The sequence below is a fragment of the Manacus candei genome, unplaced genomic scaffold (genome assembly GCF_025592945.1).
Source record: "Manacus candei isolate 608988 ecotype Guabito, Panama unplaced genomic scaffold, ASM2559294v1 h1tg000023l, whole genome shotgun sequence".
Classification (NCBI taxonomy): domain Eukaryota; kingdom Metazoa; phylum Chordata; class Aves; order Passeriformes; family Pipridae; genus Manacus; species Manacus candei.
The window spans coordinates 895788-1024016 of record NW_026138071.1 but is presented as its reverse complement, the minus strand read 5'-3'; the positions used below and the strand labels follow the sequence as shown (position 1 = coordinate 1024016).

General features: G+C 41.5%; 4 protein-coding genes across 6 annotated transcripts; 1 reads left to right on the top strand and 3 right to left on the bottom strand.

Annotated features, from left to right (window-relative positions):
- Window positions 1-2701: 2701 nt before the first annotated feature.
- On the bottom strand, window positions 2702-43303 carry OSBPL11 (oxysterol binding protein like 11). Of its 3 annotated transcripts, XM_051787868.1 has the most exons (14): window positions 43047-43116; window positions 42174-42340; window positions 27456-27524; window positions 26577-26752; window positions 25705-25784; window positions 24513-24695; window positions 20740-20941; window positions 16364-16509; window positions 14203-14343; window positions 11795-12293; window positions 9990-10176; window positions 6528-6710; window positions 5757-5910; window positions 2702-4380 (listed from the first exon to the last, which is right to left on the bottom strand). In XM_051787868.1, the coding sequence occupies exons 2-14, from the start codon at window positions 42263-42265 to the stop codon at window positions 4303-4305; spliced, it is 2190 nt and encodes a 729-aa protein (XP_051643828.1). In that variant the 5' UTR covers window positions 42266-42340; window positions 43047-43116; the 3' UTR covers window positions 2702-4302. The 3 variants fall into 3 exon arrangements, with proteins under 3 accessions (XP_051643828.1, XP_051643827.1, XP_051643830.1); XM_051787867.1 differs by lacking the exon at window positions 42174-42340 and having other exon boundaries at window positions 43047-43303; XM_051787870.1 differs by lacking the exons at window positions 42174-42340; window positions 43047-43116 and adding an exon at window positions 35867-36963.
- Window positions 43304-54949: 11646 nt separating this feature from the next.
- LOC127471183 (glycerol-3-phosphate dehydrogenase [NAD(+)], cytoplasmic-like) lies at window positions 54950-70230 on the top strand. Its single transcript, XM_051787874.1, has 8 exons — window positions 54950-55123; window positions 60052-60229; window positions 62155-62295; window positions 63497-63635; window positions 65280-65392; window positions 66216-66449; window positions 66600-66706; window positions 68155-70230. Exons 1-8 carry the CDS (start codon window positions 55083-55085, stop codon window positions 68249-68251), a joined length of 1050 nt encoding a protein of 349 aa, XP_051643834.1. The 5' UTR covers window positions 54950-55082; the 3' UTR covers window positions 68252-70230.
- Window positions 70231-70282: 52 nt separating this feature from the next.
- Window positions 70283-86443, bottom strand: LMLN (leishmanolysin like peptidase). The gene is made up of 17 exons (XM_051787871.1): window positions 86246-86443; window positions 85820-85917; window positions 85689-85719; window positions 85088-85170; window positions 84514-84631; window positions 83612-83790; window positions 82847-82952; window positions 82480-82574; window positions 81512-81629; window positions 80472-80579; window positions 79665-79741; window positions 78522-78632; window positions 77697-77829; window positions 76963-77122; window positions 76073-76203; window positions 75147-75357; window positions 70283-74546 (listed from the first exon to the last, which is right to left on the bottom strand). The coding sequence occupies exons 1-17, from the start codon at window positions 86405-86407 to the stop codon at window positions 74452-74454; spliced, it is 2016 nt and encodes a 671-aa protein (XP_051643831.1). The 5' UTR covers window positions 86408-86443; the 3' UTR covers window positions 70283-74451.
- Window positions 86444-88016: 1573 nt separating this feature from the next.
- PARP14 (poly(ADP-ribose) polymerase family member 14) lies at window positions 88017-126888 on the bottom strand. Its single transcript, XM_051787708.1, has 37 exons — window positions 126684-126888; window positions 126471-126577; window positions 126363-126396; window positions 125388-125462; window positions 124472-124669; window positions 124001-124288; window positions 121971-122207; window positions 118848-121102; window positions 117165-117395; window positions 116671-116892; window positions 115761-115851; window positions 114694-114843; window positions 114099-114161; window positions 112897-113064; window positions 111833-112039; window positions 111140-111733; window positions 110537-110682; window positions 109830-110004; window positions 109337-109621; window positions 108114-108258; window positions 106119-106465; window positions 104479-104618; window positions 104354-104387; window positions 103433-103642; window positions 102656-102892; window positions 99321-101581; window positions 97534-97764; window positions 97079-97300; window positions 96567-96630; window positions 95511-95660; window positions 94763-94825; window positions 93803-93970; window positions 93472-93678; window positions 92780-93388; window positions 92114-92244; window positions 90662-90836; window positions 88017-89399 (listed from the first exon to the last, which is right to left on the bottom strand). The coding sequence occupies exons 1-37, from the start codon at window positions 126886-126888 to the stop codon at window positions 89113-89115; spliced, it is 11412 nt and encodes a 3803-aa protein (XP_051643668.1). The 3' UTR covers window positions 88017-89112.
- Between the last annotated feature and the right edge of the window lie 1341 nt (window positions 126889-128229).

The following is a 128229-nucleotide window of genomic DNA, read 5'->3' as shown; positions in this document are numbered from 1 at the left end:
AGAACTCAGACCTTTATTCCCATAATCACCACACCAAGCCAGGCTGCCTCTATTCTGGAAAGCAATTAAGGAAAGGTAAGTAATAACTTGCTCTGAACTCTGGCACTGTGCAAATTCCTCCACCCTTGGGAGCAAAAGGGAATAGAAACCGTAAGTGATCCTAAGCCCTGCACACCCATACCTGACACCTACACAGAGGTGTATCTTTCAGGATAGCACTGGAGAGGAATTCCTGGCTTGCCACCACGCAGCTGCATGGATCAGCCCTGAAAGAGGGGAAAGGAGCAAACTGTACAGCAGCCACGAGCTTTCTACAGCCGAGGCTCCCCAGTGTGGAGCAGGGAAGCAGATCTGCAGGGCTGGTTTGGTTTACTAAAATGCTGTGACAGCACCAACCCATACAAAAAGCTTTTCTTCTCTAGCTATTGTTTCCACCTCTTTGGACTGTTTCCACAGCTCCTAAATTAAAAGCCTAGAACCAAATTGTCCCTAAATCCTTCAAAGGACAGAAGGGGAATGAACTAGGTTACATGAAATTTAAATAACAAAAAATTTGCTTAGCTACCACATATAAATCTCCACCTGCAACTGTGACCACACCTGTCATTCTCACTAATCTTCACCTGGCTGCTACCTCCTGTCATCTTACAATTTTTCAAGTTAACCCTTTTCTCTTGAATCACATCATCCCCAGTTCCCCACAGATACACTTTTTCCACCCACCTGACTTCAGTCTCATTTCCTTAATACATTTAACTACTGCTCTAGCCTATGGGGCAGCTTTTCTGTCATGAATATAAAAACCACAGGAACACACCGAACTCCCCTCAGGCTGTCCAATCTTTCCTTCTCATAATATTTCATGCAGAGTTTTCGTACCAAGTTTTGTACCAAGTTGTTTGGATACACTGATAAATATGTTTACTTGGTCTTCCAAGTTCGGCTCAAGAGGCTTTAAAAGGCACTCTGACCTGTGTTTCCCACAGATGACAGGGACAGAGGGACCAGCCTGTGCAAACCAGACACTTGAAAGCTGCATCTGATTCTGATGGCTGAAATCCAGATTTTCCTGGGGAGACAGACTTCATCCTAGGCTTGATAGTTTACACTGTAAATATACTGAAAACTTAATCTGTTCTCCTGCCTTTTGCCCAAAACCTTGAGCAACCCAATTTGCATATTGCATTTTTTTTCATAAAACACAAATCCATCAGGATCACATGCCTGAATGCCTGCATTAAATAGGAGTGACTTGTCACACTGTTTTCCATGAGCAGCAGGCTGCACAGCACCTCTGAAGAAAGCCACTTATTTAAGCTCCAAGAGCTGTTTACAATTCAGGGAGCCTAAAACCACTGAGATCAATCAGAACTTTGCTCTTAAATTCAGTGGAGCCCAATCAGGCCAAAAAGACAGAAGGGATCATAAGCCAAAGTCCTACATTTTGCCATGCTCCCTGTTGAACACACTGTGGTTCTAGCAAATGTCTACACAGGAAGCAGCAGTGAGCCCTTCCCTGCGCTCCAGAAGGTACAAGATGGAAACAACAGCAGTTATGCAAGAGAATCAAATCTGGTCAGAGTTAAAAATACATCCATTAGTCCACAGGGTGCTTGCGACTCCCAGAAGAATCACATTTACAATTTAAGCTGGATGTACGGTGGCTAGTTGGTTTTTTTTTAACTGTTTTCAACTATGTCCTTTGTTTTGAGAAGTAGAAATCTGCATCCTAACTAAATCCACATCAGGAACCATTCCAGTTCTGGTGATCATCTGAGCAAAGGAAGGTTTTACCTTCTTTTTTCCTAGCAGCATCTCCATGTTAAAAGAAATCATTTCATGTGTTTTATAAAGCTACTTCTTCAGCATTGGGTCTATTTTTACACAACAAAATTAGTAACAGCTTTCCTAGTGTGAAACCACAAGCATACCAGATGAGGGAGGAAGAGAAATAACTTGACTGATAATGTTATATAAGGAACACAAATGGGTTTATGGTCAACATAGGAGCTTTTCAGTCTGATTTACAGCCATTACCTTGACAAGTTCCCAAATCAAAATTTTAAGCAGAGCTCAGGGACTGAGTCATAAGTCTCTATTTTAGTAAGCACAAGTTTGATCCCTGGAGTATGCTCAGCTGAAAAAGGTTTATTTTTGCTCTGATCACTGCAATATTAAAAGCTGGACCTTGCACCACAGCCCTTTCTGTTTGTTTAAATCAAATGTGCCAAGTGACACAGATAAAATAACTATGAAACATATATTTATTTTGTTTCTCTACCACCCCCAGTTTGGTGCAGGTACCAACGAACCATGGAAGAAATTCATGTTACACTATGATTCCTACCCCAAATCCTGGAATAGGCTAGGAGTGCACCCCAAATATGCCACAGATCCAGAAACAAGGAGGAACTAATCCCACTGTTTTAATTTTTACTTTTATTCCTGGTTAAACATGAAAATGCGCAGTGGATATCCAAAACTATCATAACAGGATGGTTGGAAAGAATATCACAAATAAGACAAGTAGGGCCTAAAACATTCTTCTGCTGGAGAATATAGTTCCTACTTGAGCACACAGTGCCAAAATATCCCACTTTTGGGACCAAGGAAAGCCCAGACAGATCTCCAGCGTAAAAGATAATAACAACCTACTCTTTCCAGTCACCTGATCTCTAGGAAAGCAGACAGAACAAATGAATCATTTTGTAGCTTTATTATCCCCCCCCACTTCTCACAAACAGACTATGACTCGCATTGAGATCTCAGTGCATTTCACAGCAAAAAAAAAAAAAATGTACAAGAGGATCAAAACAGTTGTGCATAAACCCAACTCCTTTTTTTTTTTTTTTGCATGATTTACAGTTTGTGTTGAAAGTTAACATGGTTATTTAAACCTTCTGATGCATTCTTACACTTGCATCTCCTCTATGGAAAACATCTTACCAGATCACACACTTGTGAGTTCTCACGATGCTGGATCAGGTGCAGCCATTGCAATGGCTGGGAAGTGGCAGATAATGTTATATACACTGATTGGAAGACTACATCAGAAGAAAAAACAGAGTAAGGCACCACTGTTGGAAAAATTAAGGTAGCTTGTAGTTACAACAATAACGAAAGCCATAATAAGTACTATTCTTAATTGCCAGCAATTCTTAGACTTCAATAAAATAGTTATTAAAAAAAAAAAAGGATGTTTGTACCTGAATACAGTTTCCTGATATCTGATTGTGTTTCAAATCAATACCCAGTCCTCAGCATAATCAGTTGTTTGGTTTTTTGTTTTTATGGTAAGATGAAAAATCAAGACCTACAGTCCATGTATTCAAGGTCACATTTCACTGCTTTGCTCTGAACAACACCACAGGAAAAAAACCAAAACAATCCAAAGGACAGTTTGTAACACTGATACTTCATCTCTGAGATGATTAGATGGGCAGAAAAATTTAAATACAAAAATTGTACATTTTCTGTTCATTTTGAAAGCCTTAGTCCTCGGGAAGAGAAGTTGGAGGAGAAAAAAAACAGGCCAAACCTCATTACTTTATAACTTGAGAAAAATCAGTCACTCAAAGAGATTTAATAAAATTAGAGTTGAAAAGTGTTCAAATTACTTTTCCAATTCAAGTCAATTATTTCAAGTATATTAAAACGTTTCAGAGGAAAAATTTCTCCATGGTTACACGTCTAATTGCTTTTATAAATCCATAAAAAAGAAAAGTAGTCTCTACATATATTCCATGTTCCTCCAATGCATGCACACGTTCTCTCCGAAGAAAAGGTCGTCATGATCCAGCTGTTTCTTAATACTGATTTCGGGCACATCTTCCAAACACCCCTCCAGTTTTCGCCAAGAAGGTTAATTACTGGGCATAAAAGCAGCAATATTTTGTTGCTATTGTCTACATGGGTACTGAGAAGGTTTCAGTTATTAAAGGGTTTGATGCAGATTCCAAAAGAGCTCTTATGTCACTCCAAAATCCAACAGGTCTCTCTTCTCTTAGGCAGCTTTTGCAATCAGATCTACTTAGAAGAATCTTACACAATGCAGATAAAATCTCTTGGGTCATACAAAAAACAAGGTGGTTGAATGTACCTGCCAAGTTTGTCTCTACAACTTGGATTTTTACCTTTTTTTTAAATAGCTTTAAAGTGCCCTAGTATAGTTATTTCTTTACGCTCATTTAAACTTGCACAATTACATAAAAAGGGGACACTCAGTGTGATTACTGTGTTTTGAGAGACAGAGGAAAAGGAGAGGAAAATCAGAAAACTCATCTTAAAGCAGTTTTTCTTTTTCTAGTTAGTGTCTGTTTGCTGAGTTTGTGCGGCAGAGACTGTTTTCCACAGGGGTTTATGATAAACCCAGCCATCTCCCTGCAATTGGAAGAGAAAACATGGTTATAATAAAGACACTGCCCTGAGAGAATTCCCTTCACATAACTATTAGGCTGATAACTGTGAAAACCAGAGGGACATAGCTTATACCTTCAACTCCACAGACTAAGGCACAGAGGTGAACACTGCAGGCTTCTGACACTACTTCAGAACACATGCAGGCTCTTGCCGAGCCACAGCACTCTCTGGGAGTCGACTGCACTTGTAATTAACCCAGTCAAAGAGCCACTCCACTCCATGATCCAAATTACTTTAAGAAGCCAAATAAGCAGCCAGGAGAGAGGCAGTTACCCAGGATTGTCAGCTCTAACACAGACCAACTGCTCATGTAGAAATGAAGTAGCTCAGGATTAAGTTTAAACATTTTCTGAGTACATCTGTGTCTTGGGTTAGCAACAGAATTTCATCTTTTCTAAATCTGGATACTAACAATACAACTATGTAAGTCTGAGCTAATTACACTAACACAGCTTTAGAGAACATAAACTTTTATTGGAGATAACAGATAGTCCTGAACCTTACAAAACAGAACTGGAAGAAAGCCAAGGAGAAGAAACTTTTTGGACTATGTTCTAAACCCTTACTAAATCATAGATATGGGAAGAAGAAGGTGTAATTACATTACTGCTGTGTTACAGATAAAGCTTCAATTGTAAGGAGAATCTAACTACTACAGCATAAGTTTCAGTCAAGTCCTCCCCTCTTGCAAAGGGCTCAACAAAGCTCTCCACACAAAGGATCTCATCACCTGGACCACAAGAAAAGCCTGTTTTAAAGTTATCATACCAGCAACCCCCAATCCTCCTAGGGAGGCTGCAGTTCACCTTGTTAAATCTTACTGTATTATTGCTACTAACATTGTTGAAGTACAGGCTAAGCCACAAATAAGCTATATCCAAAATCTAAAGTAGAAGAACAAAAAAATTAGTGCAAAGTTGAGAATAAACTCATGTTCACTCTTTCTAGCAATATGCTGGGTACATACACACACAGCCTAGGCAAAATTAGTACTATTGATCATTTTCTTTGGATACTTACTGTTACATTCTACTTAAACATCTATATGCAAAGCTGTTTTCCGTGTGCTTGGTAAAGGAAACCAGACCACAAAACAGGCAAACATTTTGATGCAAGGGAATCACAGAATCAACGTGTTTGGGAAGTGAAGAATAAAGTCACACCTTTACATGTTTAGGAGTCTTTATGTTACCTTACTCCTATGGATCCCATGGACCTAAACTATAAGATCTAAGGCCAAATTCTCTATTTGGACAGGACACAAACACACGTGTGCACCTGCTTGCATAATAGATCTGCTCCTGTCTTCATCAACAGCTAAATGCTTGGGAACTTACATCTTTAAGGAAGTATTTAGTACACCAAGGTGTTTCTGTTTCAGCACGAAGTCTCTCTTCGTTCCTCTGTCGTTCTTCAAGGGCTCGCTTGTGCTCTGTAGCCTTATCAATGTCTCCATCCCGCAGAGACTCTGTCACATGCTGCCACAGCCTCCTGCAAAACAACTGGGTAACTTTACTGTTCAAAAGTTTCCTCAGCGTGTCCCCTCGAACAGGGGATCACTGCAAGCAGTTCTCTCAGAACAGGAGCATCCCCTCCCCTTACACGTGAAAACCAGCCCAGGTCCCAGTGCGATGCTGTTGTGCAGGTAAGGGCTCACGGCTATGCCAGCAACTGGGAGCAGGTAGGAATGGCTCTGAGGTTTTGGCAGTGCCAATCTAATGTCTGTTTGCGAACCCTCTAAACCTGCTATGGAAGCGTTATTCAACAAGCAGTTTCTTGTGAGGATGTCCCTTGTCAGGAGCTGCCCTGCTGTGCAGCTGACGGTTAAAAACAAAACATATAAGGAGGCTCTGTTCTAGCAGGCACTTTGTGAACTCGAAAAAACATCTGTTCATGAATAAGAGACAAGATAAACAACTATGTGCCTGCGCTTGGTTTTTGCACTTTTTTTCTGTACTCTTGACTTTTATTTTTAAAAGCATGAAAAATTAAGATCACTGCTGCTAAGCACTGTGCACAAATAATTTCTACATTTGCAGGTTTTCCTAAGGCACTCACCAGACTGTTTAGGGCAAAAAGGATCAGGTACGAGCAAGCACATACTCTACCTAGATTCAAAGGGTCCTTGCTTCTCCAGGGGCCGGACTCGTTTTCTTGTCACGGTCAGTTTTGTCAAGTCCACGTATTTTGTCTCCCCGTTGCTGTAGGTGAACTCAAGCACACTGTTCCACTCCCCCTGCACTCTGCACACCACCGTGTTCGTTGCGTTCTGCTTCACTTCACCCGTGACTCTAGCAAAGAAATTCGGTTTTAAAAGGCCATGTCCAAAATCACCTGAGGACTCTTAGTTGCATAATCACTCAATCCTGAATGAGTTTGCAAACTTGCCACATTGCCTTGAAGAACGTTAGTTCCTTGAATTTCATTTGCATGGAGAAGCTGAAAGAGCAAAGTGACTTTCACTCACTGCTCTAGTTCTCCTCAGGTTACCCAGGAAACTCCATTTTTGGCTTCACCTTAAGCTTATTTCAAACCTTTTAAGGGAATTGAAAATGAAAAAGAAACTAACACAGGCCGGTTCACATGTAACAAGAAGTTGATCATTGCCACTTGAAACATCACATCACAGGTACATAGTTCAGACTTCTTTTAATAAAAATTAAACTTTCTAGCAAGAATATATCTCATGACCTGCTGGCACTTTATCTCAAATGTTTATATTTCAATGTTCTCCATATGTAGGTGGTCTCGTTTTTATGTTGCTCATATAAGCAGCAGACACATAAAGGCAGAAGAACAAGGTAGGAAACTAGGAATCAGGAGAGCTTTTATTTCCTGTCTCGTCCACAGAAACCTCTGCCAATAACAAGATATGAAAAATGTCTTTCTAACATGCACTATTTCATTCAAGGTGCTGCACAGTGCTCAAGTATCGCCATAATTACACACTGATGCACATTTTTCTCCTCAACATCAAGACCTGTCCAAAGACCTTCTGACACCCACTCCATCCTGACCCAGTTGTGGAGCACTTCTCGGCAAGCAAATTACCACCCTCAAACAGAACTTTTCTCCTAGAAACAAAGAATCAAAAGGGTTTGCACATTATGCAAACCAGATTTGAGATGTTCTCAGTTGTAAGGAGCTGCAGGATTCACAAAGGACACTATCTCCAGCTCCAATTAAACTGCAATTACCTGTACCCAAGCTCCCTAAAATACACCACTCTCCAGCTCCCCTTCCTGCATTTCATCATCACACACAAAAAGCACAGGCTACATCTCCTTCCACACTTCTATACTGAGCAGCTAGGAACAACTGACTTGCACACCACAACTACATACAGGAGAGCAGGAAAGCAGCACTTCTGTGCTCCCACCCTGTGTGTGGTGCCACACTCAGAGGAAGAAGGGAGCACAGAACACCAATCCCACTTCCCTTCCTCCACATGCACTGGTCACTCCCTGCTGTATCTATACTGACCTGGCATCAAAATAGAGAAATTAATCTCTCAAGCAACAAAACAAGGATAACAGGTCAGACCTTTCAGCACAGAGACACTGGATACCAGTCAAATCAGAGCTGCAGGGAATCTCTGGGGCAAGCAGGGAAAGCTTACAGCCAGCTCACAGCAAGAGGCAGCAGCCAGGACTTCTGCCACATCATGGTCCAGCAGCTTAAACCTAATTTAACCTCACTAGAAATATCTTTAAAAAATCCCAAACAGACTGATAAATATCTGCTGCTCTCACACACAGTTTTCCATCACAAAAATTTAAGATTCATCATTTTAAGAATAAAAGCACATTTACAATTTTTGTTTTTTGTGGAAGTTAACAAGCACTAACAATTATTGAAACCAACTGAAAGAGAAGTGACAAGCAAGCAGCCTTCATTTTGTGCTGCTTTTCATTCTGCGACTTCCACACCTCACCAAAGCTACTACACGTGGTGGAGTCCCTGTTCTCCTCCCAAGAGTTCCACGAACAGCCTGAATCCACAGGATGCCAGAGACCAGCCCAGTCTGACTCTGCAATTACATCTTCACAATTTTAAGACTTGATTTTTTCCAAGCATTGTGTGGTAACAACACAATACTGACATCTAGTATTTTAACATCAATCATAAAATCACTGTCTCTGCTCAGCTTGAAGTAAACAAAGCTGTATCACTCACTACTAAGGTGCAGTGTTGACCTGCTCCATTAAACTCTCATTACAACTTGTATTTCTCTAAGTTGCTTTGCTCTGTGACACACATCCATTCCCAGCATTGCAGACCATAGTATCTGCCTGAACTAGTACTAGTGATAAAAATCTGGTAGCAGTTATTTGTAAGCTTGGCATGACTGATATATGTCTAGCTGCTCGTTATCATTATCCTATATTTCATCCAGCTAAAGAGGTACAGGACCAAGGAGCCAATATCCAGCTGAGGTCTAACAAGAAGGGTCACTCTACAAAAAAAATCTATACCATTGCCATAGCAACTCACTTGCACTCTGGGTAACCATGACAACACTGCTGCTTCCCCATCAAGAGATTCTTTTGGCAATGTCCAATCATCACCATGTCAAATTTTCAATAGTTGCAGTACCTTGAACAGATCTCTCTTTAAAAAGCCTCTACATCTGTGACTAATTTCAGAGAGACAAATAACAAAACAGTTTCCAAAATTAAATCACTGAAGTAAAATTACATCCTACCACTCATTTTTTATGGCACAAGAGGAGCTATCCCAAGGTGGAAGATACATTGTAATCAATGGAAAAAAAAATCCAAACGATGTGTCACTTTCAAATTGCATCAAGTGAAACAGAATTACATGAAAGCTTCAGTTCTCCAGCTGCCATTGGGACAGGGGAGCTATACTTCCAAGTTAAATTCCAGGCAGGTGTGGGAATTTATGGGGCAAGGTGAGGTTTTTTGTATTCTTTAAGCAACAAATACAGCCTTAGTCTACTGTTTAAGGAAAAATGATTTAGAGAAGACTGCTGATTTTTTGCAACCTGAGAGAGCAACCCACATCTAAGAAATTCTGATGTCCTAAGCTGTTACATATTTCATATCATGATCTCCAACATTATTTAAATAAACACGATTCAGCAAACAGCAGAGTGCAAAATGCTCTGGATTCTTTGTGTTACTACCACCCAATTTGTTCCTTCCTCAATTAATTGTCTATATTAGCACAAGAGTAATCTGCAGCAGTCTTACTACAAAATGTCAAAAAAACCTCTTTTGCACCAACTGTGCAGACACTTCCTAGTATTTGCTAGAAGCAACCCCAAACAAATTTCCCCTGGATCTTCTTTCGTTTACCTGTTAGTTTCAAAACATGCATACAAGTGAAGAACTACCATTAAAAGAATTACCACTTTTGTCTTCAGAAAAGGTAATTTTACCTAGAGATTTTCTACAAGTTGCTTAAAACTCGATAGTCTTAAGTTTCTTACACAGAAATCCTAAGACAATGATCCCTGCAGTGCACTTACAATGCATGTTGCAAACAACATGTAACCCTTTAAGACAGTGAGATCAATCTCGATTCAAACAAACAAACATTCTCACCGATGCAATTTGCCACCGTAGAAGGGTTTGGTGTGGAAGTTAATACTTGCAGAATACCCAGTCTTTGCACAGTTTATGCTGACTTTTCCTCCCAGTTCTACCCAGGGAACAGTTAAAATTGACCGAGCGTATGCACAGGGCAGAGAGAACGTGTATTTTTCCCCATGTTCCAAGAGACTTAGGATGCCTGTGTGGAGAAATACAAGAATCCCTGAATCAGCATCATTTCAGAAAAGGCCAGGTTTTTGAAACATAGTCAATCCAACTTCTGACTACTTTTCCTCACAGCCCCTCACACCAAAATATAAAATAAAATTAAAAAAAAAAAAAAAACAAAAAAGTGACATTTATTAGATTCTAGATACAAGCATTTTCCTGAAAGTACTAACCTGAGTAACATGCACTTATGTTTCTTTTGGAGAAAAAACACTTATCCCAGCAATATTGCTCCATAAAGCACAATATTGTGCTGTGCACACACTCCTCAGTAGTACGTAAAAGGGCTGGTCACTCTCTTACTGATGGCTCTGGAGCACAGCAAGACAAGACTTGCACTGACAAAAGGAAATAACAAATGAATTCCCTGAACTGCAGATCCTGAGGAAGGCTAATACTCCAGTTTTACCTCCCTATAATACATCTTACCCTATCTGAAGGCAGGTAGCAGAGACAACTCTCTTTACCACACCTCTGCCAAGATAAACCCAACTCTTGCCTGACGGTAGCTTTTGCAATAAATGTCAAGAATCTCATAAAGTAGTAGAATTTTTCTTTGAGTTTTAAGATATGTTGGTTTGTGTCATTCCTATTAAAAAAAAAACCCAAACAAACAAAACCACAAGGTCCACCTCTTGCCATCACAAGACTGTAGCACAACACCTGGCTGCTGCCTGCCTCAGTCTGTGCCTCTGGAGCACAGGATCACTGGGGCACCTGACATCAGTAGGAACAACACGAGAAATTCGGAAAACGTATAATCTGATTTGAGAAAGGCCCTAGAGGAGATATCAGCTTCTGAGATTACCTGGTACAGCCAAAGCATCGAGATGTGCCTTCCACATCCCCTGCCATTCCCTTGGTCATTCCCTTGTCCGGTGCGTAGTTTACATGAAAGGGCCCGGAATCCCCAGTTACTGGGCAATATACACAGGGGACACAGAATGGGAGAGGCTGTCTCATCTCTTGCAGTAAATACTAGTACTAAAGGGAAATTACAGTTAAAGGGCAGTTACCCTTCTCTGTCCCCAAAGGATCCAATTTTTCCAGTTAAAGAAAATCAAAACGTGCATAGTAAGATACATTGACAGCAATACAGGGAGATGTAGCAACACTTCTATTTAACAAATGTCTGATGCAAATTTATTCATAAATATCAATTTACATCACAGTAACTGCCCTTTGGTTTAAAAGTCAAAATTTTATTTCCAAATATAATCCTGATTTTTGGCAAAGCATACACCTATCTATTTTTCCACCCTATACAAAAATTTGCTGTTTATAATGATGACTTGTAGCAACTTCTGTAATACGCAAACAGTAAAAATAAGGGAAGACATCACCAATGATCATATATTAAGTCTTGCAGATCACAAAGATTAGAGGAAAACCAGAAGTATGTGGAAAAAAAAAAATCTAAAAACCCTCTCACATCTTTTGCAAGCAGATTATTATAATTTTTTTTGAAGTCTTTGAAACAAAACTACCAAGCAGTATTCCCCTACCAGAGGAATATAACATCAAATCTGCTATCAAACTAATATTTTAACAACCTGCTAAAATGAATAAAAGACAGAAGTTACACTTACCCTCACCAACCATTGTCACTCCTATTGACATTCCTAAGAATTTGCTTTTTGTCCAGACGTGGGCATTGACACACATCTTTCTCTCTACACACTCAGCATAGAACCCTGAGACAGGAGGATGGTGGGACACTTGCTCGGCTACAAATTTTACTGTATAGTAGTCCAGCTCTGCTTGGCCTTCCACGTCTTTAGACAGATTTACTTGCTCCGAGGGGGAGTGAGCAGGGAAGTTACTGCCGGCATCAGCAGCTACGTCGCTCTTCGGCATCTTCCAGGAGCAGTGGAACGTCTCCCCGATGATGGGATTGTAGGGTTTCTTTGCAATGGCTCCCTTGCGGCCCTCGTGGAACGAGGTGAGATAATACTCAACAAAGCGGATCATCCTCTCCTCGGGGGTGGTGCCGTTCGTGATTGCGATGAAGAGATCCGGATGGGACATGAAGTCTGCGTACATCTCCAACAGCGACCGCTTCTCCAAAATAAACGTGGGAAGAACCACCTGGAATAAAAGAAAACACAGAAGGCTCTAGTAAGTAAAACAGAAGAGACAGGCATTTTATAAGGGAAGTTCCTGAGAGGAGGATTCTGTCCTGTTTTGGATACCACACATTCAGACTGAACTTTCTTGTCCCTCTTGTAAGATGTGAGCAAAGTACAGTGATCAGAGGTTCCAGAAACGCAATTTGCAAGGCAAAAAAGCCCAGTGAGTACTATTAGGACTAAAGATGTTAAAAGGGACTGAGCATCAGTAAATAAAAACAACCTAAAAAACAAAAACATATAACAGCTGCAAAAAGATAATGTGTCCCAGATGTCTGTGGAGGAGAAAACAAGTATGAAAGAACTCAAACTATAGCAAGGAAGGTTCAGAGCAGAGGTTAGGAGAGGATTTGTCTAATGGAGAGAAAAGCAGCGAAGCTATGCCAGCTCTGGAGAGCTTGCAGAATCTCTCTCACCACAGCAACTAAAACAAGCATCCATGAGAAATAGCATAGTATAGGTTGATCCTGTACCTCTGAGCAGAGGCACCTTATACTTTCCCAGTTACATTCACCACTACAAAAAATAGCAGTTCTGCCCTTTGCTAAGCCAAGAGCAATACTGTGGAGTGAGAGGCTGTGGGTATCATCAGCCTTTTCCTTCCCTGTAGTGGGAACTAACCCCACATAACTAACTACTGTAAACAGCAATACAGGGTGTCTCAACCATGACATCAAGACAACCCATTTAAATCAGCTGCACTCAAAGAGAAAGAGCACATACCTAAAACTCTTAATAAATATGCCTGTTAAACTGAATACACTTGCCATGTTGTTGCAACACCAACCTGGAGTATTAAAGTGGATTTTCACTTCAGTACCCTGATACTCTGCCTGCTCTGAACTAAAGACATTATACACAGCCACAAGTCACAACTGGGAGATGGGCTTGACAATTTGTTCCAACTAAGAGAAAAAGCTATCCCAAATCCAATCTTCAATATAAGTGAAATAATGACTTAATCAATTCCTGGTTAAGCAGCAGGGTTTAAGTCTGACCCACAAACAGCAGAGCCTGTTCATACCACCTTTTTTTCCCCTCTCAAGTTGTGAAATGTAAGCTGCCCAATACAAGTGTTTCTAGGGGCTATGTAGCTAGTGCCCAAAAAATAGCTTCAAAAAATAACTCCAAGAGAGAGAGTGTTTTCCTCATTCCATGGCACTCTAAAATCCATTTTTTCTTCAAAAAAGCCTAGTGCTTATGGTAAGAAATCTTTACAGGAGTGAATTGAACTTAAGCTGGTAGCAGCCCGATTCTCCCAGATTTGCTGCCCAAGTATCTAGTAGGAAATGAGTGTTAATTTTTCCAAGCTGCTTGCTTTTGATATTTGCACTCAAGTGTCAAGTCCAGTTCTCTCCAGTGTTAATTTTTCTGTGTCTGCTTGTAAGCAAACACAGAAATGAGAATAGCAAAGTGTCTGAGGATCAATAATGAGGAACCAAAAAGAAAACTTCTTTTCAGAAGTTGCATGAATACAGCTGTAGGCTTATGCAAGTGAAAAAGCATTATCAAGGCAAAAAAGAGATCAAGGAAGGAAAGCAGAAAGAAAAATATGAGAAGGCTGCAGAAAACAGCAAGAAAAACTCAGGTGCAATCACAGGAAAGAAAACAGGCCATTACAGGAAAGGCAACAAAAACACAGTAGAAAACACAAAGAAAAGGTAATAGAAAAGATATTGTCAGTTGCATCAAAGAAAATCCACCTCCTCAGCCCATTTCTCTTAAACCTACCTCAAACTAGGACATCACATCTTGGGACCTGAAGTTGCTACAGGACACAATTTAATATAAAACACAATATAGAAGCTGAGTTTAAAATGACACTTCACTTTTACTGCAGCCAGTCTTCACACTTCAGTTATACTTACTCTTGTTAAGTCCATGCCAAGTTTCAGCTGAGACAAGAGATGCAAGATAACACTGCGCTGCTCTTCCACCGCTCCTAGATCATCTTCTTTATCATCACAGATATCCTCCAGCTCCTCATCTGGATTTATTTCTTCAGGTTCCTGGAATAAGAGCCATAAACTCAGCTCAAAGATGTGACTGGCCAGAGAGTATTCAAAAAGGACTTCAGATTGTATTTAACTGTCCATGTATGAAAAGAGACTAAAAAAACCCCTGCAGAGAGCTACACAACGGAATCTATTCACAAGATAAACAACTGCTGAAGAATTTGAAGGGATATTAAGATAACTCAGTGCAGATTCCATCTCGAGGATACAGGCTAAGATTTCTCATCACCTCCCACAATGGGTCATGAAAAAAAAAAGTTAAAAGAAATCATGACCTGTTTTCCTGTAAGTTTTATGAGCTCACAGAATGGCAAGCATCTAGCACATACACAGAAGCAGCAATGCAAAAACTACCAGAAATTCCAACCACCTCAATAACATCCTTCCACCTCCACACTATTTCAGTCTTTTCAGTCTTGCCATCATTATTCCAGAGGCTGTATCAAATGGTAGTTCCTAGTTACATGACTACCATCCTGCCTGGCATCTCACAAGCTGCTCTTCACAAGCATTATCATATTGCTGCTAGTGCCAGTATTTAACAGTGAAGGAAAAAGGAAAAGTAACTTATAGCAGTTTTACAAAGCAACAACAAAGCCCCACACATACACACACTGCATGTGCTGGTTGCCTGTATAACTAAAGCAGACAGATTAGTAGAAATTATATCAGCACCATTTTAACAACCCTCACACCACAAGCTGAGAGTCAGACGCTTCAGGCAGAAGGGACTGTGGTATTTCTAGGGCTCTGAGCCGCATCCTCCTGGGGCAAACAGCTGGAGGGAGGCAGATGCAGAAGGGAGAGGCTCTGAATGCCACAGGAAGGCAGCAGTATGCCTCTGCCTAAGCAAAGCCATTTGTCCTGGAGCAGCTGTCCTGGCTGGAGGCAGATTTATGAACACTCAACTACCCAAAACACAGGGCCAAGCCCTCACACAGCACTCAAATCTGAAAAGTGCAGTATCACAAAGGTGACTCCTTTCCAAGGATGCCATGCTGTTTGCTATCATAACTACGGGAGGTGAAAATACCTACAGGCAGTGATAACATCAGTCATATCCCATGTATATATTAAGTACTCAAACTGTAACTTGCTTAATTATTGGAAGAATGGAATTATGTGATTTAGTTGAAAGCTCCTAGCTTTGTTTCATCTTTTCTTTTCTTTTTCTAACTTAATAGTAACTACTCTGAACCATTTAAAAAACTATAAACTGCAGCAACTGAAAAAATTATTTTCCATTTCGATTTTGTTCCAAGACAGCCCAGTGCTATTGCAGAGACATAAACCAGCACATTATCTTTTCACAATGACACAGTCTCAGCTAAACAACTGTGTGAAACCAACTAGCATAAAGAGAATGTAATTATGATTTTCTAGCTTAGTTAGGAAAACATGTTCTTCATCATAATCCCTGCCGGTTTTTTACTTTAGTATTTTGCAATTCAAATCCATTTTGTCAGTTATAACGATTCAGACTGTAGCTGATAATGATACAGACTGTAGCTGTATTTCAAATACATTAAGCCATCCTGAAGTCAAGTGATGAGAGTTGTTCAGATTAAGAAAAACAGATGCAGCAAGACCTAGAAAAAAAAGACAGGGAGATGTAATAGCTGGAGACCAGCAATTTTGTCTTTTGTCTGCTTAGGCAGTTCTTCTTGGGCCCATTCTGAGAGTGTCATGAATTTCAGTTAGGTTTTTTGCACTTCATTATTTACTTGTTTTAGATCAAAATGCAAGGCAATACTGCCTATTTCAACACCTTGCATTACCATCCCAACTGGTTCCCTCCACTTGATGTTTAATTACATAAAGCAGCAAAAAATTGTTGAAAAAACAAAGTGGAGAGTTTCGTTTACTGCAACTGGACTCACTCCTCCTCCAGCACAGCTAATCAAAAGTATGAGAATAACTGTCATTAAATAATTTTTCCATAATATGACTGAAACATTCACAGATATTCCTCTAAATAATTCCCCACAGAAATGGGATGTTCACATTACCTTACCCTTGTTAGCTGGCAGGGCTCTGCAATGGATTGCTCTTCTCTGACAGATGCTGGTTTGTTTATCTCTGCTGGGAAATTCTGAGCTGCTCCATTTTTGAAGTGGTTTGCCAGAGAGATCTTCGGTTCCAACCAACTGATTGTCGTTCCTGAAGCAAAAGAAAGTTTGCGCTGAAACTTGCTCATCCTCTGCAAGGTCAGTAAACAGCAGTTTTTCAAAAAAGAGCTATTTTTTTATGGAATAAGCTGAAAGCAGCCAACTCCTCCTGCAGCCAATGCCTCCAGCAGCCACTAAACAAAGGTGGTGCAATGAGACACCACCTTCAGTGATCATTAGCACAAACACTGCGATTGGTGAGCTGTAATACATGCAACTTGGACTGGAGAAACTAGTTGGTGTCATGAAAGGTGTAATCAGATACTACAGGAGGAACCCAGTATCACAAGAATGTTAAGTAACCCTTACAATTTTCTTTAACTGGTACCAAAAAAAAAAAAAAGAAAGCTGCTTTTCACTTATCAGTTTCTCAAACCCAGCTCAGTCCTACATTAAAAAGAGATATAGCCGAAGTTTTTCGTCAGTGTTTTCTCTGGAGAAGGTGCTTGTCTTTTCTCAGCTGCAGAAAAGGTAAGCACACGCTGTTGAATAAATAATAGTTGTCAAAAAAAAAAAAAAAAGGCTGCAGGACTTGGAAGGCTATTACCCACCTGATGATTCCAGCATCTCCAGTTACTCCCAGTTAATTTATCAGAACATATTGGGTTCCTCATTAATAATAAAAATGTTCCATTCTTTTTCAAAGGGTAATAAGTGTACAGGTGATTCCAATCAGTTTTTACTGAAGAATACACAAACTGACAAACCATCTTGGCTGTGTTGTAAACACAGAAATCACTAGGAAACCTGAATTTCTACCACCAGATAGAAGTTCCCTGTGCTTGGGAACCTATATTAAAGTGTCTGTTTCCTCTTCCTACACAGTCCTTTATTTCCAGACCCCTGTTACTGGGAACTAGGTCACATCCTCAACCACAACAGACAGAGTAAGCTTAATTCAGATAAACAGCAGCATTTCCACCAGGAAAATACTGGGGCAGGATAAAAGTCCAGCTTTACTATTGAGCCAAGACAACTTTTCCCACAGTAAGATGGTTTATTTTCATAGTCTATTACTCATTAATCTGTTACTTAATAAGAAACAAGAATTCCTGAGCAGTTTAAGATATTTACACAGAAGTTTCAAAGAAGTCAAAAAATAAGATGCTCAGACTGTCACTGTCACACTTATCTTTTTGAAAAGGTTTTACTCATCTTTAAAACCTCTTCATGACACCTGCTTTCTAAGCTTTAACTTTCAACACACTAATCTCTAACTGCATAGTCTAGGCTGCACTTAAGCCACACTACTGCCTCTATATTAGCTTGAACTTAACAAATAGCCTCCCTTTTATATTCCCTATCAGCTACATTTAAAACAACCTTAATAATTATGTGCTGTTTAATTTTTGCGCTTAGGAGGGTATTTTTAAAAGATCTGAGCTACCAGGCTGTGTTTTAATCTTTGTGAATGGACAAGATACCACCTTAATACTTCTCTTTCACTAGAAGATCATATTCAAATCTGCTCTCAACTATTTTTCACAGGCACAAACTATTCTCCTTACCCGTGATCTCCTCCTCCCTAAAAGTCTTCAACCCATTTCTTTTTAAACAGGTGTCAGCACTTCCCCTGCGCTACAACACAAACCTCCCAGAGTGTAGAACCTTTACTTCTAGCATTGTTCCACAAGTGTTGCAAATTGTTGCTGCAATTCACCTTTATGATAACAAAGTACCTTTTTTTTTCAACCCAGTACATTTCACCACTTTTGAGTTGAATTTAGAAAAAGTTCATAGCTGCAACTTTCTTGTTCATCTTTAAGTCTGTGATTCGTGATACATCTTAATGTGTTGGGGCAGTATTTTCACTCTTCTGTTTGTTTTTTTGGTGGCTTTTGTCATCTAACAATTTATAGCAAACTAGAACTCTTACATAATTTCTAATTCTTGTTTTTAAGCCTGACAAGCACTTGTCCAAGACATTCTTCACAGTCAAGTACCACTTTAACAGACTCAAAAATAATTCTTTCCACTTTGTGTTTAAAACTGATGTTATGTTAGACAAGCCTCCATCACTTCCTCCTGCACCTCAGTCATGTCTAGGTGAAGCATGATGCCCTGCTTTTCTGATCCTACTAAGATTATATAGTGCTTGTATATATTTTATTAGATAGAACAGTTTGATTCCAAACTTTTCCTTTTTCATGTTATGTTTTCCTACATTTAAATATAGAAAAGCCTCCTGCAACATTTGAATTAAGCTACAACTCTTTTTCTTTCTATATTAACTCCTGAGCCCTCCAAAAAGGCTCTGCCAGTTGAACCAGAAGTATCCCTCCTGAGTTAAGAGGAGAAATCTAAGCTACATGGATTTTAACAATAATAATAATGATGATAATAATAACAATATTCTTTGCAATCCTTGAAAGGAACAAGTGTATTATGGTGTCTCTAGAAAGGCCACGGCAGGGGTGAGTGTGGAAGGCTGCAGAAAGGAACATGCATTCTTTTAGCGGTCTATTGTTAACTCTGGTCCCAGTAATGCATCATCCAATTTGTTGATCCTCCCCTCTCCATCCATCTCCTTAGGATATCCAAGAGTTGGACATCTCCAAGCAATTTTTTTAGATTTGGACATTAACAGGCAGATACCAACTGAACAGCAGTCAGTCAACTAAGCTTCTACCCGTACAGTTTAAAAAATTATAAATCTATAACACTTGTCAAAAAAACCCCCAAAAAACAATACAAAGCTATCTTCTTCTTAAGTTGTTACAGTGGTGCTCACTGGACCCTACTTATGTCCCCAGACACAAGTCAAAGAACCATCTTAGTAGTGCACATGTGAAAATGCCAAAACAAAAATACTTCTGATATGCACCTCCCACTGTTATTCATCAATAGTCAAAAAAATTCAAAGGGAATAGGAAGAGTTCTTTCAGTGTGAGTAACTTCAGAGTTCGGACAGAGGTTTGGAGAGGTGCCATCCAATTTTTCACTTTTAAAATGAAATGTTGAACTGAAATACAGTAAAAAAGTTAATTCATCCTATTCACATATCCTCTTTTAATGCCTGTGGTGATTTTACAATCACAAATTCTTTTTATATAGTTTTAATACTTTTATAGGACATATTTTTTTATCCTAGAAGCTAAACTAACTACAGCTCTAAAATAATATGCCCTGGCAAAGCAGGCACCACTAATATGAGAGGAATATGGGAAAGATAAGGCAAGAGACAACTTATGAGTATACTCTGTTACATACTTACCATATCTACAGATCTGTTGTGCAAGAGAAGCATTTGAAAATCCTCAAAAGCTTTTTGCTCACAAAAAGCCACAAATGAAAAAAGGCACAATAAAATGTAGAATTTACAAACAACGAACACATTCAGTTCCATACACTGCACATGAATTAGGCAGAACAATCTGCTAAGATCCTACTTGCACAGAAGTGATCAATTGTGCAGACAGGGCAACATATTTGTCTGCTGTCTGTGAATGGACATACTCCACACCCATGAGCAGTAAGGTTTGGGGTTTGTAGGGGGTTTGTTTGTTGGGGTGGTCAGTTGTTTATTAAAAGATATTTTCTTTTTTTCTTAACCTTTAAGCAATTTGCATTGGCCTACAAGTCTGTTCTGGTCTCAGAATGGAATGCAACACTTGTCTCAGGCCATGGTTTAGACTAGGACAGTAACTCAGAACAAGAATACTGATATATTAATAACATTAATAATAACCTGTGCAAATGTAGAGCTGTTTTAATGTTTAACTAGAAATGGAAGCTACACACATGTAAATGCTTATAGTAGTTATTTAGTGTGCAATAAAAAAACCCAAACAACAAACCTATGACATTTGACAGAATTGTGTTGGACACTATACATCCTATTTTCTGCAATTCCACAAAATTCCCACTCTACTGTTACTTTTCCTGAGAGGTCAGTACATCCCAAAGGCAGTCTTCGTGATGTGGTGCCTTATGTAGTTTTACTCTGCTGCAAGATGCTGTACAACAATTAGATGTTATATTTATGCAGCTGCTGCCACAGACTTTTTGATAGAATATACTATATATATTTAAAAACAAAAACAAAAACATAACATGCATGGAGTTCCACCCAACACAAGCAAGTTAGGCTCTGGAAAAACTCATAAGAAGCCAGTTTTCTTTGCCCATGTGAAAATGGATTCAGTGGAATGAACCTTTCTGCAAGAAGGGAAGGATTTGTATTTGTTACAGAGTTCTGCTCTCTGTGTGCACCTATACCCACCTGCTGGTAAGGATCCCTTTTGCTGAGAAGCATGTTGTAACTGGAGAATATGGAAACAGTCATTTAAGCAGTTCATGGTTGCCATGGAAGTTGCTTTGAGCATTAACAGGTCTTGATCCAAGGACGTAAGGTGACCGGAGACAGGAAGGCATTCTATGCTCCTGATCAAGTCTCTCTGCTGGCCCTCAGCCTGAGACATCATCTGCCAAACAAAACAGTCACTTACCAGGGGGTGGAAGTGCTGTGTGATACGTGTTCAGCTGTGCACACAGAGGATCCCAAATGGTTTTATGACAATAAAACTACAAGGTAACAGATGTATGCCAAGGTAACTGTACTTCGTTTTCTTGATGCAGTTACTACAGAGTCATTAAATGCATAATGAAATTCCCATGGCAATACATGGCACCTTATTAACAAGCAAAAGAATAATCGAAGTCATTCAAAAAAGAAGGAATTTGAACATGAGACTTGCTGCAACAAATATCAACACTTTCATGCCTAGTTGATAAGGATGAGGGGAACCCCACATGCACTCTGCGTGAGAAGTAATTAAACTCCGTGCTCTGCACAGACTGGAAAAGGCTCTGCTATCTGTGGGTATAAAGATCTTTTCATTCCCTACAAGAACAGATGCAGTACTTCAAAGGAAAAATCCACATTACTCATTTTGGCTCAAACCATAAAGGATTATCATTTGTTGCCTGCACTGACACCACAGTCAGGATCACTATCTTACCATGTACTTTGCAGAGAGGGGAGAAAGCCAGCAGGATTTTCATCTTCATTATGTGTTCAAATTGCAGTTGTCCTGTTGTCATTGTCCACCTTGCTCTCCCCCCCTAGCTCCCTTCTGCCCTCACACAGAGCTCCACACCCTTAAATCACAGAATCTGTAACAACATTTGCCCACACGTGCTTTGCAAAGCACACCAGCCACCAAGCAGCACTCACAGAAACACAGTATTACCTGATCTTTGAATCACAGGGATGCTAGTCCCCTTTCTGGGGCAGAACAACAAATATCAATGTAACTGGACAGCACTGCTCTGTAATCATTACATGTTCTGGCAGTTGAGTTAAATGTAAAGACAGATTGATTTAGCAGAGCAGCAGCAGAATTTCTTTAAAGAATCTAAGGTGCATTAATGCATTTATAACTGCTACAGCACTACGTAGCTTTTTAATTCACCAATCCTAGCAGTATCTTACTGGATTTTTTTTTCAGTACTTCTGCCTGCAATCCCTTCTAGGAACTATTTTAAGATTTTATGCAATACTTAAGGAACATGTATTCATCCAAGGTCACGGTATGTGGTATTTGGAACACTTAAGGGCTTGGTATGTAGCATGTGAATGCACAGAGCATTGGCTCTTTGGAAGTGTTTAACTGTGCAGAGTCAGCCTTAGAGCTGACAGGGCAGAAAGCTAGTAAAACAATTATATACAGCCTTGTCTATGCAAACACACCACTGCTATCACAACATATGTCTCCTTTTCCTCCAGTCATGAACGTGATAAAAGTCTTTGTGTGCAGTTTTTTTCCAGTACTTTGAAAAAGTGTGTTGGATTAAAAAAACCAAAATCCACAGACAGTCAGCTGACAAATCATGATGATCCTTCTGGTGACCTTCACTGTTAGTAATTTACTATGTGGTAGGACCCAAGCACTTCATTCCAGCATCAGGTCAGACAACAGGACAAGCCATGCTATGCTGAGCATTGCAGTTCAAATAGGCACATCTCCCCTTCCAACCAACACACTTTGAACAGTCCTAAGTTTTTTCCTATTTATACACTCAGATTTGGAAAAAAAAAAATAAAGTAGTGCAAGAAGATGAAAAGCACTGTGACTAAAAATGCAATATCAATGAGAAGTTTACAGGCAATTGTTCTCACTTTGCAAACACATACACCTGCATTTAGTGCAAGTCAGCATAAAGATCCTCTTAAATCTCCTGCTTTGCAAGGTATCCAAGTCAGCAGCGTGACACATATTCAGCCAAGAACGAGGGGAAGTAAAAGGGAAAGAGACTGACAGAAGGCCCAGCTATAGAGCAATAGGAATTCATAGGAAAATCAAAAAAGGTCACCATGCAGCCAGCAGATCCTTTGAAAGAGAAGTTGCTCTTCCCACAGCTTCTCAAACAGAATTTGTAAGTATTGAAGCTGTATCATGCTCAGGTGTAACAGGTGCGTACCTGCCCTTGAAGTATTTCAACTATATCTTTAAATAAAAAAGTAGGCATTGTATCTAATAAGCATTTTAGCTTTAAAAAAAAGGCAAGCAAACTAACATTGAGAAAAGCTGTTACTACTGAGGATTCTTCATCTGTACAGGTCAAAAATTTTGAAGTTGGTAAATAATCATGCTGAGTCTCCCAACTCAGTAGCAATCAAGAGAGAGCATAAATAGTTTCCTGTGCTCTTTGCAATGCCAAGAAAAATCATTCCACTTTACTTCCCACCCAGTGAGAATCCCAATTAGAGAATGCAAGTCACTGCTTCAGTGCTCCAGCTCACACACACACACGTACCTTTCCTCCCTAAAATTTTGAATGCCATATCGCCTTTCGAAAAGTCAAAAAGTGAAAAAGCCATTTCTGAAACACTACCTCATTTAAAGGCAGTTTCTCAAACACCAAAATACAATAACAACAAAAAAGAAACACTGCTCAGAGAGCTATTGGCATCAATTCTATAAATATTAATGCCGTATTCTATCTTGTCACTGCTTTCATGTAATAGGTAGGAAAGTGAAAGTATTATTTAAGTTCACCAAATGCTGTAAGTGTTGCACCACACTACTAAGAAGTTTATCACAAGTAAGAGGTAACTTGAAAATCAAACTGAAAAACAACTGCCTATAAGGTTTCAGTTCTAAAATGAATTTGGAAGACAAACTTCTCTTTCACAAGATAAAGCAGATGAAACAGCTTACAAAACACAGAAGCCAGAGGAATGCTAGAATTTTTCCTGAGTACCTGGCAGGATTTCACATGTCTCTGCATTAGTACTATTGGAGACTTTACTGCTATTAGAGGATAAAAACAGGATGTCAGCAGTTACCCTTTTGCAAGACATCTGCAAGAACAGTCTGCTGTGAACAGAGAGATTCACAGATTCTAAGGTCTAAAATCTACCCCGTAAATATTCACAAGTTCCATCAACCAGTAGTCCGTCTGTTCTGTCACTCAAGATGGAAAAGTAATTATTTCTGTTTTTCCCCCCAAAATAGACTACACCTGAATGTGTAGTGGAAAAAAAAAAGCAGGCTTCTGAATTGCTCTCTCTTCCCTAGACAATTTGTCCAAATTAATCAGCATACCAGAAAGTGGTATTACTATTCTTAAACATCAATCATGACCAACTTCTCCTCAGTCACAGGAGATACAAGCACAGCTTAGTCAGTTCTTCCACAGCTTGACATGGGAAGAAAAGTGTATAATAGCATCACAGTATATGATGTCATACTTCCTCCTTAACGATATTCCCTTGTCACTTGTAGTGCCAGGACTTGCAAGGAAGAGAACATGCATAGTTCTATCTTCAGCATCAGGATACTGTTGCAGAGCACAAAAATCACAGAATAAACACCACATACTTCTACAATTAGCCAAGGCAAGTTCCTTATCCTCACACAGCTGTGCAGTAATAGCTTAGGACATGCTACTGACAATACATCCAACTAAGACTAGCAGGTTTCTGCACAATCCTACAAACAACATGACAGCTCTCTCAAAAAACTGTAAGATGATTTAAAGCATACAAACCTCTCTAACATCTACAAGGTGATCTGGTTGCATAATGGGAACTCTTTTTCCTGCTGGCAATCTGTGATGTCCAACACTGAAGAAGGAAACTGCATTTTGACTGGGTCTTCTCTGCACACCAGGAGAGTTGGCGCTTCCTTGGGATGCAAGAGAGAAGCTGCGAGATTTCAGAGGAGGGTTGTTCTAGTGAATAAATAAGCATATTGAGAAACATTTACAATTAATCCTAATAATCAACAAATGTTCTAATATGAAAGATAAAGCAGAACAGCTTAATTCCTGATTTTTTAAAGAGCAAGGATAGATGACAAAGCCCTAATAACTTATTAGTAGCAACTGCTAAATATTTTACACTGTCTGCTGCCAGTTGCCCTGTTTTACAGTCCAATTAGGATCAATCTGTGAAACTGGATTGATCAATAAGTATCACTTCTCTGACTTGAAAATTAGTCCTTGATCTGCAACAGTACCAGAAATTGACTCCTAAAAGGTCCTGCAAGGATAGAGCTAACATTTAAGAGAATGGAATTTTGTTTAGAACTACTAATTGAACTTATTTCTCACAACAAAGCCAGCTACAAGATGTTGATTGTAACTTAAAAGCAAGGCTTTGTTCAGGTATCAGAACAGGTGTTATGCCAATCAGGAGGTTCTATAAAATACATTGTATTTGCAACCACCACATTGCTGGTTAGCAACAGTACCCAGATATAGTGTTGAGGACTTGCTTCTCAAACATGGGAATTCATCCTAAATTTATTTGTGGGCTGTTGAGTGGTTTTTAGAAGAAAAGTAAAGGTTAAAAAAAAAAAAAAAGCAAAGCTCCCAAAAGGGAAGGGCTTCAACAACATGAAGTCCTGTTTCCTCATCCATTAAAAAAAAAAACATGCAAGGCCACTGGAAAAATACTGGGCTAATACTCTGATCTTTCATCTCTGCTCCCTGTTCAAATACCAGCTCAGCATCACCTGCTCACTCAGCTCTTCAGAGGCTAATGGACTTCACTCTGTTTCATTCCTAGAGCATATGCCTATTACAAGTCATCTATTACACAGAAAAACGTTCTTTGACACAAATTTCAAGCCCAACCATGGGCCCTTTCGTAATATTTGTCTTAGATGGCAGGATAGTTGTAATTGCAACTACTTCTACCAGCCTAAATTATTTCTGCCCATGAAAATATCAGTCATACCTTTCCAATAGCTTCCGTGTGATGCTGTGTGCAGATCTGTAGCCTGCTAACCCAGTGCTGCCGTTCTTTAGCATCAGTAGCTAACAAAAGCAAACCAAAAGGATTATGTCTGAAGACATTTCAAAGTAGGGACAAAAAAGACTGGTTCATTCTTTAAAACACTTGCAAGATTTTAACAGTGAGAAATAATATTTTTTTTAAATCTAAAACCTGTTCACATGTAATAACTATAATACTAAAGCAAGTTCAGCATAAATAGTATATACTTTTTCTTTCTTTCTTGTTGTTTTTTTGTTACAAAATTAATTGGGAAAAAAAAAATCAACAAACCATAACTCCCCTCACACATATCATCAGCTAACAACATGAAACACTTTCCTGGAATAAGAGTAAGGTACCCTGAATTAGAAAATGACAGCAAACCTACAAGGAAAGAAATACTAAAAGTTATTAGCCCAGATTTCTGTAGCCTACAAAATCAGAGAATGGGATTTTATAACCACCACGAGGCAGTTAACAAGCTGAACATTAGGAATAATACAGTTCTCTGCCAAGCATCCACACAGTGCTGTCACCTACAATGACTTAGAAACTTTGAATCAGTACAATTTAAGGACACTATACATGGAGATTAAACCCCCCTCTACACATATGAAGTTCTGGGTCTTCTGAAGGTCATGAAACCCAAATATTAGGGAACTATCCATAAAGAAGAGCGGGATGAAAAGTTTTGCACACAATTCCCACTGCAGCAGTCTGCAAACAAGTTCTCTCTCCTGGGCTGTGCAGCCAAGGCCAGCCAAGCAGCCACAGGTGAGAGCCAGGACTGTCCCCTAGTGGAAGAATCCCCTGCCCAAGAATCCAGGTCCTACCTCTTAGTTTATACTGCTCCCCACTGGCAGCGTTGACTGTGAAGGTGTGAGAGTCCTCGTCACTGGGTGAAATGACAGCCCCAGCCAGCTGCAGGGTACCCCTGGGCTTTAGATGTCTGGACTGCTCATTCACAAAGTACTCCAGCAGGCCAGCATCATTGTTTAACACAAAAAACCTGCAATGACAACAAAGCAAATACACTAAATAAAACCTGCTCCTTTTCCTTTTTTGTTTTTGTTTTGTGAGGGTGGTGGTACTGGGAGAAGTCAATACTTTCATTACAAGTTGGCACAGATGGCATTGGGACTTAATGACTTGAGTCAGGCAATTGGCCAGTGTAGTCTCTCCAATATTAATTTGGTTGCATTGTGTTGGTCTAATAACAGGACCAAACAGGAAACCTGACCAGAGAATTTCACCTGACATAGAAAATCAAGTTATTGCAGGCCAGACAGACATCCTGGAGAACTAAAGGAAAAAGCTTGTTTGAATTTGAAGTAAAGAAGTCTTCAATATTTTTTTTTAATGATGGCATGACTTAGCAAAAAGCTGAAGACTCAACAGAAAACACAAAGACAATATTTTTTAATGGAAAAGGACAAAAAACCTAATGCTGTAAACGCTTTTTACACATACAAGCTTAGTTACAAGCCACCAAATGACTTAACTGCTTCCTACGCCTTTTTTTATTCATGTCTTAGTACAAATATAATTCACATACACATTAGCTTAATCTATACTGAGAAAAGCATAAGACTCTTGCAAAAAGTTTGTCTAAGAGAAATAGGGAAATCCAAGTATTATTAAAAAAATCTGAAACCTGTTCATTTAGATGCTGCAGAGACCAACATTACCAAAAAGCACCATAAAAGACTTACCGATATTGCCAGCCAGTGACAAGATTGGTGTATTTCATTAAGTAGCCATAAATATTTTCCATGTGATCACTATCAAAAGAGAGAGAAAAGCAATCAGCCAACAGTAAACATATTTTAGATCTTCCCAGCTTCTGATCATCATCATCTGTTCTCAGATGATGAATTTTCATCTTCATTTTTAGAAGGGCACTATCATTTTAATAAAGCTACACCTCACAGATTTTCCAGTCTCGTTCCTAAAATAATTTCTTAAAGACATTTTAACTATATTTACTAAATTCCAAATAATTTCAAATCATAATTAGCTTCAGCAATACTTGTTTTATTCAACAGGCACTTCTGGACACATTTTTACAAGTTTCAGGTAATTAAAGACTTAGTATCCATGCTGCTTCTGGTTCCCACTCCCTCTTCTAAGTAAGCTTTCTATTTTTGGACGCCTGAACAAAATTCACTTTCACAAGCTTTTCAACAGAACCTTTATCATGGTCACCAACAAAACAGTCCACAGGTGGTCCTACACCAGTGTGGTGTTATTAATCCCTAATGCCCAGCACCCTTCTCCCTGCACAAACAGTCACACTCCCAAACAGATGTTCTACAGAACACAACATGCAGGTGCAGTCACATCAACATATTCTGAAATCTAAAGCAGGAGCCAAAACATCTCCTCCTCTGGCCTGGCAGGAAAATCAGGTAGTTTCTTTTTCAAAGACTGAACTTGCAACATCCACCAAAAATGAGAATCCATCGAAGTCATTTTGGCATTGCATATACAGGCAAAATACATTGCTGCTTCTGAAAATCAGTTGCCCTAAATAAGGCTTACAAGTGCTATGGCTACAAACTACTCACTTTAAGATCACAGTTTAAAGACCTGTTTTATGCTGTATGTTCCCACAGTTCTAGAAATGCCACCTCAATGCCCTCGCCTCTTACAGCAGGGCATAATCCTACAGTGAAGAACACACTCTTGGATAGACAATTCAGGTCTCCAGCATGAGGAGTTCCTATTATTTCAATGAACCCAAATATCAGACATTATTTGCTTTTTTTAAAAAAAAATTGTATTTAACTAATCTTATTTAGATTTTAAGTTAAAATTTTGGTAGTTCATAGTATGTTGAAGATCAAATGAAATTATTCAGAGTCCAATGGAGCAGCAGCCTGTCTTGGTCATAAAAAGGTCAAAGTAGTGCCATATCAGCGAAAGGGGAAAAGTGGGGAAAAACAGGATTACTACAGCCAAGGGATCATCTCTATTAGTGGGTCTTGGTTGCAAACACAGTTTGACTAAGTATGGAAGTAAATTTCAAATAACAGCTGAAGCTGCTTTCTACACCTCATTTATACACAGTGTCAGTATCACCAGATTAATTAGATACCTGCCAATTTGATAAATGTAATGTTACACTGTTTCACCCTAAGGGAAGCCATTTAGGACGACACTAATGAAAACAGCAACAGAGTAAATCACTCTCATTCCGTATTACTACTCAAACAAGAGATGCAAGAATGTATATATTTTTAAGGAAAAACAAGTTACTGATTTAAAAGCAAAAATACACATTCTAGCTACTACAGTAGCAATCAGAATTGCAGTAATATCCTGCAGTGGAGAGCAGCCAGTAGGACTATCTAGGAATTTAATTTCTAATAGCTCATTAAGTGTTACTAAGGATAAAAGTAAAACCAAGGAGAGCAGAGGGTGTTCAGGCTATCGTGTATTTTAAATGTATGAAAATGTATGAAAAGCTAAAGGAGACATAATCAAACTCATCCTCTGCAGACGCCTCTCATTTGTTATTATTGGCATACAAGGGAAGTACAGTTTAGACTTCCTCACTGCCTTAATTTAGCTGAATGTTATGAGATTGCATAGTCATAAAAATGTATGAGCTTGGGTTTTAATCGTCAGAAAATCGTCCCTAGTCACAGCTAACTGTTTTTCAGTTTTAGTGAATGCAAGCTTCACTCCTGCTTTTCAATGAGACATCGTACACAACCCTGCAATTCGGGCTAGAGGCACTGTGCTCTCCCATTAACTGAAGTGCCTAAATCAGAGGAACCTTTAACAGAACCCAAGAAAAATTAGAAAAGTAACTTCGGACTGCAGTGAATACAGCACACCTATGTGTATGGCCCAGGGAAGTCCACTCATCTGACAACGGGAAATTAAAGTCTTTGATTAAAATCATTTGACCATTTTTCTTTTTGACATATGAGATGGCTGATTTTGTCAGTCTTCGGAAAAAGGAAAAAGCCACTGTAGCAGGGAGTGCAGCTCTCCTGGTGATGTACTTCCATATCAAATGACCACTTGACTACATTTTGCCTTCATCTGCATGTTCCTCTTCACTTGGATTTTCATTTTGACTATACCCAAATTTCTCCCAATGCCCCCTCTTCAAAAACTTCTATCTCTAGCCTCATGAGTCCCAAAAGTTGGAGGGTTCAACTGAAAGGCTTTGAAAACATCCCCCCACAGAAGTCTGAAAAAGTGACTGAGGACAAACAAGCCAGTCACCCCCAGCAATGTGAGCACTGCCAATCTGAAAGGAGCACTTTGCAGCAAATGAACACGAGTGCATGATGTTAAACACACCAACCAGCTGTGTTCCAGAATCCCTGACTCTTCACACAGGGGGTTCCCAAACCCCATATCTCAAACAGAAGAGCTATAACTCAATGGACAAGGTGAAGCCCAGAAGTACATTCAGCAGGTACCTCCCACTCACTGCCAGGGATGAGACTAAACTGTGGGAGATTAGGAGGACATTAGAAGAGCCAAAGTCCAAAGAGATGGAGCATGAGAAGAGGTCCCTGCTAAATGAGCCGCCTCTTGGACAATATCGATTGAATTATTTTCCTCCTTAATTGTGCTTATGCATCTGCATTAGAACTGCACAAACCCAAAAGATTGTATTTAGCTTTCACCCTGCCAAAGGCTGGACAAACTTTTAGCACCCATGCCAGTAACAGACCGCCTGCCTGGCAAGGGTAAGGAAAAACTTGGCTGATACTGCAAATATTTCCCGTGACAGCATAAGGGCCGAGGGGTGAACAAATAACCAAATATAAGAGTAAAAGCACAGACCTTATAGGCACTACTCAGACTATCTGAGCACAAATTCCCACACCACGTTGGGCAGGGAATTTTCAACATTTAAACTAAGGCTTGTTTTTAAATAACAATTTTATACACTGAAGAAATCTAAATCCAGTCTGCAAATCACAATTCACAAAAAGTAATTCCATAACTGCACACAACACAGGACAGAACTACAGTTAACCTCCTAATCTTCTGGGTAAGCACTAGTACTTTCCTATGAATACTGGAAAATATTCTCAGTATTACTTATGAACAAGGCCAGGGATTATAACTAGAGCATTTCTTCAAGAATTTTAAGATGAGTGTCTCTGCAGTAAAAGTTAAACTAAGATATTTGTTGTTGCTAAAGCAGTATTGTAAGACAGTTAATATTCTAAAAAAAATTCCAAATAACAACCACAGAAAACCCAGTAATATTTCACTAGTATGGAATTAACAGCAAAGCTCTACAGAGCAGTACAAAAGGCTTTAAGATGGTAGACTTTGGGAACAAGAGGTTGAGGTTCAGGCAGTGGCTCTACTCACAGATAACCACAGTTTGTAAAATATGAGTAAGGTTTTCCTTACAGCCCTTACTATTGTTTCATTAGAAACAGTGCTGGTAAAACCTGTTTCAAAGTCACCCATGCACTTCAAAAGCCTTCACAATTCCCCACATTGGGGTTTTTGACTTCGACCAAAGAGATTTTGGAAGTGAACTTGACACAAAACACTGAACAACTTATCTCAACACTGACACTGAAGCCTGGCTACATTGGGATTTTTCCCAACTTTAGTAAGACCTTTGCATTCACAGTGTTGCCTACATGCATGTACATGCACCCATGGGTATGTGTATCTTTCCATAGCCAAGATGCTGTTGTTGCTATCCAAAAGGCTCATCACAGTCTCAGATTGTCAGAGGAACAGCAATAATGAGTCAACAACTCCTAAAGGCCCTATTTCTGTTGAAATTCACATGTCCTGTCAAAGAAAGGAAATGTTGCAACAGACATGTCATAGCCTTAAGGATTAAAAAAAAAATAAAATTGATTTTAACTTTGCTGGGCTACTTTAAGTGACTTTAAGTGAGGATACTATACAAATCACAACCTAGGAAAAAATTATGCAGAAACTTGTCTCAGAAACATCTGAACTCCAGCTCAGCACAACCACCACCTCCTAAAATCTGGGTTTTTTTCCAAAATGCTGAACACCACTGAACTTGACTTCCCATTTCTCACACTTGTTTAGTTTATAAATATTATGAGAGGGACTGAAACTGTCCACCTAAGCAAATGACAGAATTCTATGAACAATTACACATCTGTTCATATTCGTTCCAGAAAACTATCCATCCCCTAAGTCAAAGATGTTTCCCACAAGCCGGATTTCTACATATCTACATGTCACTAAAATACAATAGGAATAAAGGACTCACAAAGGATCATTGTTAGCTTATTTATCCTTTTCTAGTTCTACTCATCCTTTTCTAGCATGACTCTTTAAGTTGCAGCAGCTGTCAGTGCCTTGCAGGGTGGTCTCTTGTCCCAGGGGAGAAACAAGATAGTGACAGTCAGGTCAAATTCCCCTGTATCCTGTTTACATGCAGCACCCAAGCCTTGAACAGATACTGAGGAACAGCAGTCCCACAATGACGTCTTTCAGCAGCTTCTGCCAAGACACCCAGGCTCACACCTGACATGTACTGGGACAACATTTTCTCCTAGAAGAAACAGTGATGCAAAAGGTTTCTCCACCCTTTTTTCATACACCTCACATGCAGCTCTCCCCAAAAGCCCCCCACAAACAAATCACTGCAAGCAGTGGCGCAAAATTACACCCATCTGGAAAGCCATTACACAATAGTTCCAAGACTGCCCTTCAGATGATTTTAATTTTGCTGGGACCCAGACAGCACCACGTGGGATACTTTGAGCAGCCAAGTCTCTGAAGACCCAACAGCTGCTTGAAGAGCAGAGGCAGCTGCCAAAGGCTTCCCCACAGACTTGCGTAAGGCCTGACTACAAGCAGCATCCAAGTATGTGTGGATTTGCTCACAGCAGGAAGGATGGCCAGGAATTTGGAGCCCATGCAGATGTCAGGGAGGGCTCCTGAAGGAGGATCCAGCCCATGAAGATGTGAGGAAGGGCTCCTGAAGGGGGATCCAGCCTCCAGAGCTGCCAGCACCAACATGGTGCCTTAGGACCCTGGCCAAGGGAAGACACTTCTTCCTACTGAGCTCACAGCAAAATGCAAAATTCTGGTGAAAGAGACCATCTTCATATTAAAAGATATCAAAGCATAAAGAAAAGAAAAGAAAGAAACTGGGATTGTAAGAGTGCAAACCAATTAGTGATTTTGACTATACAGTTTGGAAAAAGCAATAACCATTTTCACTGAACTTGTTCGTCTCTGTCTGCCCACAGGGTCACTGTTGGCAACAGCCTGTTTTTTGCTCACTGGGCACTGCAAAGTGCTTATCTACAATGCACTGATTCCCCTTTTCCTTACACAGAGGGGAAGTGTAGGGGAGAATAAAAAGGGGGAAAAAAATCCCAAACAACTATGTCAGCAATAGACAGTTTGGGCATGTCTTTTGCAACTGCAAAGATGACTTGCCCCCAAGAAACCACCACCAAATTAAGCACACTCCAGTCCCACAGCTCAGTGGTGCAAAAGCAGGCTCCCCAGTACCCCTAACAAGGTAAGGCAGAAGCATCGGTTGCTTACAGAGTATCTACATCAATACATTACCTCTGCTTTTCCAAACAGCTTTTGGAAAAAAGAAAAAAAAAATCTAACCTTGCTGTGCAATTCATCAGCAGTGCCCTACAGGGAACTGTAAAGTGGCAGCAGAGCTCCTGTTCTTCAGCTCATGTGTTTGACTACTCAGTTATAAATTTAGAAACCAAGAACACAAGTGCAAGGAAAAGCGGTCCAACACTATCACAAGAACATCAACAGTAGACCCTGGGGATACTTTGGAACACCGCTTGGCTGCAAGCATGCTAGCAACACACACATCCTCATCAGATACAAAAACTGATCCTAACACACCGTCCTGTAAATCCTTGGGAGTACAGACATGCATTGGAAGAGCAGTGCAGGCTTGCCAGGAAGAAAGAGTGTGGCAGAGCTGTCATGACATAGCCCAGGCTTCCTGCCCAGGAGTAGAGGGGCTCTCCCATGGCCCAGCCTCCCCAACCCCTGTTATGAACACAGTAGTTGTGTTTGCACCTCAAGTTCTATCAATACTAGTTCTCAAGGGGAACACTAAATCAAGCTTACAGGTTTTTGTTTTAAAACCATCTTAACTAAACTTGTATTTGATTCTCCTCTTTTGTGCGTTAATGGCACAGGTCAATGATATACAATTGTAACACTTTTACAGAGTAGCAAATGGAAAAAAGAAAACGGATAATATTTAATTAATAAGTAGCTCTCACTGAACAACTGTAAAACTGATTATTTAACTACTTCATAATTTACAGAGCTCTTTAGCTCTCACAATACGTCTGCCTGGAAAAAATTGCAGTGAGATTCAGCTAAGCAATTTGTCTCACACATAGATGAACTCCTCAAGTCAGCAAGAACTCCACTCACATACAATTTATTTGCGGATTTGCGTCAGCAGAACAGAACTGAAAGTGGACCCGAGAGTCAGTAGCCAACCCTGCAGATTGTTCTGCAATGATATAGCTGGAAAAAAATAACTGTAGATTCAGCCAACAACATTTTAGAGCTGGAGCATATGAAAAAGCAGCACCTCTAAAGGTCTGAACTACCCACTTGATACCTCGGTCAAATAATTGTTGCCTGCACCTTTGCTACCATTTATGTTACCAGTTTACATCAGCACACCATAATGCACAGTTTCACATATTACTATTACAAAACTCAAAACTTTCACCTGATGTCTAGTTTCAGAAAGCTCAAGCAGTCAACTTAAAGCTGTTCTGCCCCGTGAACAGTACTGATATAACACAGACAAGGCAAGCACTGATAGATGAGCATCTTGGCAGTTTTTGATGATCTGCTACCTATGACACCTCAGAAAGCAGTGGATCCTGGTAAGCACTATCCACAGGAAGTGGTGAAGCAAACCTCTGTATCACTTAGTTACTCTTAGGCACAGTCCAACATGGTTCAGCTTGCTACACATTCCATCCCAGGGCATTTTGCTCTGTTTCTAGTCTAGTAGCTCTTAGCCTACCAGAAATATACAGATATGCCTTTGCAGGTTTGAGATTTTTTTTTTTTTGATTATGACTTTTAAATGATTATACTAACAAGTACACATTGCTGTCCTGGACTCTGCAGCAATAAAACACTGAAATGGAAGTTAATATACTGATCAGCTACCTCAGATTTTTGCAACATTTCAGATTCAATACTGAGCATAACAATTTATTACCACCTTTCAAGCAGGCAAGAACACACTTACTTGACTGTTGTCAATTAATGTTATCTAAATATTCAGAAATACAGACAAAAACCTGTGTGAACCACAAAACTCAAGAAGCAATGGCCATTACTGTGAAGTCTAGCAGGCAAACAGTTACAAGTGGTGCACTTCAGGATTCAACACAAGTAAATGCCTTCTAGTTGGCCAATGGACCAGCATGTGCTCTCTGCAACCTCTCAGGTCAGACCAAACCTAGGGGAGCAGTCAGGATGTAGTAGTGTTGGCTGGCTTTCCAAATTATACTATAATTCTTGGACACAGAGAAATTAAACAAAAATATTCCTACATTTAAATTGAGGCATAAGATGTTAGGAAAGTTTAAACTCTAATTAAGAAAGCACATGTTAACCACCTATGATTATGACAACACATAAAGAGAGCAGGACTACTTTCTTGTACAATGCTTTAAGTGGCCAGCAATTCCCAGAGAAGAGGTAATTAAAAAAAGTGCTCCTTTTCATCATGCAATGAGTATAAGGTATTATTCATTTGTCACTTATGCACTAGTAATGAGTTTTCTTGTGGTTTTCTTCTCTTGTGCTTGCCATGGACCCTTATGAAGGAGTCATATACTGAACAATAAAAGGATGAAAACATTGTCATTCCATTTTGCATATAGAGAACTGAGGCACAGTGAATTTTCAGCCTCTATAACTTTGAGACAGTTGCAGCCCAAATTTTATTTTATTCATACATTCAAACCATGGCTTCTGCTGGTTTCAGCTGCAGCCATGACCCTTAGAAAGTTTTGCAAAATCAGAGCCAACTGTTCCAAACCAGGCATTCAAGAAAAAGAGGAACACAGTTTGTGATCACAGGGGAAAAGCAGTTTTAATAATGTATGAGTATTACCACAGAGGAAGTCGGAGCCAGAGTCAGAAACCACCTCCTTCATACAGCATCCTGCAGTTCCACCCAGCAGATCTCATGCTTTCTGATGCATCTCCATGCAACAAATGAAACCAACTTTTGCAGTGTGAACTGGGCTCTTTGGGAAACTGATCTGGCAATGCCTAAACATTAACCAAGATTAGAGATTTCCAGCCTCATTGAGAAACTCTAAAATTTACACCTGGAAAGAAAAAGAAAAAATGCATAGCCGTAGCAAAAAGCCTTCCCCCTGACACTGACATGCCTGCTCCTAAGCAGGCTGTCAAATACAAGACTGGCAGCTTAACACACATGAAGAAACAATATTTTTCCTACCCAACCTCAGCCCGTCCTCCCTTCCCATTTCAGTTTTAGACACACAGTGCAGAAAATCTGAAATGGTACAAGCTTTGCGAGCACCCTGAAAAGAAGGTTGTCTGACAGCATTTCCAGCAGGCAGCGATCCCCTACAAGAATTCATCAGCGCAGGCAGGTGATCAGAGGGCATGTCAAGGCACGATCCTTAACTAAACAGGGGTCATCGCACTTGTGCCTTAATTTTCACAGCTCGGTGAGTAAGCACTTGAACCTTCCCAGGTTCGACCTCACAGCAGCAGCTGGTGCTTTCTGCTCCTGCATTAAGCAATGTGATTAGGTCAGGCACATGCAGTTTGTTTTTCATCTTCTCTCTGGGGAGAGAATGTGTGTGGTGAAGCAAGATGTTAATGTGGTAGGCAATTTAATTAACTCTCTGATACTAATTGCATTAGAAAAGGTGAAGTTGAAAAATACTCTTTGCACTTAGTGACGGATAGACATTTGTAACAGCCATTACACCCTGCAGAAACCTATTCTATTGAAAGCACAAATTATTTGATATTTAGAAACTACTCAAAAGTTTGTGCATCTTCAGTTTCGCTTAATTTGAACTCTAGATGAAATCCCAGCATGAACACAAGTACGTTGTGATGCCAGAAGCAACTCCCACATATGACACCGCTGCCTGTCCAACATGGGAATGCTCTGAGAAGCAGGAGAGAGACAATGCTCTTAATAGTTGCTCACTGAGGAGCCACAGGGGCAGAGAAGGGAACCCAGACCTTGTCACCTGGTTCAGGAATTGAGCTCATATTCCCTACTAGAACACCAATCAACATGAAGCCTCTGTTTAAATTACAAACCTGTTTCTCCAACTCTATCCACTTACCACCCCGCACACCAAGATTTACTTGTCTTAATTTACAACACATGTGAGCTTCCATCTGCTCCAACCCCATTATTCCAAGTGTAAATACATGTGTGAACACAAATGGCTCACTTGCCTTTTGAAAAGTGCCTGGAGCTTCAGCTATTGTAAAATCAGCTTGATAAAAGATGACCTTAACTTTTTAATAACACAGAATGGATACTGAGATGGATAAAACTGGCTAATCACTTTAAATATGAGCTTCTTGTCTATTCTAATGAGCAAATTATGTGAAGTGCAGCATTTCTAAATCGGTGTTATAAGCGTGGTATACTCTTTAAGCGAAGAGTCAAATGAGGATAAAGAAATTCAGGCACCAGGTTTTTCAGCCAGTTCCCTCCAGTGTATCAAACAAATGTGACAGCAGTCCTAATCTGATTTTTAGTAATAAAAAGGAACACATAAAACTGCAGAAATAAATTCTAAAATTCACAGCAATCACTTGAGAAAATCTTCTTTTCAGCATTCAGAATCACACTGCAAAAGGTGAGCAACAAGTCAAAGTGAGCAGCATGGGCTTTCTGAAGGCAGTGCTGAGGTATCTCCAAGGATCATCAGAAACAGAAGCAAGGAAGATCATCTACTTTGACACAGGCTTAACATCAAAGCCACCAGCCAACCCAAAAGATGCCAACACAAAAGCCGTCTCCCTTGGCAGCTGGCACCTCTATGTGACAATGCCAGCAGGTTCTTAGGACAGCAGGATACTGAGGAAGTGGGGTGGGCTGCAAAAGCAGGTGAAAGTCAAAACAGGAGCAGCCCTTGCCAGACCTCCCACCTGGGAGATGACATCGCAAAATCACAGCCTCTCTCTCCCTCTGCAGCTGTGCATCACGAGCAGGGGGTTTACAGTTATTGATTACAGCAAATACACACAAATTCCATGTAGGATCCCAAAGAATTTTGTTTCAAGCAGCGCAAAAAGAAAACCCAGAACAAGGGAGGTGTGTAATAAAAAGGAAGCTCTAGGAGTACCAGCATTAGAGAGAACTGTCCTAGGATGACACTAACATTTACCTGAAGGTTTGGGAGGTTTTTCTTTTCTTCTACTCATCAAGTGATAGGGACTTTAACCTAAATTCTGGCCTGCTCTCGAGAGCCACTAAATTAGGTCAGTTCACACTCTCTGTTGCAGCCTAAGCATGAATTTGATGCCCAGACAAGAACAGAGGACCAGCAAGGGAGAGGTTTGCAACACCAAGCATTATTGAACACTGTGCTGCCATTACCTCCTGTATCTGTTTCTAAGCAAGCTGGTTTCAGCTTTATAGGCCAAACAGGTGAAATTTATCCTCCCAAGATCAAACATTCATGGAAATCACTAGAAACACATAGAAACTAGAAACACTCAACACCTCTTCTTGCAACTGACATCAGTGACACCCCAAATACAAAGGATCCTCATCAACGTCCACTAAAGAAAACTGTATCAGTTTAAAGACACTCTTTTTTACTACTAATTAGATCATTTTGGCAAGATAGCATGAATAAAAATCAAATACTTCCACAGCCTAGCTCAGTTTCACATGCTTCACGTCTACGTGCAAAGCACCATCAGTCACCCTCAAAAAACTGGTATCAAACTCAGAAATAAGCATTGTCTTTAAAATGCATTTCATATGGGATCACTTTATGGAGTTCATGATCATCTCAAAATGCAGAATTAAAATATATTCATGTGTTCCAGTTACCAGTTCTTCTGTTACACTATCACATGCTGACCTGCTCAAAATGCAGAAGATTGAATTAAGGTCAGTAACTGTTTACTCCCTTTTTTTAGTATTTATGAAGAGTGCTTGCATAGTATCAACTGCAAAACAAAGCCTTTAAAAGAAGACTGGCAACCATTCCAATTGTTTCACGTCATCCATTTGCATTCGATGCAAAAAAAATTAGTGCTACTCTTTTGTCAAAACTCTCTCTCTCTGCTCTTATTTTCTCTTACTCCAGCCCAAAGCCACATGGAGCAATTTTGCAAGAGAATTCTGCCTTAACTTGATAACCTTATTAACAACAAGCAGAAGCCACCAAGCACAAGGAACCCTCTTACCAGCCATTGTCACCCCTAGTAGGGAAAAAAAAAATAAATCCCAACTAATAAAAAGTACTGTCAGTCTAGGAAGTTTAGTCCTTGAAGCTGCTTTCATCCAAATGGCTTTATATACTAACTGGCAACTGTGAATCACCCTCATGAAGCACTCAAGTAAACTTTCAGGATCAGCTAACTAAAGTTAGCTGCTTCCTTAAAAAAAGAGCAAAAGACACAATCTGTAGCATTTTTATAGCTATGAGTGGCTAAATCTGTAGTAAGCTGATGCTAAAACCATTTCTGAAATAAGGAACAAAGGCAGCTATCTACAAAAATACACACAGAACTAAAAAGCAAATAGGTTTTGAAATACAACTTGTAAGCTTCAAAAACAGCAATCATTTGGGAAATTCATTAACATTTTACATGTATTTCTACCAGCAAGGGAAGAAATGTTGGGAATCCTTTTAATAGCAGCTGAATTGATTTATGTATCTGAGAGCAGAACCACTAAGAAAAACATAAGAGGACAGCACATTCACATCTCCAACTGGGAAAGACTACCCTGTTTCACTAGTCAACCACAGCACTCTGAACTTCTCATTTTGTAGGTAAATGAGAACCAGTAATTGCAAGTCAATTCTCTCAAAATAATCTGAAAGCCCCTCAAGCCAGGCTGACAGGACTTGTTATACTTCTCTGGCACACATTCTGATCAGCTCTCCACCTAGCTCATAGACAGAGATTGTGCTTTCTGTTTGAGACATTTTTTGTGCTACTTGAATGAACACAAATCACATGTCATAGACATACCTGCCAAACCTGCCACCTTTCTCTCACTGCTTTGAAACTACTCTTGTTCATTTAACCTAGAGCAAGGCAAAACCCAAATGAAGATGGTCAAGAGCTAGAGCAAAACTGCTGAATGCAAATAATTCTTTATATGAGTAAGGCTATACTTACTTCTCAGCTTGCTTACTGTTAAAATAAAGAAAATGTTATAATCTTAAATGACTTTATCAAGTTATCTTTTAATAATTTGAAGTTATTCAGAAGTCTCTCCTCCTGGTAACCGTTTTTCTAAATGAAAACAGGGTTAAAGACTTCAGGGTGTAGCACAGCCTCTCAGGCTCTCTTTATCCACTTAAACCCAAGTTAACATTTGGGCTGTTCCTGACCCCAGTGAGGAAAATGCAGCCAAGGGTTGGTTGCTCTCAGACACTCTCTGACCCTGATTATATATATGCACAAGAAAACAAGATCATTTCCTGTCAGATGGCTAAAAGAGCAGTTTCTTAAGAACTCAACTTCTAGTAAGTCAAAAAAAAAAAAAAAAGTGTCTTCCTATCCTCTGAAGAAACCAAGCCCTTATAAATTTCAGAAGAGGCACTCCTGTACTGGCTACCTAAACTCACTAGTACACAGGCCACAAGCAGGAAGTCTGATGGGAGATTCAGCTGTATCACCACATCACCTCAAGTGTCTGGCAGCCTCTGGTTGTTTCTTCTCCACGATGATAAATATTTGGTCTAACTCTATCACAGCTATTTAAAAATCTCCCTATTAGCTCTTACCAAAATATAAAGTTAGACTTTCTGCTTCATTTTTTATTTTCTAGACTTAACTCTGTGCTGAGGATGTGTGACATTCCACCTCTTTGAGAGATTCAGTTTTCATTATTTCAGGTTCCGGCAGTGCTGGAGGTTTATTTTTTGTCTATAGTCTTAATTCCCCTTTCGGAGCATTAAAGTATCAAGTACCTGTTTTCCTATTTGTCTGACAACTATGCTACAGCTGTTTTGACAAGATGCTTCACCAAGTAAAGAACTAAACTTCTGTACCAGACCTGGGCCGTGTGAAGCAAGTACTTTAGGACCGTACTCTTGCCAGGCTGTGCGACCGCAACCTACTCTCACTTTGAGCTAGAAAAGTTAAAGAGCAAACTTCCACCAAAAGTTCCCTATTTCTAAAACCCATACTTCAGACACTGATTGATCATTGTCTCTCTTTTGGTGGGTGTCTCTCTTTTGTCAAACATATTTTAGTACAGAAGTGATTCACAAAGTGAAATCTAAGCTACAGCATCTTGTCCAGGAGAGCTTCCTACAGGGACAAGGGGAAAAGGTGATATTTTGTGGGTAATTAGATAAAGAGACAAATCTAGGAGTAAATAATTGATTTCCAAGACAGCAGAGATTAACAGCGAGGTATCTCAAGTGTCCAGAATAATACCATTAGTACATTAAATCTGTCCCAATATTCTAGAAATAAAACAAATAAGAAAGACTAATTTGCATTAGAGTATTACAGCAAATTAAACAAGATATTGATAGCTACAAGGAATAACATGGACAGTTCCCACTTAGAGCTGTCAAGCTACCAAACTGACTCAGAGTCAGTTCAACTTTTATCCTACCAAAAGAAGAAACAAAAGACCTGGATGGATAATTTTAAAAAGTGGAGTTTCACTGCACAGCACTGAACTGTGACCACCATCTCAAACGTACTACAGCAAAAAGGCATCCAGGCAAATCAGGTATCTCATCCCTTTCATTGCCTCCAATTCCACACAAAAACATAAAATACTTCCATTTTGATTGCATAAACTAAATCCTGTGTTTCACATGTGGAACACATGAACAGTAAGTGTGTGCTTGGTTACAGCAATAGTAATTTTCTCTAGAAAATTCAGTTCTACTTGAATCCAGAGTTTTTTAAAAAAAAAGTTTAAAAGCAACAGGAAACAGAAGATAAGGCAATCAATAACTAAATCTGACAATTAGCTTTCCCTATTTAGCAGCCTGAAATATTCACCCTGAAATCACCACTTCTCTTCCAGACACTTAGTCACCAGAAAAGTGAATTACTCGTGACCCAGATTCTCAGCAATGACCGAGCTGTTCACTCCCTATTAAAAGCACCAGGCACTTGGTTCCTGCACAGCCTGGGCCTGGGCGCTCCTTTCTCTGAGCCATCCCATGTCCCTCTGTCCCACTGGGCGCAGGCAGATGTACCACACTCCAGCTCTCTCCGGCTCCCTCCACACGCAGGGAACAGCAAGCCAGCCCATCTGGGCTAGCAGATGACGGCTTTGGGGAGTCTCCATTAGAAGGAGAAGTGTGTAAACTTCACGTAACAGCAGCACAGCAACATGGCAGAACTCCAGTCAAGGATGAGAGACCTAGGAGCAGACATTTGGAAATCTCTCAAGAGATGTCTTAGAGAGCCAGCGTGTGAGTGGGAATATGTTCAAACAGAAAGCACAACGGGAAAAAATATATGGAACCCCCCAAATCTCTCAAACACACAGGTAAATAATTCAGACTAATGCTGCGTGCTCAGCTTCTCCGGCTTTCTCAGCTCTCTTCTGCTGTACTTGCTGTACCTCAGTAATCATCCTGATTTATGCTAAGCGCAGCCGTTCTTAAAACAAGTCAGATAAGACATAAAGTCCGTACACACTCAGTTTTGCTATCAGCAACAAACAGAAAGCATCAATAAAAAGACTGCCATTAAGTTGACACATCGAGCTAAAACTCGGCAGAAAGTTTGGCTTTTCTGGGAAGGCTGGAAAGTGACGAAGCGCCCCCACCCCCCAACAACTTTAAACCGCGCTCTGCGAGGGGAAAAGAGGATCTGAGAGGGGGGAGCAAAAGCACATCATCCCCCGGCAGCTTTGTGCTGATACAGGAGAGCGGGAGCCGCCCGCCGTCTCCACAGGGACGCTGGACACAGGGACACGGGGTGCCCGAGTGCCCCCGCACCGCGCCCGGCGGTGCTGCGGGTGCCGGGGGGCTGCAGCCGGGGCAGCCGCGCCGCCCACCCGCGCCGGGGCAGCCCGGGCAGCGCTCCCGGGCCCGCCGCCGCTCACCGCGCCCCACGCCCACCTGTACTGCCAGCCCTTGCTGCCGCTGCCGCGGCCGCCGCTCCTGCCGCCGCTCTGCCCCGCCGCCGGCAGCGGCTCCGTCTTGCCCTCGCCCTCCGGCCCCTTCATGGCCGCTGCGGGGTCCGCGCCCTGCATGGCACCGCGGCTGCCGCCCCTCAGCGGCGCCCCCGGCCCCGGCGCACGGAGCGAGCCCGCCCCATGCGGGCTGCGATGGCGGCGGCCGCCGGCACCTCCGCGCCCCGCTCGGCCGCGCCGGGCTGGGCTGGGCTGGGCTGGGCCGGGCCGGGCTCCCGCACGGCCGCGCCGGGATGGGCGATCCCGCCCTCCCGCTCCCTCACCCGGCCTGGCCCCACCGCCCCTTCCGGGTCAGCGCCGCCGCCATCTTTAGTGCGGGCAGTGCTCGCAAACTTGAGGGAGCTCCTCAGACTCGGGTGTCAGGGGAAAAGGGGGAATTTCCTCAAAGCCTTCATGTGTGGTTAGGCTGTCAGCGCCCTTGAACAGATCACGTTACGGAATGACAGCCTTTATTAATAACGTTGTGACAGGTTAAGGTTCGGGGATTGCCGATGATAGTATCTGACCGCAAAAACGCATTCAAAGCAGTACGCTAATTCAAAGGACCATCCTAACAAGCTCTAATCCCTAACAAAAGTTAGCTCGAGATAATCGTTCAGTGTACGTAGAGTACGCTTCTTACACAATAGGTGTTCCTATAGGGAGAACACAGGTTCAGCCCATTCACTGGTCCCAGAAGTTATTGATGGAGTCCTCTAACTTCCAACTCGGCATATTCTATTATTCTGTGATTCTCCTCATTTTTAACTTATATGTGCTTTTATATTCTTATATTTATATTCTTAACTTACAGAAATTTTATACTACTCTTTACATTCAGGTGTAGCCTGAATGACTTTAGTCATGCATCTTAGTGAGGGCTGGTTGCACCTTGTAGGCAGGTATCTCGGGCTAGTCTGGATGTATGTCTGTCCAAGGAGAGTAATTTTGCCGTGTTTGCTGATTCAACAGCAGGACCATTATCTCCCTGGGTTTTCAGCTTCTGTGTGGCTCATCAGCTAGAAAGTACCACCAAGTTCCCTTCTCTGCAGGGGTTTTGACAGAGCCCAGCTGAGGTGTCTCCTTTTTGCTCCACTCTCTGTTTAGTCCCCCTAAGATTGTGTTGTGGGTGGCCAGGGATGTTGACCACATTCCATCCAGGGAGTAGCAACCATATTTTCCCCTATAATTTCCGTAACAGTAATCTTACCATAAAGGCAATCTTACCTCCAGTCATTTTCCCATATCAGGGCTACAGGAATTCTCCCCTCAAAATGAGAGATGACTGAGAGGAGTGAAGGATCTGAGCTGTGTTGTATACAGTGGAGATGTGCCAGCTCGGATCTTGCTGGCTGCTGTCACAGAGACCCATAAAGCAGGGTCAAACTGAGCACTTCATGCACCAAGTGATGCCATGGCATGGCCTCGAGAGGAAACCCCTTTTTCCCTTCTGTTTTTCATCCCAAGTACTGCATTTTTCCTTCTTGGAATGACAGCAGAGCTAACTGATTGTGTGTAATCTTTCAGGGCAGGCATGGCTTCTGGACAACCCAAACTTCACTGACTGCGGCAGTGTTATTTCTTAAAATCAGGGGCAGAGAATCCTCGTTCTGGCTTTAATCAATCTGCATAGGGAGAAGAGGAAGGCAGAATCAGGCATGACTGTGGTTAGTGAGATTGTGGTTCTGCTCTACGTCTCATCCAAACTCCCTCCTCTGTTCTCCAGCTCTTATTATACACCTATAATACTGTAAACAACCATAACACAAAAGATGCTAAAAATTCTCTGTATGAGAATAATACATAGAAGCAAAAATGTAAAGCAGAGTATATTTCATACAAACAGTTTATTTTCCTACAGCATCTCCCCTGGTAGCAGCTCTTTACCCCATGAAAGCCGCCCTGGCCTTTCCATCTCCTACCAGCATTTTCCCAGTGACATTCAAATCTTTGCCTTTGGCCAGCAAATGGTGACAGTACCATATGAGCATCATGTCTTTAAAATATATTTACAAGCTTTAATCTGGCTCTAAATTAGCACATATCCATACCTCCCTGCCAAGCACACAAATTCTGCTATCAGACTGCAGGTGCTTGTGGCATCTATACCTAGAATTCTCTTACAGGGACATAAGATATTACCACTGCACAGACATAAAATCCACCACTTCTGCCTTTTTAGAAGTACACTTGTCACTGCAAGCAAAAAAAAAAAAAAAAAAAAGGCTTTCTCAGCTGCATTTTTCTCCTGTGGACCTGCAGGTGAACAGATCAGCAGAGTAATGTTGTCCGTCAGAGAAAATTTTGGCCAGAACTGGTCTCTTGTTGCCCTCCAAACATGTTGGTTCCTGCTCTGCCAATCACTTCACATTTCTATTAAAATTATAATATAATCGCATGGTATCATAATGCATGCCAATACCCCTGAAATTTCCCACTGAAATTTTCCTGGGAAAATTTGAAGCAAATTTGAAGTACACTCGTGTACTTTGTTTCCCCACTGTTTGAGGACAACCAGTTCCAGCAGAGACATTGCTTCACCCATGCTAGACCTTTGTAACCATCAGAGGTGGTCAGTGGATGTTCCTCCACCCAGAATGCCTCCAACACCCCAGACAGGCCAGAGATCTTTAGTGTATGTTTGTGCAGCCCCTGAGCACTGGGTGGTGAACTCAGCTTTTCTTACTCTGTGCATTTAGTTTTTTTCTCTTAAAAAGAGGCACTGCACGTGCAGTACCAGAGGCTCTCGTAAGATGGCATTGACAAAATGTTGAATAGCTCAGAAAGACTGACAACTCAACCATGTTTGCTAGGGCTTACACACTTCAAGCCGCCTTTTCTCTTTAGTTTATGGGTGCTACTAATTATAACTTGTATTCAGTTCACTGCTCTCTTCACTTCCCCAGTTATAATTTAGTGGTTCAAAATGACCCAGATCCCACCCTGGCCCTTGTGAGTGCAGCAGAGGGTGAGCATTGGGGTCCTGCAGCTGTGCCTTGCCTGCAACCTGCCAAAGCCTTGCCACTGGCTGGGAATTCCTGGTCTGGAGGAAGAAATGAGGAAGAGCCGTAGATCTGGAGGAGAAACGTGTGAATAGGATAACATATGTTTGCCAACATTTGTCAGATAAAATCCTTGTAAGCCTGATTATGGCTACAAGCTGAAGTGAATTGTATTTGATTATAACTCAGGTAAAAACAAATTTGCCAAATTTTCATTCTGTTCATTCATCATTCTGTTAATTTCAGGAAACTGACCAGGATCTGATCAAACCCAAAACAACTCTTGTTGATTTCTTTCAAAGTTTATACTCTGGTTATACACAGAACTATAGAATCATAGAATGGCTTGGATTGGAAAGGACCCTAAAGATCATCTCACTGTAACCCCTGCCAGGAGCAGTGACACCTTGCACTAGACCAGGTTTCTCAGAGCTCCATCCAACCTGGCCTTGAGCACTTCCAGGGATGGGGCATCTACGACTTCTCTGGGCAATCTGTACCAGGGCCTCACCACCCTCACAGTAAAGAATTTCGTTCTAATATCTAATCTAAACCTACTCTCTTTCAGTTTAAAGCCATTTAACATGCTTAGCATTTCTTCAGATCAGTATAATTTCTTCAGAGCAGCAAGGTCAAACTATGCTCAAAGAGCAAAAGCTCTAAATGTCAGCATATTTTTCATCACTGTGTCCTTAAAAAAAAAAAAAAGTGTAATATTTTAAAAAATAATGATACAAGTTTTCTACCACTCCCTTGTTGATCGGACAGGATTTTTTCCTGACCTAGTAAGTATCTTTGGATGAGACCAAGTTTAACAGTTTTAAATCTGTGTTCCACTCTGGTACCTGGGCAACAGAAGCGTCGCTATTGCTGTTCCTGTCTGCTAAGGGAGCTACGTCCTCTACAGGCTTGCGGAGGAATGGCATCAAACCTGGGAAAAGAGCCAAAAAGTGTAGCTGCCGTTACTGCAGGAGAAGTGCGACTTCTTATAATCATTGCTGAACTGGGGGAGGTGCTGGGCGATGAGAGAATAACACAAAGGAACATTGCTAGCAAAGCTTTTCGTCTGCATTTTTTAATTGGACAATTGTTACTGGGATAGATTCTTTCTCAAGGAACTGATACTTCTGATACTACTATAAACTGATACTGTTAATAGTCTGGGAAACAATGTTTTCTGGTTTCTTCTGGGTAATGAACATGAAAGAACTTCCTATTCTTGACAAGAATAAAAGATACCTGCCTACTAAAACTATAGGTGCTGTGACAACAGGAATAAGAAAGGAAGTTTGGTTAAAATAAACAGCCTTTCTCCTTCAACACACTGAACACATGGCTATATTCTCCTGGCTGTAGGTGAAAATGGCCGGTAAGTTTAGGTGAATGTAGCACAAGCTATTTCACCCACCAGAGTATTTTACATTGTGAATTTCTTGATTTTGGAGCTTTGTAGATATCACTGAGTTCCTGGGTCTGTGGATTTGCTGTAATTTGACATGTGTATGAAACACTGGATTTCTGGTGCTTGCTTTTAAAGGTTTTAATTAATCCTTCTGTAGTTTTAATGATTCAAAACCCTTTTTCATTTGGGCTTTTCAATCACTGTCAATCATCTCCTGATTTCCTTGTTCTTCTCTATCAGTCCCTATCAATCCTGCTGTAATGTAGGTGCAGCTGAAAGCAGCAAACTTACACAGCACAGCAGCTCACATTGCCTACAAAATTTCCTTCCCTGTCCATGACCCACTCACATCCTTCCCACTCACATTTGGCATTGTTTTGAGCTGCACTCAGTGTGACTTTGCGTTGAGTCATGCTCCAGGGTCCAGCATTGCCTCAATCCTACACAGTCCAGACATGGAAATGGAAATTGGGGCAGCAGCAAGGGCTCAGTCTGGCTGGAAGCTGGGACTATAATCCCAGTAGCTTCCACCCTGTGAGACACCCTCCGAGGAAAGGACTGTGCCCTGGGAACCCAACGAAGAATGGGACTGAAGGACCTTGCGTCTGCCTCCGGAGAGGCTTCTTTGGAGTTTTGCTGCCTGTGTAATCTTTCTTTAATGCTTTTGTTTGGAGAGCAGCGTGGCACAGCCTGGAGCTGTCATGCTCATCACAACAGCCATGGAGCTGCAAAAATATCAGAAGCGACACTGCTCTGGAGCCATCACACAAGGCTGAAGGGCATGGCCCTCCATCCCTCTCAAACCTGACAAACTACAATCATCACACCTTTTATCTCCTAGACCTCGACAGCCTACGACTCTGCCTGGTGCCAGTCCCACCATCTGGAACTGTCAAAGCACTTATACTGTCTTGGAGGGCCTTCCAACTCCCTATACAGACTAAAGCTTGTCCTGGAGAGGCAGCTCACCAGCACGAGCAGGACATAACTGTGTTACAATCAGTTCGAGACATTTCCGTAGCCACACCATGGATGAGCACTGTGTTTCAAGCCCTTTCCCTGCCCTTGCATCACTTCCCAGCACGGGTGGCTTTAATCTGGCAGTGTGCTGGAGCTGCTGCTGACAGCTGGATATGTCTCCTGGGTCTTTCCCAAGTGCAAATCCTTTGCTTGCTCAAGTCACACAGGGATGCCTCCCTGCCCTTTTCTCTCCAACTCGTGCGCAGGCCGAGTTCGGGGTATTTCCTCACCGCCCACTGTGGCTGAGTGCAGGCTGTTCTAGCACAAAGGGCAATGGCTGGAGCTTGTCACCTCTGTCTGGTCCTTCTGCACCATGGAAGGGCTTTCCTTCTGCCTTGCCTCAAAATCCCTGGGATGATCCTTACCTGGACTCCTCACCTTGAGCTCAAGGGGGTCTTTTCTGCCATGTTACTTACCCCAACAGAGAGTGAAACAGGAACTTCCTCTAGATAGCCCCCTACTCAAGCCCTTTGTGTGGGAAATTCTGGAATTCAAAACCACACATTTGGCTGCTTAGGACTTGACTTCTTCTTCAGAAAATGTAGCCACATGTGAGTCCATCACAGAGGAGTCAGCCCTGCAGCACTGGGGGACCATCCAGCAGGTTCTCTGCATGGGCAGAGTGAGCAGGCAATGAATGAGCTGAACTGAGTCACTTCCCAAGCACTTCCCAAGTATGGACTTGCTGCTGGGAGAGGAGTCCAAGCACATTCCCTTACCACCAGCTGGGTCCTGAGTATGTTCAGCAGGAATAAGGGGTCACATGCTGTCATCGTGTTTGAGGGGCTTTGCAGCTTTTTCATCCATCTCATGGCTGTCTCCAGCCCTTCTCTAGAGACTTTTTCTGCCCTACACTATGGCACAACACAGCATTGCTGCCTTCAGCTGTTCTGCAGCTCGCTGTTAGGACTCCTTTCCTCCATGATTCTCAATATCCTGAAAAACTAATATGTTCTTATTAATGTGTCATCTAACCTTAAGAGCTGCTGAGTGAGTTCAGTTCTTCAGTCACCAGCCCTTTCTCCCAGATGCTTTTCTGTACCATACTTTACTCCTACACACTTTTCCTGCATGGTTCCTATGGCAACATGAGTATCTCTCCATCTGCTGTAAATCTCCATTATCATGTTTAGATGCTTGTTATCTCAGTTGCAAATGCCATTTCCAGGTGTGTCATGATAACAATTTCAGTCTGGAAATCAAGCCAAAGCACTTGGTAATTTTTGTGGGCAAACCTACACAGTCCATAATTTGACTACTGTGTTTCCATGTAATCTCTGCTTTAGGGATACTGATACCAAGCTGTTCTCATTACCAGATGCCCTACTTGTACCTGCACACTCTGATCAATTCTGGATTTACTTCAAAATTTCCAAATTATATCCTTCCTTCTCACTGCAGTCTGTGCTGCCTACAGAGTGGGTATATTTGGTTTCTGGAAAGTCTTTGTAGGTCAGTTGCCTGGGGTTTGATATCTATTTAATAGAAAATTAAGTTACCAGTACTGTTTCTCTCTGGCATATGCATTTTCCAGTTCTGCTATAATCCTGTTGCTTCTCCTGAAAAACTTCTCTGTTGGATTACAGAAAGTCCTAAGGAGTACAGATGGTTTACAATTGGCCTCTCAGTCTGTTCTGCTTAAATTCCTTAAATTACTTGGAATTATGTAGATTTCTATAGAGCTAAAATCCAGTCTTGTTTTCTGCTAAGTACCTTGTTGGAGAACTAATTTAAGTGTGAAAAAAAAAAGTTCTTCCTATATAATCTGATCAGAACCTGCAGCAGAAAATTCAACTAATGAAATAAGTGGAGTAAAAATTTCACTGTTGATTTGTTTTCTAGATCCCATGAGTCAATAAAAGCAGACTGCAAGAAGTCTGTGTGGAAGCTGTAAAGCTGTAAGTATTTTGGGCTTTCAGCTCTTAGGGGCACAAACTGACATTATTTATTTGTACCTAACATCCAGGAAAAGCTTTTTTGATATATTACATGATACCTCAATATAAATGGTTATTATTTGCTATCAATAATTTAAATTAATTAAGCATACAAATTACATTTAAAATCATGCAAATCTTCCATTTTGAATATAATTCAGGGAAAGCATCTGTGCAAAAATTTTCCAGTGGAAAATGAAGGGGCCTGTGATGTCCAAGTAATTTTGAGGCCAGTGCAGTCCATCAGGCTGTCTAGTGTAAGGTTAAGGTCAGGTGTGGTGCTTGCTGTTTGGGCAGAACTGAAGTGGCAGATTTTTTATGGTCTGCAGACCTCAACCAGAGAAAGGTTTTCGTGGACGCTCACAACAGGTGAGCTCCTCTCACGCACTCAGGCAGAAATTGGGAACCCTTGTTCTAAACTCCAGACCTACCTCAACTTTAACTTTACCTATAGCTTCACAGGTGAGGAAATTAAATGTTTGAGTCCTACTGACATTAGCCCACAAGGTTTGGGAAAAAAAAAAAAGAAAAAAAAAAGAAAACTTTAATTTTCAGCTCATTGTCCCCTAAACCCTGAAGCCTTCATTCCTTAAGATGCTGAGGAGTGTTACTGTCTGGTCACGACCCCGGAAGTGCAAAATTCCTACTTTGCTTTGCTTTCAAGTAGTCACACGACAGAACAGGCTCCTTGAATCTTACTTCACAGGATGCAGACAGTGCAGGACATCTCAGGAATATGCAGAAAGTCTAGAGAAAAAAAGGAGAAGGGAGTGATATGCAGAGAAAACTGTCATTCAAACACCCAAAGTTAAAGGTGCAGCTCAAAATCAAAAAAAAAAACCCCAGACCTGCACAGGGAAGCAAAACAGAAGCATAAGGGGTTTAGCTGCATGATTGCAAAGGAAACAAAGGAAAGTATTGCCCACAACAACAGCACAGCAGATACCTAAAAGCTAAAGGAATATATTGCTTCAGACTCCAGAAGGAAAAAAATGTAACTAACCACAGAGAGCAGAGGCAGCACAATTAATGGACTAAAGAGCGTGGGTATGGAAATTACTGTGTGACACAGCCACAAAACTCGAGAGGTCTCTATCTTTCACTTCTAAAGACTGAATAATCTCTACCACTGAAATCTTTAAGCTTTTTTAGAGGAAATGTTAGCCACGAGTAACAGAAGAAAGGAAGCAGAAAATGGGTTAAAAGTGTAGTCTAGGTACATTATATGTAGACTAACCCAATATCTTTCTTTGATAAGATAATGATAAGATAAGATAAGATAAGATATGAACAAAGAAAAAATAATAAATCTTATCAACCTGGACTTTGGTAAAGCATTTGACTTGGTATCACCTAGAAAATTATTAGTTAAACTCAAGAAGATGAGAATTAACATAAGCACTGTAAAATGACAAAGCAAGAAAACTGGGAGTGAAAACTGCTGTGTGAGGTAACAAAATTTGCTAATGGCAAAGTTGGATGATATTTTCAATGGAGAGGAAATCCTACAGGACAAATTATATGATTGTTATGCCCTAATAAGAGACATTGGATGAAATGTAACAGCATACAGTACAGAGACATGTACTGAGAGACTGATAACATTTCTGCTGTAAATTAGAATTTATCCACTATGAAAAACAGAAGAGGAGGAGCATGTGCAGGATGCAGTTATTAAAAAGATAAATGCAGCCTTACATGTAGCAAGCCGTGCATTTTCAAGAAGAGAAAGTAAATATATACAAAACACTGGCTAAAATTCAGCTGAAATATTTGGACATCATTTGGGTTACTGGTGTTCAGCAAGCCTGAACTCATTCTGGAACAGGTACAGAGAAGTGACATCCAGATAATCAGAGGAATAGACAGAGAGCATGTCTTGCTGAGCTTGGCAAAATGATTGGTGAGATGGGATCTGATTCCTCTCTGTAAATACATTTGGGGTTTAGGCAGGCAGAGAGGGAAAATAAGCACCAGGGGAGAAGAATCACTCACATTTATAGACAGTGCTTGTGCTAAGAGCAGATGGGCATAAGTTGGATATGAAACAGGGAGAAGGGCTCTCACTGTGAGAGGAGTAATGCTCTCAAACAGCTTCTCAGTAGGAGAAGAGGGGGCAAAAAACCTAACCAGTTTTAAGGTGGATACTGAGTTTGACATTTCTCAGTCACGTTTTTGAGGATATTCTGAGATTGCATTGCCACCACAGAAAGAAGCCACGCCTGGCATAGAAAAAACTCCCGTCGGCTGCCCTGGATTTGCTGCACTGACAGTGAGGTTTTTCCATTTGCAGAGGAAAACTATTCAGCTGTGTAATCGCTGGCTGCTGCGTGTGCATGACCCATTAGGTGCAGAAGATCAGGTGAGCTTGGGTGGGGGTGGCCTTGAGAGAGTTGTCTTTAGGCTCCCTGTTATGCAGACTGAGTTTTTATGTCTGTTACGTACCAATGACTCACACTTCAGAGATAGCTTCCTGGGCTTATGTGAAAAACAAACACGGAGCCTTCATGGGAAAGAGCAGATCCTCCTCATTGCCTGATAAAACAACCATCGTCAGCATCCGCCGGCGTGTGTTATATGGCTCCAGGGCTCTGGAATCTGACAAAGGACCCATTTCTCGGGGCCATTCTGTGTCCCCACACAACAGTGCCACAAAGACAGCCTTGACATCTGAACCTGACAAGTAAAATTTGCTGCAGACCACCTGAAATGTCCTTTGGAAGTGAATGCTTCTCTATCCATCTCCATGGAGCAGTGACTGCATGAATCCAGAGGAGAGTTCAGCAGCAGCACAAGTTACCTACTTCCACAGCCAATTAGTGTCACAGATGGATAAGCTAATGCGTGCACTCACAGTCCCAGGCTGTGTCCTCTGCTCTTCACAAGTGCCGCCGTATCCATCTGCCTGCTTGTCCCCTGCCAGTTTCACCCCTGCCAGCTTCTGTGCACCCACCAAATGGTCAGTGCAACTGGAATGTGGAGGCACATAAATCCATCAGTCCAGAGGCCACTGAACTGATACAGTTCCCCTTTGTAATTAAAAGCTTCCACATTAATTTAGATGAAACTGTTACAGTTTGCAATACTTATTTACTGTACAGAAGAGGGGCATTTTCTCTGCCATGCATTAGTTGCAGAAGCCAGTGCTCTGGTAAGTGTGTCCCCTCCATGGGGCCTGGGGACTCACCAGCACAGGAGAGCTTGCAACAAGCAAAGAAATCTCAGGGGTTGGACGGGGCAAGAAGGATGATGGCCCCTCCTCACCCCCACTTTAGATTTTCTTCACAAGGGGAATGTGAGTTAAAGGGAGAAGAGAGTGAAGGGACACAGAGGAAGAAGCAAATCATGGTGAACAAGCAAGAGAATGGAGGAAATGTACCTGGAACCAGAGAAAGGCTCTTGTGCCTTGGCTGTGCTCAAACTGTGCTTCCAGGTAATGCCTCTTCTCGCAGTTCCCATCAGGCTTCACACATGCCCAGGGTCCCAGCTACACCTTCTTTTTCAGCAGCTTCTCCCAGTAATTTTCTCAAAATACTGTTTTTCAGGGGTTTGCCCTTTTTTTTTTCTCTAAGTCCCCAAACACTCACCACCATCAGGACGCACCAAATAGCCAACGAAGCTAACAGCAGGTGAGATGAACATATGTGTACCTCCAGAAACACCCACAGGCTTCTCCAAAGCTGGCAGCCAGCCTCCCTCGATGAATGACAGTGTCAGGCATCCGTGTCCCATGGAGCCAGGAACCCACAGAGCCAAGCCCTGGTGCGAGGGCAGCAGATGTGGTCACTGCTGAGCCTACAGCCCCCTGGTGGGGCAGGGAGCCTGGGCACAGCAGGATGAGAGGAAGCAGGAGTGCAAGGTGGCAAATGTAGCTCTTTGGTTCAAAAATGAGAGAGAAGGACATTTTGAAGAGGAGACAGGGTGTACTAAAAGGCTGAGAGGTAAAATGTGCTCATTTGTAGGGTGTTATGCATGATAAAATCGTGTAGGGGAAATGGACCAACATTCTGATTTGTCCTTTCTTGCAGATAACTTATATTTGATGTCCCATGTTAGGAACTGTGATGTAGTTGATGATTTATCAGCTGAATCTGGCTCTGCAAATGCACTCACCCCTTCCCTGGTGGGCTCCTCGCATGCCGAAAGGATTTAAACCATTACGTGCCTGTGGGGCAGTACAGGTGGGACCTTGTCATGTCTCTCACTGCCCCGAATGGCCCAGCTGTGTCCCACTGTACCCACCCTGCCGAAACCCTCGGGGCTGCCGGTGGACGGGAAGGGCACACCCCACAAGAAGTGCCGGGCTCCCTGCCTTCCCCACGCTGGTCCTCATCCCCGTAAATTTCGGAGAAAGCACCATTTTCCCCATTCCCCCTTCCAGGGCACGATCGCAGGGCAATCCGTCGGCGCAAGGACCGGCGCGGGCAGAGCATCCGCCAGGGCCGCGGGCGGAGCCGGGGAGGACGCGGCGCTGCCCCCGGGACCGCCGCCCGCTCCCGCCCGTCCCTCCCGCACCGCCGGGGGCCGGGCCGGGCGGCAGGGGCGGTGCTGGCGGGCGGGACGGACCGACCCCGCCGAGCCGAGCCGAGCCGATCCCCGCCGGGCGGGACGCAGCCCGCACCATGTCGCCGCTCCGCGTCTGCATCGTCGGCTCAGGGAACTGGTAAGTGTCGCAGCGCGGGGGGGCCTCTCCCTTTGCCCTCCTCCTTTTTCCTCCCCCATTTCTTTCCTTTTTCTCCTCTTTCCTTCCTCGTCTTCTCCTCCCTCTCCCCGCCGCGGCCGGGGGCTTCGCAACAGGTGAGTGCGGGGAGCGGCGGGGCCAGGGGAGCGGAGCGTCTCCATGGTCCTGAAACCGCGACCCCGACCCCGTCCTGCCCCGGCTTGTGGGCTCCTGGGGCAGGGACCGTCGTCCCCCCGAGATGCACTAGCCCGTGAGAGCTGGGAAGACTGATGCTCCTGCATCACCCAGGTACGCGAGCCTCTTAAATCCTGGCGGCAGATTCCAGAGAGGCCCGGAGCCGCAGCTCTGTCGCTGTGTGTGCCTGAGGCAGGGCCCAGGCAGTTCAGGTTGTAGCATTCGGCAGTGAGGAGAGCGATGATGCTGTTTGTGTTCCTCTGAAGGAACCGGGGCACAGGACTCGTTTAAAGCCACGATGTATTGGCACCTTTCACTTCCATTCTACTGAGCATGTCCTTTTGCATCTCGGTCCAGACACAGTCTTGTGTTCAGGTCTCCCATTTATTCTTATTCCCATTTTTATGAACATGTTTGCTACTGCTCAGTCCTTTCTAGCCTGAACAAAAGCACAGCTCTCCAGAGCTCCTTGGGTCTGAAAGACCCCACTGAAGTCAGCAAGCCCATCTCACAGGACTTTGCATTTACTTTTCTTATATTTTCTGTAAGCTGAGCACAAACAAACAGATCAACGTGTATGTGCATGCATTTGGGATTAGCGAACCCAACCTCGAGGTAGTTCTGGGGATTGTTTTTGTACAAGGAGAGAAAACTCCTTAAGATTTTAAAAATATCTGACAGTTAAGTGGAAGCAAATGTCAGAAAAATCAATAGGTGAGGGAGTGGCTGGTTGCTTGTGAGCTGCTGAGAACACAGCAGAGTTAAAACACAGCTCTTCGCCTTCCTGCCTTGCAAAAGCAATGCATTGCTTTCTGCAAAAGCAGTGCATGCTCTTGCTGGATCACAGGCTCTTTGGGCATGACAACTCTCAGACACAGCCTTTCACATGGAATTGCACAGCTAAGTCTTCTGGAACTCATCGTCACACATCTGGCTTTCTCTGGCCCTGTAATTTGTTTCCACATCATTTCAGGAGAGGCATCCCTCTCCCTGCTGCTGTCTTTTCCCTCACCTGCAGGCAGCTTATCGTCCCTTCTAAGCCCCTCAACAGCCATGACTGCATGTTTGGGAGTCAAACTTAGCCTTTGGTCAGCCGACAGTCACCTTCATCATTCTCTTGCTACACCGCCAAGCAGGGACCTCCTGCCTCTCCCAGGCTGTCCCCTTCCCATAAGACATTCTTTAAAGTCACTTAATTGTATTCCTTCAGATATGTACTTGAGAAAATTCTCTGTTTTTCCACATGTACCTACAAACTTGGAAAGAGCTACCACAGAGATACCGAGACCGCAGCTCATTTAGTATTATCTACTTACTCATACTGCATGTTTGCCTGGGCCCATCTCTTGCTTCCCACTATGTGCATAGACTGTTAATTCCTCAGGGAGGAGATAAACATTGTGGTCTGATGTTTGAATCACATCTATTCATAGCCTCAGTGGCAGAACAGGTTGTTTTAGCACAACGTAGAAATATAATATTTACCTTTGGCAAACATTTTTTTCCTTATGTTCCTCCTGAATATTTCGGTGGCAGTTCATATCTGTGCTCTTGAGGCTTTCCTGCAGCTCAGAATTGTGGTTGACACGTGACACAGCATGCTGCAAAAGCTCATGTCAGCTGCAGAAGTTCAGCAGGTCATGGGGACTTGCTAAGTCAACACTGCCAGGAGGCTCATGAGTGATATGGTTGAGTGAAGCAAGTGCTGCTCTGTGTTTTATGGTTGCCTGTCAGGTGCAGGAGGGTTTGTGGTTATGTTAATCATGGCTCAGTTATCTGCTTTTAAAAACAGAGGTTTAGTTCACTGCCTGGCCCTTCAGAATCCAAAAGCTGTCCCAGGATTAGATTCATTGAGGCCGCGGAGTCCTCAACAAGGATCCAGCTTGAACTGGATTCTTGTCTTCAACATGGACAGATAGCCAGGCTTTTTATGGAGGTGCATGGAAGGAAAATGGGAGCCAGTGGTCATAAATTGAACCAGAGAAGGTTCTGACTCAATATCTAAAGAGAGGAGAAAATAAACAACTATGAGAACAATAAAGCATTGGGGCAGGTTGCCCAGAGTGGAGGTGGTCCTTGGAGAGTTTTCAAGACTCAACTGAACAAAGCCCTGAGCAACCCATCTGAACTCAGCGATGTTCCCATGCCGGAGAGCTCTTGTGATCCCTTCAAATCTGAGCAATACTATAGTTCAAAAAATTTTGTGTGGTTTTCTAAGGAAGAGACTGTAAGACGACATAATCTTCAAGCATCTAAAGGAAAACAATATGACACCCTTCTAGAACAGAAATAGGCTTAAATTGCAGTAAGAAAGACTTACTGCACTTTGAGGAGGATCTTTCTAATATGTAGGATAGCAAAGTCCTAGGATGGGCCAGTTGGGGAAGAGAAGAGACCTGCAGTCGCTGGGGTCTTTAAGACCTGTTTGGAAAAACTATTAGGAATGGCTTAAGTATATTTGCCTGCCCTGTGCAGAGGGAAGGGACCAGCTGCTTCCTGGGCTCTGTTAAGCTCTACTTTTCACCAGATCTGATATATGCTACAAATACTTCCATGTTCACAGACATAAATAATGGGTCTTATTTGAGTTATTCTATATCAAAGCTTCCTCATTATACTGATAGGAAATCTCCAGACAAAAGCTTTCTTTCTCTTAGCAATATGTAAATCACTTTCAACATGAATTAACTTAACTGGGGGGAAAAATCTGATTGGCAGTTTTCACTTACTTTTTAAAATTATCCAAGTGGAGTTCTCTGCCTTCTATTAATCTTCACTGAATTGAGTTTGGGAGAAAATAAAACAAAGAATGGCAAAGTGTTTATACATGAGTGTCTCTGGTTTTGTTTGCATAAGCAGCCCTCTTTTGCCAAGCCTGCGTGGTGTACAGAACACAGCCCTGACAGACAAAGCAATTCTTTTTCCCAAGGCCGATCAGTGGTAATGACAGCTCTGCTAGAAGATCAGATTTATATACTAAGAGTTGTGTGTCCCATTCAAGATTTCAGAAATTAGGGCTGGAGTCTATATCTTTAAACAGAAAATCATATGTTCTTGGTACACAGCTAGGAAAGTTATTTTTATGGATAAGCTTGAGGTCCAATTTCATCATCCAGGTTGTGCTGGACAACATGGACAATGAATTTAGATCTCAAGTTTATAAAAAAACACTTTTCTTATTAATACATATGTCTTGTGCACAGCCACAATTCATCCTCAGCTCAAGCTTTGATTGTGCTTTCTGTCGATAGCAAGGCAAGAGAACCAGAATATAAGTAATTTTATAAATAATATGAATGTATGTCTATAAATAATATGAATGTATGATACAACTGCATGACTTTCTTTCAAAACAGCAGAACTCTTACAGTAAAGGTTCACCCCTAAAACATTTCCCTAAACATTGTAAAGGATCAAAACCAATCAACCCTTACAAAACAAAACAAAACCTGAAAACAAAAAGAAAAACCCCAAACCAACCAAAAAACTGCCCTAACTAACTAATTAACTAACTAAAGCATTATGACAGCTCTGGATATAGCATATAGTTAACACTGATCTCCGTAGGATTTCTTTATCATTAAAGATTAAGATTAAGCCCTTGGGCTTTTACTACTTATTGAGCAATTCAACCTTGTGTAAACCTGTTCTACCAAAAATATGGGTGAGTCAAGGAGAGACAGTTACAATGAAGTTGCCCTTTGAATCATTGACAGCACAGACCTACCTGTACTTTGTCTTGGATATTCTCAAGAATTTTATGAGTTCCAGAAAACATACCACAGCTAAATCCTGCTCATGTTTCTCCTTGCAGGTGTGTTACAAGTGGGACAGAGGACAAGTGTTGCAACTGGAGCTTCTCTTTCAGTTGTGTTAGTAAAATAAGCAATATTTGAAAGATTGAAGTAGCTTTAAATGGAGAGAAGGAATAGAGGAGTAAAAATAATCACCCCTCTTCCACATATAATTTAAAGAGCATTAAACAATAGTTCCAATATTTTCTGCAGGGTCTTTAATTCTCTCTTGCCAAGAAAATAAGTGAGTGTTTGCAAGGCTGCAGTGGTGATGGGGAAATAAAATTATTGTCTGACCTGAGATTAAAAAATGCTCAGCGTGACTCAAGTGAACTGGATGGTTAAAATATCCTCAGGCTGCAAGTATTACAGATCCCGTTACAGTGATAATTAGAACAATAAATAAAGAGAAACCATCAGGTTGAAGGATTGTTTGTTTTTTTTTCTGAGGATTTAGCGCTTACGTAAAGTCCTTATTGCAACTCCTTGGTTATGGATAGGAAAGTGGGATGCATCTATTTTAGATGAAATGCACAAAGGCTGTCACAGTGAGATCACTCAGCATTGCTTTACCACCTGGATTATTTTACATTTGTTGGTCTTCAGGAAAAAAGGAATTATTTGAGGAGAGGGAGACATTTTAATCCCAGACACTGTATTTTTAGTACTGTTGTTAGTACATCACACTCCTGCTCTATAGCCTTTGATATGACTTCAGATCCCTTAATACAGTTATGTTTTCCCTGGTTCTACTTTCTGTGTTTTTAAACTTGAGGGGCTTTTGATGAAGGGGAGTAGATAAAGCTTTTTGAAAAATGTCACAAGCACCTGAACAGCTGTATAGCACAGGCCTTTTATGAGTTATGATGTTTAAAGTAATTTGCATTTCCAATTCACAATAAAACTATTTTTCACCTTTTAATTATTTAATTTTTTTTGAAGGGGATCAGCTATAGCCAGAATCATTGGCAAAAATGTCCAGAAGTCCAACAGATTTGATCCTACTGTCAAGATGTGGGTGTTTGAAGAGATCATCAACGGAAGAAAACTCACAGAAATAATCAACCAGGAACATGAAAATGTTAAATATCTGCCCGGATACAAGATACCCCACAATGTGGTAAGTTGAAAAAAAAAATAGAAATCAGTGAATTATTTTTTTTTAAATAAAGCAGACATCATCTGAAAAAATTAAAAGTAGAAAGCAACCCACTGCTTCATTCTGGTTTGTCACCTAACTCATTCCAATATAACTCCCTGGAATATAGTTCACTTCTGTGATTTCTCCTTGTCTCGTACGTCACGTGCGACTTCAAACACCCGTGTCTGTGCTGGTGACGCACCATCCTCTCCCTGGCAGACATCAGCACAACTCTAGAAATGGCAAGCAGAGATCTGTCTATACAGAGCTGAGATACTTCAAACCCACGACATCTTCTGGAAAACAGGGAAAGCTACTGATCTCTTTTCTTCTGAAAAGGAAATCAACAGCACAGCTAAGGGCTGTGGCTTACAAGGAGATGAGTAATGAGCTATCGGCTCATGGGTGATTTCAGGATAGTATAATTAATAACACTAAATTCCAACAAAAATATAAGGTATTTAATTTTCATGGACATTTAATATACCAAGTTATGCATCTCTACTTAAATTATTCAGCTTACATAATTTACTGCTACTGAAGCAAGGAGGGTGAGGGGTTTTGGCTGTTCAAGATTTTGCCAAAAGCTACTGCTTTGTGAGTTAAAGAAAGTAGTGCCACATTTCTGGAGCAGTTGCAGTTGTAAAGGGAAGTTAAAACCCTGCACGTGATGGATCTCCTTGCTTGGGAGTGGTTATACTTAGCGCTCCATTTAGTGCTGCAATTGCATATTTGCACTCCCGGTGCTTGAACTTGGCACACAGTTCTCCTGGGTTACTGTGTTTTTACAACAGTTGTCACTATTGTTTTTACAACCTTCTAGCAGATCAACAGGCTTGTCATCATCACTTGAGGTCAGCCTCACCCTGTTTAGAGCAAAGTCTGAGGCTTCACCAGCAGAAATGAGCCAGTTGCAGCAGAGCCTGGAGGGACCCTCACACCATTTCTGATTGAGAAAAAAAATACCCAAACAAACAAGCTCACTTTTTCCTTACATTGCTTTGCAGCATTTTGGAGAGACAGGAGCCCTTCCTGCACAGCAGTGCCAGCCTCTGCTCCGCTTCCACTTTGCTGTTTTCCCAGAGAAGAAGCCTAGCTGGCACCAGTTCTGATTCTCCCGCTGGGAATCGTGCTTGCTTAAAGCTGTGTGCTCCAAGGCTGCATCCAAGTGTGATGTTTTCTCCAACTGTAAACTGCTTGTTCTAGCAGGCTCAAATTCACCTGCTCTTGCCTCTGTGGCCTGGCTTGAATTGTTTTGAGTAACACTTTGGAGAAATATACAGCCAGCGAGTCACTAAGCACATTGTAACTATTGGTAAAATTACTATATATTTAAAACAAAGTCACATAACCCCCCAAAGATGATGATAATCTCTGCCTTTTGATATAGTTTATTATTTATATTAGTTTTAATAATATATATTATGATTGTATAGTTTATTATTGAACAGCCATTGATGTATGGAAACTAAAGACTGTGAGAAGAGGTTTAGCCTCACCACCCCAGTTTGCTCCCCTGTGCTACCACTTATTCCAGAACCATATGGAGTTCTTCAGTATATTCAGGAATCACCTCCAGGAGCTGAACTAGCAAAGGGGCTTCCCAGGACACCACTAGTTTAGAAATTACATCATCTTCCCCAGATTATTCACACAGGGATGGGATAAATTATATATTAAAAAAAAATTATAAAAAATCCAAACCTAAGATAGTTTGGCTGCTTTGGATATTTCAGAAGAGATCTGTCGCTACTCGCATGGAGAGCTGGCAGCTATGCCACAGGGTCATGTGGTTAAAATTAAGGACATTTGCACTGCATCTGCCATGGCTTTGGCACGTTGGTATCTTGCAAGGACTGAGGACTCCTACCTGAGGCTCATTTTGGTTGTCCCTCTTGTCCCAGGTGGCTGTACCAGATGTGGCTGAAGCAGCAAATGGGGCAGATATTTTAGTGTTTGTTCTGCCACATCAATTCATTGGACGAATCTGTGAGCAGATTGCAGGACAGATAAAACCTGGGACATTTGGGATTTCCCTGATCAAGGTAAGTTGTTGTCTCAACAATACCCAATCTGTAGAGTAAATAAACAGCTTCAGTTTAAGGATAGGAGCTTTAGAGTTAAATCTTACCCAGCTCTGCCAGCACTTCTGCTGCTTTCGTGGCTGTGGAGAGTGAAGGATGGGGCAACCCATCCAGGCTAAGAGTATCTGTCTTTGCCAATCATCTTTAGCCTGGATCGGTTCCCATTTGGACCAGCATGGAGGTGAAAATGGACAGAGGGAGAGCTGCATAAAGCTGGTGCTGCTGCCAAAAAAAATACTCATCAGAATACAGCGTCAATTAACTCTTAACTGAGAGTGCTGAATTGAAGGGCCTCTTCCAAGTACATGCTAAAGCTGTTCTTGGCAGCATTTAAACAGCACAATAACACTCATGATTTTGCAAAATTGAAGCAATTTCAGTCTGGCATGAACTAAGGAATCTCTTTTTAAGGTTAGAGGTAACAAATTATTGTAATCTTAAAAAAGAATTAATATTTTGAAGAAAATGTCAAACTAAAAGCCAGAGGCATGGCATAGGAATATAGTCTTAACACTTCTTTTCACTGCATTACAGGAAATATCCCATTTAAAGTTGTAATGAAAGAAATGTAATTCAATTTTTCAGACTACAACACCAGCTCTTCCCCTTTTATATTTCCCCCTTATAGAAATTACATCACAAGCAGCAGTAAGCAGAGGAGAGGAAGATGGGAAAGAAAGGAAATTCCTGCAAATTTACTACCTTCTTTAACTTAAAAAAACCCCCAGATTGGTAAAAAAAAAAAAAAAAGACAGTTCAGTATACTCCTCAATACCAAAGAAACAATCAGGTTAATACTGAAGAAGCCACTGCTCATAGGCTTATTTTAAAGGTTTTATTCTGTACTACAGGAATTTAACAGAAAGGAAAAACACAGAACCAAAGAAAGCAAGCCTTGGGACAGCAGTACTGGATGTGAGGCCTCTTGCAAGGTTACCTCGACTGTCACTCCTTCTCCCTGAACTTGCCTTGATTTTGCTGTTATGAAAGTACAAACCCAGGGTATTTGTATTCACGGCTAACACTAGTGAATATAAGACCCCATTTTCTTCCAATTAAAACGAGAGCTGCAGGCAATACAATACCTTTTACTTTACCAGTGGTCTGCTGCTGTCATTTTCCTATTCTAATACCTTGGCTTTGACTATTGTCTTTTATTTAGGGGATTGATGACGGTCCTGATGGCCTGAAGCTCATCTCTGACCTCATTCGAGAGCACCTGAAAATAGAAATCAGTGTCCTTATGGGGGCCAACATAGCCAAAGAAGTGGCTGACGAGAAGTTCTGTGAAACCACCATTGGTAACTACTGCAAAGAGTCAATTTGAGCTGGTAGCTGGGGTTTAGTATCACCTGTGGCTGGGCAACAAGTTAACATCTGGAGGAAGCAGGGAGATGTGACAGGTCCCACGTGGTTCCAGAGTGGAGCAGTACCTGCTGAACTCCTTCAGGGAGGCAGGATTATTTCCGGAGAGTTCAGTGCTAGAAGGAACAGATTCAAATTGACAGTGGGTTTTTCAGCGCTAGAGCTAATTTAATCCATTAAAAAAATCACAGCTTAGTCCTGTTTCTGTAGGAGTTGGCAAGAGCCACGTTTTGTGTCTTAGAGCTCAACACTGAGTACATTGGCAGCTGATACACTACACAGTCTAGATAGAGAAGTGTAATCAGAAGCTCCTATGTGCTCACACTCCCAGAGGTGTATTTCTCCATCTTCACATTTCTTTCTTTGGAAAAAACTCCCAGTAACATTCTGTTCCTTCCTCCCATTCAGACTGCTTGCCAAGACACGGCCTCAGATCCTCCCAGACCTGGGTCTGACCTGATTTGGAAAGTTCATCCAGTAGTTTTCAAAACCCATTGCTTTTTAAAGTCAGTCAAAATTAAAGTTACATCCTTCTATAGTTGGGGAGGCAAAAGAAAAATAAATTGTGTTGCAATAGTGTTCCTTTGCCTTGCAAATGTTACAATAATAGCGAAAACTGTACCAGCTGGGTATGAGTTGCTGGCAGAGCAACTAGGCCCAAATAGGACCAGATATGATTAGGAGATCTGAGCTACATTAATTTTCCTGGAGGGAATTTAACTTCTGCTGGCCTGGTTTGAAGCCATATTGTGATGATCACTGTGCAAAGAGCTTTGCCCCTTGCTTTTGCCCTCAGAGAAAGCCACGCAGCCCATAAATAGCCACCGCAAAGAGAATTGGTACTGTGAAGAATGAGAAGCAAAGCTAAAGTTTCTCATGAGATGGGGCAGAAACCACCCAGTTACCACACCAGAGTGTGGTGCCCCAGGCCAGTAAAATCATTGCTGAGCTCTCCCTGAAGGAAACCAAGCTACCTCCTATAAAACTTAAATGGAACTCAAATCAGAAATCTTTGCCCAGCAGGCCATGGGCTCTCTGGATCAAGGCAAACCTCAATCCCTTTACCACTTGGGGCTCTCCTTGGGCAAGCACTGTAAAGACATGATATGTGGCCTCCATAGAACTGGTAGGAAAAGGCTTCCAGCAGTGCACACGTTCAACTTCATCATCTGTGGATCCTTCTGTAATAATAAATAGGGCAATAATCATTTGTGTTCCATAATAGTACTTAGCAGTGACACGTTACATTTTCAAAGCAGAAATTATACCAGAAAGCACAGAGAGCAGTTTGTAAATAATATCTTTTGCAAGGTCTGTGGTTTTACAATGAATGCTGCATTAGGGACCATCTACTTTTAAGCTCTTTAAAAATGTTATTAAGCGATGATGGTCAATGCTCTGGGGCTTGCCTACATTTAACACCGGCTTCCAGCAGTGGGAACTGCTCTGGTTTAGCAACACCCTGTTACTGAGATCACAAAACCTGAAGTGGTCCTTGGAACCTTATGTCAGGTTAAGCTTAACTGTGTGCACTCTGAAACATGTGAAAATGTTCTAACTTTCATCCTTCCTCCCCACAGGCTGCAAAAACAAAACACAAGGGGAAATCTTTAAAGAGTTAATGCAGACTCCCAATTTCAGGATTACCGTGGTGCCTGACTCCGATACAGTGGAGCTTTGTGGAGCCTTAAAAGTGAGTGATTTCGAACCAGAATGTTCCACTAGGGCCAAATCCTACCCTCACCTGAGTCTTCTGTAAGCCAGGGGTTCTAATTTGACTCCTGTCACCATGTGATTGAATGAGCGCAGACAAGATACATAGTTCATGTGCCAGTTTTTCAACGTGGAAAACAGAGAAAATCAGAAATAATACCAAAACTACCGAGTTTCCAACGAGGGGGCACTTCAGTGAGATTCTATATGTGCTGAAAGTGACTTCAGACTGTGATCCTTTCTGCTTTTTTATTTGGAAGTGGAAGGTGGGAAGGGAGAGGTGCAGAACAATGGTGAGGAGATGTTAAAGGTGCTTAGGATCCTGAAAAATATGTTTAGAGCTGTAGAAAAGGGCAATTCTACTGATCATTTTTGTAGGCAAGCCCAAAATTTGATCTACTGTAGCATCTGCATAGAACCCATGTCTGCTTAAATCAGAAACCCTCAGAGAAAACCTAGAAAGGTGTGGGATAGTTTAAATAGTTAAATAGAAGAAAGGTCAGTAAGTACTGACTTGAAACTAGCAGAAAAACAAAACATTAATTGCATACATGCTACATGATTGCAATATCAGTGTATAAAACAAGCTGCTTTGATTTTCAGGAATAACAGTAGGTACTTTAGAAAAATTTTCTAGAAGTCCAGTGACTTTTGTCCAACACTCACTACCTGGCCCCTTTCTTCACAAGATAAACTTGTGGCCATTGGAACTTGAACCTTGTTCTGATGAAGACAGAGCTGTGGGATTTTCTTAGAGCTTACTGCACACCTTGCCTGACTGTTTCCTTCCCTCTTCTTTGTAGAACATCGTGGCAGTGGGAGCTGGGTTCTGTGATGGACTGAGTTTCGGTGATAATACCAAGGCAGCAGTGATACGCTTGGGCCTCATGGAAATGGTGGCCTTTGCCAAGATGTTCTGCAAGGGACCAGTGTCAATAGCCACTTTTTTGGAAAGCTGTGGGGTTGCTGATCTGATCACTACCTGCTACGGGGGGCGCAACAGAAAAGTAGCAGAAGCCTTTGCTCGCACAGGAAAGGTAAGGAGGATTTTGAAATGCTTTACACTAATGTATGAAGAAATCCTTCTGTGTTTTACAAAGGCATCATTAGCTGTTTATCTTCTTGATAACTGCTGGTATCACAGCAGTATCACCTCTGATCCAAGTAATCAGTCTTCTCTCTTCTAGTCCATTGAGGAACTGGAAAACGAGATGCTGAATGGACAAAAGCTGCAAGGTCCTCAGACCTCAGCTGAAGTCTACAAGATTCTGAAACAGAAAAATATGCTGGATAAGTAAGTGCTTTGATTTAAAAAAACAACTGAATCAACAGCAAATTACAAGTGTTTCATAGCCTCCTTAGCAGTACTTGTGTTTAATTATCTTGTTCATTTCTGCAATGACTACTTTCTACAACTTGGGCCACTAGTAGAGCCTGGCCTGACTCCTCATTGCCATGGTCAGCTGAATAGGATGGAGGCTGAGCAGCATTAGAAGTCAAGTCACAGACATGGAGAGAGTTCAGGGGATACTGTTAGTGTCTAAGAAAAGACAGAGAAATGAGAGATCACATACTGGAAATGCAAGGAAAACAATCACAGAATATTCTGAGTTGGAAGGGACCTACAAGGATCGTCGAGTCCAACACTTCAGTGAACGGCCCATACATAGGAAACAAAAGAAATAATAATGTAAAGGAGCCTCCCAGACATCCCCATTCCCCAAACAAGACTGAAGGCCATACAAAGAGTCAGCCTGCAGATATGATGTGTGGGTTCAATCTGCGATCAAAGGGTTTCTTGTTCTCAGTGTATCACCATTGCAGTCCTGCTCTCAGTGCGAACCTTAACTTGGTTATCTCAGTACAAAATTTGGGAGCATACTCCTAATCAAAATTTTTACATGCCTTAAAAGGTAACATGTGCTGATATCAATGCTTTAGTACCACAAATACTGCTGAAATAAAAAGTACCTCTAATTGTTTGGGATGATGTAAGATTATTTACAACTTGAAACCTTTGCCTCAGCTTACACAACAGAAAACCTAAACTTCCCTCCATCCTATTCCCTCCCATCCATTAGCAGTACTGAGAGGTCAAACACAGCTAAATGAATACTTAAAAAAACCCAACCCTATTGAAATTATAACAGATACAGAAGATTCAAGTAGCTTTATCTTTCAAAAATGAGAGAGAAAAGAGAAGCTCATTTTGACAGAATGTGAACTTTAAATCACAACTTGATCCAATATTATCCTATAATTGCACTTAGTTACATACTCAGTTCCAAGTCATTCAGTGGACTCATTTTTTACCACATAATGACTAATTCAGCTTATAAAAGGAAAAGAATCCTTTAAGCCATGAAAAGAAAATCATTAGACATTTTCTTTCTTTGCAGTCCTTTAGATACCAGTAATGACTGCAAATAATATATCCCTTTTGCACACAGCAGGAAAAAGAGAACATGCAATTCAAGATTGTTTTTAAATAAAAAATATTGGATAGGAATTTTGTCTCCAAGACAGCTTTTCTCTGCTATCACTCCCAAGATTTGCCCCTAGCTTCTCTTCATTGCCCTATGTAGTCTTCCAGTAAAGGCACCTCCAAGTTAAAAGTATACTGTAAAGAGAAACAAAATTTTTCCACTTTCAATATAACAACAAATTTTTTTTCCATTAAAATGGAATGGAAATGTATATATAAACTTTAACAACTTTTTAATTGCTATGTGCTTCTTTTAGGTTTCCATTATTTACAACCATCTACAAGATCTGCTACGAGGGTCAAGCGATCCAGGATTTCATCATGTGCCTGCAGAACCACCCAGAGCACATGTAGAGATCCCCTCTCCTCACCTGGCTGCATTCTCACCTTCCCAAGACTTCTGTCCACTACCCAGCAATCAGGGAAACAGGTTGTGTGACAACACTTGCTGTAAAGGCAGCAAAGAATGTATTTCATTATCCTTGTTCTGGGGGTAAAAAAAATCTGCCTTTAATTTCAACATTATACCCAAGGAATAGGAAATGAATGTAAAATTTAACAGTATGAATTAATAACGTGGGCATTTCCCTAGAATTCCTTTCTTGTTGACTGAAAACAGTTCCCCTTCTAATTTCCATAACAAGGTCTCAATATAGCTCATGAGAACCTCAACATTTTGCCTACTAATGCTACTTAGAGAACAGCACAAAATACAGAAAACTTGAAGAACTCATTCAAAGAGACAAATTATAGTTTAAAAAAAAAAAGCTCCGACAGCAATAACACGCAATCACATGGGCAAATGTTAGGATTCCATAATTCCCCTCGAACACAAATAACATTTTTTATTTTGTGACATTTAGGCCCTCCTTGGTTTCATTTCCCAGTATAAGCCTCTCTGTGCTCAGACACGCACAAGTGTTCAGCAGATGTATAAATAAAATGGTTTAAGTGTGGGGAAAAGGAGAAATAAGGGGTTTTGGATGGGGGTACTGTTTCAAATTTGGGACCCTAGGAATCATCAGTAGTAGTCTGACCTTCATTATAAACTTACTGTATTCCTTTAAGATACAGAAAAAAAAATTGAAATAACCGAACACCTTTCTGTTCGCATCGGATTTTCTCAGCAAGTCTTTGTCATGAATTGGTCCCAGCTGAGAGGGGAGAAGTGGAGGTTGGCAGGGAGGATGGATGCACAGCTCAGCTTGCACCTTGGGCACTGCTGTTATTTTGAGGGCACAACAAGTAACAGTGAAAAACCGTTTGTGATACTTGACTTTCATACAAGTATGAAAACGACCGCTATAGACGCACAGAAATACATTTGAAACGGGGCTGCAATTTTAACTCCACTGGGAAACTCCACTGGTCTGACTCCAGTGCAGCAACCCATGCCTTTCCAGACTGCAGAGTAATGCCCTGATCCTGATTAAGCAAAGCATCTTACACTCCACGAGAGAGATCTCCATCTACTTCTGAATTTTAAACACAACCTGGTGCATATGCCAGGGTTTTTTTTTATTGCGCTACCAATGGCGTAAACTTTAGAACCACTGAAGTTTTTAACCTTATAGTTGTACTTAGGTAACTTTACATACCTGGTGTTTTTCAGAGTTAAAATCATCTACAAAATGAACAGCGGTGCATTTTATAAGCTTTAATACCCTTTTGAAAGATTCCTATTTTGAGAGAAGGCAAACAAAAAGGAAGAGTAACCTACTTTTGCAGTGCTTTATCTGATTTTTCAAAATAGCAGAGAGGAAGGCAAGTGGGTTTTTTTTAAGCTATGTATTCATGGGTAGATTGTTTAGAGGAAAGAAAAAAAAATTATAAAATCATTTCAACTCATTATAGAGGAATATTATCAGAGTAATATATATACGAATGTATTGTAATTACAAATACATCGTAAAAATCTCAGTCTCACAGCTAGCAAAGCTAGCTCAAGTACCAAACAACGGCTGCAGCACCCCTGATCCCTGCTGGACAGCAGCAAAGGCAGCTCAGCTTCTCCCGCTCGGACTCCAGTCACAGCCAACGGCTCTAGGCTCAGAGGGCAACACCAACATTCCTTCCACTGAAATGGGAATCATGTGGCCAAATCCTTTTCACAAAGCAGGGAATTTATGATCTTCAATTTCAAGTGGAAAAGTAACATATATTGCACAGTTTTAAAGTATCAAATAGATGAGGATGGGATAGAGAATTCCGGAACCTCCTTACTTCATTGTCAGGCTGAATTTCTGATAAGTCATGTATGAGCTAATAATAACATAGAACATTTTACATTCAAAGTGTATCAAATAACAGTTTAATAAAGTGATCAATATGAAGACTTGATGTAAGTTCATTTTTCAACATTCTTACAAAATAAATTACTGTTGTAATAGTGGTCCTTTACTGCACTTACTCTCGCAGTTAAATCGTCATCAGCTCTCAAAGAAAAGGACAAAAAGAATCAATTTTCTACAGACATTTTATTGATGAACAGTCTTGTCTTTTTTTTTATAACATACTTTTTTTAACCAGTAAAATAAGTAATTTTTTTACTCCATAAATAACACAAATTAGCCCTTATATCTCAATCCAGCCAAAATCAGTGTAAAATACTTAGTTCTATATTTACATTCTGTACCAAAATAGGAAAAACATGTTCAAGGTCAGCCAGTTCTCTCAAAACAGTTGTTTTATCTCCAAGGTAAGCTTCATATTTGAAAGGCAACATTTGCACTTTGAAAGTCTGGTAGTGTAAGATCACATTATTCAGTGTACAAATAGCCCCAAATCCTGAAGAGCAATACACACACATGAGCAGCACCCACACAACCAGACAAGCAAAAACCGGGGCTTCAATCCCACAGGGAAAAGACCTTGAGCTGCTCAGCTGGCTGAAAGTCACTCCCTGGAAATGAGGGGAAGAAAGGACATACGATTCCCTCTCTATTGGAATACAATTAAGCAGAAAGATTTCCAGTACAGGAAGATTTAAAAACAACTGGCCCTCATGAGGAATTGTGGAGATGTCTGCTCTTAAGCGACATAAGTCTTCCCAATTTACTAATGCACAGTAGAAAGAATGAGCTGCTTTGGACTGACAGTCAACTAATGGGGGACATGATTCTCTTTCAGTAATTAACCTACACCAAAGGCCATGACAGTCTCCCAAGACCTCAGCTCATTTCAGGAGGAATGAATTGCTGCTTTTCAGTGTGGTTTTACCTGCTGCGTTCTCCAGCCAAAAGCTATAATTATTTCTTGTAATTGAAACACTAGAAAAATGTGTTCCTAAAGTATGACTTCCCTCGACTTCTAATTGAAATGCTTTGAACTACTGGGATCAGAAAAGTCCACAAGACTAATTTGTTTCCCTAAGCAAACATGGAATGTTTTTTTAAAAATTAAAACTGTGGACACTACATACTGAAAATGTTTCTACCACAGGTGAGCTACCTCATGTATCTCTTAGCACAACTTGTAGGGCTCCTGGTGCCCCATTTACTCTGGTGAGAACACAAAGGCTTAACTGGGCTACATTTCAAAGTTTTCAGGATAAGAGATGCAATAGGATAGACTGGCCACCTGCAGTCAGGACACCTAACGGAGCTGCCTGCAAACTTCGTATTTATTTAAAAGCAATTCTGATTTTTACAGCATAAACTACACTTAAGGCTACACAACTGATTGGTATAAAGCTACATTTTTAGCTATGTTCTACACTCAAAAATGGCTTATGCTTCCTACTGTATTTACTTTAGTCTTAGAAACCTGAGACGTTTTTACTTAATTCATCTTAAGATTTGGAAGTTCACAGCAGGCTAGAAGCTGAATGCAAAGACAAACACAACTGAGGTAGTCAGCTTTACTCAAATATTCTTTATGATGATTACCAGTTCGTTGTCACTTTAAATTGAACTTGACACATTCCTTGGCAGTTCCCACAAGGCTACAGCTGCTAACAGCTGCTAACCCACTCATGGGATACAATACATTGCATTTTTCTGACTGGAGTACTTTCCCCACCCGACCCCATAAAGTCACGTCCGGTTCTGCAGTTCACAGCCAGCTGAAGGGCTGCACACCAAAGAAATTACGACTGAAATCTCAGATTATTAAGGCAGTAGCAGTTTTACTTCACTGGATTCACTGATGCAGCTACTCAGCGGGTACTGGTGACCCTGACCACAAGAGCTCCCATAGATTTTTCCCTGTCAGTACAAAGCACTACAGCCCCTTTCTTTAATTAATGCATACAATCCAGAAGTAGGTAAGCATCGACTTTCTAAGCCATCTTTCAGTTAATTCTCAGGAAGAGAGATAAAAAGAAGAAAAACTCTCAAGATAAACAACTGTGTAGAAGATAAAAATATTCAATTAAATATAACAAATCTCACATTTACACAGACAGGAGACCAGCATATCAAATACTGAGCACAATAAATTAACACCAGTTAAAAAGTTTAACAGGTATAAAGTTAACCAGAAAGTTCAGACAGTGCAAATATTCCACAGCAAGGAAAAATAATCAGTAATTTTTTTTTCAAGTATCAAAAGCATTGTTGTTGAGTGATACCATTTCAACTGTATTATTGCACAACAGAAAAAATACAATATCAAGCTCTGGGACCTAAGATGTATTCTCAAACCTTTATGTTTCCAAGGAATCAATTTACACTGACTGTTTTGTGGACATATGATTAGTGTTCACTTTCCAATCTTAGTGTTTCGTAATTTGAACTTGCACAAATTTAAAGCATTAGAGTCCTGACTTGTATTGCTTCTCTGAAACACTGGTTTAAGTCTAGCCTAGGCCTTGTATAATTCAAAGCAAACTTAACTTGCAGTCAAGAAGGGGACATAACCCAGTGCAAGGTACTCTCAACTGTGATGCCTTCAGACAGTTTTAGGTTGCACCTTACTTGCCTCAGCAGTGTCGTAAGACTTTCTTTAAATAAAAAAAACAACAAACAAGTCCAGTAGGCACTAAGAATTTCTTACAATCATGATGGAAGTCCTTTAATAATTTAAAGTTTAATTATAGCTAAATAAAATTTACTACACCTCCCTACCTTCCATTTTAGAAAGGGATCCAGTCACTGACAATTCTAATATCACAGCACATTTAAGAAGCAGAGTAACATCATCTTTGCACTTTTTTAGTGCACTGGGCATGTCCATTCCCTCAAGTTTAACACTCTTCCAAGTATGAAAACTATCCTAAAAGGACAGACAGTGGATTGAATCATATGACAGTTTCTTTTACTCTAAACGGGACTATTTGTTATACATTATAAAACCATCCTTACAAGGGTCCTATAGAGCAGCTCTCCTTAGCTTGATATTTACTCCTTTCCTTCCTCTTCTGTATTTTCTCATTATTAGTTTTGTAGCAAAGTGTACCCGCAAGTGTTTCAAAACGTCTGATTCTCAACTTATTGCAAATACTCAAATAATCCATAGTATTTACATGTGCAAGAAAAAGTGGAGGTGGAAAATAAAGAAAAGGAAAACAGATTAGATTTTCCTTACACATTCAATATAGTTTTTGGTCTAGAGACATCATCATGGTCCTGTAAGATTATAGCTGCCATTGCTACTGGTTTGCCCTTCAACAAAAAGTGAGAACATTTGCAGTTACGTTCATACTATTTAAGAAACAATAATGCCATTATTCATTACTTAAGAAACAAACCAACAAAATAAAAAATGATCGTAAATTCTATCCCAGTTTTACAGTCTGGATATCAGTACTGAAACATATTTGCCCAGAAAATTACTCTGAGAATATTCAAATATTTTATGTATTAAATTTCACAGTAGAACTGGCACATGCTAAATGAGAATGGGATTTCTAGACAGTTGTCTTCATTATCAGTCTGAAACTCCATTTTGTGCATGTAGGTATATGCAAATGAACCCCAAGAATTAGCTGCTTTACCTAGTATGAATTCTGAGAAGCCTCAAAGCTGCAAAATCAAGTTGTGGTGACAACTGCTAACTACTGGTCTATCCCATTAAATTATTCCTTCACCCATAAATTGTAAGAATTGACAAAACAAACAAATTCCCAACCTGTTCAGGCCTGGGTTATTAGCAGTGACAACAACTTATTTTTACATGGCTTTCGACTAAACCACTGAGGTATATTTCCAGTTTGAGGATACTTTGCTACCAGTCACACAACAGACATAACAAAAAAAACAAAACAACCCTCAGTTCTATTACAGAAGAGTTCTTGTTTCAGATCTTAACTGAATTGCCAGGTAGTCTAACACAGTTGGCATAGTGGATCTTGCTACTGAGTCAAAAAAACCAAAGGTTGCAATTCAGGAAAATACTGGCACTTATTGAGATGACAAGGTAAATTTTCCTCCTCTCAAAACTCTGGCTGCTTTTGTCAGCACCTCCCTGACTACTGTCTGCACCAATACTTGCCAGGAGAGATGAGGTTCAGCAGAAGACAGCTTCCTGCAGAGACAAATACTCTGTGCTCCACAGTAAGGAGTGCAACATAATAGTGTATCATCTCGGAACATCTTCTGGCCCCGAGCTTAACTCTATGCACAGAGAAACAATCCTGTTAGCAGGGGAATTAAGTTGGCCATCAGTAGCCAAAGGGTTACCACCAGGCTGGACGAGCAGGAGCACAAGTCTAAAATAAAAACAAACAAACAAAAAACCATAAAGCTTATAAATTTTATATTTAAAGAGAAGATAAAATAACAAAGAGAACGCTACAAACCATGAAAGAGCTTTAGTAAACTTCTTGACTAAACATTAACTGGTATTTAGTGAATTAAGCTTTTTACCTCCCTCAAAAAGAAAACTGACTCTGATCTTTCGTGTGCTGGATTACAACACTAACACTGTCAATGGGAAGTTACACAAGTGAGAACTCACTTTCCACGAGGTGACAGTTTTTAAGATTATAATAACGATATGGCCTTCAAAACACAGACTGGATTTCCTGGTAAATTCCCAGGTTAAAGCTAGATTTCTGGGATGATTACCAGGAGACATGACATGAAAGAGTTATGTTTCAGACACATTTCTCCTGTGTTAGCCACCATTCTGCACAACCACACAGCAAAAAGCAGGGCACCTTTGCTATCTTCCTTTACCTCCTATACCTGGGATCTCTGAATAGCCATGGTTTTTCTTTCCTGTTCCCAACAGTCAGAGCTGACACAAATCTTTGAAATTTTCAGATATCGAACATTAAAGTTTCACTTCAGCAAATAAGGCAACCTACCAATGGGTGCAGTTCTTGTTAGGTTAGAAGCTGGAGGATCCCGCTCTGGGGGGCAGGAGTCACAGAAGTCCGAACAGGCTGGGCAGAGCAGATTCCCAACGTGTATCCAGCCATTCATCTGGATGCTCACAGTTAATACCTGACCTGAGCGGCTGCACAAGTACACAGTGTCCTTGACCCAAACATGCAGCCCTTGTGGAGAACAAGAAACCTTAAAATAAAAAAGAGTCAAGTCGGTATTACAGTTTATCATAGCAGGCGTTTGGAGGCTCTTTCAATAAGTAAATAGGACATTCAGTAAACACCTGGTATTAGAGTACAGATGAACTGCAGGTATTTTAATGCACTGAGAGCAACTATTTGGTTCAGGAATGCTTTAAAGCACTGACCATACTCCTTTTGTGCAATGATGCAGATCATCAACTGAGAATGAGTAAAATTTGGCTTCTGTTCATGTCTACTTTTTAGTTGTGCAGCTGTTGAATGTGACACCTTTAGTGAGATAGTCCTGAAGAGAATGAGGATAATGAAAAATAAGTGACATGTGCACAGCGCTTTCCACCTCTGAAAAATCAGAGTGACTAATTAGCATTAAGCTTCAACAACATAACATTTCATATAATTATTCCTTCTTACCCCAGTGACACTTTCTCTTCAGCTAAGACAGATGATGTCCCTAGCAAGACTGGGAGTAACACACAAGCTATCCCAGAGGTCACACACTTAACTTAGCTAAATTACAGGTTTATGGTTGGAAGATAATTGTTTTCAAAGCATGTCAAATGATCTAGAGATTTGAGGTAGAGAAGATCATGTTCAGTGTGCAAGTTCTAAGTCACAGTTGACATTTTATACCTGGCTTTTCTCCTAAGTGTTACTTAAAAAAAAAAAAAAAAAAAAAAGATAAAAACCCAACACATACTTACTTGGTAACATCCACTACCCCAGTCAGGGTAACTGAGTTTCCTCCTGCACTGTTCCATAACAAATGCAGATTTCTGAATAAGACATACAGAGTTTGGTCCATATTTCTCTGCACCATAGTTTTTGGTAGGATCTAAGGTAGAAGGAATATACTGAATTGCAACTTACTAGAGAAACAAAGTCCACATCAACTTAAAAGCCTATAATGGTCAGTATCTCCACATGCAACTTAAAGTTTACTTTTGGAATATTTCAGACCCTTAATCATCATCAATTTGGGAATTATACCATCTTGAAAATAAAGTGGGAAGAAACACAAGATTTTAAAACCAAACAAACCAGTCAACTAACCACAAAAAAACCCCAACCAGCAAGCAATTTCCATCAGAACTATGTGGTTATGCTTGCCTCCAGGGAGCACCAGTTGTGATTTCTGGCTTCAGGGCAGAGGGTGTGTTTGTTTTTGATACAACTGCACAGACAGGTAATATCCTCCAGCATTCTGCAGTTCTGCAATACTGAACATCCATGCACTACCCATATTCTGGTAATTTGCAAAGCTCCTTGCCTTGAACAAAAACCCCACAAAAGTGGAAAGTGGAATTATGTTTCAGACACTCAAAAAACAACCAACCCACCCACCCTAACCCTTTGTGTTATATTATCTGCTCTGCTCTTCAGCAATTCTTGCATTAGATGTGGGAGTCTGCCTCCTAGGTGTACAAGGTTGTACTGCTATGCTTCTAACTCCAACACAGTGTTTACACAGCTGGTGGGGTAAAACCTGACTAGTGAAAAAATTCACATCCAATTAGTTTGAATATACAGCAAGTCCATTTCAAATTAAGAAATGCAGTCTCTGCAATATCATACTGAAAACCTGAGTACTGACCTGGTTGGTTTTCAATTATTCTGCAGTCTGAACTGCGTTGAAATTCACCACTTAAATGCCAGCTGAATTCCTGACTAAAGGGACAATAGTCAGCAATTTCTACTGAGCCACCATAATAAGGCAATTCTTCTGCTGGTACTCCATTAAGATTGTCGAAGTACTGCAAAACAAAATACAGTAGTGAAGCAGTTTGTGCAAAGACAAGTGTACAACTGTTTTTAAACAGACCCAATCACTACACCTGTAAGAACTAGTTGTGACACTCAGGAATGCAGTTAACAGCAACTTACAATACCCATGAACCAGAAAAACCAGAAGTATTTAAGAATATATAAATAATACATTTGTATGTATCACTCCCCACTCCTGCCCCTGCCTCTCCTCTTTTTAATCAGTGCATTCCTTGAGATGTAAACAGAACACATTTCTTAGTGTGCAGTGACACAGGGCAGCAGACTAGGGGAAGAAATACCCCAAACAAAACATTCTGAGGGATTTCTTTTACACAGCAACTTTTCCATCTGGTATTTGGTTAGATGGTCAAGAAACCTCCTTATTCTTTTATTAATATCACAAGGGTTTTTTTTCAGACTCCTTGGAATAAACTAGGCAGACATTTTTCACATTATCTACCCTTATCTACTAGTTCAGAAGAAAAAAAAAAATAATCATCTGGCTGCAAAGCTCAACAATGAAAACACTTCAGTTATTTGTTAAAGTAAGATCCATTATACCTGATATTCCTGAGGTAACTGCTTTGGAAACTTTTGCAAGTTGCACACTGCTACTGCTCTTTGGTCCTGTCTGCAGGTTAACTGCAAAGGATTACTCCTCAAAGTGTCGCAGTATGGACTGATTAATTGCCTCCTCAAAAAAGAAAGAAAGAAAAAAAGAAGAATAAAGATCCCACTAGATCACTTTAACTGCTTTACATAAACAGTCTGTCTAGATTCTTTGTTCCCATTCTCCCTTACACTCACTCAATGACACAAAGAAGCATCAACTTCTTCTATGGAGGTTAATTACTGTTATTTGTCTGGGTATGACCTTTCAGAATATCAAGACAGTGATCAAAATTACAATGCACTCACCTATTTAGTTTTAATGACACTGCTTTGTAAACTTTAAAAAAAATATACAAGCAAAACAGGCCCACTGTGCAGCTGTGTCTTAGGAATATATGAGTATTGAAAGGAACAAACAAGGCAGGTTTTGTTTTGAAGATGCCTATCACCTCCCTTTGTTGCTTTTAGTACAGTCTAGTAATGCAAAATGACACAGGCTGCATTTCCAATTAAAAGGGACAAAATAAGAAGGCAAACACTTTTAGATTAAGTCCTACCCATCCTCTCTGAAGCACAGTCTTCTCATAGTGTAAATGCATCCTACACCCTAAGATGTTTGGCTCTGTATTTATCGTATTGAGTGGGATGCAGTGCAGCATTCCTTGTTCATCTATATCTGCCCCTACTTCTTTTCACTGAGTTACATTTGAAGGACAAATATAAATAAGCACCAGGGTTTCCTCTCAATTTTTTTTTAAAAGACTGTATCCTTACTTTTGCCTCTTTTGGTCAATCCAGAATTTGCAGCTCTTCATTACAAAGTCACAGCCTTTATCGCGTCCCCAATCTAATTTCTCTGCCATGCTGTAATTTGCTTTATACCACCTGTAAAGGGATTTTAAAACGAGAATGTGAGGAATTGCACAATGATTCACGTTAATAAAGAACAAGAAATAGAGGGTTATTCAAACTGCCAAATGTAAATATGCTAAATATGCTCATGTAAATATGCTTATGTAATTTGCTTTTAACAAATAAATACCACTAAGGCCAAATAAGACTTAAAAATATACTGCTTATATATGCAACGAGTAAATATGCATGCGTAAGGAAAGAAGTTATCCAAAGGATAAGAAAAAGGAAAACTTGAAGTTTTCCCCTCAGCCACTGATAAGAGCCTGCATGGGCCAAGAAACGAAACTGGGCGGGGACTTTCCTGGAACAAATGTATAAAAGACTGCAAAACACTCTGTAGGGTGTGTGTATTGGTGAGGCCCCCTTTTGCACCCAGCGCTGCTTTGCTCATTCATTATCGAATAAACAGCCTTGCTGCTAAGAATCCTTGATTACTGGCTTCATTTATAATAAGAATATAGTTCTGGTTAATAAAACTCAGCTCAAAGAACTTCGTACTATGCCTTAAGGTCTTCAAATTAAGAAAAAGGGAAACTGCATCCCTGCCTGTAACAAAATATACTACAATTACACTGCTTTTCAAGCTCCCAATGAACTAGAAGAAAATTTCATGATCTGCAAAGGAACAATGCATACAGAAAGATGACATTTTAGGCAATTTCTGCTTTCTATCTGCAAGAAGAGCTGGGGGAAAAAAAATCAATATGTACTGTATGCAATTAGAGAAGACTTACATCAGGAAAAAAAGTAAACAGACTCTACAAACAGTACTATGCATTGCAATGCCTGCTTTTTAAGGCTAAATTAAGAATGGGTTTTGAAATACATGAAGAAAAAATAACATACGGGGTCTAACTCCTTGTTTAGTGTAATGCCAGTTATGATGATTAGCTGCTGTGCTGCAGATGGGTAAGTACAAATGCATCAATTCTAAATAAGATCAAGTACAATGAAAACCAAACACAAATGAACCAAACCCCAACCCCAATTCTTAATTCCTACCCTGTGTCTTCCATTAATGCCAAGGTGATCCTGGAAAAGACTCGATTCTGAGTATGGGATCCAGTCATTGCTTCATTCTGAAAGTTACCAGTTACTATTAGTAAGCCACTGAAAATCATCACTGTAAGAAAATCCTTCCTATGAAAAGGCATTTTATTTCCAGTCTCTTTTTACTACCGACAATCAAATCCCATCCTCCTTCATAAAAGGTCTGTCCTGAAGCATTTCCCTTCTAGGTTACCTCACTGCATACACCAATGGCTGGAAAGTGTACCTCTGCCAAAAACCTAACACAGCACAAAGTTATAAATAAAAATTAGTTTAAATGTCAGGAGGAAAATAAGTGTTTTCTTGATCAGACAAGGTCCTGGAAGACAGATGGCAAAAGCCAATGCCAGGGCACATGAACAGAGATGAAGTCAAGGTAATGAAGAATGATCATATATTTGATATATGAAGCAGAGGGCAACAAAGCTGAAATGATTCAAAGGACTATCCCCCTTGCACTAAAAAGGGAGCAAACCTCCTCAAAAGGGTAAATGGCAGACAGAAGTAAGAGACATTTAGTTTTTCAGTAAGCATCTCAAACTCATACTCTGAGACTTAGCAAAAAGGTTAGGAGATAAATGTCCCATTTCTGGATAAATTTAAGTATTTAAGTATTAAGAACTGTTTGTGATGTATTTCAGTGAGGTTTGATACTCCTGCATTTTCAAGGCTCCAGTAGGTACCACACTAAACCTAAAAATCAAGGTGGAGGGAACAGACATTCCCACATCCCCTTTCATTCCTAGTGTCAGCACTAACCTCCAACAATCTCTTCTCCCAGTGATTGAGCTCAGTACCCATGCCACCTTGATTTTCAAGCTCCATTCCCTCTAGAATTGGACAATTAAAATGTTTTCGAGCTTCTTCCTAGAAAGAAAACATTTACAACTCTCAAAATATTGAGATAGAGACCCACATGCAGTCCTACTGCTCTATAATTATCTTTTAAAAGTATTTCAGCATTTCATTTTCTACTATTTTATTTTCTTCTCAATGTAAAACACTTCTACTCAGAGGCTGACTAAGCCACCAAGCACCCCAACAGAGAACCTAACACTCTGCCTACTCATCTCCTGGTAATAAATGAGCAAAACGAGGGGTAATTAATCCAAGTTTGCTCCATATACTGTGTTAGATTTAAAACAAACAAAAAGATTATCTGTGGCCAAATATGATTAACACTACAACTTATTTACAATACCAATTTATTACACTTGAGTATATGTTCTTTTGATGGCACAGAGGGAGAGTCAGAGGCATGGGAAGCAAGAAAGATTTCCAAGAAAACTCGAGGAATTTCTTTTTTAAACATGACAAAACGTTAACTATATTATTTTGTAATCAATAAAATTAGAGAAAATATTAAAACAATGCTTTTAAAGAGAAAAGTAGAAAATAGAATGATCTTACAAATGAGAAAAGCAATGACAATGCTATCTGTTAAAGGAACAGGAATACTAGGTGTCTAAGTGTGCAGGAAAACATCTAAAGAGTAGGATTAAGGAATCTCTTCAACATCAGTTTTGCTTAACCTGTCATAATTTACTTCCCAGTGCCTTCCTTGTCTCTCAATATTAAGTCAATTTATTTATTTCATACTGTCTGGCACCCATTTTCCACTTTGGATCCACCCTCTCAACTAATTCCACAGTCTTAACAGAGTAGGCTTTGGGCCATGCTTTCAGGGAAAGGGTATTCAACAGTAGGTTATTACTTCTTAAAGAGTAAGGAATATTTTATGACTTGAGAACACGATGGGAACCTTGGCACACGAAGTTTAGAAGTTACTCCACACTTACGATTACACGAGGCGTTACCAGAAGGTGAACAGCATGGCGCAGCATTTTGCCACCACGTACGTCCCATAACCTCACTGCTCTGTGCACGACTTTACTGCTCCACTGATACAAACCTAGGCTGCAAGGAGAATGCTTTGGTTACAAACCTTTCCCACAAAGACTTGCTACTGTGAAAAGATTTTTCGCCGTAAGAAACAGAATCACGGATAATATAATCTCTGTGCTTCCTTCAAGCTTTCTAAATTAAAAATTTTATTATGCAACATTTCTCCTTTTTAAGATATGTGTTCATTACACACACAACTCTGATTTAACAAGGCAAAATAAGATTTTTAAAAATATGTCTCTAAACTCAAGATATATTTTCGACTGTTACCAAGAGGGTAAGAAATGAAATTCAAAATCTCAGAAGGGCTATTATAAAAAGGTGAACAAAGAAGGCTCTCTACTCTTCCACCTCCAAAAAAATCTCTAGAAGAACATTTCTACCACATCAACTAAACAAAGGAAAAAAAAAAGCAAATTGCTCATTCTATAACAAGTCAGAAAACTCACACAGCAGACTACACACATTGCCAGTTCCGCATAACTATAAACCTTGAATGATACATATCTTAAAAACAAACTGCACTGACATTAGGCAGCCTACAGAAAACACAATTCTCCATTTAGACAGGTGTTCATCAGCATCAAAATTTAGGCACAGGTCATTGTAATGCTTAAGTTCAAGTCTCCTGATAAATGAAATCCTGTCTTAATTTGTAATACATGTGGATAATACAAGTGCTCAATAGCAGTGTAAAGAAAGACTAAAAAACCACCACATACCAGTGTTTGAACATAATACAGGCAAAGTGTTCTAATAATGGAATGGAGTTGGATTTTCAACAGGCAAGAACACATCCTAAAAAGGCAACAGGAAAATATCCTTCATGGGAGTACCAAGAGGTCCAAAAAACATGTAATACCTTTCATTAAAAGGAGGGAGTCCATCTGCATATCTTGGTGTCAAAGGTTTTCCATCATCATCACGATAAAATGCAAACAGTCCAGCAGAGAACCCCTTCAGGTTAAAAAACAAGCACATGGAAACCTTTGGTAAGACATTTACATCCAAATTCAAACGCCATGAAAGAGTTCCCACCGCAGCACAGATACACTGCAAGTAGCACATACACTGCAAGTAATGTGCTCCAAGGCAAATGACACATAAATTCAAGGAGGCAAAGCAAGAGCTTTCCTCCATCAAACATCCTCCTCTTACAACAAGCTGGAAGCATGTGAGCAAGCAGGCACCAATTTCAGGGAAACACATTTTATAACATCAACTCTCACCAGTGCATGGATGATCTCATGTTTCACTGTAGACAACATGCCAATGAATTCCTGAGCTTGCGTTGAAATCATATTTGGACACAAGTTGGCATATCCTGCTATTGGCCTGGAAGACAGTTTTAAAGTTAAATGGGTTTCAGTAAAATACTAGCAAATTCAAATCACATTCACTTGAAGCAGTAGAAGATTAAAGAAAATACAGACTAATGTAAAAATAAGTCCTTCCAAAAAACTTACCCAATAATTTATAAATGTTTTATCTGTTAAGGATTCAGTGACTAGTTTACTGTTGGGATGGGGAGAGGTGGGATCAACCAATCTCTACACTCAGTGTTCTGCACAGGTGTTAGTGACAACAGCCTAAGAGATCTGAATTTAGATAAGACCCTACAGAGGTACAAAGCCTGTCACAGCAACTACAACTGAGCTGGAAACAAGAGTCATGTAAGCAGAGCCACTTGCATTCTCCTTTAAGTCTGTGAACACATGACTCTGTGAACACATGAAGCACTCCACCAGAAAGACGATCTTGAGATAAAGTTTAGGCATTAACAGCGGAGGATTAGCTTTAACTCATGTGACTAGACTTTGCAAGTTAAGCACTATTTGATGGCTTTGTGTTTTTACATAAATACAGCACTTGTCTATTTCAATGACTCCTACCTTGTTATACAACACAAGCAAACAATTAAATTCCACAACTGAACAATGAAAAAACTTGAAAGCTTAATTGAAAAAAGAGTTTGCAACAGAGGGAATACTTGCCTGTCCATTTCAGCTTCCAGCTGGCAGTAGGCTGCATATGCAATGATATTTTCATGGCCACACCTTTCAGTAGTGAGAGCACTAACGTAGAGCACAAAGTCAGCATCTCGAACCCCTTCCTGGTCAGGCAAGCCAGTGGGCCTGCGGTGCCAGTCACTCTCGTTGTACACCCTGCATTGCTTTGCAATGTTCAAATGGGACAATTAATACACTTTATCTATGATCAAAATTTCGTATGACAATTTAATTAGCTTGAAGCTGAGAATAAATCCCATTGTAAAACAGCAGAAGGTAAGAAAACGCCCTATGAAGAGAGTAAACAAAACCAGAGCCAAGGAATAGCTTTCAAATGACTGGCTTTTTTGATTTATCAGACACCATGAAGATGGCAGCTTTAAAAAAAAAAAAGTTAAAAGTAGGAGAGAAAGAAATCTACTGATCACATCCGTAGCTGAATCAAAAATTCATGCAAACAAACATGTCAGAAGCATTTCCTGCACCATGCTGTCGGGTCAGTAGATAACCTCTTCAAACAAGGACTTAAAAAAAAAAAAAAAAATCAACACTTACTATTAACTCTGTGAAAATCCAACTCGTTGATCAAGGTGAATAACAAGCTGACTAGCAGCAGTTTAATAAGCTTCAAATCTCATCCTCTCTGTGCACGTCATTACAATGCAGGCTTAGAAAACAGTAACTAGTCCAGTTTTATTTGACTTTTGGCTCAACAACATAAACTACAGAACTCCCATTAACTTGAGGTGTTCTGTTCTGTCCTTCAGAATTAATGACCTCCCACAAAGAGGTCACTTATGCACAGTTAGCAATATTTACTTTTTCATTAATTTCCACAAACAATAATCTTTCAAAGATTATTTCAAAGATTGGACAGCTGAGCTTACCTGGAGGTGTTCCTCAGGAACTATAACCGGCCCACATCTCGTATGGTCTGCGCAGGCTTTTTGGCAATATCTGTGAGGGTCAGCTTTCCTCCTTAAATATTGGTTTGTCACACATTGCCTTCAATGAAACATGAAAGACAGTCAGCACTGTTTTATTATTAGAACAAAAGTCTAGAATAGTCTGAAAGTATTATACTGGTATTTTAATAAAACTTTGACAGTGAAAATTGTTAGTTACACTGCTAGGAAGGACATAATGCTTCCAGCTGTTAATGGTGCATCCACAGGTTCAAAGACAGATTAGGAACAGGTTCATAAATGAGGTAAATATAAAAGGGAACTGGCAGCATGTATAGCCTTCAACATTTCCGACATAACAAAATGCAGGTGTCAATAATGAAAGGTTGGCAGATTTGTGTATACACCCTAAAAGAGCATCTGCTACTCCCTGGATCAGGTGGTCTGATTCAGGAGGGCATTTCCTACACTCTTATTCTATTCTACTTTTAAAAGCTATACAACACAATGTTAAATATCAAATATAGCAAGTGATTTTCAACAAACTTTCACCTACCTGCTTAGTAATATAGTACTTGTGGATTTGCGCACTTGAAACGTCTTCTCCAAATAAGATATAGCTTGGGGGAAGAGTTTGTTCTGAACAGGACAAAAAAAAAATCAAAGTCACCCACTAGCAGTGCAGACACAACTCACCTGAAAGGCACTAACTATCGACTTACATGAAATTTGCCAGATGTTGTGGTACAGCAGAATAGGGGAAACCCAGACTCCCCAAGAAGTTCAATTACTATCAACATATTGAAGAAATATTTTGTTTCAGTATTCTCATATTTTGTTATTGGAATGACAAAATGGAAAGGGAGCCAGTATTAATTTCAATGTACAGCTTCAAAGAGGCTTTTAAAAACTACATGCACATTTCTCACTGATACCTTTGCACCCTGGGATACAGCAAACATCTGTCAAACTACAGTCTGCAGAACACTGGAATTATTTCGAATAGAGGCATAATCTATACACAGAGCCTTGGTTTTCTCGACTAGAGGATATTAAATTGCTGGTATTCAAAGCTTCTAATTAAATTGACCTTAAACTTAATTTTATGCATATAATAAAATATGTAGGCACAAAAACGGGAAGCAAATATAACATACCTTTATAAGATGTCTTTTCTCAGTCAGCAAGCTACATTTAAAAAACAAAACAATCAAGCTTTAGTTGTAAAGTCTCCATTCTCAGCCACGGAGACAAAAAAAAAAGAAAGCTGCCACAACATTATACTCACTTCTCAACACTAGTGTCATATACAATCTTAATTCTTAGCTGTTGATCCACGTTTCGCTTCGAGACATGATTTTCCTTGAGAGGAACTTGAAAGACAACCTGGCAAGGAGAGGTACGGGCCGCTGGATGAGGCAGCTCAGAGGGGCAGACACAGCACCCCGAGCCCTGTGCTCCTTCTCACCGCGGCAGCACCGCTCCATCAGTCCCTTCCAGCCCCTTCCCGACCCTTCCCTCACCGGGGAGGAACCGCCCCGCGCCCGCCCGCCGCCGTCACCGACCACACCCGGGGCCGCGGGGCCAGACCCAGCACAGCCCGCCCCGGGGAAGCCGAGGACGGACGGACCCAAACAGCGCGACCGGGGAGCGAGGGACCATCTGCTGCCCAGCACCCCCCACCGCCGCCTGAGGAGCCCCGCGGCGGCCGCACCTGGTCACGGTTGGGCACATGGTGGTCACAAGAGGAAGAACCGGAGGGAGAAGGAAGCAGCAGCAGGAGCAGTAGCAGCAGGAGCCCGGCGGTGAAGGCGGCGAGCCCCGGGCGGGAGCGGCGGGCGGCGATGGCGCGCCCGCCGCCCGGCTCGGCGGCCATCTTGGAGTGCCCGTCCGCCGCGTCGCCATGGAGGCAGCGCCGGGGGAGCGGCCCCCGCCAATGGGCGGGGGGGGCGGGGCGGCAGCGGCGGGCGCTGCTGATTGGGCGCGGCGCCTCGAGGGGCGGGGCAGGCGGTGAGGGGGAGGTGGCGGGCGGGGCGCGGGAGGGGGGTCCGGGGTCTCAGGAGCGCTGGGTTTGGGATGGGCTTCCAACATCACCGAGTCCAGCAGCTAGGTCAGCACTGCTGTGCTCACCACTAAAGCATGTCCCCGAGCGCCACATCTACACGTGATTTTAGCGCTTCCAGGGACTGTGACTCCACCGCTTCCCCGGGCAGGCCGTTCCAATGCTCGACCACCCTTTCTGTGAAGTAATTTTTCCTAATATCCAATCTAAACCGTTTGAGGTTTAAACCAATTAGGCCATTTCCGCTTGTCCTGGCTCTTGTAACCTGGGAGAAGAGACCGACCCCACCTGGGGACAACCTCCTGTCTGGTATTTGTAGACTGATAAGGTCACCCCTGAGCCTCCTTTTGTCCAGGCTGAGCCCCTCCAGCTCCCTCAGCTGCTCCTCACAAACTTGTGCTCCAGACCCTTCCCCTGCTCCACTGCCCTTCTCCGAATATGCCCCAGCACCTCAATGTCTTTATTGTCCTGATGAGCCCAAAACTGAACAGAGGATTAGAGGTGCCTCACCAGTGCTGAGCGCAGGGGGACGGTCACTGCCCCGGTCCTGCTGGCCACACTATTCCTGGCATTCTTGGCCACCTGGGCACACACTGGCTCATATCCAACCATCTGTCAAACAGCACCCCCAGATCCTTCTCTGCCAGGATTTCATTTTTCATACACAGTAGTCTTTTTCCAGCTTCTCAGTCCACAAACATTGTACAACACAGTATTCCTAGGTTTCTAATATGAAAATGACTAAAGAAGCTTCTACCACCGCATCAGGGATAAAATTCATCTGTGTTTTTGTAGTGCTCCATCTTGCAGCTCCTGCTGCTTTCCAAGGTGTTCAGGTATAATGAGGGCCACACAAATAGAAAGTGGTGGCTCACTCCGCAGCTCGGTGACAGCAGCAGGAGAAGCCAGTGGATGGCTGGTGCTTTCAGCTAAACTGAGTTGCTCTGGCTGCTGCAGTGTTTCCACAGTACAGAAAAGCACCAGAAAAAGCAGAGAAGGGAGAAAAGCATCCTCATCTTTTCACAGGGAGCAAAATCCTTTAAACCAGGAGTGGGTTAAACTTCGTTTAGCTTTAAATGGGAATTTATTTAGGACATTCATCTGAAGTGCTGCATGGGCATCTGCTGTGAAGAGCAGAAATTTTTTACATTGCCACCTACAGATACTGTAAGCCCTTTTCCCCTTTCCAGGCAATGAGAACATCACAGTGGGGTTTTAAGACATCCTGACAGCTATTTGCAGCGCAGGTCTTTCTTAGACTAAGGCAGAGTAATTTCACCTGGAGTTTGTATGCACAAACCTGCTACACGGACAACACAGGAAAACAATTTTGTCTGCTAAGCCTTTATAGCATATACTCAAATGCAAAGCAACAGTCTAATTGAGGTGTGTTCCTTTGTGTAAACAACTCAGCAGCACAATGTAGCTGTTTAAAATTACTTTTATTAAAACTGTGCATACAGCTTCTGATTGGCAGTTGTAAGAGCATCACCTGATTAACTGCACAGCATGCAAAGATGTACAAATGTCATTAGTTACTTGTTTAGGAGAACTTTAAAAAATTTCAAGTTGTTTAAGCATGATGAATTATGCCCCTGTAATTGACACTGCAAATTAGGGAATAGATCTACAGAAGGGTTAATGTTTCTGCACTGATAAGACAAAATTAAAAGTCCCTGTTTATGGTCTTGAAAATTGCAGAAGCACTGATTTTTGTATGTGGAAGCTTGATGTAGGTAATCCAGGATACCATGGAGAACTCCCCTAAGAAACAGGTATGAATACCTGTTGAATATGGTATGAATATCAACGTCCAGTAATTTATACCTAGGGAATAAGAAAGTATGCCATAACAGGGTAAGGGGGGGTGAAACAATGAGTGCAAAGTGAATGTTAAATATTGGAAATTTTTTTTCTTCCAGACTTTCAGCACCAACAAGGGTGAGTGGATTCCTGAGAATGACTGAAAACTCTGCTGGTGAGTGAGGTTATTAAAATCATAGAATCATAGCACTGTTTAGGTCAGAAAAGACCTTTAAGAATCTCTCAGCATGGAGCATTTTGAACAAATCTTCACAGGGAGCCAAGCACTTGGTGCTGTGCATTGTCATTTCGAGAAACAGGCTGCTGTACCACTGCTAGAGGCAATGTTGTAAGATGCCTTTTGTACATGGTGAATACTGGAACATGGTAGGTACACTGACCTACCTTATGCCACTTATTTCTGGCCATAGGTAAGGCAGAGCAGCTCCCTCTCCTCTGCCATGCACAGGAAAAGATTGGAGCTGTTCTCACAGCTCTTGCCTACACCTCTGCATAACTGAATTTGAAATGTGAATATTGAAATAGCATGTCCAAAAATACTTGCTTATGTTGGTCCTCATTGAAGACATTTAAACACATGGATAGATCAATAACTACCTAAAGAAACCTAAACATAAACAAGAATAAAGAATTGCCCTGTTAATTCACACATGTAAAAAGGCACTAAAATTTTCCAGACTATTAAGGTTGTTCTATTATTTGAAAGTAATAAGGTATTCCGGATATGCCTGAATGTCATTAAAAATGACAAACACTGTTGGATTAGACACATTATCAACTACGCTGTCATACAGGTCAGTAGGATCTGCTGGGTTCTTTGGTGGTGGAGTGATTAGTCCAGCCTTCCCAGCACAGTACTCCCCAGTGAGGACCCGAGCCAAGTACATGTGTTTTTTGCCATTCACATCCGGAACAGAATACTGATTCTGGGCAGAATAACTTGCATGAGCAGCAAAGTAGGTTCCGTTTCCAATGGCTGCAGCTGTTTGGAAAGACAACATTTTCAAATAGAGTTAGTGTTCTTATTCTCATAGGAATCTCTAAAGCTCCCCCCTTTTTTTAACTCTGCAGATGTTATAAATTTAGTGAGAGTTTTAAACAGAAAAATCCATAATAATCCTTTGTATCAGGATCAAATATGAACCCACATAGATATCAGGTAAGTATCAGTGCCCAGGTTTTGACTACCCCCCTTCCTATGGGGAAAAGGGCTTCTCTATCTATTTAGCCTTGTTTAGCCTGCAATCAATCAAATTTAAATTCTTCAGAGACTTTTCTACTTAAAATTACTATATAATTGCCATTACAGTTTTCTAGTCACACTTCCCAGCAAGTTAGAGGAATCACATGTCTTTGTCCGAGACAAACTTCTTTTTTCTGACACTGGTAGAAAGCTGTTCAAGACAGATCCTTCCTGCCTGGCTGCTCTGACGTTTGGATACTTTTGCTTGGCTACCCAGCCTGACAGAAGGGAAGCTGCCTTTCCAATCATAAATCATGTCTGAGATGAAAAAGTGGATGTCAATACTGACAAACAGAGAGAGGACATGGGGATCTAGCACTCTTACTTTCTGAGTAAATCCGACCTCCTGACAGGAAAGTGAAATTACATCTCCACTGGTCATGTTTTAAAAAGAAATTGTGGCTGCCATTCCTACCTGTGCACAACCTGATATATTTTGTGTATGCTGGGCTTCATTTATTCAAGAAAATCTCAGTGTAAGGACCTCCAGAGGATCCGGGCAGAGAAACGTCTGCTTTTGGATCCAGACCACACCAAAGTGTCAACTAGATCTGGGTTAAGCTGCCCAGCTCACTCAAGATCAAGTCAGCCCTAGGCATGTACAAAGAAGTCTTAAGGGAGAAGACATTAAGAATAGAAATTAAGGACTTTTGAAGTAAGGTGATGAGGCCTCTAAGAGCAACTAGCACCTCAATTAAGTCTAAGCTCCACTTCTTTGGATCCTGTCCTTCATCTTTGAATGCTAGTAAATAATAAACACGAGTGTACTAGAGCAACTGGACAAAACAATCTTTGAACTAAGGCAGAGCGTCTTTATGCTAAATATTTAATAACTGTCTATTAAATAATTCCTCTATCATATAGATTATTCTCTGGAGTTATTTATTATTTTGTTCTCCAATTTCATACAGTCTTCATGTTGTGCTGACAGCACTATAATGTTGACAGTCCATAACACCCATACATGTCTAGGAAATGAACTGATTTGAATAATGACTCACCATTCTTTCCAGCAAATCCGCGATTAAATCCACAGTGGTTGATTGTGCTCAGTGAGGATGCAGCTGTCCCATGAAATAGCAACTTCTCATTATTTTCCCTTTTGTTCTTTTTACAGATAGATTTTTTTTTTATTTGGTATGTCTGCCAGAGGAAGGGATTTTGTACTCTTTCAATCTGCAAAATTACAAAATTAACTATATTTATCCTGGTAGGAAGGAATATTTATCACGGCAGGAAAGCAGTAAAATGAAATCAAAGTGAAAGAATGACAGTCATTTTCACTATGCCCTGTTAGTATGTGGTTTGGGAAGGGGAACTGAATATGTTACCTCCTGAAAAATCAGAAACCAAAGCACATTACAACAGATTTTCAAGCTTAGTAATTTTGAGCATAAGTTTGTCTTGCCTCTCCAGTATACCAGGTACACAGCAATCATTGTGCTGTGCATTGTCATTTCTAGAAACAGGCTGCTGTACCGCTGCTAGAGGCAATGTTGTAAGATGCCTTCTGTACATCTCAATCATCTTTACTGATGATTTCCTCACTAAAGGATAGGCTGCAGTGATAGCATTACATTGAATTTGTTTCTCTTCTAGATCTAAGCCTGAAAGTCAAACTTGCTTCCTTAAATGCGTAACTTAGCAACACATAAGAAACTCCTATATAAAAATAAATTGGTGGGAGGATAGATGTTGCTGGCTCCCTATGCCAACAATGTGAACATGCTCAAGGAGAAGCAGTGTCTCTGTATCAAAATATAATCTGAAAGGCATTGCTCTGTAACATCTTTCCATTTTTATTGGAAAAAGACATCATGTAATTACATGATTTTTTTCTATAATACACTGATATTTTGTTCTATTTGTGTTTTTCTGACCATACTTATTGAAGCTCCTGATGGAAGAAAATTTTCAAACACATTAGTCTCACTCTTATTTTGACTGTATTTTCTCCTATTTATCTCTTCTCCTGATTCAGAAAGATTCCATCTTCTCCCTGGCAATTAAGTCCCTGTGCATTCTGTTTCAGATTTCTTAATAAGCAGAATCAAATCTTGACACTTTGGTTAAAACCAACATCTTAGTGAAAGGCTCTGGGAATGACAGGGAATGACAGGGAATCCTTGTGTTCTGAACACGCTTGCTCATGCTTCCATTTCAATACAGAGTTTCATAATGGGAAACACCACATTAACTAGTGGGTACCACATTAGTTTAACACAGAGTCAGCCTAAAGACTGATGGTCACTGTTTTTGCACTATTAGAAGGCAGAAATGGCAGAACAATTCTTACGAAATTTGCTTTGCTTTTTATCCACCCTGTAGAGTGCCAGGGAGGCTGACATATGAAAGGTATATTGGGTTGTAGACACCTTGCAAACAAATATTTAGAAAGTATATTAATGTCTCTAGCCCAAGCATGGACATTTTTCCCCCCCAGAGGATTTCACCTTCTCTATGGTAAAGTTGGCACAGGTTGTCCTAAACATCTTCTCAACTGTTCCGTAATCTGGATGTGATGGCTTGAGATTCACCAGTTTGACCCGTTCATTTTGCAAGTCTTCCCACTCCTTAGGGAGCTCTGTTGATTGCAAATATGTAAAACAGAGATTACATTATTATGATAGACAACTAGTTCAGCTTCACAGGCACATCTTAAAACCAACTGCATAGAAGGGGCTAAGAGGACAGTACTGTTCACAATACTTTATTCTACAAGTACTCTCTCTCTTCCAAACATCACTGGCTCTGTAATGAATGCAAAGTTAAAATTTTACATTTTCTCTAGTCCAATTATCCCCATAGCAATATCTAACTAAAACAAACTGGAAACCCCCACTTCATACACCACTTCCTTTGTCAGACTTCAGCATGAAATCTGTGCTCACTAGTCATGTATGTATGGATAGTGTTTGGTTTTAACATTGATGCTCTGGTTTCAGTCATACCTGCCACTAGCTGTGAAAATCAAAACTGCTGGCTATGGCATGTCCAAGAAAAAAAACCAACTACGGAATACTTTACTTTTTCTACGATACCTGAGATGGCATTTATCAGAAGCATCATTCATTAATCACTATTAAAGTTTTTTGTTATTTAACAAAAGTGTAATTCACCTTCATTCTTTGACACACGCTGAATGTTTATAGTTTTCCCTTGGTCATCATGAGCCTGCAGAGTATTCAGATCCACCTTGTAGTTCTTCTTGTTAATTTTGACATTGAGATATGGTTTTTTAGCTAGTTTGGCATCCTCCAGCTGCATATTTGTCCGTTTATCAAAAGCAACAAAGGTATCGTTGCTTCCTAGATACCTCCATTCTACCAGGTTAGAAAGAAGTTCCGCCTTGGATTGTTCTTCTTCAACATCCTTCATTTTTTGGACCATTGTCTGAATTTCTACCAAAACAAACCAGACATCTCTGCTAATACCAGAAATAGTAATTACTGGGGGAGAAAGTTTACTGTCAAGCTGAATGGTGACATGCTTTCTTCTCTGGAGATCTACTAAAGCAGCAATTTCCCTCTCACCAAAACTTTCAATTAGCTCATTTGTAAAAGTAGTTTCACTTTGTTCCTTTAAAATTAAATCCTTTATCCAGGACTCAGCTGCATCCACATTTTCTTGGCTTTCTCCACAAATTTGAAACGTGACTAAATTGACTTTCTTCTCCAAAATCACGGGCTTTTTCTTCTCAGTAGATTGTTTTTTGCCCCAAATCAAGGCTGTAAATAAATATATGTCACTTATTAGTTGTAAACAGAAGAACTTCAATTTGCCCATGCACACAGAAAACCCACCTACTTACATTTAAGCACAGAAAACCACGAATCCGCTGTGGATGACTCCAAATCTTCTCTTTTCTTCATGCTTTCATAGAAGTCCTTCAGCATATTTGTCTGGAAGATGACGATTTTAATTGTCTGTAAATGCTGTACTGATTTTTTGCTTGCAAATTCCACTATGGCATCCAACATTTCATCAGCCACCTTTGCTGGACTCTGTCCTGCTTGACCTAAACAAAAAGAAAAGGCACGTAGCAGGGAACAGTTTCTTGTACAAGTCTACTGTTACCCACATTAAGTTTGTCCCAACCATCCCCATCACAGCCCTCATTGCTTCCCCAAGAAAACACAAACCTGTTCCAATAGCTGGGAAGGCAACAGATTTGTACATCCTTTGCTCACACTCGTTAAGTACTTTGGAGACCTGACTCTTCACATGGTTACTGGAAAGCAAGTGAATGATTTTACTGCACAACAGATTTCCACCTTGCGTAGTAATAAAGCCACTTTGATGCTGCCCAGCTGGAAGAGAGAAGAAGATAAAGAAGGAGACATTTTCAAAGGGGCTATCTCTTCTGGAGAGACAGCTGGTTCTCCTGATCCTAGAAGAGAACATGAAGAAGTGGAAAGAGATCGATGGTGAGCTATATTATCCTGGGTTTAATTAATTCTCTGGTTTTCTCTGTAAATACTCTGCAGAGATTCTTTGAGGAATCAGTTCAAGTAAATGTGTGTTTTTCAATTTCCTGAGATCTCTGCTACAAAGTAGTTTCCTATTAAGTACAATGTAAGAATTTAGGATGACTTTAAATACAGCTCACTTTTATTTAAAAGCATGCCAAATTTATTTATATGAGAAATCCTTTCTTATGCCACTTATTTTTTTATGCAACTAGAATGTGCCTTTCTGCGCTCATGGAGGCCAACCCAGGGAGCTGGAATTTTACAGCTCTACTGATCTGCCAGAATGCAGAAAACAGAGGAATTATGATAAGGTTGTCCTGGTTTCAGCTGGGATAGAGTTAATTTTCTTCTTAGTAGCTGGTACAGGACCGTGTTTTGGATCTAGGATGACAATAATGTGCATAACACACTGATGTTTAAGTTTTTGCTAAACAACTGGGAAAAGAAAAATTCTCAAAGTAGGTGCCAAAACAAGAACGGGACTTTTCAAAATTCCTAAAAGTGAAAGCTGTCTTTTTCAGGTGAAATAATTGTGCCATCAGAGTAGAGAATTATAAAACAACTTTACGTTTTCAGAGAGAACAACAAAACCAAGAAATTAATCAAATGAAATAGTGTGCATCAACATACCATATTGAGCACATTCGTCTACCACCTGGGAACCAGCAGCATCCATAATGGCTTTGGAGACCCCTTAAATCACACAACAAAAGCGTACACATTCGTTAAGTCAAGTCAATACTCTACCCAACTTCTGTACTCTACAAATGCCCTAAATTTTTGTATGGCAAAATCCCACAAAGTACAAAACCTTGACTGTTCCCCTAAGTCCCCTCCATGGCACACTGCACTGGCTGCAGACAGAACACTGCCTTCACTGCTGATTACAAATCATTAAGAACAACTCCTATTTCATTGTTTCACTAGCCAAACCCATATGGCCTTCACCAAACTCTCCCAAGGCTTTGAATGTTATCATTTGGTATCTCTCATGCGTCTAATTCACAGTGTCAGAACTCTCTTCTTCTTACAGGTCAATTTACTTAACCAGGACTTTGGCTTGGTTTCATTATAAAACGTTTTAGGACAAGAGCAGTTTTTCAGAATTCTACTTGATCTAAACATTCCCTTTTATTTAAACATTTCTGGTTTCAAGCAAGAAAAATCTGGTCAGATGCCTTCTGTTTGGAAACTAAATTGAATATTTAGGACATGTAAAAAAGCGAATGAAGATCTATTTTGGGATTAATCACAAATCCCTCTCTCTCATCTGAAAAATATTTCATAAAAGTTTCCCTTATGGACAATTCTTTCCCCTACCCCCTTCTAAAAACTAGCCCAAATTTATCCCTAAATGACTACATCTTCAATACAATACCTGTTTTGGCATCAAATGACTGATTTGATATGTTTACAATAACCTCTGTATCTTCCTTGGTAATATCTCCACTAATTGCTTGGAGCGTGATGGAACCAATCCTCATTTCATGAACTCCCAATACTTCAGTAGAAACAGGCTTAATGAAACCTGCAAGGGAAAGAAAATATCTTCAGTCACTTCTCCTCTAGCTTGGGATATTATTCTCTTCCACTGATGGAAACTTCTATTTATCCTTTTAAGGAATATGCTCTAGATCAGTTTGATGGATGTACACTGTCCCTGCTTTTCTCTTTACTCCATTTCCAAAGGCTGGAAGCCACAGTATTCTTCCTGCTCAAAGGCTGTCAAAGCGAAACCATTTTCTATTCCTGTAAATTCTTGCAACACGAATTCAGAAAATGGCCTCAGGGTTTGTCTGATCTGAGCAGCTCTGTAACACAGTTTCCTGAATTAACCCCTACAAGAAATGGAGTATCCAGCTTCAGCATTGCCAATAATGGAGATCCCATCACATCAGTTTTGCAAGTGATTTCATCTTTACCTTCACAGCTACAAAACTGTTCCTTCCTTCTAGCCTAAACTTCTCTAAGTCATATTTTATCTGCACACTCTTAATTCATCTCCCTGGTACCCAGCAACTGAGAAGAGTGAGCTGTATATCCTTATGAATAAGCCTCTGCCCTTGGAGCAGTTCACTCAGATGCTTTTGCTATTGGGTCAAATCCATTCCGTGTATATATATCTCTGTAGAGGAGATTAAAGGTACAGAAATACATATCACTCATGGCTTGTTTGGCAAAGTTCTTCCACTTGGGTTTCCTACTGGGACACTCTCTTCCATATGATAAGATTGGCCTCACCAAGAGTTGAGCGTGCCCTGAACAAAAGAATTCCTACAGATTTTACAAATGGCATTTAAGAAGGAAAGTCCATTAGGAGGAAGAAAAATGCCCTGTGCCCAGATGATTTATTTCGTTTCCTGATACATATAAAACCACTCCACAGTATTTACATTCTCCCCCCTGCCCCACCTCCTGCCCCTACACAACTTACTTGGCTGTGGTGCTGCAGCATTGCAACTTGCAGCTACCCTATGTTCTAGTTCAGTGGTAAAAGCCTAAGGAGAGAAAAAAGGTACCAAAGACAGTATTTCACAGTTTATCCATGGAATGTTTCTATAATTAAGATTAACAGCCATGTAGCTCTTGCTGAGCCCCCTAATGGAATTTACAGTTGTATTTTGATGTCATTAAGAACAGCTGAAGACGCAGTGTAGACAGTATGATAAGAAATAATGTCTCTGAATTGCCAGATCTCCTCTGTCAAAAGACGAGGGAGCATCTACAGGCATTTTCAGCCAGCATTGAGGCCAATTTTGTCTGCAGCTTGTGCTTGCTGAGAGTTTATATTTCAGAGACACTGGAGAGATATCCCACTGTCAGTGGCCCACAGCAGTAAGAAAGTGCTAAATTATTCCCTCAAGAAAGCAATATAACTAAAATACATTAGTAAGGCACAACCAGAACAGCACGTAACATAGACAGCTTTGTCCTGAGAAAAACTACCTGAATGTTATCAACATCTTTTGGATGCAAGAGAAAATGAACTTCCTGTAGATTCTTTGGAGTGTGGCTACTACTGAACTCAAACACCACATCAAACATTAACTTAGAAACAATGGTTTTAGGAAATCCAAATCCTCCGGTCCCAATAGCTGGGAAAGAGATCGATTTCAGTTCAAGTTCTTCAGCTTTCTTCAAGCACAAATTGATTACATCTTCTAGGACCTGAAAAACACAGTAAAGATACTTTTTTTCTAAGGCATTATTTATTATCGGTTCCAAAGAGAGTAACCAGTAGGAGAAGAAGCTCTCAGTGCATCAAAGCACCTTTAAGGTCACTCTAACAGAAGCAAATGGAGTCAAGCCATCTAAATTAACTAAGCTAAAACCTGAAACTTCAGGACAGATCGCAAAGTTTTTCCAAATGTATTTATTTTAATTTAATATTTGAAAGGTACCTTCTCTGTCTCTGCTCCATTCCACCCGGGTAGTATGGCATGAAACACGGACTTGCAGGCCAGAGCATGTCCACTGGTGCAGACCACACTCCCTGGACCAGAAGCCTGACTTTGTTTTTCTTTGTCAAAGTCTACTTGGAGTGCTGGTCCAGCTCTTTCCAGCAAGGCTTTGCAAAGAGGCCCCACGCCAAACTGCAGATCTGGGCCAACACTGTTGACAACAACATCCGTCTGCAACAAGATTACAGCAAAAATATCTGTAGCCAGACTTGGAGCCAAAATATGCATCAAGACAAACAGCACTACCAAAGCCATACATGGCATAAGAAACCAGATGCCCCAGATCCACCTGGTTTTCAGCACAGCTTCTGGACACTGAGTCTTCCCGGATTTGTAGGAAATCTGTGGTAGGCAGCATTAGACCCACTGTGAATACCAACACCACAGGTACTATGTGTGAGCAGGTCATCCATCCACCCACTCATCCACCCATCCATCCATCCATCCATAGCTCTCAAGGTCTCAGCGGTGGTGAAGCTGTGAATCACCTTATCCTGAGCAGATGCCAATGTTTGGGCAGGTGAAATAAACCCATCCTCTGCCATTTGTCTCACCCCCTCTCCCCAGATCCAGACTTTCCAACATTTCCTTGTGAAGAACCACTGCAGCATTGCTCCTTCTTGTCCAGCATCATCACAGGATGCAAAACATAGATATTGTATAAGGTACACCTAATGTCAAAAGTTTAATGTTCCTTTCTCCATTTCACTGATGTAGGATTGTCTACACCTTATCAGAAAAGCAGCACCTCATGAACCAAAATCAGGCAAAGGGAGGTAGTTCTGCTGTCGTGAAGTAAAACAGGTGAAGTCCTGAAGTTTGGTGATTACTTTGCTTTTTTCCACTGGAGATGTTTTAACTACCAAGCAATTTGACATGTGTGTCATACGGAAGTTTTTTTCATATCTAGTATTGCTTTCTTGGAATCAGCTTTTACATGCACCAACATGGCCACTGAAATAGGAGGATAATTATAATAATAGTAATTTAGGGATATTTTAAACTCCAAAGTATGAAAAACAGCAGTTGCTGAAAAAGATTTATCCAGATGCACTCTACATCATTGAAGAAAAGAAAACAAAAGGGGAAACCTACATCAGAGGTGTAAATTGAGTCTTAATGGTCTATATGAGTAGCAGTTAAACCCTTTGCTAACAAAATGAATAAAAAAATAAAATGGGAGAAATCTGGTCTAAACTTTGGTAAAACAATCTGAACATGGACTCTTTTATGGCGTCTCTTTTCTAGAACTCAGTAAATTCTCCATAGGCTGTCACTTTCACCCATCCAAAGAATAGGGAACTAAAATAAGCTCCAACCTTCCTGTTAGCCTTCCCAAAACAGCAGCCCGGGCAGGTACTGATTTACCATAATATCCAACCAAGATAGCTGCAGATCATACAAATAATTGTACGAGGTATTTCTACCTTCTACAAGCAAACTATTTTACATGTTGGCCTTAGATCTGGAAAAAAGGAAAACAGAACCAAGCTGAGAATAAAACATCCTGAGATTCAAAGCTGCCCTCTAGAAACAGCTGCAGAGGGACAGATCCCAACCAGCGCCCAGTTTTGCAAGCTTGCATCCCCGTTTAGCTAGCACACTCTTGATTCCTTATGTAGCAAGTGCCTTGTAAAACAGCATGACCTACTGTTCTTCCTTTTTTACTTAAACTAAAGAGGATTTTACCATAAAGTTAGAGAGCAAGCAGAAAATCCATGACCTACCGTGGCTTCCTGAGTGTTTTTCTCCTCTACATGGACACAAAGTCCTTCCTTTGTAGTAACCATCTTCACACCTTCTTTTGTCTTCTTCTGCCTTTTTCTCATCTTACAGCTTTCCACGTGCGGTGTTGGGGAAGATGATTTACCTGAAAACATTTCTTTTACTGTCTCACTCAAGACCTGAACGGTTTCTTCAGCATTATCTACCAGATGGACCTCCTTCAAGCTGCTGTCCCCCATGGATCCTTCCAGGGTCTCCTTGATGGCAGATGCAATTGAATCTGCACATGTCTGCAGCGGAAAGCCAAAAATCCCTCCGCTTATAGCAGGCAGAGCTATGGAAGAACAATTGTATGTTTCAGCTAGTTCTAGACTTTTCTTCACTGCCTTTTTTAACAACCATATACACTTTTCTGGCTCCTCCTTCCTCCACCTAGGCCCAACAGCATGAATGACGTTCTTGCAGGGGAGTTTCCCAGCGCCCGTGAGAACTGCGCTCCCAGGCTGGAAACGCCCGATCATCCTCACCCGCTCATCGCACTCTTCTTGCAGCGCTGGACCAGCAGCTCTTAACAGTGCCCCAGAAATGCCACCAAGGAGCTGTAGGTCTTCATTAGATGCATTCACCACAACATCAACAGGATAATCACTCAAGTCACCTTTATACACTGCTACTACAATTCCATGTGGTAGTCTTGTTTCGTAGTAGAGCTTTCTTTTCACTTTCTCACCCTTCCATTGTTGTTGTTGTTTTTCTTCTTCTTCCTTGATTCTAATGAAACATCTAAATTTCTGCTTTGCCTCAAAAACACAGGAATCTTGCCTCTCAATGAAGAACTCTTTGGCTCCTGGTTTATCAATTGGCACATTTTTTGAGTAAAGGGATGAGACAAGTTTTTCAAACATGTTGACTGCTTCTGGCACTTCTGCTCTTGGTCCCCTCAGGGAAATACATGGTGTCTTGATGTCAAAACGTACTGTCACCCCTTTCTTCCTCAATTCACAATAAGCACCAGATTTCTCCTTCTCTATGAACTCTACCACCACTGATCTTGCTGGGATTATTTTTTCCACAAGCGTGTTTTTATCTATAAAATCATTAAGCTTCTGATAAACCTCTGTCACAGCCTTAGAAAAGCCAGCAATAATCACTTTATTTTCTTTTCCAACAGACTGCTCAGTGATTACAGTTTCCTGGGAAGAACTGTATGTCTTATGCAAGGAGACAAGAAGTTTCTTCCACTGCTCTTTTTTCATGACCTCACCGTCCTCCACATTGATGCACTTGGATTCTAAGCTGGTTTTTATTTGCTTTTCTGCTTCTAAAAGGTCTGTGGGAGAATCTCCATACAGCAACACAGTATCCTCCTCAAGTTCATAAAAAGTATTAATTTTTTTCTGAAGGAATAACGTATCTGACATTTTTTTATTATCCAAACCCTGTAGATAGTGGAAAACATGGGGATCAATGGACACTGATGTATAAGGCATACTCAACACCTTTTCCAGTAAGTCAGCTTTGATTTTATATACTTCCGCAGGTAATCCACACAACTGAACAGCCTTTTTTTTGTCATCATAAAAGATCCTGAGGCATGGATATTCCTTGTGAATACTCTCTTCTAACCCAGCATTGTGTAGCACAGCATACTTCCCTGGGACCACTGGCACAGAAATTTCTATGCTTTGTTTTTCCCTTTCACTTTGCTTCATGGCCTTTTCCATGCATTCCCTCACTTCTTTCTCTGCGCTCTCCACTGCTGCTCTGCTGCCTGCAATCGCCACCACGTCCTCAGAAATATCAGTTATGATCAAAGAAACATCTTCCAACAACCTGGTTTTCACATCTCCCCAATCTGCTGACTTGACTTTACATTTTATAGCTGTGTAACGTGCCATGATACGTGAGAACTCCTCAGAAGCATCTTGCTTCCACGTCTTGATCAACTTAATCATTGCCTTGTTCTGCTCGGAGAGAGATGACGAAGGGCACAACGTGACCTTGGGGTTTGCACAGTCTGCCTGGGGCCATTTGAGCTCACAATGGCAAACTGCCATTTCCTGGTTTATGCCTTGGATCAGTTTATTATGCCTTTGTAAAAACTGCCAGACATACGGGTCTAGTGGCACCCCAACGGGGTCTGGCATCTTGATAGTTGGTCTTTCTCCTCCGTAGAGAGCTGTTCCCAGGGAGTGGTAATAGGGATGCACAGAAATCAGTGTCTGTTCCAGCAAATGCTGCTTTTCCAAGACTGTGTTCACATCTGAAAGGCAGTGCACATATGTACAAACACAAAGATATCATTAACTTCAAATCAAGCAAATGTCTCTGGTTATAGAACTATTACATTGATTTTTTTTCTCTTTAATTTCAAAGAGCTATTTTTATGTCTCTCGGATTTCCAAACCACTCTGTAGGGGACAATGGAAGAGGCTTGGCTCCTACTAGTTGGGTAAATATGCTTGTGTCTGCATTTACATGTAGAGCTACACCTTACTCTTGTTTCCTAAGGAAACTTCACCACAGAGCAGGGCTATATCAACATATACTATGAAATACTCCTTAACTTCAAATGAAATTCTTTAGGCTAGTGCATTTTACCCTTTTTTCTTTTTGCCAATTTAGTTGGAATGGACTAAGCAAAGAAATTAGAATGTTGGCAGTGACTTAAAACCACATTATAATGATCCAAATTACATATTAACTTAATGTAAAAAATATTCTTAAGAAAATTCTGAGTGTCAGATGAAAAGGAATCACTTGGCAGATAAATCTTTAACTAAGAGGAAATAACTTCACTACGCCAGGAGTCTCCTAACACAGAGGTATTTACCAGAGGTTGCACAGCACAAAAACAGGACAGTGATTCAACACAAGGAATAGTAACTAGATTGTTCTTTAGCTTTATTCTTGCCTGAAATGAAGATATTTCATCCTAATTAGTTTCTGAAAGTGAACTGCGAAAGCTGAAGTCATTGACAGATCCTGCTCTCTCTACCTCTAAGTACAATTAGTGTTGTACTGCAGATAAAACCCTCTGCAAATGGGGAAAAAACACCAGTGCGAACAACCCATGCACAAAGCAGGTATTAAAAGGAATCTTTGATAAGATAAAGAAAAATAAACACCAAAAAGAAACCAAACCCAGGGAAACCACAAGAGATTCCGAAACCCTAGACATGCAGCAGTATTTCTAAATCCAGAGCACTCAGGAAAAAGGCAGCATACGCTGACTTTAGCGACAGCAAGCCAGGCTTCCCCTAATGAAAAGTCTGCAGAGATTTGCTTGCGAGTTGTCTGCCTGCGAGCACCTTGGTCAGGCAAAAGACAGTGTTACCTTTGCGATCACAGAAAGTAATGATGGCTGAGTTCTCCTCAGGGAAGTGCTGGACATCTGACACAGGCCCCCCTCCGTTCCGCGCACTCTCAAAGTAAACTGTGATGTAATCTGGGGAAATGCTGTCCGGGAGGTTTTCGGCCTTGATGGTCCGGGTTAATTCAAGAACCCTGGCAGTCATTTTGAATTCTCTGACTCTCTTGTGTTGTAAACATGTTTTCACAAACTCTTCAGTATCTGTAAAGAGAAGAGCAGGAGGAAGGGACCGTGTTTTCCTGGGTCAACATCAGCCTCAGCTATCCATCCTGGAAGAGAACGAGCCCAGTCTACTTCTCCCTGTACTTGGAACAAAAGTGTCTTGGGTGCCAAATTAGTCTATGTTGTAATAAAAAAGGGGAAAAGACACCACTGTGTCTCTGTTCCCATCTCAGAAGTATCCTGTCTTCTCAAAAGGAGACTTTATATAGCTCAACAACTTGCAAAAATCCCCACATTCTGTGCACTTCCAATTCTTCATCTAACCCAAGCCAAGATGGGAACAATGAACCATTCTCATCCAATTTCAATGAATGGAGGCACCACCATTTTCCTTTTTCAGTGTAACATTTGGGTCGCAGACACTTTGGCAGAGCTGTATGTAAGACATCTTTCTTGAGAGACTGCAACCCAGGTACTTTTATAAAACAGTCTGGATCTCTAACAGGAGAGGAATCGGGCTCTGAAAGCTGTTACTTGTACATATACACGGTGATGAATGATGGTGTCCCCCTCTCTTACCAAGACTTTGTATAAAGGTAGCTACAGCAACATTTATTTCAGGTATCACTTCCACAGTGAAGTCCTCATCTACAGTCAGGCCGCTGATGTTCTCCAACAGCAAACGTAAGCAGTTTGGACTGCATTTTTGTATGTTCTCAAACACCACCGAAGGTGAGGTCTCTGCAGAGCCAGCTTCTTCCTGGAGTTCGCTGCTTGGAACAAAACTCTCTGCAGCACAAAGATAAGTAAGTCACAGAATGTTGGTACACATTTCCCGGAATAAGCAGATTCTTCTTACCCTTACTCTCCTTTCCTTCCCCAAGAAAAGAAATTGCTAACCAAACAAATACTGCAGGGTATCCCTCGACATTTTGGGATCCAAACCAGCCCAGATGCAATATTCTGCAAGCTGCAGGCACCTTCTGTGGTGGCACAAAAGTAGGCATGAGTAAACAAGTCAAGGTCACTGGTGTGTCTCTGGGTCAGAGACTAAACTCAACTAAAAGCCATTGAGATAATTGGCCACAGCTGCCCAGGTGTCAGTAAGGGCTGGGAGACACTCTGCAGCCTCTGCATCTGTTTCTCAGCCCTGGTGCAGGTGTAATAAGCCTGAACATAGCCCAGGACATCCACAGGCACCACAGGCCACCAGCAGCCCTGCTTGACTCGACGTAAAGCCCCCTGATGACCACCGTGCCCTGCCATCAGTGCAGCAGGAAGCTAAACCAGGCCCATTGTCCAAGTCTGGCCAGGTGAACTCCATTTGTGGTGATCAAGTCTGCAGTGTCACCAGCCAGACATCTTTCCCTCTATCACCTGAGTCACACTACAAACTCAGAAACTTTCAGCAAAACTGCCCCCAGAACGGGAGCCATTTGTGGAGAAAAGCACCAATATCTTTTGTTTCAGGAAGAATCAGAGTGATGGATAGCATTTTACCTTTTGTTTGAAGGTTGCTCATGGCATCCAGAGCCTAAAATAAAGTGAAAGCAAAATATCAGTGACAGATTTCATGCTGTCACCACTGTTTCAAACCTCTGGTTGGGATTATAATTTTTACTCACCTCTGTGGGAGCTAGTTTTTCTTCAAGTGTCTCCTCTTCAGTAGCTCGTGTGGTTTCAGGCTCTGTGACAGTCAACTTCACTTTTCCTTTTCCTTCCAAATGCAACTCATGAGGCTGTCTCTGAAGAACTCGTTGCTTCACTAAATTAAACCAAAACACCCCAGTGAAAATCTGAATAGAAATACAGCTTTGGATTACCTAGCGCTTTTCCACCATTACGTTAGGACACTGTCGTGGTTTAGGAATGGTATTCCACAATTTATTGCTCCCACTGAAACACCCCACATCACATGCTGCTTGCTAACTACCCCTTACCCCTGCAACCCCTGGTGACGGGATGGAGAGGAGAACTGGAGGCACAAAAAATTAAAGGTCACAGGGTGACATAAGGCCATTTTACTAGAAATCAGAAAAACGGGCAGTAACATCCCCAATCCTAATAGCAGAGTGTACAATAGGGGCGAGCACTTCAGGCGCCATTGCTCACCCAACCGCTTATTTCGCCAAACACTGGAAAACCGCCCTCCCTGCCCGCTCCCCCTGTGCTTGCTGAGGTGGGATCGAATATCCCCTGGGTCCTGGCTGTGCCCCTCTCGGCTGCTGCAAAAGTTATCCCTGTCCTAGCCGGACCCAGGACAGACACACATGCTGTCTCACGAAATCAAAGAGCTTTCAACTCGTAACACGAACACAGTATACACAAGGCTTTCTGCCTGAAAAGAAACGGAACAGCAGAGGACATTATTTCCCCAAAGCAACACGAGAGATGCAAAGCTCAGCTCTATCACGTGTTTTATGGGGGTATCCACTGAGTCCCGGTTCCGCCCACAAGCCTTTCACATCCTCTTTCAGCCAGTGCCAAGATGGCTTGTGGCTCTATGTCCTGAACTTACCGGCTCTTTGAGTCAGCAACTGGGATACATAAGGCAAGGAAAAAAAAATAAATATATATATCTGTGTGTGTGTTTATGCACATACATGCATGTGTATGTGTACATCTAACCCAACTGCAGCTAAATCCTTTCCACGTTGCAGCAAGTTTAGAGAAATACAGGCATCTTATATATGTCATATTTTATACATATATATCTGTAACTACCACATATATAGTTAGATTAGTGTAACCTTTATTATCCCAAGAGCAATCTGGAGAATACTAGTGTGCATCAAGATTAATATATATGGACATATAGCTCGTAGGATATATTTATTAGCTTATAGCTTTTCTGCAACACATAATCCAGAGGATAGAACTAAACACCAAATCTAAGCATATAGATAAGAAAAAAATCACAGAATATTCTGAGTTGGAAGGCATCCACAAGAATCGCTGAGTCCAAGTTTTGGCCCTGCACAGGACATCCACAAGAATCACACCATGTTTAGAGACTATCTATCCTGTATATTAGGGGGTGTATATGGTATCTATGTACTATAGATACTGTAGATGACATACTAGACAGGAGATAGTATTACAACTAAGTTAGAACGTATCTTTTAACTAGCAAGAGGTTTAGGCTTGTGAGTTGCCACCCCCAACACCCTCACTCATCCCTGCAGGGACCCCACACCCTGATCCATACCCCGAGCCCTGGACCCGCCGGGTCCCCCGCCCCGACCCGCCCGGCCCGGCCGCTCACCCTCGGGGCGGGCGAAGCAGACGAGGAGATGCCCGGTCCCGGTCCCGGTCTCGGCGTCGGTCCCGGCCCGCAGCTCGCACTCGCCGCCTCCCGAGCGCTTCTGGCTTTGGAAGTAGCAGAGCAGCTTCTTCTTCAGGGCGGGCGGCGGCTCGGCGGAGCCCCAGTCCCCGCGCACCAGCAGCGGGAAGGTGCCCGGGCGCTGCCCCGCCATCGCCGCACCGACGGCTCCGCTCCCCGCCGCTTTCGCTTTCGCTTCCCAGAGCGGCGGCCGCGCCTTTTCCCGGCAGGCACCCGCCTCTCGGGGCTCCGCTGCCGTCTGTCGCGGCACACCCGCCCCAGGACGGCTCCTCGGGACCCCCGTCGCAGCTTCACACCCGCGCCCTTAAGCTTTTCTCCCCCTCGAGCACCCAAAGCTGCCTCGGGCACCCCCTTCACCTGACAGAATGTCCCCTCTGCCCCTGTGCCGGGGGCTGCCAGCCCGTGTCGCTGTTGTCCCAAAAGAGTTTCTTTCACCCGCTGTACAAGAGGCCAATCCACACATGCAGTCGAGCATTTCATTTATTTACAGTTCTGTGCAGAAAGAAGCGCTGGGTGGCAAATCCACAAAGCCAGCACAGAGACTACCAAAGCGGTTTCTTTCACTGTTCATATATTTTATCAAACAAAGGCAGTAATGTTCCTTGGCTACAAGTTACTTAGTTCTCTTATTAATTAGTCTCCTGTCTTCTGCTGGTTAACGATTGTCTTACTTCTCATGCCAATTAATCCACATGCTCTCAATCTTTCTCTTCTTTTGGGTCGGTGGGTTTCTTCACTTGGTGGGCCAAGTGAGTTGGTGGTCATGATCTCCCCTTGCCGGAATTACCATTACCCCAGTCAAAGCCGATTCAGCACAGTTGTTATCTTTAATAGTTTCTTCTTTATCTTGGGGATCCTGCCAAATATCCAAACGTCAGTTTGTCAAGATGCTTTTACTTACCTTCAGATTTATCAACATGTCTAATGGATGTTTGCTTTCCTTGGTCATCCACAGCATATTTAAGTTTCATATCCACTGTGTATTTTTTCTCACCAGTGGTGACTGAAATACTTTTCTGCTTTCCCCTATAAGCATTTTCCAACTGCATATTTGTGAGGCTGTCAGAGGGCACATGGGAATTGTTCTCAAAATATTACCCCAGTCAAGCTGATTCAGCCGATTTGCTGAGTTATCTTTAATAGTTTCTTCCTTATCTTGAGCATCCTGCCAAATGTCCTTTTGGCATTCTTCACGTTCACTGTCAGTGGTACATCCTTCTCCTGAAGCTTTGGTAACCTCATCCTAGGTCTGAGATCACTGAGACATGTCGAGCTCTAAACCTTAACAAGGCAATTCTACCAACAAGTACTTTGTCTAACACCTGGACAGCAATTAGAGCTTTCTTGCTAGCTGCTATCTGTTTCATGGATTAAATCTCCTTTCTTGTTGATTAAGCTTGAAAGTATACAAAGATTAAACCTCAGAGAAGATGGTTTCTTAAGAAAACTTTTACATATGCCACATTCTGCAACACTGCTGCTGGAGGAACAAGGTCAGGGCGGAACAAGCAGTGTCAGGTTGAAGCTCTACTTGGGGACGGTTAGGTTGGATATTAGGAAAAGGTTCTTCATCCGGTGGGTGGTTGGGCACTGGAACAGGCTTCCCTGTGACCAGGAAAGTGGCCACAGCCTCAAGCCTGACAGAGTTCAAGAAACATTTGCACAATGCTCTCAGGGCTGTCCTGTGCAAGGCCAGGAGTTCCACTTGATGATCCTTGTGGATCCCTTCCAACTCAGGATATTCTACGATTCTATGTCCCTTTGTGTGCTCCTGCCCCCCACCTTTGCCTTTTGATTAGAATAAACTGGATAAGTAGCATCTGTCACTCATTGCCTGCACAGAGCCCAGTGCTGCAGGTTTATGTTCCATGCTGGATGCCCATGGCACCTGTAATGCAACCACTGGTGAAAAAATACCTTGGTGTCCTCTGCAGCTTCTTGTGGCAATGGGAAACTGAGAACTGATGCAGTACTGTCTTCTGGAGGGAATGGTCAGACTGGTACCAGTGACCCACCAGCTGCAATGAAGCACCTGGAGCCATCTCCTCTGGCTCCTGGCACACTGATGAACCATGGACCATGGGTATTGTTACAGAGATTTAATAAGTTTATTCATTGTAAAAGTAAAACTTAAGACTTTTGGCCCCCATACCCATATCTTGATTTTAAGCTCCAGGTGAAATTGATTTCAAGACACTTGATTTCAACAGTCAGCATTTTTCAGTGGTTAGAAAAATGACATAATGAGAAGCAATAAGGCCCAAAGGGAGTTGTTCCAGCACTGTCACAATGGGGTGGGTGCGAATGAACAGCCTGATGTTCATGGCTCTACTGAGATACTTGAATTGCAGGCTCACAGTACTTCACACCACATTCCCTGAAAAGGTGTTCCTTGGCCACAGTTCCCCTGCAATAGTTATTGCTCACATGGACACATCAACAGTAAAACTTTAACAGCAACCCAACTAACTATGTAAAGAAGGTATTGGAAGATTTTTTTTTCTTAATCATCTAACCAAATAAGTCAAAGCCAATTCATTCAGAGGAGCTAAGAGTTTTCAGTAGTTGGAGGCACTGCAAAGCAGCAGGTTTATGGTATTAAAAACAAGTCAATCCATATCTGTAACATCAAGTTCATTGAAGTTCAGTGGTTGAAAATCAATGCTAAATGTTCTGAGAGGTCTAGACAAACATAAGCCATTAACTATGACTAGTTTATTTATTGAAAACCACTGTGTCATAATCCACAATGAGATTGTCACTTACAGAGTGTAAGAAGGCATCAGAAATGCAACACTGTACAGTCCGTGGCTGCACTATCCCTTCCCACTCCTCATCAGCAATTAGGAAGGCCCTAAGGCTGCATGGAAAAGCCGATACAGTACAAAGACTTAATATGTAATCTAGCAGAAGTTTTCAGTACAAAGTTATGCTCAAGTGTTAAACATGCTCAGCTGCTCCAAGTGTAAACAAGAAGTCTACTCCAGGGGTATCAGAAATTGCCAGATTGCTTAAATGGAAATAGAAATTAATTTGATACAACTAATTATTGTTTTCACTGTGTGTTTTGTTATAGGTGTTTCCATCCTATACAAAGGCTGAAAGACCTGCAATCTTGGCTGCAATCAAAACAACTTATCTAGTGAAAGTGATAAGGTATTCTGGGTAAGCTTGAATGTCATTAAAAATTACAAACATGGATGGCCGGCTCACATCATCAGTCGAACTATCAAACAGATCTATAGAGTTACTAGCATTTTTTGGTTCTGGAGTGATCGCTCCTTTTCTGCCCTGAGAATATTCTCCAACAAGGACTCGAGCCAAGTACATGTGCTTCTTCCCATTCGTGTCTGGTTTAGAGTAGTTGTCGTGGGCAGAATAGTTGGCATTAACAGCAAAGTATGTTCCATTTCCGAAGTTTGCAGCTGTAGTCAGAAAAACAAATGTTTGTGAGTGTTTCAGTAGCAGCAATCCCTTATCTGCCACCTTCAGAGCTAGTGAATTTGCTTTTTATTTGCAATACAGAGATATAACAAAACAAATGATTTTGCAAGGCAGGACTATTCAGATGGCATGGTAAATCAGTCCTGGCCTCCTTCAGGAAAATAAGGGTTGCTTAGATAGTCACTTTACCGTGCATTCCAGCATAGCTCCGGTCAAATCCACGGTTGTTAATTAAGGTTAATGACTCTTTACTCGTCCCATGAAACAGAAGCCTCTCATTATTTGTGTTGCCATTTTTTTTATCCATTTCACGCTTTTTTATTTGGTAGGCCTTCCAAAAATATGGGTTCTGTACCCTTTCAATCTGCAAAGTTTTGAAGTAAGAAAGACAGAAAGAAAGAGGGCAGGTTGCTGTCACGAAAAAAATTTGTGCATAGACAGTTCGATTTGCTTCCAAGATTCCCCTCCCAGCTCCAATGCTTTTATACCAAATGATGAAACAAGTTATTCAAATCCTTCCAAACTTTGGCACACAGATAGCAGAACCCAGCCCAGAACATGACAGAGACACTCCATGGGAAACAACAGAGGAGCGTTTTGCAGGTTTCTGGGCCAGAGATGATGCCCCTGCCTGCACAGCACACACAGCTTACGTGGGCAAATGCTGTGCTCTGTTACAGCAAAAACCATTCCAAGAGCACTCTCCCTTGGCGCTGAAGAAGCAACTGCTCAAGAGCTGCTTCAAATACCCCACTAAACTGATGCTGGTTGAAGTTAGTGACAGCCAGAAAGACTTGTCCAACTCCAGAAATCCCAGTGGAATTACTTTTTCCATTGTTGTTAGTATATTTTATCACTTACCATCAAAGCATTAGTGCTCAGAAATTATGACATACCTTTTCAATTCTGAATGACTGACAGGTCTGCAGAAACCTTTCCTGCACATCTCTGTACTCTCTTGTTTCTGGTCTTAGTTCCACTATTTTGAGTCGCTCATTTTCCATATTGTCCCATGTTGCAGGGAGCACTGTTGACTCTTGATCTGCAGAAGAAACATGATCAGTCATATTTACACAAATCCCCTGCTTAAAATTCAATATGCCCTGCTACAAATCCTTCTAAAAGCCCATACATCTTGCTTATGGATGAGTCAGAAAGAGGTAGCTCCTTATCAGGATCAGCAGTAAATAGAAAAGATACATCTCAAAACCAGAAGTGAGCTGAGAGCTAGAATGACAGCCGCTACAAACACCTAATTATTGCTAGAAAGCTTGATAAGAACCTCAGAACGCATTACCTACTTTTCAAAATATTTTAAAAAACTGCAGGGTTCTTTTATTTTTAATTCCCAATTCAGCTCCTTTCTACATTCTCCAGAAAAGCAACTGCACAAAGCTCCTAACAATACTTTGAATATTCTTACCATTCCTTCTCTTATTAGGCTGGATGCAACCTGGTTTTCACATGGAACCTCAGTTTGTCAAGATGCTTTTACCTACCTTCAGATTTATCAACACGTCTAATGGCTGTTTGTTTTCCTTGGTCATCCACAGCATATTTAAGTTTCATATCCACTGTGTATTTTTTATCACCAATGGTGACTGAAATACTTTTCTGCTTTCCCCTGTAAGCATTTTCCAACTGCATATTTGTAAGACTGTCAAAGGGCACATAGGAATCCTCTTCAAAATATTGCCATTCAATTAAATTTTGTAAAAGTCCTGCTTGGACCTCTTCCTGTTTAGTAGCTTTTACCCTGAGGATCATTTTCTGAATAGCTGAATGAGCAATCCAGACATCTTTCCCAAAACCTGAAATTCCAATAGAGGTACCCTTCAAATAAAGAGCAATTTTTAATTTCTTTTGTAGGTGATGCAGTTCCTCATTCTCTTCTTTACTGAAATGAGAGATGGAGTCATCTACAATTTCTGTCTGAAGCTGTTCCTTTGAAATTGCACTTCTCAGCCAGTTTTCAGCTTCTTCCACTTCCTTTTTAATTTCACCGCAAATTTGCACAACAGCCAGGTCGATTTTCTTTTCCAAAACTTCTGTGCTTTTTTCCTTTGGGGAACGTTTCTCAGGGCTCCGGAATGCTACATTGAAATACATAAATATTGTCATTAATATTAATTATTACTACCTGCTGCTAAACGGATTGATCTATAGCCTGCACTTAAGTGACATCTACTTACATTTTATCTTGGAAATAAATGATTTGACTGGTGTTTTAGTAGGCCTTTCTCTTTTCTGCATGCTTGCATGGAACACACTCAGCAGATGTGGCTGAAAGATGACAACTTTAATAGTTTTCACAGATGCAGGAGAGTTCCTTCTTGCAAAGTCAGTTACTGCATCTATCATCTTGTCAGCTACCTCAGCAGGATTGCGGCCTGCCTCTCCTGAAAAAAGTTAGAGATATTTTGCTTTTAAGAACTGCTAATTGCAAATTATTAAAACATCTTTACAAGAACAGCTATGAACATACCCACAATCACTTGGATCATAAACAGGTCAAGAATAATGTCAGGCAGGCAATTAGGAAAGGTTTCTATTTATCATGAGAAGAACGTTTGAGACCACCTTTCCAGCAAGGGAAAAATGGAAGTTTCCTTTTGTTGGCATGGCAACCATTCAGGTTATGATGTAGATTGTACAGCCTGAGTACCTAATAGGCCACAGACCTGACGCTCAGTGGCCCAGTAACCAACTCCTTGCTCAAAATGTAGGCCTAGTTTTGTTCATGCAAGGGGTTCCCCCATGCATGGGGCACAGTTCTGGATTCTCCGATGCTATGGATTTCTACCGAACTAACTGAAAATAACAAGAGAAGAAAAAGGGACAATCTGGCCTTTTTGACTGGCTCATGTTCCATCTGCATCAACCCTGCTTGTGTGGCTGCCAGGCAGAGTTGCATCTACTGATTTCAGCAGTGGAGAAGTAGCTCCCTGGCTGTTCTCCCTGAGCTGCACACATATCAGGCTGCAGGTTCTCCAGGAAGCCCAGATATACCTTTGAATCCCTGCTAGCAAGGAAGTGTTGGTTCTAGAATACTCATGCTCTTTATGTACTAAACGTCTGCAAGGAGTGAAGCTTTCTAGTTCTTCATAAATCTCTAATAACAGTTTTGAAGACTGCAGTTTCCGAATATATTTTCACCAAATAATAACCCCTCCAGATAAATCAAACTCATTCCTTGAGCCCTGAGATCACCAGAATCATATGCACTGAACCCATTTCAAAAAAGGGAGACACAGACCTGTTCCAATTGCTGGGAAGGCGACAGAGGTGTACCCCTGTAATTCACACTCCTGGAGCACCTGGAAAACTAGAAACTTGATGTCATCTTGGGCAACAAAATGGATTATTTTTTTGCATGGCAGGTTTCCTGCTTGGGTGATGATATAGCTCTTGTGAGGTTTTTGGGCTGAAAGAAGTAGTAGAACATAATCAACAATTATCCACAATATAGATGTGTACTAGTTCTCATAAAGAAATAAGAAGTGGTGACAAATATACCCCAGGATAAGCTTCATGTCTCTGTCCATAGAGTAAGCAACTCCCTCTCTCTATTTTCACTTTCAAGGCACAAGGATTCAATTTATGTTTGTAAGATATGTGCCTCTTTTGATAAATAAATTTTGTGTGCATCTTTATTTATCCGGTTTGCTCTGCAGACTTGGAGAACTTTATGCAGACAGGCACTCTGTCTTCACAAACACACAAGCATGACATCTACCCCCGGGCTGCCTAGCCCAAATTACCCTCTTGGCCTGTGCAAGAGAGGTTTTTTTACCCCTGATTGCCTCCACATAATTCTTTTCCTTTGGTTGGTCTTCCAAGCTGACCTCCACACCTTCATCTTTCCCACTTCCTTTATTTTGTGGGGTTTTAAACCACATACTTGTCCATCCTTACTTCCCTTTCATTACAGCTGCTGTTCACCAGCTCAATTTGGTCTACAAATAAATGCCTCTTCTGAGGCAGGAACCCAGCTTCACACTACTGAAAAGTAGTCACATAGAGGATGTGGTAGTGGATTACTAGTTATGCCAAAGCAAACATTTTCTTACTCAGAAATAAGGAAAGGAGTTGCAGGTGGACAGTTGTTTCCAGTAACTTATGGCTTGTCTATTAACATTTCTGACAACATCTTGCTTGCTCTGTTCGATGTAAACTCTTTGTTTTTATCATGGAAATCTTTATTGGAATAAGAGGATGTAATAACTAACAGATTTAGATCTTTACATGTGTTCAGAAGCCATCTCCTTTTGAAGATTTTTCTTTTCCTTCCTTCACTAGATGTTTTACAAATATTACATTAACTGATTTAAAAACTAGCTGCTGTAACACAGTGCATAATACAGATGGAAGTACAGTAGGCAACATTGATAAATTATTCCAGCAGATTCCCTGCTGTGCATTAACACCTTCAGAAGGGTCAGAAATGTTGTACCATACCTAGTAGACAACATTCAACTTCAACTGCTTTTCCGGCACCATTCAGAATTGCTCTTGAGACACCTTAAATGAGAAGAGGCACATGAATCCACTGTTACTACTGTTAATACTGTTAAAGTCCCTTCTGAAGCAGAACTGTATCCGCACAATATCTAAAAATATCTCAATGCCAGTAACAGTAAATGTTTTCATTGAAAAGCACTGCTGCCAAAATTTTAGACTTCCGCTTTTCAACACAAAGTGATGTCTAAAGTACCCAAAAAGTTTCCCCAAGGTCAAAACTCCTTGAGGTTTGTCTTCTCCTTTAGTCTGAGAGGTATTCTATAAAAAGATTCTATATTAAAAAACCAAAAAATTATTAGTTTCCCTTTCTGCAAGAGAGTCTTAAACATGCCATCCTGTAACATAGATTACCAAGAAAATAAATTTTCAGACAGTACTTAATTGAACCTTTGTACCCTAAGAAGCAAAACAGAAACCACACTGTGAAAAAAAATAAAAGGGTATGAAGCATTGAAGAAAATACTTCCTCGTCTCCTTTCCCAGCCCTTCCAAGCACACATACTGTTTTCACACACAATATCAACTAAAATACCTGTTTGGAGGTTGAAGGTTTGGTTTGTTATGTTTACAATGACATCTCCCTTTTCCTTGGTAATATCACCTTCTGCCACCTGGAACACGATGGAGCCAATTGTCATTTCAAGTAAATTATGTGCTGAGGTTGAAGAGGTAGTAGAAAAAGCTGCAGGAAAAGAAATACAGACCCTGAGCAGAAGGGACTGATGATGTAAAAGATAAGGGACTTGTTCATGGGTACAACACCTATAGACACCACAGTTTGGCTACAGACTCAGCCCGTGGAGAGGATTGCCTGCCATGCTAACTGAAAATCATCCCTTCTCACAGGAGTCCTTGCTCAACCTGCACTATTCCCATAATTTCTACTCAGGACAGGATGGCAGGGAAAATGTGTTTTGCTGCACACCTGGAATACAGGACACTACTTAGTGACATTTCACAGTATAAGCCTTTGTAAAACCTCTATGTAAGAGAGCAGCAAACTTTCCAAGTCTTACTCTTTTGCTCCTCTGTCTCACAGAGTTTCCAGGCAGCTTCTCGACTGCATGACAGGTGGAATTTTTTACCTATGTGTTATTTGTAAAATTTTATTTCAGTTTTCAACATGTAACTGATTTTTTACAGGCTGCAGTTCTGTTAAGCTGGATAACACCAAAGATATTTCAGTTTGGTTTTGCTACTCATCTGAACACGTAAAGGTTTAAGAGTATTCCAAAGAGACCACTCTAAGACACATAACCAGGAACTCATCTGCCTTCCCAGGACATAGAAAGACATTGACCTCTTCACAGTTGAATCTAGTGCTGCAGTAACAAAAGAAAAAGCTCTGCTTGTGCCCTTGGCACATGATAGCTTCTGCTGTCCCGACTATCCGGATAAGGAATCATAGGTACAATTTTTTTCTTAGCATCTTCAATACTATTTCAGACATAACTCAACCTGAAAATACAGCCACCTGGAATTTGAGAATTAAATGCTCACCAAACAAATATCTAAACATCCATTACGAATGCATTCCCTGGAATATTTTAAAGAATAAAAGAATCCACTAGGCATGTAGCTTCTGTGAAATAAGCTTACCTGTGCCTTGGCCAGCCTCATTTGGAGAAGGCTTCTGCATTTCAACACCTGCAGTATTTCCACACCTCTTCTCAAGTTCTTCTAAAAATATCTAGAGAAGGAAATTACAATCAACCCCTGCAGAAGTTCTTTACACAGTAGAAATAAAAGTTTGAAAAGTCAAGTTAAAAAACATTTAGAAAGAGCTAAACACAAATTACTTCATACCATCTGCCATAATGTGATGGTAAGATGGCACATGTTGTTCTCAGACAGCAAGGCTTTTCAGCGTGAACAATAGGCAGAATCACAAATGAGTAAGTCAAAGGCCTAGCCCCATTCCACAGGGATAGAGCAAGAGATGGCATCCTTAGACTGAGGGGCTAGTTTACACTAACTCAGCTTTTCCAAGTAATGCCACCCCTCTCTATATAAATGTAGTAGCTACTGCACAAAATAGCAGAAGCCAACAGATGCAGAAACACTTATCTGGACATTAATTCACAGTGTGACTGCTCTCTTTCGGTGTGAAATGAGTAATTAGAGCAAGCATACAGAAAATTTGTGCTAAAGTGATACTAAAGAAAGGGGGATGCAGAATACTGGGATGTTTCTACTGGAGAAGTCTGTCAGCACAGCATACCTAGCACAATTATTTTTCCTAAAAAGACACTAGCACTCCATCTAAACACTCCTTTTTTTCCAGGGGTGGAGGCATTGATGCAGGAGTTACAATCTACCTGTCAAGACCTATTGACTGAGGAATTAGGTGAGTTCATGAGACAATTGAGTATAGACAAGAGAGACTGTCAGCAAAGTTTTTCTTTAGTGTAAGAACAAGCACCCTGTGGATTCTTTGAAGATCATCAGATAGCCAAGTATCATCAAATAAACCAGCATATGATAGAGAAAGAAAACCAAAGTAACTTACCTGAATATGAGCTGTGTCTTTTGGTTGCAACAGAAAGTGAACTTCCTCAAGAGAATTTACTCCATTTTTACTACTGAATTCAAACACCTTGTCAAACAATAATTTAGCAACAATAAAGGTTGGGAATCCTAAATTTCCTGTCCCAATTGCTGGAAAAGTAATTGACTTTAGAGACAGTTCTTCAGCAATCTCCAGACATTTTGTGATGATGTCACCGAAGACCTGTAAAGCACAATCATTTTTTCAGTTACTAAAGGTAATTTTCTTTCCAGCGTGTGCAACATAGCACTTTCACTTTTAGCTTGGTAATAAAATACAAGTAATTGCATACATCACAAGGAATTCATCAATCAACAAGAGATCAGCCCCACAGTTAAAAAAGAACAGGTCAAACTCTCCTGTCTTCTGTGACACTGTCCCTGATTTCAAAGGAAAAGTGGCATTAAACACACTATAAAGCCCACACAAATTCCAGCCAATAAAACACCTTATACCTTTGAAGATGTTTTTCTCTGGAACCACGCAGGTACAATAGCATGAAGCACAACACTGCAGTCTAGATTGTAACCATTTGTTTTCAATACAGCTCCCTCCTCAGCTCTTCCAAGGCCTTCTTTTCTCAAGTCTGTCTGAAGCATTGGCCCTGCCTTGCTTAGCAAAGCTTTAGCAAGTGGCCCTTTATCAAGCTGGAGATCTTTGCCAACACTGATGACAACAATGGATGTCTGAAAAACACGCAAGCAAAACCTCTACCTTTTAAGTACCAAATTTAAATTTTGCATTGATTAATCAAAACCTGCCTGATGACTTACAAAGTAAATTTTTGGGACAGCAATCAGAGTGAGCAAAGTTTGGAATGAAATAGAAGTTATGCTCAATTCTAATACCATGAGCCTACCCAGAGGAACACAAAAGTTGAGTTAACAATGAAATTCATTTCAGCTTGATGGGAGAAACTTAAAATTCTGCATTCCTGGTTTATTCATTCTACCTCCACTTGAAAAACATTTATGCAAGTTTGTTCTTCAAGAGAGGCTCACAGACCGAAATCTATGTTCACTGAGGTAGGCAGGGCTCCCATGCATGGCTGGTCTAGGGGAAAAGCAGAACCTGAAGACAAACAAGACTGGAGGAAACCTAAGGAGAAAGAAGTAAGAAAAGCAGTAACTTTTAAATGAGAGAAATACAAAGGCTTATGAACATTGTGTCAAGTCCTATATCCAGCTCCTTGGGAAGGACCTCTGTACACATTTTAACATATTCTGCAGGTATTAACATATTTTGTCCTGTCCAACTAGAAGAGCCGCATGCACAAGCTGTGGGAGGCATCCACACCTGAAAGAAAGGATTTCCCAGCCATTACGGAAAGGGTTCTGAACAGAGTTGCTTCCAGTTTTGGCAATCCCAGTAAAACAGCTATCAGCCAGCTAACAGAATTTCAATGCAGCAGGCAACTGGAAATCAATTAGAGAAGATGGTTCTTCACAGGAAATGCAATAGTAACCGCATGTTTCATGCCAGTGACAGAACAAATAAAAGTTTCCCAGACCAATATCTCACAGACGCAGGGAAAACAGGACTGGCTATAGACCCAGGCTCAGATGAAAATGTCTCTGCTGCTGCAGGAGCACAGTGGACCTGGAAGCACCAGCCAGTCTCACATAGCAAGGTACTCGTGCTAGCCAATACTGAGCACTCTCTTTTGCTTTTGTACTAGTACCACACTCCCATAATCAGGATTTATGGAAAGGTCAATGCTGCCTGAAGGTGGTTTCTGCCCAGCAAGGAAGGATCGGGAGGGTTTGGAGCCCAGACCGATTCCTGCTGGCCTCAGTTGCTTCTGCTAAACTGTAACATACCATGTACACAGGGATCTCTGGAGCCATCTGGACACAATCCTGAGTAACGTGCTCCAGGGGACTCTACTTGGGGTTGGACTAGATGACAAAATGCAATGCTGCACAGCCATCTGTATCTACCATGTAAGACAGTCACCTAACAGCAATTCTTGTTATCAGCAGTGATAGCCAATTTCAGCAACATGTCAAACATGGCAGTATTGCTAACTACAGATGATGGTCTAGGGTTGGTCATTTATTGGTTTTGTGTTTAAAAAAAAAAACAAACACAAAAAAACCCACTTGGTATTTCAATGGTAGATAATTTAAAACACTTACTGTAGCATCTTCAATGCTTCCTGTTTGCAGCACAATATCAAGGCCTTCCTCAGTTGTTATGCATGGTAAGTTCTTGCTTTTTTGAGAAATTTTGCGCTCCCTAGGTTGAGGAATTTTACTGGTCTGATGCAGGGACCTGTAGGAAGGTGAAGAATCTGGAAACACTTCTCTAAGTGCCTTGCTGAAAGCCTGAATGTTATCCTGTACAATATCCACAAGATGAACTTCCTTCAAGCTGCTGTCCCCCTTGGATCCTTCCAAGGTCTCCTTGATAGAGGATACAATTGAATATGTACACAGTTCCAGTGGAAAGCCAAAAATCCCTCCACTTATAGCAGGCAGAGCTATGGAAGAACAATTGTATGTTTCAGCTAGTTCTAGACTTTTCTTCACTGTCTTCCTCAACAAGTCCACGCACCTTTCTGGCTCCTCCTTCCTCCACCTGGGCCCAACAGCATGAATGACGTTCTTGCAGGGGAGTTTCCCAGCACCTGTGATAACTGCGCTCCCGGGATGGAAATGCCCGTTCTTCCTCACCAGCTCATCACACTCTTCTTGCAGTGCTGGACCAGCAGCTCTTAACAGTGCATCAGCAAGGCCACCAATGTGCTTTAGGTCTTCATTAGACGCATTCACCACAACATCAACAGAATGAGTGCATAAGTCAGCTCTATAAACTGCTATTACAATTTCACCCATGGTCACTTGCATATAGGGCTTGCCTTCATTACTATGTTCTTGCTGTTCTTCCAGGTGCTCTTCTGAGTGCTCTTCCAGCCGGACTAAACATTTAAACTCTTGTTTTGCATGGGAGGCCAAAACCCGTTCGTGCTCTTTGAAATATGACTTGGCTCCTGGTGCTCCAATTACCACACGCTTATAGTACAGGCCAGATAGTATTTGCTCAACTAGGCTGACTCCTTCCAGCACTTTTGGCCTTGATCCACTCAAGGATATAACCCTATACTTTTTCTGTGTGCTAAAGTCAACTTTCACACCTTTTTTCAGTAAGCCACCCCAAACATCAACCTTCTCTTTCTCAAAAAACATCATGACCGCCATGGGCTTCCCTCCAATGACCCTTTGTACCTGTGTGTTTGCATCTATAAAGCTGGAGAGTTCCTCAAAGGCTTTTGCTACTGCTTGAGAACAACCAGCAATGACGACCTGACTTCCTGCCTGAGTGACTGTTACAGCTTCACTAGAGCAGTTTTCCTTGGTGAGCATCTGCCATTCCTTGTCCTGGAGGACTGACTCATCCTCCAATGCAATGCTTCTGTAGTCCAGTTCCTTCTTTATTTCTTCTTCTGCTTTTAGGAGATCTTCAGGAGTACTCCCATTCAAGATGACAGCTCCTGTGCCAAGCTCATAAAAGGCATTAATTTGTTTTGACATAAACAGACTCTGTGACAGGGTTTCATTATCAATATGCTCTAAAAACTGGAAAATGTAAGGGTGGATATTAACTGTTTTCTTTACCATTTTGTGCATAGTATCGAATATTTCCCCTTTTACTTTATAAACTTCCTCAGGCACACCACATAGCCTAATTATTTTCTGCAAATAATCGTAAGTTATTTTCAGACCTGGGAACTCCATACGAAATTTTTCTTCCAGACCAGAAACCTGTAAAATTCCATATTCCCCTGGACTCACTGTCACCACTTGTTCAGTTCTTTGCTTTTCTCTTTCAATTTCTCTGATGGCCTTTTCAATCAGAACCTTCAGTTCTTCTTCAACATTACTCACAACTTCTTTTTCTCCCACTAGAACAAGTAAATCCTTGGAAATACGTGGGATCATCAGAACTTCATCACAGGGAAAGCTGTTTCTAATGGCTTCCCACACCTCTGCGCTTACTTGACACTGAATTGCTTCATACTTTGATATGCTTTGTGAAAAGGCTGCGGAAACATTTTCCTTCCATGTCTTGACCAACTGAGATACTGATCTCTTCCGCTCAGACAAAACAGCCGAAGGATGCAAGGAAACTTTTGGGTCTGCACAGTGGGGTTCAGGCCATGCTGGCACACAATTACACTTTGCCATTTCACAGTTTATGGCTGCAATGAGGCTGCTATTTTTTTGCAAATAATTCCAGATATAAGGGTCCAGAGGCAATGTAATTGGATCTGGCTTCTTTATCTGTGGCCCTTCCTTTCCATATAGAGCTGTTCCCAGCGAGGTGTAGTAAGGATAGACAGAGATTGGTGTTTTGTTGATTGTATGCTTCTTTGCCAGGATATTTGTTACATCTAAAACAAACAAACAAAACCCCAGACTATTAATGTCAGCATTTAAGATCTTCTGTTTCGTTTTTGTGTTCTTTTCGTTGTTTGGGGGTTTTAAACTATGTTGTCTAAATAATAATGTTTGTTATTTCTAAGAACATTTTTAGATTCATTTCCCTCCCTTCCCAGATAGAAATAATTCCAAATTATTGAAGAATTATTTATTTTAAATGCCAGAAACTAAGTTGGAGAGAGAAAGTCAAGCACAACACAGTCCACTTCTGGGAGGAGGTACACACAGTCTCTGCCCCCACTTCTCTTATATGCTGTACTTAAAGTGCCCAGCTCAGCAGTTGTTTGGGTTATACTCAGCAGTATCAAATCCCAGCTCCTCCATTTTCCCACAGAAAGAGCATCTCTTTCTTTCAACTTCCCTTCAGCTCTCCCTTTCACTGCAGTGGCTCCAGCTTCCCTCTTGTCCTTCACCTTCCACTCATCTTTCTGTCACTGACTGGACAAGCCACACCACCTACTCTCCAGCCAAAAAAGCTGCCCAAGAAATTGTCCTCTGATGACCTAGACAGCACACATTGCCATGGGACAGCTGGTGGTGAAGGTGGCAGGCTGGAGGGAAAGTCCCCTGCACTCAAACTGCAACCTGAACTCTATAAGGATCAGGGCCAGGGTGAAATAAGCTGTCTGGAAAAAGGAAACGGTTCTGTGCCTCATGCCCAGCTGGCCCAAAACTGTTAGCAGTTAGCAGAGACTTGCTGACAAAGCACCAGATTTGCTGTTTTATGAGGGCAAAGGAGGCATTTCTCTAGAAAATACACATTTTGATCCTTAAATAAGAAGTTCTCAAAGAAATAAGGGGTTTGCATTTCTGCATTACCTTTATGGTCACTGAATGTAATGATAGCTGCATCTTCGTCAGGCAGCTGTTGAACATCCGTCACTTGTGCACCTCCATTCCTCTTATTTTCAAAGTAGATGGTTATATAGTCACTGGATGTGTTGGGTGGTATATTTTCAGCCCTAATGCTCTTTGTTAGCTCGAGGCACCGTGCAGTAATGTTTTGTTGCTTTGCTCTGTGGTTTTGATTAACCTTTTTAGCAAATTCCCCTGTATCTAGGAAGAGAAAGGAGAAGAAAATAGAAAAAACCCAAATTCCAACTTGGAGCTCACTTTTCTACCTCGGTGTTAGCAGACTATCGCTGTGTGCACTGGTCAAAGCACTGAATTACAAAATCAACTCAGAGGTGCCCCCAAAGCTACTTCTTTCCACGTATTCGGTATCTGCCACCCAGTATTCCCCTCATGGTTGATTACAATTGTTGACCACAATAACTGTACCCAGAATTTGCTGCTAGTTTTCCTGCTGACTAGAACTGGGTCTCTTTAACCTCAGAAGGAAACAAGATCAGGTTCATTTCTGGGCTATGGCTTTGTACACAACTAATCAGGCATGAGCCAACAGTTCAAATTCTCTCAGTTTTCTTTTTGGCTACTGCCCCCCCCCATCATCACACTAAAGGACAGTCAAATCACTTCCATATCTTTCAGGGAAAAACAGTTAAGTTTTTTATTTCCTAAAGGCTACACCAAAAATTTAGGACTGGACCACAACATGAGAGACAAATAATTGCTGATTTCTAAGGCAGAAAAATCTACACCTTCTGGAAGCTAAAAAATTCTTTGGTTTAGTTAAACCACATACTAATCCCTTCACAACTAAGACTTCTCAGCAACTTCATTTTTATATATTACCAATAATACCAGTGTTATCTCTAAGTTGATTCAAAGTGATACATAACTTCTTTTCACCACATTCTATCTTCTACAGATTTAGAATTTTTCCATATGTAAGACTCAATTCTCTCTTCTTTCCTGTCCCACCTTCTCACCCAGAATCAAGCACATGTAAAGTCACCTTGTCCCTAAAAGGACTCCAGCACAGCAGCACTGAAAGAATCCTGAAGCCAGTTCACCACTGTCAGTTTAATTCAGTTCTCTCTCTGCAACAAGAGCCATGACATTTGGCTGATAATCTTTCTAGATCCAGTCTTTTCATACCACTTACTTTTGCCCAAATCCTGGGATGGGATTTGCTAGTAAAATCAGCCATAAGTCCACCAGAAAGTCTCCCCAGTCCCTCACTGTGAGAAGTAGGAGCTGACACCTCTCCATCACCTGCAAGATGCCTTTGTCATCAATCACTAATAAGGTAGAAAAGAAAGTGTATGGTATTGAACACGCTAAAAACCACATAGTAGCTTAACAACTCACTGGTACCACAGCATGTGGTGTTAGTGCCATGCTTCACATAACTGATGCTGCCACTCTGTAAGGACAGCTGGACTTGCCTCAGCATCCCAGGACCAGTATCCCATCCGCAGCAACAGCCACAGCAGGCATCTAGAGAAGCTGTAGGAAGATGCTGCTTCCTCAACTCTCTCCCAGCTTCCAGTCTATGACAGTAGATTTCTCCAGCCTGACACAGTCTGCTTAATAACCTTAAAAAGCTCTGCTCCACATATTTGTGCAATTTTCTTCTAATCCATACGAACCCACTACACATGTAAAACCTTTTGTCAAGGACAGCCTTTGTCATCAAATTGTTCTCAGATCAAGTACATCCTTCATTGCTTGTTCTAAGTTATAGTTTGGTTTTAGTTCTACCTGTTCTGTTTACTATCCAAATCAGAGCTAGCTCTCTTCTGACTTTCACTGGCCTCTACACCTTACAGATAAAAGGTATGGCATTACTTTAGTAGCGTAAGTCCTCCTTTAAAAGCACACAATATCAGACCAAACCTCAAAAATATGACAGAAAACACTCACTTCCTGCTAAGCCTCACTCACACACACACATGCAAACAAGTAGCTAATAAAAAAGAGCTTCAACTCTGACTCCTTCTTACCAGTATTTGCATTAAAAGTAACTACAGCAGCACGTAACTCAGGGATCATTTCCACACTGAAGTCACCATCATCCTCTGACAAGCCACTGACGTTCTCTACCAGCATAATAACCATGCAATCTTTTACTGTCTCCTTCATATTCTCCAGCACAACTGAGGTGGAAGGCAGGGATCCTTCAGAGTTCTCCGCTTGGCATGGCTCCTGCAGAGTGTCCACTTGCCACGGCTTCACGAACAGATCAATTTTCTTCACCTTGTGATGCTTCCTTTGCAAAACTTCTTGGGCATCTAGTTGCACAGGAAAGAAACCAAAGATGTGATCTTCCCTTCCCCACAGCAGACCATATTAAATAATAAAAATAATACAGCATTTTTGCTTGGAGCAACACCCACAAAGAGATCCAGCACCAGCAAAGGCCTATTTTTAAAAGGGAACTTTAGCAGTATAACAACCATAACACACAAGCGTACCTTGCTCATCCTCAAAGGTGATGATCATTCTCTGACCCTCTTTGACATAGGACCTGATGATCCCCCCACCAGACTTCTTTTTATTTTCGAAGTACATTTCCAAAATCTCATCTTCTATTTCTTCCCCAGAGGCAGTGGTTACTACTATGACAGACTTCCTAGAGGTTGCTTTTTCTTCTTCCAATTTCTCACATGATTCTGAAAAAAAGATCACACTCCAATGCCTTAGGTAAAAGTTAAGAAAAATACCAAGCTTCTTATTTTCCAAGCTTTCACTCCACTTTTTGTTCAGACCACACATAAGGCCAGGGAAAAGAACAGGGTAAGAATTCTAAACAAGTTAAGCATATCAGTAGTGGGAGCTGCCATAACAGGTGAGGAAAAAACGCTTCACTTCAGCATCAGGCAAGGACAGCAGAAGTAAAAGCTACAAAATCTTCTTCACAAACACACAATGAGGGGAATCAGTGCTCTTCTGCCTGGACACTTTCTCCATTCACAGTTCCAGCCACTGCTGTGGGTACATGGAGTCTACATGCGCTGGCTGCCACAGCAGCTCAGGTGTACCTGGGGTACAAAGCTACTGATGTTCTGGCAGAGGTTGCCCCAGCAGGGCTGGGAGCATCTGGGAAGGTCTGGGAAGGGACAGCCTTAGCCAGAACAGAGGCCAGCATCTACTGCTGTTTCCTAAGGAACTGACCTGCCCGAGGCAGCCACTGAAGTGGGGACTTTAAAGGGACTCATACAAAGGAAAAAACCCATTTATTTCTTTTAGTCTGAGATCACAATTCCTACACTACATTAGACAAACACCACAAGCCACACGGGTGACCAGGGCACTACCACAGCGGGAAGGTCCATGAAAACCAAAGAAGCAAGAATACACTGGTCACCGCTGGATATGTGGCACACTTACCTGCCTTCTCCTGCAGAGTACACACAGGAGTCTCCTTACTCTGGTAGATGGGAAGAGACACCTGGGGTTCATTAACTAGAGATAAACGACAATGATTTCCCAGTTACTGGGTACTTCAAGAAGAAAAAGGTCACATTCGTGTACACCCAGGACCTAACACAGCTTGAATTTTTTCATTTGACACTGACAGAACCCCAGACTTTCATAGATTCCTCTTTTTAAAACATATGTTGAATTGGTTGCAGAAACACTCTGAGCTCAAGAAGGCTCAGGCATAATGTTGAAAATCAAACTAGTGCACAGTCATACTGAGTGAACCACGGTGAGCACGTCCTCCCATGCACTACACACTGCCCTCACACAAAAACTGAGTTGAACGTGAGAAGTGCCAAGGACATCTCCCCTTGGGAGGGAAGCACATCTGGAAACTGGCATCTCTGGAAAAGCCTCTATTATGATGTGTTCTGACTCTACATAACAGCTCTACTTGCTAGTTTAGAACAGGAAGAAATGCAACTAAATTAGAAAACAAAAGATAAGGTGATATCACCCAAACTGCTTCTCTACCCTGCGCCCTCAGTTCCCATCTGTGCACAAATAGGCACTTTGGGGGTGGAGGTCAGGGAGCTGTGTGTGTATTAACCTTGTGTGTATTGATTAGCTGTGTATTAGCTGTGTGTGTATTAGCTCCTCTAGCCAGAGCAGTGGGTCTGTGCGGTGCCTGCGGGCTGGCTCGCGGGCTGCGGTTTAGAAAATACGTCGGTTTTGGGATGAGGGAAATGAAGGAGAGCGCAGGGTAGGGGAATCAAAGCGCTAGAGCGCTGTTCGCCCGGCCCGGCCAAGCACCAGAAAGCAGATCTCCCCATCCCCGCTCCGCCTCCCTCCCCTCCCCGCTCCTCCGCCCGGGCTCCCCGGGCCAGTACCCCGCCAGTCCCGGGCGCTTCAGTCCCGCGCCGCGTCCCACGCTGCCCCTACCTGGCACCTCGTCCCCGCCGGCCCGTCCCTCCTCCTGCAAGGGAACAAGAGGAGAGCGGTCACCGCGGCCCCTCGCCCGCCGCCCGCCCGGCCCCGCACCCGTCTCACCTGCGCGGAGTCGCCGCCTGCGGGCAGCGCGGTGACCTGCAGCGACAGCCGCCCGCCGGGCCCCCACTCGAGCTCGTGGACTCGCCGGTCCAGCACCCGCTGCCTCACTGCCAACACAACAGGCACCGGTCATGGAGGATGCGGCGCTCCCCGCCCGTCCGAACCGCGGGCAGTGCCATCAGCGCCCCCGACCCGCCCGGCCCGGCCGCTCACCCTCGGGGCGGGCGAAGCAGACGAGGAGGTGCCCGGTGCCGGTCTCGGCGTCGGTCCCGGCCCGCAGCTCGCACTCGCCGCCTCCCGAGCGCTTCTGGCTTTGGAAGTAGCAGAGCAGCTTCTTCTTCAGGGCGGGCGGCGGCTCGGCGGAGCCCCAGTCCCCGCGCACCAGCAGCGGGAAGGCGCCCGGGCGCTGCCCCGCCATCGCTGCACCGACGGCTCCGCTCCCCGCCGCTTTCGCTTTCATTTCTTCATCGAGGAAACCCGACGCGCCGGGCTCCGCCCAGTGGTGGGAACAGGCGGCTCCCCAGGGCCCGGGGCTGGCCGGGGGCTGCGGTCCCCTCCGCGTCTCCTCGGGGGGCAGGACCGGCCTCTCACGGCCCGCGGAGCGCTGCCGGGCTGCACAGCCCGTTGTGCCTCCACGGGTGTCACAAGTACAGTGTTTTCAACGCCGGACCTTATAATGGTCACGCACTGGTTAACAGTCGCTCTCCCTGCCTTAAACTTTCAAATCAAGTCGTAGACCAAAGTAAAATTACCCGTTTTCATGATTCTCTGTCAGAGAAGCTTCTACAACTGTGCAAGATTGCAACGAAAGAGTATTTTCCTCAGACCAACGTGACAGCTAGCTGCGATATTTTCAACTGAGTGCTCAGGACTTTCCCTTTCAAAGGTTACAGTTCTCAGCTGTTTCATGCTGTGTATTTTAGTAATGTAACACTAAAATAGCAGATAAATTATTTTTCCTCCCTAACATCACGGAAAGTTCATCAAGAAAATATATAAATAACCAAATGTCACTAAATATGATAAATATAGGTGGATGCCAGCTAAGAAAAGGTATCATCAGACACACCACTGAGCAACCCATGGGAATGCCTTTGTTTCTCGATGGACAACAGATGAATCTGTTGTTTCCCAATGCACTGTTCTGTCCACAGCAAGCCCAGTTACATGCTGTCCTCCCTTGCTGTAACTCAGGCACAACTGCTGACTGTGATTACAATCAAGTACATTTATTCCTAAACTGTACAGCTACGATTAGGAAGTAAAGGTCTACACAGCTGGTTATAGGATAAAGGCTTGGGAGCTTTTCCATGACAGTCAACAGGACTCTGCTGCACAAATCAGCCTGCAAACTTTGCCACAGACAAAATGGGAGCCAGTGAGTGGGATAGGGGTGTGACACCGTGAAATGGCTTAATGGGACAGAAAGTGAAATGAGAGACCAAAAGATGCCAGGGAGATTTGATCTGCACAGCTGTCCTGGTCTGGGAGAGCTAATTTTCTTCTTAGTAGCTGGTACAGGGCTGTGTTGTGGATTTAGTATGAGAAAAATGCTGATAACACACTGATGTTTTAGTTATTGCTGAGGAGTGTTTACCCCAAGTCATGGACTTTTCAGTTTCCTGTGCTCTGCCAGCGAGCAGGTGAACAGGAAGCCAGGAAGGAGCATGTCCAGGACAGGTGACACAAAGTGGCCAAATATTCCACACCATAGAGCATCATGCTCAGTATGGAAATTGGGGGGAGTCAGCTGGGGGGG

What these genes read in the sequence shown, in the direction of transcription:
- LMLN (XM_051787871.1), bottom strand. Translation starts at nt 86,407, where the DNA reads ATGGCCGCCGAGCCGGGCGGCGGGCGCGCCATCGCCGCCCGCCGCTCC. An exon ending in CTCCCTCCTTTTAATGAAAG is followed by an intron (nt 81,630 to 82,479) that starts GTATTACATGTT and finishes TTCTCCTTGCAG; the next exon opens with CCTAGGTTTGTATCAGTGGA. An exon ending in GGGAGAAGAGATTGTTGGAG is followed by an intron (nt 79,742 to 80,471) that starts GTTAGTGCTGAC and finishes GGTAACTTTCAG; the next exon opens with AATGAAGCAATGACTGGATC.
- OSBPL11 (XM_051787867.1), bottom strand. Translation starts at nt 43,180, where the DNA reads ATGCAGGGCGCGGACCCCGCAGCGGCCATGAAGGGGCCGGAGGGCGAG. An exon ending in TTGGCATGGACTTAACAAGA is followed by an intron (nt 12,294 to 14,202) that starts GTAAGTATAACT and finishes CTTTTATTCCAG; the next exon opens with GTGGTTCTTCCCACGTTTAT. An exon ending in CAAGGACCCTTTGAATCTAG is followed by an intron (nt 5,911 to 6,527) that starts GTAGAGTATGTG and finishes GTTGTTTTGCAG; the next exon opens with GAGGCTGTGGCAGCATGTGA.
- PARP14 (XM_051787708.1), bottom strand. Translation starts at nt 126,888, where the DNA reads ATGGCGGGGCAGCGCCCGGGCGCCTTCCCGCTGCTGGTGCGCGGGGAC. An exon ending in GAGCAACCTTCAAACAAAAG is followed by an intron (nt 103,643 to 104,353) that starts GTAAAATGCTAT and finishes TTTGTGCTGCAG; the next exon opens with AGAGTTTTGTTCCAAGCAGC. An exon ending in TACTTTCTGTGATCGCAAAG is followed by an intron (nt 101,582 to 102,655) that starts GTAACACTGTCT and finishes ACTGCCTTTCAG; the next exon opens with ATGTGAACACAGTCTTGGAA.
- LOC127471183 (XM_051787874.1), top strand. Translation starts at nt 55,083, where the DNA reads ATGTCGCCGCTCCGCGTCTGCATCGTCGGCTCAGGGAACTG. An exon ending in AGCTTTGTGGAGCCTTAAAA is followed by an intron (nt 65,393 to 66,215) that starts GTGAGTGATTTC and finishes TCTTCTTTGTAG; the next exon opens with AACATCGTGGCAGTGGGAGC. An exon ending in CAGAAAAATATGCTGGATAA is followed by an intron (nt 66,707 to 68,154) that starts GTAAGTGCTTTG and finishes TGCTTCTTTTAG; the next exon opens with GTTTCCATTATTTACAACCA.